Source organism: Trichoplusia ni, chromosome 9 (genome assembly GCF_003590095.1).
Source record: "Trichoplusia ni isolate ovarian cell line Hi5 chromosome 9, tn1, whole genome shotgun sequence".
Classification (NCBI taxonomy): Eukaryota; Metazoa; Arthropoda; class Insecta; order Lepidoptera; family Noctuidae; genus Trichoplusia; species Trichoplusia ni.
The window spans coordinates 8,398,515-8,542,693 of record NC_039486.1 but is presented as its reverse complement, the minus strand read 5'-3'; the positions used below and the strand labels follow the sequence as shown (position 1 = coordinate 8,542,693).

The 144,179-nt window shown below is 34.8% G+C and overlaps 10 protein-coding genes and 1 long non-coding RNA gene across 20 annotated transcripts; 7 read left to right on the top strand and 4 right to left on the bottom strand.

The window, feature by feature from the left end:
* Window positions 1-20,902: 20,902 nt before the first annotated feature.
* Window positions 20,903-22,857, bottom strand: LOC113497742. The gene is made up of 3 exons (XR_003400920.1): window positions 22,589-22,857; window positions 22,406-22,499; window positions 20,903-21,303 (listed from the first exon to the last, which is right to left on the bottom strand). It is a non-coding gene; the product is annotated as an uncharacterized LOC113497742 (long non-coding RNA).
* Window positions 22,858-47,484: 24,627 nt separating this feature from the next.
* Window positions 47,485-56,109, top strand: LOC113497344 (esterase B1-like). Of its 3 annotated transcripts, none has more exons than XM_026876865.1 (4): window positions 47,485-47,666; window positions 53,617-53,752; window positions 54,240-55,534; window positions 55,689-56,109. In XM_026876865.1, the coding sequence occupies exons 1-4, from the start codon at window positions 47,599-47,601 to the stop codon at window positions 55,852-55,854; spliced, it is 1,665 nt and encodes a 554-aa protein (XP_026732666.1). In that variant the 5' UTR covers window positions 47,485-47,598; the 3' UTR covers window positions 55,855-56,109. The 3 variants fall into 3 exon arrangements, with proteins under 3 accessions (XP_026732666.1, XP_026732668.1, XP_026732667.1); XM_026876867.1 differs by lacking the exon at window positions 47,485-47,666 and adding an exon at window positions 52,063-52,174; XM_026876866.1 differs by lacking the exon at window positions 47,485-47,666 and adding an exon at window positions 53,439-53,543.
* Window positions 56,101-59,766, bottom strand: LOC113497345 (splicing factor U2af 38 kDa subunit). The gene is made up of 5 exons (XM_026876868.1): window positions 59,512-59,766; window positions 59,102-59,256; window positions 57,911-58,068; window positions 57,403-57,602; window positions 56,101-57,082 (listed from the first exon to the last, which is right to left on the bottom strand). The coding sequence occupies exons 1-5, from the start codon at window positions 59,553-59,555 to the stop codon at window positions 56,956-56,958; spliced, it is 684 nt and encodes a 227-aa protein (XP_026732669.1). The 5' UTR covers window positions 59,556-59,766; the 3' UTR covers window positions 56,101-56,955.
* A 268-nt stretch (window positions 59,767-60,034) lies between these two features.
* On the top strand, window positions 60,035-74,054 carry LOC113497342 (multidrug resistance-associated protein 1-like). Of its 2 annotated transcripts, none has more exons than XM_026876864.1 (25): window positions 60,035-60,235; window positions 60,601-60,906; window positions 63,801-64,064; window positions 64,147-64,340; window positions 65,489-65,659; window positions 65,764-66,018; window positions 66,226-66,463; window positions 66,536-66,673; window positions 66,756-66,902; window positions 66,985-67,069; window positions 67,160-67,357; window positions 67,441-67,617; window positions 67,696-67,829; window positions 67,937-68,150; window positions 68,622-68,741; window positions 68,815-68,921; window positions 69,024-69,167; window positions 70,048-70,123; window positions 70,348-70,568; window positions 71,734-71,951; window positions 72,045-72,243; window positions 72,336-72,434; window positions 72,526-72,946; window positions 73,021-73,187; window positions 73,338-74,054. In XM_026876864.1, exons 1-25 carry the CDS (start codon window positions 60,158-60,160, stop codon window positions 73,530-73,532), a joined length of 4,566 nt encoding a protein of 1,521 aa, XP_026732665.1. In that variant the 5' UTR covers window positions 60,035-60,157; the 3' UTR covers window positions 73,533-74,054. The 2 variants fall into 2 exon arrangements, with proteins under 2 accessions (XP_026732665.1, XP_026732664.1); XM_026876863.1 differs by having other exon boundaries at window positions 65,486-65,659.
* A 1,351-nt stretch (window positions 74,055-75,405) lies between these two features.
* On the top strand, window positions 75,406-99,489 carry LOC113497341 (multidrug resistance-associated protein 1). Its single transcript, XM_026876862.1, has 25 exons — window positions 75,406-75,696; window positions 78,657-78,962; window positions 81,648-81,914; window positions 82,269-82,462; window positions 83,353-83,538; window positions 83,656-83,910; window positions 84,839-85,079; window positions 86,187-86,324; window positions 87,696-87,842; window positions 88,293-88,377; window positions 88,466-88,663; window positions 88,741-88,917; window positions 89,001-89,134; window positions 89,655-89,865; window positions 89,944-90,063; window positions 90,167-90,273; window positions 90,375-90,518; window positions 90,971-91,046; window positions 93,123-93,346; window positions 95,376-95,593; window positions 95,741-95,939; window positions 96,017-96,115; window positions 96,204-96,624; window positions 96,699-96,865; window positions 97,004-99,489. Exons 1-25 carry the CDS (start codon window positions 75,649-75,651, stop codon window positions 97,196-97,198), a joined length of 4,557 nt encoding a protein of 1,518 aa, XP_026732663.1. The 5' UTR covers window positions 75,406-75,648; the 3' UTR covers window positions 97,199-99,489.
* A 632-nt stretch (window positions 99,490-100,121) lies between these two features.
* On the top strand, window positions 100,122-101,082 carry LOC113497340. The gene is made up of 2 exons (XM_026876861.1): window positions 100,122-100,334; window positions 100,621-101,082. The coding sequence occupies exons 1-2, from the start codon at window positions 100,290-100,292 to the stop codon at window positions 101,074-101,076; spliced, it is 501 nt and encodes a 166-aa protein (XP_026732662.1). The 5' UTR covers window positions 100,122-100,289; the 3' UTR covers window positions 101,077-101,082.
* A 2,372-nt stretch (window positions 101,083-103,454) lies between these two features.
* LOC113497166 lies at window positions 103,455-108,206 on the top strand. Of its 2 annotated transcripts, XM_026876573.1 has the most exons (3): window positions 103,455-104,248; window positions 104,760-104,861; window positions 105,144-105,949. In XM_026876573.1, the coding sequence occupies exons 1-3, from the start codon at window positions 104,158-104,160 to the stop codon at window positions 105,740-105,742; spliced, it is 792 nt and encodes a 263-aa protein (XP_026732374.1). In that variant the 5' UTR covers window positions 103,455-104,157; the 3' UTR covers window positions 105,743-105,949. The 2 variants fall into 2 exon arrangements, with proteins under 2 accessions (XP_026732374.1, XP_026732373.1); XM_026876572.1 differs by having other exon boundaries at window positions 104,760-108,206.
* Window positions 108,207-108,374: 168 nt separating this feature from the next.
* On the bottom strand, window positions 108,375-126,094 carry LOC113497167 (zinc metalloprotease ZmpB-like). 4 transcript variants are annotated; one of them, XM_026876575.1, is made up of 7 exons: window positions 125,944-126,094; window positions 120,078-120,261; window positions 119,196-119,384; window positions 118,934-119,056; window positions 112,749-113,114; window positions 110,024-110,101; window positions 108,375-109,909 (listed from the first exon to the last, which is right to left on the bottom strand). In XM_026876575.1, the coding sequence occupies exons 2-7, from the start codon at window positions 120,246-120,248 to the stop codon at window positions 109,871-109,873; spliced, it is 966 nt and encodes a 321-aa protein (XP_026732376.1). In that variant the 5' UTR covers window positions 120,249-120,261; window positions 125,944-126,094; the 3' UTR covers window positions 108,375-109,870. The 4 variants fall into 4 exon arrangements, with proteins under 4 accessions (XP_026732376.1, XP_026732378.1, XP_026732375.1 ...); XM_026876577.1 differs by lacking the exon at window positions 125,944-126,094 and adding an exon at window positions 121,317-122,259; XM_026876576.1 differs by lacking the exon at window positions 125,944-126,094 and adding an exon at window positions 122,326-122,397 and having other exon boundaries at window positions 108,378-109,909.
* A 599-nt stretch (window positions 126,095-126,693) lies between these two features.
* Window positions 126,694-132,692, top strand: LOC113497378 (transcription factor AP-4). Its single transcript, XM_026876918.1, has 3 exons — window positions 126,694-127,102; window positions 127,678-127,840; window positions 128,105-132,692. Exons 1-3 carry the CDS (start codon window positions 127,014-127,016, stop codon window positions 128,852-128,854), a joined length of 1,002 nt encoding a protein of 333 aa, XP_026732719.1. The 5' UTR covers window positions 126,694-127,013; the 3' UTR covers window positions 128,855-132,692.
* An 885-nt stretch (window positions 132,693-133,577) lies between these two features.
* On the top strand, window positions 133,578-140,261 carry LOC113497357 (leukocyte elastase inhibitor-like). 3 transcript variants are annotated; one of them, XM_026876887.1, is made up of 9 exons: window positions 133,578-133,832; window positions 134,680-134,814; window positions 135,062-135,195; window positions 137,096-137,173; window positions 137,722-137,941; window positions 138,548-138,688; window positions 139,008-139,096; window positions 139,208-139,642; window positions 139,718-140,261. In XM_026876887.1, exons 2-9 carry the CDS (start codon window positions 134,696-134,698, stop codon window positions 139,876-139,878), a joined length of 1,377 nt encoding a protein of 458 aa, XP_026732688.1. In that variant the 5' UTR covers window positions 133,578-133,832; window positions 134,680-134,695; the 3' UTR covers window positions 139,879-140,261. The 3 variants fall into 3 exon arrangements, with proteins under 3 accessions (XP_026732688.1, XP_026732687.1, XP_026732689.1); XM_026876886.1 differs by lacking the exon at window positions 133,578-133,832 and adding an exon at window positions 133,843-133,968; XM_026876888.1 differs by lacking the exons at window positions 133,578-133,832; window positions 137,096-137,173 and adding an exon at window positions 133,843-133,968.
* On the bottom strand, window positions 139,828-142,171 carry LOC113497358 (male-enhanced antigen 1). Its single transcript, XM_026876889.1, has 3 exons — window positions 141,553-142,171; window positions 140,683-140,808; window positions 139,828-140,387 (listed from the first exon to the last, which is right to left on the bottom strand). Exons 1-3 carry the CDS (start codon window positions 141,742-141,744, stop codon window positions 140,259-140,261), a joined length of 447 nt encoding a protein of 148 aa, XP_026732690.1. The 5' UTR covers window positions 141,745-142,171; the 3' UTR covers window positions 139,828-140,258.
* Between the last annotated feature and the right edge of the window lie 2,008 nt (window positions 142,172-144,179).

Below are 144,179 nucleotides of genomic sequence, written 5' to 3'. Positions count from 1 at the left end.
GGGTTCCGTAGATTAAAGTAAAACAAATGTTTGCGCCAAAGATATTTTTTATTGTTTGTGTGTGAACTGTGAAAATTTCACATGAGGCTCTTGACACAGACGAATAGACCGTGGTGCCTCTGTAATAGGGTACTCCTTGCGTACAGAACTAATTTTAAAAAGTACTTCCTTTTGTAATGAAAAAAGTATAATGAGAAAGTTTTACTTGCGTATTAGAAAAACGACGATAAATAATCATACTCAGTTTTGGCACTACCATCATACAAACATTACATGCAGATTGAATAGTTATGAAGGAAGACATCGTCTCTTTACAAAATAGCGTCTAAGAAAAATGTTAGTCACAATATGACACGAGACAAGACAGCCTCTTAAGCTGAAACAGTGTTACAGTGAAATAAGGACGTCCGTTATGTTGTTTAAAGTATCAGATTTTTGTAGTTTTACATGCAAGGGAAGTGATGTGATGTCGCCATTTAGACTCCGAGCGGTTGGCAACCGAATTTATTTGCTTGAAATTACTTAGTTGGAGCTCATTTAACTAATACTTTACGATGTATGTTAAGTAGTAGCAATGGTCACAGTATAATTATAAGCATTTCGCGAATTTCATGCACAGGTAACTGTTTGGCTAACCTAATATTCTTTTCGGACTTCGCGCTCGGCTAACCGCGATTCGACCACCAGAATAATAAAGTGGTATCTGGCTACAATGGCCATCTCCAGCCAAATGTAAAATAAACTGGAAAGTAAAACGTGCAACTATTACGTCCACACCTTCACACGTCAGTTTCATTAAACCTTAAATACTTAAATACACTTTCTAGTTTAACATCGTAGTAACGTATCGCGGCAGTCCGCTTAAAAAACAACTGATTAAACAAGTTGGATCGTATCTTGTTTGGAGTTTTTACCATTGTATTTAACTTTGTTGCCAGTGCCATGGGCTGTTGACGAACTCTTCGGTAAGTTTGGTTCATTTCTCTGTGGTCGAGTGCTTACACTGAAGTATATTGACACTAGGCACATTTATCCGAGTCCAGTTTCGTCAGTGTGGATGAGATTATGACGGCATTTCTCCCTTGAGCATGCTCAGTCTGTGGCCACTAGGGGCGGCCAAGTGCCTAATAATTTAGACTTAGTCACTGTCTGTGAGTACATTCATCACTGTTACAATGATCTCTAGTGTTTAATTTTCTTGAACAGCTTCTGTGAATTATTTGAGGGCTAAAAGGTATTTTTGTTGTCATAGCCAACTTATTAATTTTCAGGTCCCTAATGCCATCGCGCTTTAAATCTATACATTTTTCAAGAGCTTTTAAGGACATTTTGCCCCGTGCAATAGAAGCCGTTAGATACATATATCTACACCCTTTACAACCCGTTTAAATAACACGATGTGTGTATTGTGACACCTGATGGTTAAACGAATTATAGCAAGTCCTTAGATCTGCGGAGGTGGTGGTGATTAATTACTTTGAGGTATTCCGCATGCTCGCTTGCCTCCAATATTACTGTAATAGCGTATCACGTGTGTGAAACTGCGGCTTTACCAAACACACAACAAACCATCTTTATGTACAGCTCCTAATATATCATTCGGATACAAGGTATAAGCTTACTGAATAAGTATGTCTCGATAAATCTTATTGATTGGTTTGGAAATGTCCTTAAGGTCCATTCCGTTTAATAGATCTTGTGGCCTCAGGAAAATAACGTGAAAGCCAATAATGGGTGATATTTTATTCAAGTTCAGAGTTTTGGAAGCGAATACTTTCTGGAAATAGAGCAGGACATTGTACATGTGTCACGTGGACTACTACCTACATATATGTAGGCTATATCTTTATCTGCGTATACATCTAGGTAGATCTAAGAGGCGTCTTCAATACTAAGAACGGGTGTCAGATGGGCTAATCTGATTACGTCGTAGCGTCTACAAAACCACATATTGTACAACTTTTCTCTTTGTCAAGAATCGTACAGCTGTTTTATTTACGCAGGATGTTGAATATTTGTCAACCCACTCAAATACGTAATGGCCTCGCAAAGTGCCTACCTACAAATGTCCGAAAACATAAACCCAACATGTTACTGTTGTTTGGTTTCGAATACTGCTGACGTGCCCAACACTGAAACCGATTAGAAGTTTATTCATCCTGTTAGCGAAAACAGCTCCCAGATAAAGTGAAAATAAACAAGGTTGTTCTTTATTTGTCCGCGTCGAACTCACAAACCATCACACTCTGCGCTCGCACGTGCTTGTCTTCATGGACTTTGCTATAATCCTCATCGAAGCTCCAGACAGACGTAGATTTAATTTATTAACCGTCAATGGCCTCTTGAACTGTGTAAATTAATTGGAATTTTGACTTAGGCCGCTGTCGACAGAACTGCTAGTGTACCGCATCGCACAGGAATACTAAATCCTCCGGGCCACTCGGGCGAAATGGTAGTGACTTAATTAAATTTATGCTCGACTCGGTATTAACATTTAATTTAGAGATTCTGGGAGCATATAAAGTTTTTATAACCGCACAACCACAGAAGGTGATCGTAAACTAACTTCGACCAGTTAGGTTAACCAGCAACCAGCATTAGGTATTTACTCAGACTGTAGGTATATGAGTATAGTCGGTGTTCTGTTTGTGATGTTGGCGGAAAACATTTTCTTTTTTCAATTCAGTAAGTTTCATTAAACCGTCAAGCGGTTTCGCGTTATAACGCAACAACATAACAAGTTGGCTACACAAATTACACTAGGTTCAGAATCACTTGGAAAACTTTGAGTAGAAATACTTTCCACTGCTGTTAGTATTATTTTCAAACTAACACTATTACAGTTTCTCTTTATTTGATAGCCGTACTTCCAATTTAGTTCCTTTTTACTACAAAACGTTTGTGTTCTCATTTTCGTTACATACAATTTAGAAAAAAAAACACGGTATTTTAGCCCTATAATTAAATAGAAAGTTACTTACTCCCCTTAGGCAAGTGACATTTCGAGAATCGTTAGAATTAAATGTTTTAACGTTCAAGTCGGTTACAGTACAGAGGCTGTTCATATTATTAATTGTAGACTTAACAAAGGTTACTGGACATCAACAACAAGATTTAAGCAAGTTTAGTTACTCGAGGCATACGTAAGGCATCTCTGCCGTCAATAAAACTCGTGTCAGATACACAGCAGGCTAGCGGAGGTTAAAAATATCTACTTACTAGTAAAACCCGTACTAATATATCCAGATACGTCCCATATCTGCTGTAAGGCATAAGCAACTAGATGCGTTCTCGTATGTCGATAAGGTTTAGTTCCTTAAGATGCATATTTCATTGAATAATTTGTTTGAATCTTCTAATTAAATATTATTTCTTAATGCAAAGGGTTCAGTCACGTGTATTTATCGAGATCTTCCGAATAGTTTTGGTTATCTGGACTTTACAAGAGATCGCGACCCCCTGAGTTTTTTAGAGTTTAGAGTTCAGAGTAGTCAGTTAAGAAATGTCGTCTCCACCGCTCTCAAAAATAGAGATGTAAAATTATCTATTATGTCCTTCTTACAGAATAAATAATTTCATTTGATTTTATTTATGTTCGGTCGTATCGATCTCCCTGACACTACTTCAGCTCATGTTTTTAAAGACTCTGGTTTGTACGAAACTAGTCACGGAATCTCGATATACGCATAAGTAAACCATTGCATCGTTTAAGAATTAATCTACGTCACGAAAGTTTCTTAAAAATATACATACTCCCTTCGATTTTATTAATATTATCATCAGACGCGCTTTATGCATTCTCCCAAATATGACCAATTCGGTATAAACATGGCATAAAAACTTTTCTATTTCATTGTCAGGATTCATCACAAAAGGAATATGAAACAAGCAGTTTGAAGTTAGAAGCAGTAAATCAGTTTTGTTACAGTAAAACCGAACACAGCTGAACTAAGCAGGAACCGAGCTAATAATAAAGTTATGCTGTAGTTGGCATAATTTTACAGCCGTGTGGGACAAGAGAATGAACTTAGTATGAATGAAACTGTGTATAAATAAATACATTAAAATATAGGTATGGCGCTGAAACATGAGACTATTTATAAGGTTCAGCCCATAACTAAGGCTCCGCTGTCCGTCGGCCGTCACCAAGTTGCATCTCGTGAACTGTGATAGTTAGACACCTGAAATTTAGATGATAATTTTGTATTGCCGTTCTAAAATAAACGATTAGATTTTGATTTTGTAAGAACTGTCGATTTGATATCGTAGTAAATTATATAATAATATGTAAATATCACTTTTTCCTAACCCACGGCTGGGCTAATATCCCCACCAAACCTTCCAATACTCCGCCATCACCGCAACCTCTTGCGGCATGCGTCTCGGACATCCCGTCACCTCTTCCTGACATTTTGAAATATGGAAAATAAATCACGGAACGGCTCTATTAATCAATTGATCAATGACCCTCTTCGGGTTCAATATAAATCAGTAATTGTCAAATATCTTCCCTAGAGTCTTACCATATATTATAATAAGAATTATAAGTATCATTGTTTCAGATTAGTCATTCCCTTGGAAGGACTCGGTTCCTTCTTTGTGGCTGTGTTAAATCTATTGTTTTTATAAATATGCGGTCGTTATGCGAGAACAATGTAAGTTGGTGTCTGGTCTGACCTTTGTGAAATGAGGCAGTGAACCCACGGTATGTCGACTACGAGAGAATTAGTCACTGTAACTTAAAATATTTTGAGAAGGATCCGTTAGTTTTCCATCCTTTCGTTTTGTTGGATTAAAACGGGTTCATGAACTCTTTACATTTAAATACAGCAATAAGGAATATAATTTTGAAATTTAGCATGTTATAATTTCAGCATTTGTGGAATTTTCTCCAATAGAGACCCTTTATGCCAGTGAGTTAGATAACTATACTAAAATAACGTCATCACGTGTATTTATGTTTCCATAAATTCTGATTCCCAATATATCATTACCTATTTATAGTGGCCGAAGCCTAAATCCGAAATAATTCATTTATAGCTTCGAATTTCGGACTATTCATCCGGAAGCTTTTCAATAAGTAGTTGGTATGTATTATGGAGCGTTTAGCTCTGTAAGCACTTAACTATTTATATATAACTGAACTAGGTAAACACGTAAATTATTTACAGATTCAAATTCTGGTTCTGGGAGCACTTATTAGGTTTTTCCTACGTTTATTTCGCATCCATTGTTTTCTGTCATTTTCAGCCATCATTATTTAACGTTACGTCATTCGTAATTTATTTAGGGTCGACGCGATGTATAATTTTCTTCCATACATCATTTCAGCATAATTACAATTTACACATGTGTGTTATTTAAGCCTCAAATGAGTGTTTTTATTAATTTATGACAAAATAACTGAACGATAACTAGTAAATCATTAAAGATTTTTAAGGTTCCCTATGTTAAGCTGTAATAACTATTAATTACTTTTGTGTACTTACTGAGAATCGCAGAAACCGTAATTTCACAGCAATTGAACTCGCATCACCATACCATTGTTTAACATGTCATTGTGATCAATGTTCACATGTTTTGTCACCAAGATAATAAACCGACTGAAAATCATAATTGTCATCAAAAGCTCCTGAACTCGCGATGTAATTTTTCAACGAAACGTCGGCCTGAATTAAATGACATCAAAGTATTTTTTTGCAACTTCAATGAACCAGGATCGACAATGATAACAAACAAACATTCCTTGGCCCTTAAGCTCAGGGTGTCCTAGAAAAATAGAAGGAATAGCCTTAAATATTTTAGAATATAAGTATTATAATAAGTGTAAATAGGTATAAACACTTGGTCAGCACGCAAAACCCGACGTATTACGACCATTTGTGTGATCCACGCATACTTGGTGCTGAGTCTGGATGTCTTTGTGCGTGTGACTTAAATGAGTTTTCTTGTTCGTTCCATTTTTCATACATTTAAAGAAATATGAACGGAATTAAATATGAACATTTTGTATTTTAACAAACCTAGACCATTGTAATTTAACCTTAATAATTTATTGGCCTTACATTGTTTATGAATATTTTTTTATCCGAGTTAAGAAAGAAAGTTTAAACATCAAACCCTGTACCACAAGGTAAACTGGTATTAAGGCTAGCTCATGTATCTCACATTAAATTGTATTCGGATCATCGGTAAGCGGCAGTTACGATACTAATCATTGTATCGGGTGCATCAATCGTAATACGATATGTTAATGCACAGTTTTCAATGAATTGGTTAATAGGGTCTGGTAAATAGGCCAATCATTTACTTGTCGCGGTCATGAACACCTATTTTTATTGAGACCATTAAAAACAATGTACTTAAACTTGTCTGTTCAACAAAACACTGCTTAATAAGAAGTCATTCACATTAAGAGAAATAAGTAGGTATTATCTCTATTTAAAGTAAATCCATTCTTATTTCAGCACACCTTGTAGACAGGGTTAGCCCCATAAAAAAGAAATCTTGGCACTAAGCCGAAATTCTCACTAGGATTAAGAAAAACAACCTTGTGGAAATATATAAATCAGTGTATAACAAAAACAGCTTTGTGTTAGGAATAAAGCTCTTGAACATTAAGTGTAGCTAGTAAATCAGGTAAGTGTGAGACAGAATGGGAAGTTAAGTCAAGTGCACATAATGTAATCTGAATCGCATTAAGTGGAAACTAACATCCTAATTACGTTTGATACTAGTAAGCTGACTAACGCACTTTCTAATGGAATAAGAATTGAACATCTGAGTGGCACGTTGAAGTTGTCATATCCATATTTCACAAGTACATAAATAGAACTTTAAGGGACCTATTACCAAAATCTAAAAGTTATTTTAGTATTATTACATTCCACACCTAGTTTCAAACTGATCAAAGCTTGTATTATGCTTGCTAGACATCAAAATATAATTTTGCCTTCAAATTTGTGGCAGCGAAACTCGGCTTTACTCGGAGGCAACAAATAAAACAACGTAGGTAGCTAAGTGGTAGTAGGCCTACTTAAGTTCAATTTCTTCAGCACTAATCTATTAAGATAATGACAAAATAAATCTTTATAACCCTAGCTTTTCCTCGCGACTTCTTTCCCGTGGTAAGTGGAGCCTAGAAAGAAAATAATATTGTTACTATTAATTGAGAAGTAAGCTATCCTATCTTTCAAGTTGGAGCAAACTTCGACTTAAATCGAGACAGTAGAGTTAAGGAGTTCATCGCGGATAAACAACGTGACATGTAGTAAAACTCGTATTCAAAACAAATGCAGTGTACATCTGCAAATAACTGTTAAAATAAAAAAAAATACCTTTTGCAAAACAAAATCGTTCTTTTCTCTACTCTTTTACTTTTGTTTGATTTTTTCACCTCACAAGGGAAGTATTCAATCCATTCAGCCGGACGTCAGATTAGATCGGTACATATTTCCTTAAACGAAGATTCCTTCACTTCGTAAAATGGAAAGCCATTTGACAATATCCTCTTCAGATTGGATAGCTTGTACTGCCAATAATAAATGACAATGGGACATCCGAGTAAATGGCAAACTTTAATCGCACATAAGGATTCTAAGGAAGTTTGTATTTGTTGATGTCAGCCATCCGTTTACTAATATATTATTGATAGTTGGAATCAAACTCTGATATATATTTCGTTGAAACTCACCTTTCAGTTTCTATATCAATATATGGTTATAATAAGTTTGAGCCAGATTCATGGATATTTATTTAATAACAGTTTGCTCACGCGTATTTATCAGGATAGTCCGACTAGTTTCGAACCCACATGTGTATCAAGACTCATGGCGTGTACCTATACCAATATTTTTATCAGTTTATATTCTTTAATATCATAATAATTAAATATGTATTTTTTATACGAATTTATTAAGATAAATATAGACAGTGGGACTAGACTAGTTTCCTATTAGAGTAATATTTTTGTTAAAAATTAAGGTTAAGTAGATATTAGTATTGCAATAATTTTGATTGGTTACCTTAATTTGAAAATATTTATTTTATCTTTCAGAACCCTCAGTGTTGCTAGTCCGATTTGCACTTGATCAGTTTTTTTTTCATTTGAACGACAGCTTTGAATAAGGATAAAGGTTTCTAGAACCCATAATTCACTGGAATACATAAAAGGAACATGCTAAACAGGAATTAGGGGCACTTAAGCAATTTCGGGAAATAGATCTATTTACATAAGTGTTATGTGGCATGACAACAAATAAAATTATTGATCATACACTTAATCAGAATTGTCCTTTTGTCGAAATTTTTGTAGCAAATAAATCACTTTGTATATTGTCGCACACAATTATTATCGTTTTTCTATAGAAATTATTGTCATAATTCTTCCATACTCCATTACACGCGACAACTTTAGGCAGTTCTCTAACCTCTCCTGTTTTCTTTTTTTCAATTCCGTCACAATGCCATGGAAATATAAAAGTCTTGATGAAAGAAAAATATAATATTTGAATATCTTTTCCTTGAGCTGCGAGTAGCTGGCTTCGATAAACAACTTTTCTATGACTTTTAGAAACTTGTGACGTTTTATCTGAGTTGTGTGTGTTTCATCTGCTACTGTCAAGGATGATGGACCACGAATACCGAACCTCCGTTTTATGGTTAATAAAGGCCGTAATATAATATTATACGCGTTATTTGGCTGGCAGCAGGCGAGACACTATAGATACTCGTATTTTATTACTTTCGAAATCGCGATACAATAGTCTGGCCCTCCATATTCTGAGCTAATATTCGTTTATTAGCAACTACTGATCATATTTTGCTCGAAACAGTACTCTACAGGCATATAATCTATGTTCAAATACGCAGAAATATCGATGGGATAATTTTTGGAATAAGTATTCCTCTTTGCATGCAGAAATAACTTTTTCTGGTTAATACATATATCAATCCTTTTACATTATTTTTGGCAATAATTCCTAATTGAAAACGACCTTCTAGGTAACCTTTACCGCTAGAAGTATTCAAAATATATAGGCAAGTGGAATCTATTGGTTATGTAAATACGGTCACCATTTTTTGATATTGTATTCCGTATAAACAGCCCATCGGCCACTTTGCATACAAATTGTACATTCTTCTGGGCTAGTGCGAAGACCTGTATAAATTACCGACCTCCCATTGTTCCAAGCGTTTAGCTTGATGTTTCAATTTTGGCTGGCGAAGATGGGAGTCTTAGATACCAGGTACACAGTAGTTGAAGGTTAACATTTTTGTTTTAATCGGTTTCGTGGTCTCGGCCGGGTTTTTTGGATGAGGATTATCGGGCTTTTCCGTGTAAGTGACTAGCGCATTTTCGCATTTTGGTGTTTTCGTAGAACACGGATATTATTAGTCATGAGAGCTTCACATTTTCAAAGGCCCGTGTAAAGTTACCTACATACGTGGAAGTAACGTGAAAATTGATTACTGGAATTAGAGATCAGTTTGAAGAGTGATGATGTAAAATAAATATTGATAAAAATTTTGATAGGTGACCAATACGACAAAATAATACTATAATTTTTCAATATTGATACTACAGTACTATATGAGGATTTGTTTCTCAACTACAATAAAAATGTGTGCGTTAAAAATAAGGAAAATAGAGACCTCGCCTGAAATATTTCTTGCGTTACGCCGATTAATTCGTTGAGATACATATCAGGACGAAATCCCTTTAAACATCGTTTGCGTGTTTGATCCATTATAAGTTTGAGTCAAATTAATAAATAAAAACCATCGGTTTAGGAAGCGACAACAAAAGGAAAATTTTCCTAAGATTGGAAGGTGTGTCTTATTAATAAAAGTGTGAATTAAAATTCTTCCAAAATATAGTTCAATGCCAAACCAAGTCTTCTCGTATTTTAAAAATGAAATTGAAAACCCTATATTATTATATTCTTCTTTTATCTCACCAACGTCTATCCGACGCAGGAAAAACAATTGATATTCAAACTTATATGCCAATTTTATACCTAGCCAATGTCCACAAGAATTAGAAAAAAAAAACAATTGACATTCAAGCAGCATCTGTTTCCACACATAGCTCGCACGTAAACCGCAGTAGGCAGTTTCAACTAATTGATATTTATCAACAACTGACGTCACAAGTTAATTACGTACTTACATGAACATTATGGACAATGTTACGTGTTCCGTATTACTATCGCTAAGTTATTAATGTTTTATACATAATACCGGTCGATATTATGTTCAAATATTGATTAACTTAACAGATTTAATTAAGCGTAAGAAATGAAAGTAAAAACCTATTAAGCAGAAGTCGGACTCGCGATTTGAGGGTTCCGTACGAATAGGCTAAATAAATTTTCATTGGCATGATAAAAATATCAGCTCTAATTTGTGGCTGAACCAAACGATACCAAACCTCAATATTTATTATGGAATTTAATATCCCTATTTATTTCTCAAGTATTGTATATGTAAAGTAAGTATTGTATCAGTATCATCACTTTTACAGTAAAAATCAAAGAAATAAATCATCATTGAGAATTGTAACTCTCGCGGTTCATGAGATACAGCCTAACGTCAAACGAATAGACAGACAGAAGGACCTTTGTAATAAGGGCCAGATGTTACAGTTTCGATAAGGAACCCTTTGTAGTAACTAGAAAATCCAGACAATCACAAACCGCAGGAAAACTGTAGGTGTTGAGCTTTTCACAGAAATATTTTTAGCTCACAATTCACGGAAGCTTTTATAATTTGTTAAATTCAAAGAATATAAAAATCCCTTTCTATTAAATCAATGTAAAAATCCCCACTGTTTTTTTTTTCAAAAAGGCTCGGAAGCAGGAATTTAAAATAAAATTAATTGACAAATATTTCCAAGAAGGTTTTACGTAGACAGTGAGTACCTACTATAGTTTAGTGAATATAGTGTATCTACTACTAGTAGAGAATATTGTCGATAAGATACCGATTAAGAAACCACATCTGCATCAAACTATTATGAGAGTGTATAAGTCCTAACTATCGTTAGTATTATCGAGTTTGCTGATGAGATCGAGTTCGTAGCACAGTTCAGCCTTATAAACAAGGAACAGAAAAGTAAATACGCGGCATTTATGTAATGAGCAAGTGTCACGATTAGGAGATGACGATCAACCTTACCATAGCTTCCAATGATTTGAAACCTTATTCGATACTGAACCAAAGGATACATTACACTGTCTGCCTGAATGTTCATACATCTGTCACCAGGCTGTAACCCATGAACAAAAAAACACATTATGACAACAAATACTGACTGAGTTTAGAGAATTATAGTTTCCGTTAATCATTTGATGGGTGAACCAATTTTGTTATTTGGTCCTTTCTGTAATATCTTTGTGTCATGAATGTTTTTGTTTTCATTCGTTTTTTTTATATCAAAACCGAAAAACTTGCTAATGTTTCATAATTTGTAGATAACAAAACCTACAAAGACCAGTAAGCTAAAAAAACTTTGTGGCACTTCCCTCTAATTTTTATTCCGTGCCAACAAATATGCGACATAAATGTTATTAGGACCGAACGAAACGCTCCTAATACGGCGGTAGTCAAAATCGCTTCCTATTACGGTGGTATTTCTATTTTCGCGTTTTATTCCCGTTTTATTCAGTGTAGGTAGACCAAAACCGAAACTATTTATTCTAAATCTTTTACTTTATGACTTAACTGACATTTGCAATTATAGCAGATAGACAACACAACAAAATCAATCAGTCTCTGTAACGTAATCGACGTGAGAGGTGTTTCCATACAAACGCGGAACAACAAAAGTAAATACACAAATATTTAGAAACTAAGTTTTTCGTATTAAGATGCCGTTCGAGTTTATTCTTTTGTTATTTATAGTATTTTCTTATTATTACACTCACTATTTAAATAGCTTATTTTATATTTGTAAGTCATTTTTTACCAAAAAAATTAAAAATAAAACACCGCCGTAATACGATACAAATTTTAAAAATTAATCCTAATACGGTGTTATGACTCCGAAATAGGAAAATTACTGGTCATGTTTAATTGTTTATAACTTTCAATTGATTAACTTATTCAATTAGTTTCAAGTTTAGTTGAAATAATTATTAATCACATAACTTAAAAACCATATTCTGTGGTATGTGTTCTTAATTGTAAATCTAGTTAAATATGAAAACTGTCGAGTACAAAATGTTAGTTTCTTAGAAGAGGCAAAAATGGGAAGGTGTATTTTGATTTATCACAAAACATTTATTTTGTATAAATTTTGACTTGAGTTTTACAAATCTGAGCCAAAAAACTGTTAATGTTTAATTAGGCATTTTTACTCTTTTGTTTATCGAAATATTTATGGGTCAGAATTAGGATTATCGAAAACATGAGTAGTTTTCCTATTACGGAGGTAATTATTTCCAGGTAACTCCGTGTAGGGTTCTAAGATCTCCTATTACGGTTCTATTCATTTATCTATAAATTTAATAAATCTGTAGAAGGGTCAATTCTGTACACTGAAAATATTGAAAAAAAAACAGCAGCGAGTGACCAAACCCAAATATGTGATTAAAATTTATTTTGTCTGTCTGTATGTTCAGGCATCACGAGAAAAATAACTGTTCGATTTCGAAGTGATTTAATCCCTCGAATACTATTGATTCTCAACAATTTCAGATCAGGTCAGATCAAGGTCAGAATTACTATGAAAAAAATACTTACTACAGAACGCGATCTCAACAACAGTAGCTCTATAGAGGGATGTCCTTAATTATTATAGGTCTAGCCGTATTTGGGTCCCATACATATTAGATGTCATTGTCAGAGTTACTCAAAATGGAAATAATTCATTCACCATTAATTTGATTACGCAATTTAATAAAATCAATTTTCAATAAAAAGGAAAAACTTTACTAACACATAACTATTATTAAATAAATTTTCTTTGTACGGAACTTTAATGAATATAAGTTCTGACCCTCCGTATTAGGAGCCGTCTACCGCAGTACCTAATAGGATCAGAGCAAAATTTTACCTCCGTATTAGGGAAAATCGACCAGGCTATATAAATATTTCTTTAAAATAAGAAATATCATCAACAGAATCATAGTCTCAACGGCAATACAAAATATAAATTCCACTTTTAACGATAGAATTTTTTTCCACCTTTAGAAATACCTACAAATTCTTATTTTTGTTTCTTACTTTCAAATGTTGCGAAATACCTCCGTAATAGGTGCTTTTACCTTACCGACTATATGACAGCACATCAGACACGTGCGAAATATATTTATCTTGATCAACAATAGACGGCGGAACTTTTGATGGAATTATAATTGATCGATAAACGATTTTTGTTCTACAATTTTTATTAACAGTTGCACGATATATTTTAATTATGTCTGTTCATTATAAGATTAGAAGATCTGACCAGGTTGTATCTATCTGGTGATGGTGAATATGTCTGTAAACATTAAAAAGTAGCGTTACATACGTACGCGTAATGAAGCCATAAATTTAATAAAGAAAGGTCAAGAATGTGTCAAAGACGGAAGGTTAGAAACAACTGGTCCCCCAACATAATTTGTAACTGTATTAAACGTTGCGCAACCTAATTTCTTATTACTTGTTGTAAAATACATCTAATCTCATGAATCCTCTCGCTAGCACGACTCATGGGACAGTCTGGTAACAAACAAACAGACAATACATTGCTTTTGGCTGCGTATCCACCGTAAATGTTGAGTTTTTAGAAGATCTGAAGTCGATGAAAGTTTAAGTACAATACATCGATTCGGTTGTTTCTAAGAACAAATTTCATATTACTCTGCCTAACTGACCCTCTAGCCAAACGACATTTCTACAACCATCAACATTCAATGTCAATAAAAATCGGTCGGTATAGAACTGACAGTTTTTAGTCACGTGGTTAATCAAAACGAGAGACAGGTGGAAACGGAACCTTAACGTTACGTTACTTTGTCTCGCAAACCATTTTGTCGACATCCTGTATCCTCGCAAAATCCTCTCGACTCCAACAGAATTCGTATATTTGATTTCGATTTTGTGATATTCAGTAGGTTGTTTGCGCTCTGACAGGAAGACAAACACATTTATCTATGTTTTATATGTTGCTAACGGTATATGAATTTCGACAATAGAGCCTGACGTCTCAAGACGATTACTAATAAAAGAATAACAAAAATCAAGACGTGTAAATCCTCTCAGTTGCGAAGCTCAAGGGATATTTGTTTAGTTTTGTTAAACACATACGTCTTGATTCTACATGTCAATCAATGTAGCAAACTTGAGAGTCAAAACCATGTAAGCTTGAAACGGACATTTGCAACAGAGTTTCCGATTCAAATTGATTGGTAAAACCGGTTTGGACTCGCTTCAGTACAAGATGCACTGTTCTATATTGTATACAGCCTTTCTCAATAACATACAAGTTGCAAGATAATTTTCATACTGCTCGGAAGTAAAACGGAAATTGGTTCTGTATCTGGGGGCCTAAAGTAAAATCATTTCAGGTGTGGAAGCGGGACAGCGATCTTCATTTTATAGAACGTCATCTCTCTTCCACAACTGCTGTAAAAGGCAGGGAAAGGGCTTCAAATAAATCATTACTAGTATCAAGCGAGCCCGTTACAATTCGAAAATAATCCCAAGGGAACTTAAAATCGGGATAAAAATTATTCTGTGTGTTAATCTCGTTTATAAACTATCTGTGTACCAAGTTTCATCTAAATCCGTTAAGTAGTTTTTGGTAGAACAAAAATCCATACATACAAACATTCGCGTTTATAAATTACAGTATAATTCCCGTATTTGGGAGAGTTTTTTTTTTCTATCCAAACTGCCATACGTGGACAGTATACTCTGTGCTATGAATTTCGAAACGTAAAATAACGCAAAGGACCCTTTGACTTGGTAGCTACCCGACGGGAAAAGGAAAATGTTTTTCATCTTTACACATAGGTGTTATTAAATATTTACCTCGCTCTAACCAAACGTCTTGACCTCCGTCGTCCCTTTGTTAATTTTGTTTTCATGAATATTTCTAGATATAAATCTTTTTCGTGAGCCAGAATCGCATACACCAACTTATGTAGTTGGTCGATTCAGTCCATTTTGGAAATCCCTTAATATAAAATAAATATTATAAGCAGCAATGAATACGAATCGAAATTTCTTTACAAATGTTAACACCCCATTTCACACGTTTAGGGGTTGGTTTCGAAAAATCCTCTCTATACACCTCAACACCCTTGAGGAAAAGTATCGTTAAAATTTATATTCCTATCTGCAATAGCTTAGGCAGTATTATATAACTGTTATTGTAAAAATGTGGCAGTTTTATTGTTAACCTGACGTGTAAATTTCAGTTTCTTGAATTTATTAAGAAATTAATAGTGATATTTATATTATTAAGTTTTAATAAGAAATAAGTCACATAATTAAAATTTAATTCTCAAAAAAAATACCCAAATCTAAACCCGACTATAATATCAACTGTAAAATAGTAGTGACAATGACAAAAAAAAGAAATGACAGTACATATAGTGCTACAAAAAATTCAGACAGACAAGATTACATTATTAATTACGTATTCATACAAGTAATAATTTACATACAAACAGATCTGGTGAAATGTTTTCTATTAATAATCGTAAATACAATTAATATATGAAACTTCGTGGCGTGCTCCATTCAAAATTATTGAGCCAAGTCTATCGAAATGATTAGCATCCAGACTTCCCGTTCAAGTTGCTAGTCTTAATTTATTTAAATGAAGGTGGAGAACGGTCTGAATTTCTGCAACTCTAAAACGCAAGGAAACTACCATATTAAACTTATATACTTACTTACTATATCTAGTGTTATCTGTTGAATCAGAATTATATGTAGAACATCTTTAGACCAAAAACCACACTCGTTCTCTATTGAATTTCAATAAAATATTTTTTTACCAACTGTTGTTATAAGTGTTTTACAAGAAGCGACTGACTAAGTTAAACTTTGTTTAACATGGGATCGATCACACGCACTTCCACAAGGTTCTCGATTTAATTCGATAATTCTGTAAAATAAAATATCAACCATGACCAGAGTAAAACAAACATCAAAACACAAAAAACAAATCCAGCTGGTAGTGTCAGATTTTCTGTGACGTCATAACAATAACCTACGGACAATCAAGCAACTATTGTATTGTGCTACAAAAAGGAGGGTCGAGCTAACATAAAAACGACATCCCCACATGTGTACGTTTCACGATGAATGATATATTACGTAAATTACTTATCTTTCTACAGACGACTTCCGCTTCCTATCGTTAGCGATGACAAAAGGAACATTTCGTCATTCGCAACTCCCATATGTTTCGCTGAAAATTGTTGAGTCCTTGAAGATCATAAGGAAACGTAACAACAAGATCAAAGTAAGATTAAGTGAGAAAAAATGCAAATACGTAACACTCTATAAAAAGGACCACTGCTTGAACCCAATAAATATTGGAAACTTCTAAAAATAGCTTATATCACGCTTTCACGTTTTCAGCGTATTCAGGGCAAGTACGTGATCAAGCTAAATTTGAGAACTAAATATAAAATTCCATTTTCTCCCTGACAAAATAACTTTTTAAAGATATAACATGTATGATGTAACCATTTTCCAATCATTTGGAAAAAAGCAATTTTGGAGTATAAATAAAAATAGCTACAACTCGTTCCATTTAAGGGTTCCAAAGAGTAAAAACGGAAGTTTATTACTGAAGCTCCGCTGTCTGTCCCGCTGTCCGTCCGTCAGTCAACAAGCTGTATACAATTAGACAGTTAAAATGGAGCCACTATCACAATGAATAAAATTTGTTAAACAACAGCATGTATAATGTGATTGATGACTACTTTCACCCTCCTTTGACCGATTTTTTTTTGTAATCTATTTAATAGTAAACATTTCCAAATTCATATTTATGCCAAACAAATGTCATTTATGAAACAATTAATGCAATCTTCCGTATTATGCTGGTTTCGCGTTGCCAAAATAGCAACGAGCCTCGAAACAACAGTGTTTGAAACACGTCACATTACATGATTGCCAGAATCCTTTGTGGACTGCAATTAAATAGACCGAGCCAACTAAAGTTTCAAACATTTTATTTGCGTTCATTGTTTTTGGAGTTTAAATACCTAATACTGTTAAATAACTACACTGATCTGTTTCTTCTTATCTCTTAATTTTATTTTATTTTCTAATCAATCGTTACCATTAGTCCATTACATTTGATAGCCTGAAAATATCAGTAAATTTGCTTTATGATTGGACTTCAAAAATTTTCTGGTGGGTATAAAAAAAAATGTAGTGCTTTTAGTTTGACGTATTAATTGCACCAACTTACATAAACGATGTTTAGCAATTTTAATAAGCAACTGTAATATTTACCAGTACACAGTTTTAGACTAAGAATGTAGTTTTTATATCCTTTCTGTTGTTATGACAGCCAATCATAGCGTTTTAAGAATACAATTATTATCTTGATGACAAAGATGAACTCAGCTACACACGTCGTCTGTAACCTAATCGGGATGTATTGTAATATCCTACAGCCACGGATAATGATTATGATCTATAGATCCTCCCTAGGAGACTATCACCACATGTTCAAGTGAGATAGAGCAATACGCATTGTAGGACGATGTCTTGCTTCTAAAAACGGTGAATGTTAAACCCTCATATATGTATATACTGATATCGGATGTAAGGCAGAAAATCGTGATATTCGAAAACTAAAATAAATCAGCAAATTAAAGCGTATTTGGAGAATGAAAGTCCTGATATTTAACCCCAAAATATTTAGCGTAAATACTCGTACACGATGGTTATGCCAGCGATTTTATCAGCAATAAATTTACCAAAATTACATTAAAACCGCTGAACTATACGAACACAATTTGACAAAAAGTATTCCTTATTTATTGAGGCTAAAATTCCTACTGTTTTAACTTTGAAAATATTTACATCATTGAGAATTTCTCCAGGAATTCTAACATAACTAGATTGAAAAGTAAGAATATTCAGCTCATGAATTGTACAATTACCGCAGCTATCACACACACTTAAAATATTCTACAAGAAACATAATTCAAAGTGAAGCACAAAATGCATTTACCCGGGCAACTCGGAGCGTAGCACAAATAACAATAAATTATATCAAAATATTGGAACAGCATTTATCACTCAGTTCAACTCAATATTCAATATATGTTTTCCTAATAAAATTCTTTGAGAAAACTACTGCCAGCTAGCTCTATTGTTTATTTCACTTTGTAAAGTAACGTAGCATTTCGCACCACACGGTAGTCGAGACTCTTTGTTACTGAAAAATGTACTTTTATTGTTTTATACTGTGGTTTTATTTGCATATTTACTTTTGTTTTCGTTGTTTTTCTGTATTCATAGCATTCTATTCGGAATACTACCTCAATGGTAAATATGTTAAGAATATTCGGCGAAATGAAGTCAAAACCAAAATACAGCTGAACGCGCCCTGTTTTATCAAAAGATTGACTAAGATAAAGCTACACAGAATCATCCAACATGCTCGTCTTTTGAAAACATAATAAACAACCCTACATTCAAAACATAACATTCTCATGCACCCTCCTCGTGATGTAAGCAACAATTAAGAAACAATTTTTGGAATTCGACTCCAAAGGGGTGGAAAATTGGATGCGTTTGCGACAGACTGGTTGCCGCGGGCTAGTCGGCTACACAGAATGCAACTTATCGCTATCTGTTACTATAATTTGAGATAACCCGCTGGATTCCCCCTTTTGGCTGTAGCGAGCCAACCTGCAGAAACAAGATACTATCAAGTTATGTAATACGACATACTTTGTTGAGATTTACTGCAATCTCTTATTTCTGTCGATGCTTCCTTTAACTTGAGATTCCCTACTTTTTTCGCCCCAGTGTATTTTTTTTTGCTCATGGAAATAGGTCACGCCAAGGCATTAATCTTGGTGTTCTCATGACAATACGACCTAGGCTGCACTGGACAAACAACAAAGGACTTGCATTCTACACTTTTCTAAGAAACTCAATTATTGCTCAAGATTTAATACTCCTTCAGATGATCTTATGGAAATCCAATTTTATAAACGTTAAAATATTTTCCATTATTCGTTATACGTAAATTTTAAAAGTAGCTTTTGCAAGTTCTCTTGGAAAACAATGTAATCAAGTCAAGTGGGTATGAATCTGTAATAACGGCGGAAGGCAATCTGCAGTTTATTGAGGTTGAGTTTCTACAATTAGCTCCTTACTGAACACAGCTTTCAGTAGCAGACTATAAACACCCATTAATTAGGCAACTTTCCAGGATATGAAAAGTTTGAGCATAAGCCATAGTGTTATCATAAATCGATGTTCGTTAATTCTATAAATATCTAAGTTAACCTATTTCTATTTTTCTATAAAAATAGAAATAGTCAACATAGCCAGTCGACTGAAACGATTTGAACAAATATTTATATTTTATCTGCGCCAAGAGAGCCACTGGAAGCATTGTTCTGATATGGACGATCGTAAACTTAAATGAATGGGGATTTTAATCTAGTTTAATTGTTCTTGCCGAGTGTTTTTACTGTCCTTTTGAAAGGTCAGAGAAACCTCCAACAAAGTTATTCTTGTGACTACAAATATTATTGTTTCTTGGAAGGAGTTTGATGTATCGTCCAAGAACGTGTCAATAAGGATCACCCTTGATCGAATCACGAGGCAAGAACAACATTCGAGGGACGCGCTGACGTCACACAATGACAAACAATTCCGTAAGAGAGTTTCAAATCTGGCTTTACTTAAACAACAGTAGTTTGTAAGTAGTAATGATATTTACAGGCGGCAATGGCCCGAAGCAGTTTCTGGTTGTTATATAAATCCTTGTCAGCGCAGCGAGACGGCAGGTTGCTATACATAGAGTGATATTGAAGAGGAAACGGTTATTGTCTACCCCGTCTAAAGGGTCTCGCCGGACTCCTATTATCCCTAATAACATTCCCCTTACCTACTAGTCTGGCGTATATGAAAATAAGCCTGTTTGTTTTGTGCGTCAACATAGCTTCTGTAAATATACAATGAAACCTATTTCAAAAGAGCTCTAATAGCATATTTAGGAATTACTTTGAAAGGGTAGCGTTTTTACAACTGTAGCGTTTGTGTTCTTTATCTTGAATCCACCTTTCTTTTTGAAAAAGAATTATAACTGAACTATAATCTTGTTTTGGTTGAATACGAAGTATGTTAAATCTTAAGAAAAGGGTAACCTACCGTAAGACAACCAATATCGGAGCGAGCAGAGCCACGGGCATGAGCTGGTATGGTCATCATTTCGATATACCACGTCTTGTGAAATATGTAGCAGTATATTTTTAGTACGATTACTCATGTTTCTTGAATAACTAGACACACAAGAGCGCATTACAAACTATCCTGAAAATTTCAATTAGAATTGTTTTGTCTAACATTATGTTACAAAACACCTTTTATGTTATTGTTTCATTTCACATGAATTAAAAACAAACCAGTATTAAGAGAAACATCAAAATGTTGTCTAATTTAATAAATTTAAATGTATACATACTGAGTGCTTTTTGCCATAAAATTTCAACTTTCTGACAATCAAAATATTAATTTTCATTAATACCCTAATAGGAAGCATAAATATGATTTAAATGTCAAAGTATCAACGTATTAGCCGATTGTCATTAAATTTAAATAACATTTATTTCTGGAGTTTACTCTGATTTTATGATATAAAAGATTTTTTGAACTATAAAATATGAATTAAAATAAAGTACCTTATAAGTTTCGTACTATTTGTACATTTTGTAATAAATAACTAAGTTTTTTAACCATAAACATTGTTTAATGAGCGTCGCTGCAAAAATGTTATCTCTTGAAATCAACGAAACCACACTCAATCGGTAAATAAAACTCATTATTATGTTTAACCTGCAGCAAATCCGTGATCTCAGAATCATATGTCGAAAGATGGAAGAACTGGTCAACCTAATGGGATATTTTAAACAAAAGATTTGTTGAAGATATTTCCAGAGGGCCTAGAGCTAAGTCTGAAAATAATATTATTGCATATGTGGAAGAGAGATCCCGCTCCACGCCATGTATTGCCCTGTCAGCGCCTGTCACGCTTCCACATCATAATTTACTTGAAGACGTAGTGGTACACTCTCTGGCCTGTGTATTTCCGGATCAACACTAAAATAAAAACGAAAGGCAAGTAGGTAAATGAGTTCTCTAAAGTGTTAAAAAAATAAAAGTTGTTAAAACTTTTTACTGGAATCTTTTTACAAAAATATTTCTCGCAATAACTCTTCTTCTTTATTCGTAGGTTCAATTTACAGACATTGCTCGACCCGAGTATTATACTAATGATTTTAAGTTCTTTCTAGAAAATAAAAAAGTAGCGTAATATTTACGTCATAAATAAAATCTAGAAATGAATAAAAATAAAATAAATTGAGCACTCAGTTTATAATGAGATGAACACTTGCCTCAACAAACAGAAGCGGCGGGAAAGCTCGAAAACACCGGTAAAAACCGGTTAAGTAAAGGTACAGTTTTCTACGCATCTATGTTATAAGTACCTACTCGTACCTACTAAACAACCTCAGTATTTTCCATTTCATATGAGATATCTCATGGAATAAGATCAACAGCGCAACTTTTGAAGGGTGAGTTATTTACTACATAAAACAGTAGAGTTAGAATTCCAAACATTGTTTTCTTTGCCTTTCACAAAACGCGAGGAATTTTACCGCGTGGGTTTGTTACTTACTACTGATAACTTTTGTTTTTACGGAGGTACTCGAAATAATAATTATTCATAATTCATTCAATTATTATATATCTTCGAATTCCAGTTTATTGTGAATAAATTTGACTATAAGAATACACTATATATACTATAATACGATAAATAGCTTTACGAAGTGTGAATCTAAATGGGGGTGATATAAACATGCTATTATTATTTATAAAGACGATAAAATTACTTCAAGTAAATTCAGTTTGTAAAACTCGTATGCCTTTAACATAAAGAGCATCTTGAACGGTGTAGCTCAAAGTAATATTTATAAGTTATAGGTATACACACTACAGGCTTTTAGCTATAAGGACGCGTTTCCACTGTCTTCACGATTTCTTGATCTTTGGATAACGTATCTCTAGCTTAAAAGTATTGGTCGACAGTTTATTCGGGGGTTACGTTTCTCTCATTTTTTAAATACACAAGAAATTCATGTTTACATAATTAATAATTTAGCATTGCCATCAAAACATAGTGGAAACGCACACTTACCTACGGTTCTGCGTCAGCACAGCGAGTAAGTAGTATCCTGGATATCCGTTATAAACTTTCCTTGTAATTCTAAAGGTACTGAGAAATTTGCCAACTGCAAACATTTTCGACTTTTAGCTAGGCTAACTTTTATATCAAAAATTCACATTATGATTTTGTACATAGATACAACAAGTAACATACTTTAACATGTTCACACATGGAACATCACCAAAAAGGTTTGCTCTCACACGCAGCCAGTAAGATGTCATAATATTCTGACGCTTCATAATGAGATAAGGTACTAACAGTATGCAAAATCCGTACCGACTAGCTGATTCCGTAATTTACATAGTTTGTCACTAAATGTGTGCGAGGCCTGGCGTCCGCCATTTTGCGGCCAACCTGATCAACTTAACAAGGTCGGAATCGCGTCGGTATTCCCTTAGCGTACCGTTATGTATACAAATACTCTGTCGGCCACTCGTCTTGGCCGGACTCTAACCCATTTACAATTATTAAAATACAAGTGGTCTTCGTAAAAGTAAATAATTGTGATGTTCCATTAAAACCATAGTTTTCAAATCTGAGGAGAATGAAGCTTGGAAAACTTTGATGTATTGCACTGCTTCTGGCTTAGTAAATCCATAAAAATATAAGCACAAAAAATCTTCGCGTAACTAAATTAATACTGTCTGACATAATTTTGATACATTGGATGTTAAGCACTCGCATAATACATCCACCTTAACCGTATCTACGTAGCACGTGTATAAGAAGACGAATTTGACAAAAATATAATTGACAACGAATGTTTCACACCTCAACTTTACAACTAGAACATTTTTCTATTTTACTTTAATTATAAACTTTCATCGAACAATAATAACTATAAATTAAACCGATCCGGATCCATTTAAAAAGTTGCCGCTTACTTTACAATTAAGCAAAAGAATAAACTACTTAACGCGGACCAAGTCGCGCCCGTAAATGCAGCTTTTTTTCTTAAAAAAAGTTAAAGCTGAAGTTTAAAAACAGTTGGCAAGTTTTAATTTCAGTTTGCGATGCGGCCTCGGAAACCAAATAGACGTTATTATAACAACGAAATTCGGAAACTTGTTTACGCTAAGAAGGCTGTTTAAACTTACTTGGGATTTTACTTTATGACTGCGAAGTTTTATAATAGGATCTCGTATTTGCAAGCTTGTGCAAGTGCATGCTTTGCTTAGTCAGGCCATAAAATAGTCGTATTTAGGTGAGAGAAAAAATATGCCAAAATAAAAAAACTTTTACCTCAAATTCTACATGTTTTTGAAGAGCTTTAGGTTGTTATACATTTTCTTAAATCAAAATAGTGTAGTAAAATTACTAGGTATTATTAAAAAAGTATATTATATTATTCTATAAAATTTATTAAAATAATTTACTCAAATTAAATGAAAAATCTATTATGAACTGAATAGTGTTTCTTATCATGTTATAAAAGAGGAAATACCACGACAAGTAGAAAATTATGTTTTCTTATATTTTTAGCAACGTCGTGAACCGAACAATCCACAAATAATATAATTCTGGCTTAAATTGGTTACGGACGGAATTGCCGAGTGTCAATTCTTTCTTGGCTTCGTTTTCCACATTGCAGGCGGGAAAACTGTTATTGGGCTTATAAATATTTTATGAACATTGCAATAGTAGTATAAAGTTTAAACTTATGTGTGCGAACTATGATAAACCACAGGATCTACGCTTCGGTCGATCTCGATAAGCGAATGTGAAATAATAGCTTCCTGATTTCCCTTTTTGGGGAATACTTGCGTGATGATGCATGTTGCCACATAAGTTACTCGAGAAGGCGTATACGAACAGTATCGAAAAAGTATTCGTAATATAAATGTTGCAATCAATAAAGAGAATTTTGATAGCGGTCGGACTTCGGACGTACAGGCTACCCATAGTTTCCAACTCCCCATACAAAGTAAAAATACGTTCTGATACCGTCACTAATTTTATTTACAAACTTTTTCAATTATAGTTATAATAAATATAGTAACAAAGGCAGCTGACATTTGACTGTGTAACCAAACCTTCAAATAACCAGCAAAGCAATTCCTGCAGACTTGAAATAACTTATTTTGAGGGTCGTAATTAAATTATGAGTATCCCTTTGGTGGGTCCGTGAGCTTAATAAAAGCGTAATAGTTATATTTCGAGGGAGGGTGGCTGCTTGGTTGCGCAATTACGACGATTACAGGGGACGTTATTTACCCAACTGCGGCAAAGTTAAAAAGGATTGCGGTGCGTATGGACATTCGTCGGAAATTTGAAACGGTCCGAGACGTTAAGCGATTAAGTGACTCCGACAGAACACTTAACCTCACTTCTGGGGAACAATCTAAAATCTCAAATTATAGTTACGATATCCTGGTGGATCCTCTTTAAGTATTTGAAAGCCCGGTAAGTGTTGCTTTAAATTTTCAAACCGTTTTCATTTCCAGTAGCTTACTTTGGAGTTTTCCATTTTTAAGGAAATGCGCGCTAAAGTCTATGAGCTCTACAATTAACATCGTTTGTATTTTGTTTGTTTAAAATCTTTGAAATGTAATTAAATTTTCCATTACTTCTTAGAACAGATGTTGCCGTAATCCATATCGTGAAACTCATACAGAATCGTAAAATTATTGTGCATTTGCAATTTAAAAACGGAGCGATCGTATCGTATTCGTGTGAATGAATTTATATGTCAACACCGTATCTAATGATATTCTAGAGCCGTAATACGTACTTTGATACGTGTATCGAGTTGCCGAGATATGATCCGCTAAACCTTCGTCGGTCCGGTAATCGGAACAAGCACGAAACGTCACAATGGTCGTGTTTGTGAACGACGTACCATTGATGTGCACTCACAATACAGCAGGCCAATCGATGTCGGCCTCCATATAGGATACGTTTTTCTGTATTGTTTAACGCGATATGACAACACGTTGTCGTTCAACAATTATTTCCGCAAAAATATTTAATTTAGAATGTAATATTCGAATATCATTGTTGAAACACTAAACTGCTGTGAGTGACATGTCATTATCTATTACCAAAATCGCGGCATAACTGGGTAACAAAATCGTGTTCATTGAAAATAATACCAGTATTCGCAACCAAATTATTTGCGAGACAACCCTAAAGTCACCCTTCGCCGCTTAGCGTTATATCTGAGAAGAAGTAACTAAAACTATTAGTAGCCATACTTTATGATAGTATATGACCCGTGCCCCTCAGACAAACAAGCCGTAGGAAAGCCTTTTTATCTATTTATTATGTCAACGGGCATTACACCGTTACCTAATCTGCGCAAACACTGTAAATAAAGTTGTATTATCTCGCTATCCGTAAAGGGTATTCAATTATTTGTTTGACACACTTAGCTAAGAGGTATTTAATTAGTTTCACGTTATTATAGTTACCTAGTGGTGAGTTTGTTCCTGCTTATCAGATTATCTGACCGGACAGAAATCGGACGATCTTTTCGAAGCTAACAAATAAATCTTACGGTACCGGCTACTGAAAAAGTATGTCCTAGATTTCAGGGTTTCGTCATCGATAATATGGAGTTGATTAATCTTTAAAAAGACAAACACGCTCAATAAGAAGATTAGATTAGTTTAAATGGACGTACTCGCACGTACACTGGTTAACAAAGTAACACTTTTTATCGTCGAATATTTTCACTATGGGATCGGAAACGGATCGGGAAAGTTAAGCTAATGTTTACATTGTACAATACAGTCGCCGGCAAAAAGTTTCAAATAAATAGTGAATTCGGGAGCCCTTTGTGAAACACTACCTTTTTTCAGAAACCGCAAATACATATGTAACTGAAAAGGCTCTGAATGTTACTTATATTATTGTACTATGCATGGCCGTAATATAATAAAAACTTTAAAAGAAAATTGCATTAGAATTTACAAAGAATTTACTTTTTGCAGGCAAGGAACACGAGAGCGACGAAAGCATGCAAAAGCGGATGCATTCAGCGCCCGTGTAATACAAATGAAGTGGTAAGTTTGAATTAAAACTACTTAAATCATAATAATACTTCGCCGAGTGTTACTCCATCTTCAGCGTACGCTCTTACACAAACAGGATTATGCTTAACTTTGAATACTTTATGCAAAGCTCCAGCAGTTTCGCGGCCCGACTACGTAATGCCGTGAAACTAATGAGTATTGTTATCGCCATAGCTGTGATTATCGATTGATATTGAGGAACAAAGTGAAGGGTCAAGTAACTGGGCTGTACGGGTATATGGTGCGGAACCGATATAGGTATAAGGAACCGCTCATGTGTTGTCTTTCGCCTCATAACCATTTCATAGGACTGGTACCTGCAAGCTCAGCTGCCGAGCAAATTATATGTAGCACTAATACCTCATGAAATGATACTTATAACTCTGATTATGAGGAACTGTAACGACTCGACCGTCAGACGTAACTGATTCGGATATAGTGTGGTTGATGGCAGTTACTTTAAGATCAATAGCGTGTCAGTAATACTATAACCAGTCGGATGAACAAGTGAACGTCTTGTTTCCCAACCGTGCGGGTCTGTATTGCGGAACCACTATAATTCCACTCGTATGTCCTCTTCCTAATCGAGTTGGGCTACTCGGATGTCACCCGGAAGATACAATGATCATGTCCAGACAATAAGCCCTACTTTGTTGTTATCCGCTATATTGTCCTCGTAAATTGAACTTTGAATAGCTCGAGCACGACGCTTGAACTATTTGGAACAACTTATGTTGCTTAAAACTAGGAGAAAATAGAAAAGTGTACACATTGTAGGTAATATATTTACCTACGTAGGTAATTGACCAACTAAAAGCTTAACTTTTAGCAATTCAGTTTAAATGTAGTATTGTATTTATTTAGGCTAAGTTTTCTTAACAAAATGCCAAATACTTCAGTGTATACCTTCGTTTCTATAAACCACATTTGCGACAAACTTTTTTCATTATTAATTTTGATGCCAACACCCGTTTTTTGTTTTAACTTCAGGAATACGACATGCAAGCTTTACATATTAGCCGGCAGACGCGACCAATAAACCGACACCTGAAGTTTGCTAATGATACATCACTCGTCAACACTTTTATTCAACACTGTTCCCGTTTCATTTTCAAACTTGTCTGTCACTGTCAATTGAACGCGCCCACCCGTACTCCGGGTCCAATTAACGTTTTTAATAAATTGCTCTCTGTTGCATATAGTCGAATACCTTTCGAAATGAACTACGTGGCATATTTCAGCCCTCCTGCTCGCTCGTCTCTCGGCAATCCGTGTCAAATTGACTAAATTTATGCAACTGCTGCTCAACTCAACCCTACGCATCAAATGTCATAATTGAGAGGGGATTGCATCTGAATAATGTATTAGTGCAGATAGGGCAAACTTCCAAGTCGGAATTTAGTCATCATTTTGGACAGCTAAGTACTACTCTCGCGTGAGGCAGAACCCTTCGTCCGTGCCGATTCAATATTCACTTTGATTAAGAGCTCGGTTTATTAAAATCTTTGATAATACCGTCCGCAGGGATTGTCTAGGATTTAAAATATTATGAGGTTGGTAATGTATCCAGAGTTCTGTTGAGTATTACGTTGTATGATTATGCTGTCCAAAATTTTAATAAGTTTTAGCTTTTAGAAATATTTACTGACTACTCTGATCGAGGTCTATCATATTGTAATTTAACAGATAAGGTTCGCTTAAAAAACGAGCTACATAAACATCTCCACAAATTGCTTGCGAGCTCAATATTGTCATAATTTTTCCTTGTTGTGTTTCGATTGGTTATATTATGATTATTATAACACTCTGGAATTACTTTCGGTAAGGAAAGAGGGTCTGTAGTAATAACACTAATGTACTTTTATTACGCATTACCATAAGTGCGTGAACATCTTGACACCCCTTTTGATTCATGGTAGATAACGTTCTAATAAAAAATGATTAATAAATCGAATATTCCTGCCTTTATATAGAAGAAAAGACTAAGTTTCGAAGTTTATGTTGGATATGTAAAACTCGGAAACGATTTAATGACATCTCCAAAGCCAGTCCAATGAGTGAATCTCAAAAGAGTTCCAATAAGCTTTGGAAGCGAAGAAGACAAAGGCATTCAATTACCTTCTGTTTTCAAATAATACATTTGTCGATGGGCACAAAATACAGAACATAATATGCAACAAATAGCGCACTCGGATAAAAAATACGTCAATTTTAATTCAATATGCAGCTATGTTTATGGTAATGTCACTTTTCACCTCCTCGAGAAATATCACGCGAATTCGCAGATATCATGTCAACGTTTCGCTCAGTCGACTTTATGATATACCCGGGAAAATAAACAGCTGACATATGATGATTTAACGTTACTCTTTCAAATCCAGATAAACGGGAAGTTGTTTTTCTATACTTACTCGAAGACTGAGAGAATTTGAAGGCGAATTGTCTATTTATCGTTGTCTCTTAACCACTAGGTGAACCCTAAAACAATATCGACGTAGATACGTAATGTTTGCGTAAGTGTATTGTTTATCAAAAGGGATGGGATGAAATAAAATTTTGGCTGCTCATCTCGTTCGTGCACGCGCGCTTGGGGTCCCCCAAAGTTTTTTCACCCTAATGATTTGCTCTGGGGTTCTTTTGAACCCATTGTTTATTTTGGAGCGATCTCTAAAATTGTTTTTTTTACACTTGATGTCTTCGGGTATGTTTATTCACATGTTTGTGTGTATCACGTGTGCTATTTTTTCAGGCGCCTCACACAATGTGTCTTAAGTGCTAGATCGCATGATGGATTTAAATTTAATAGTAACAACCGAAATGCGTTCTTTAATATTTGATCATCTTAAATCGTCACTTCACATTTCACAGACCTTTTATTGAAAGTAAACCTCTCTGGGGAGCAGATAATGCCGTAATAACCGACCTCGATGGATTGTTAATCGTGGTATAATGCTATCAATATATCTCATCGTCTTCGCCCTCCTTACATATTTACATAGCTGTCTTGGCGGCTGGCGCACCCCTCTAAGTCTGTTACAACTTACAGCCGAATATCTTACCCCAGCAGCTCTTAAACGTACGCAGCTAAATATCAAAAGTCGTAGCAAGTGAATTAGTGAACTAAGTATGCTATTAGACGGAGAAGAAAGGAATTCAATGCCAAATGGAAGGATCATCGAAATTTTCAATGTTCTTTAGATGCCGATGTCTGCAGATAATTTCTTTATATTTATTTAAAGGATAAGTGACTCGTTTAAGGATATTTTCGGTCCCGAACAAGAAAAAGTGAACCAAGAATTGATATTGATTACACATTGATAGCACCTGTCCTAGTCGCCGAGAACAGACTTGACGTAAATACACGAGCGCTTTGCCGTTGACATTAACTAGATAAAGCAGCTTACGGTACCCCGTCTGGCTCGTACATTATGTTTTCCATCGCTTCAGTTCCTCGCGTGGTTTGCTTCTAACTCTACTCATTAGCTGACACTCACTGTTAAATGCTATTATGATTTTGGAGAAGTTATATTATCTAAATGTTAAATGGTTCCGTTATAAAACGTTGTTAAAAGTCCAGGCTTTATACAGCTTAAGTCAAATCCGGTAACACTGCTAACCTGACAAGCTTAATACGCGTATGTACAAAGTGTTTGCAAGAAAAATATAAATAGATCGCAAAATCTTTTGTTCCCTATGAGTATTAGTGATCAATATCAAGTAGTTATTTGTTAAGAAATCAATGAAGCAGAATATATTGCCGTCGACTCCCACAGAGCGTGAGCAATAGAATCACCTACTATTCCCCAGAGCTTGGGCCCTGTTCTCAACAAAACACCGCAACGTCTAAATTGCCTCTGGCGACGCGTAAAAAGCAATGAAAGCATTTTCACATGACCAGTTTTCATTTCACTGACGCCCCTCTGATCCCTGAGGAATTTCAAATAGTATCTGCAGTAACTAATAATCCCGGGGGTGAGAGAGACCCCTCCATGCATCCTCGTAAACCGTATTGTTATTAGAACCATCAAAGAATCTAATATTTCATTTTATAGACATTTGAATTTTCATTGGGGTAAGTTCCTACATATAAAAAGTCTGCTTATAGTGCTAGTAAAATAAATATGTAAATTAAAGTGTTTGTCGTAGAAATTATAGCAGGGAAACTCGTGGAAACGACACAAAAATTGGTTTAAATGGGCTATGATCGGTAAGTTCCTATTTTCAATACATTCTTTAGTTGATTACTTATTTTCGTGTATTTTTTGTTCTAACCCCTACAGTTGTGTGAAAAACTGAAATGTTTATGAAGTTAAAGTAAGTAGGACTCTGACATACATTGTAGTAGGTATACGATCGTATATGCAGATCCAAGTATGTATAAATACTAGATTGGCATAGGTCCCTGGAATGGAACGCAGTCCGAATGCCGGAGCTTGTTGAATATTTTTTTATACATTTTTTTTAGATTGCTAAGTTGCACTATACATGATGACACGAATGATTAAATAGCTACATTTTAAGTACGAGTCGCCCCTCCGTCATTAAGAGTCCCGTGGTAATAGGCTAAAGAAAAACAACTCGGTTGGATGCCAGCTAATTTATGACCGTTCTAGCTATTGCTTAACCTCGCTATTTTTGTCATTATTATAGCGGAAACCAATACATAATCTGTATAACTGTTCAAGCGATGCAGCTAGAAACACAGACAGACAGAGGAGCCTTAGATGGTGATAGGGTTCTGTTTTTTTCCCTTTGGGGACAGAAACCTAAAAAGGCATCATAATTTATTTTTTACTCATTACTGACTTATGGATTAACGCTCATACTAAAGAGCTGATCGCAATGACTCGAGGTTCTGTTGTGGTCTATTGAAATGTATCAAAAAACTAGTAGCAGTTTCGAGAGTGATTTGCCTTTGAAGTTGATATCAATACTCCTTAGTGGTTAAGCTTCAGTAAAATTAGGTCTGAATCTGTTTTTATTCAAAAAAGTAGATTTTGATGTGTGGGTTGAACACACAGAAAAGCTTGATGTGGTCCTAATTATCTCAAAAGGAAGAATGGCTTGAAGCTCAAAATTAATGACATTGTGCTTATGTTTATTAGTCTATCATTCGCAAAAGACTCTACTTTTTTCAACTTTGAGTACTTACTTTCAAAAGGAATCCAGACGGGCAAAATAGCAAAGATAGTATAAAATATAATGCTTAACTAATATTTTTATAAATAGGCAACAATGAACAGTAAATTAATGGTCTGAAATGAAAATCAAGTTATTTCAATTCTGTTTACTTGTAAAGCCTACAAATCAACATTCACAATTTCTAGGCAATGTTGTATGTCTCTTAAACAAAGATATTAATTTTGATTCAATTATTAAGCGGTTTTCTTGTTTCTGATATTGTATGGTGTTAGCAATCTGTTTAATTGTAGAGTTAAGTTTTAGTTACAGTTTCTTGCCTTACAAGAGATAACCGAGAACAAAAAACTTTAAAAGAAGAATCAAGAGTATTCGAAATGTTGGAAGAACATTTTTAATTGCCAAGATAAATATCTAAAAAGTATATATATTGAAAGCGATATCTTTTATTAAATATCATTTTCGCTAAACTTACATTTAAAAGAATCACAATTATTAAAAGTTTAAAACAATTTCAATATCTCTTCGTTTTCAACCATTCACGTCCATTTTTGAAGACCTCTTTTTTTAAATTATGAAATGTGTCAAACCATTACAGTAATTAAATCTGTAATTGATAAGTACAAAAAACTTTATCATCATGATACAAGTATGAGAACTATGAAGGGCTGAAGGGAGCGAAGGGAAGCGAAGGGACTGTCGTTTTAGTTCTGAGCACGTCTGACCCAACATTCCCTAAGGGGAAATCAGCGACAGTGAAGGGTGGCCCTCAATATTACGTGGTCTCCGCCCCATACATAATATATGCATTATCTTAGCCTCGCAAATTGCAATGCCGTGACGAATCGTTTACGGCTTGTTGTTTTTCTTAAGTTCGGCTCTTGTTATAGCCCTTCCCTATTGACTTGTAATTATTTTTGTGAATTATGAGAGCGTTGAATTGTGAAAACGTTATAGAAAAGAAATATTATGTTGAAAAATACACATTACCGTTGTTAGCTATTTGAAAATGTGATGCGAATAAAACTGTTAATTTCCCACTAGAAACATATTTTTCAAAATATTTTTATGATATTAAAAATTGGAAAGAACATTATAATCAGTGAAAACTGTAATAAAACAAATATTCCATAAATTATTTAATGAAAACTCCGACTTATTAAAATAATATAAATGAAAGCCTGAATTTACGCATTCACGTTAATAAAATATAATATTTGATGTTCACTTTGATTTAATTTAATAAAGATTTTGATAAATACAAGCTAGACACGTGAAACATAAATTATTGTATTTTATAAACTGTACGTATTTCTATAGCCAATTAAGACAAACAGCCGCTCTTTTTTTTCTTTAGCAAGTCCTTCAACTTATAAATCATGAAGATGTTTGTTTTTTAATCATTTAAATACATTATTATTTCTAACATGGATTTAGAACATCAGTCATCCAATTCGTGCTGGTTCAAAGGCGGGTTATACTTAATAAAAAAATGCCATATTTCACATTTCACATAGCTACATACGTACAGAATAAAAAACGACGACCTATTTTACTAATACCATAAGCAGATTAGTGAAACACGCGATATACGGAACCCTTTATACTTCTTTGAATACCATAATATTTTGATATGTTTAAGAGTCATATACGTAGGTGTACGACATCTTTCAATATAAAGCTAAAGTCTTCGTCCTGAGACTATGACGCTATCTTTTTGTAAGCTTTCCTTGTTTTCCGTTAGTAAATAAACATCTACTTCTTACGGTAGGTACGCCTACGATTCCTAGAGGAAATCAAAATAGGAATAGTCGCAAAAATGTCGCTGAAATCGAGGTGCAAAATAGGTTAACTGTTTCAGACTTCAGCCTTTTGTAAAATCAATTTCACCTGGTACTGTTCAAATGTATTAAACGTACGACACCAGACAGTTCTGTGTGCCAACCCCGAAAGCCGAAGTAAGAGTGTTGTGGAAGAGAGACGCCGCTCTATGCCACTTAGTGCGCTGTCTTGCTTCCACAGTGGTAGTAGCTTTACGTCACTGCTGGTGGAAGGCCACCTGTAGAAATGCCGTATATCTAAATTGTTTAGGAAATATTTGGCTACTGCATATTGCTTGTGACTCCACCCGCTTGGATGTCACTTATTGCAGCAAAAAAAATAAGAGTAGCTTATATAGTCCGCTATCCCCATACCAAATTTCATTAAATTCGGTCCAGCGGTTACAGAGGCAACAAAAACACTCACACACTTTCGCATTTATAATATACGTAATATATGTATATTATTCCTTAACTAATTCAAAATTTAATTTGCCAATCTGTATTTGTGTTTATGTTCTAGCAATCCACAATGATAAGCCCGCAACGGTTATGATTTCTTTATTAGTTTGTACAACCTTCTCCCCTTCCCCCTTCCTTGTAGGTATAAGGATTAGTAACAGATTTGGATGCAGACTTTCATGTCAATGGAATAAAGAAGCCAGTGTCTGTGACAAACGACAAATAGGGCCGAATTTGTCAATTCTCTTTTGCGAGGACTTTTTTACATTACGAGTCTAAGTTTCCTGTAAATAATTCATTGATTATTAAATTGTTTTTTTTTTTTTTTCAACCTCCCACCAGCCTGTAGGCTAAGGCAGGGTTTTGTTAACTTATCTCGTACACCATGATATCACCATAAATCAAAAGGGTGATGTAGTTATTGTGATGTTTACCATATTTTAATCCAGAATAATAATTTATTTTCAAGTGCAAGCAACGTACTGAATTCGATACCATCCTCCCCGCATATAAACCATAACATAAAATATTTATTTCCGTGAAAGGCAAAATGTTAAATGAAATTTTTAATTTTATGTCAGTATTTTAAAATTGTATTTCAAAAAGCCATGTTTTCACCTGTCCATTGCATTACGCAACTCGAAAACAAAGTATTTTATTTATGGTAGTAATCATGTTAGTTCCTCGTATATTTTTGATTAAAATTGTCAGAGGCTGTGCTATTCTTTTATATCTGTCCATGTAGTTACAAGTAGTCCTGAATAAATAATGTTAAATTGAAGTATTCCTGTAAACCATGCAGCGACTAAATGCGGGCGATTCAGGTTTTGTCAGTAAGAGTCTGACACGACCTTCTTCTTCTCCACCAAGGAAGTGGATCCTTGAGAATTCTTCTTCCATACTAAAAAGTGTATATTTCTATGACGGAAAAATTAGCATCATCACCATCATCGTCGTCGTCATAGGCCCATATTCGTCCACTGCTGGCCTCCCTTATTGTACGCCATCGAGATCTATCTTCGGCTAATTACCATGCTACTAAGAATTTTGACATATTTATCTTTTTATTAAGTAAAAGCTTTTCTTGGAATGGGAACACTTGTTTACACGCTTATTAACATATTCTAATTATAATTAAAGTCGTAATACGGCTTACGCTTAAATTAAGTAAGATTATGTTGACAATATGTTTTGTTGACACAAAGTTTATGCAAATGTGAGGCAAGTTTGTATGTTTATCACGTATTAGTTTCTTAGAGGTCAGGCAATAAGGAGGCGGTCGTACCCAGTCATTCTGTGGGTTCACAACTGAAAACCATGTCAAGCGTATTTTATGGACAACGTGCCCAAACAGACCCCGTTCATCTTTAAAATACTGCATTTGTGTAAGGTAATGAACATGCATGTATGTGTACCTACTATTATCCCCAATATAAATTTTGAAGTGCATAGCAAAAACGTTCGGAAAGATTTTTTTCCGAAACGTCTCCCGCACTAAGAAGTTAAACTTTGTACCGCGAGAGGTTTCATAAACATTCAAGTCACATGCACAAAGACTTCCAGATTCGGCAAAAAGAATTCGCAGAAGACACAGATGCTTGTCTAAGGCGGAGATCGAACCCACCTTACTCAATGCGTTTAACTTTACCCCTGGGCTCCTCCTACAGTTAAAGAAGACATACATAGGTAACTGATGATCAGATTTAAAAGGCGGATATTTTTGAACCGCATGAAAAATAAGTATATTTTCTTGATAAGTCGAGTTTTAAGGTAATAATAATGCAACAAACCAAATTTCTTACTACAAATTAACAATAACATTAACGGAAACATGGAAAAATTACACTTATGAAGTTCGTAAAGTATTTTGTTACATAAAGATATGAATCTTAGTCGGTCTTGTGATATCGATAAATGTTTTACAATTATAATTAGGGAACCCACGTTTACCTTTGTTCTCAAGTCGTACATGTTTGAGTCTGCGTGATTTGACTTTGCATAGATATTATCCAGAGTCGAATAATGTATGAAAACAGCCAGAGGTCTTGCGTACTTACTGTAAACATAGACTACCAGAGGGCTATTGAAACTCATTTATACGTGAGACGTTTACACATGGAAAATGTAAACCCACTGCTCTTGAAGGAAGGAATAAATTACCTGTGCGCGTAAATAATATATGTTTTTGAGTGTATGGGGGATCGGGCCCTCGCTGAGTTGCCTAAACGTCAAGGTTCCCTGCGCTCGGTATTCTTACAGCGCGTGCAGTGCTACGACAATCGATGAATTCATACACCATTATGAACACCTGGAACTTGTGTGTAGTTAGGTAAATGTATGAATATCCAGTCTCTTTGCCGTAATCAAAGCAAACCAAACACAAAACGTCAATGCCAGTTGTATGCGGGCTATGCGGTTACATTGCTTAGACAAGGTAGCAATGACGAACAGAAACCGAAGCCGACATTCGACACCTCACACTGTCAGTATCAATATTAGGATGAAACTATTATGGAAATGACGGTTTATATATAAAGCTCTTTAACAAAAGCCCAGTATTTTAATAGATATTTATTCCTCAGTCTATGGTTTACGAGCTGGCTTCATAAACAACAGTTTAGGTACCGTATAAACTCGTTAAAATTTATCGCTCTAAAAACAAGCTGATCGAATAAAATGTGAAAAATACTAGTTTCGAAATTGAACTAGTTGAAAACAATCTACATTCAAAACTGAGCCAAAGCAACTACAGAGGAGATCTCGGGGTTGTTGTAAACATTGAGAAAGTTATTGTTATTCATTCTTTCGATTGTTTTTAAATTCAATATTTTAGGTTGTGATATTTTTCTTAACAACTTATTCCTATGTTAACCAGTCGGTTATACGTGTATACTGCTCCGCTAGCTGGTGTAAAGTTATTAATATTAGGTTTTAGAAGTACTCTCTAAGACTGTCTTTTTACAACCGTTTTTCCTCCACGGTCGTGTTTATAACCGCTCCTTGACATCGGCTTCTTTAACGACGTATTTTAATAGAAAAAATATATTATCTACAGACTAAATGACTATCTATAAAAAGCCCAAAACTCATTTTCGTTCGGCACAAAATACTGTATAACTCTTGCAAATATTTACGAACGTTACTTGCTACCGCGTAAAATATATTTTAATATTCCCTTTAAGCGGCGTTCCATAACATAAGCCTACATAAAGTATTTTGGGACCGTTTATACCCATGAATAGCTAGTTAAAGAGACTCAGGTACTTAGTGAAATTGAAATACACAAATCATAGACAGCTGAGGTATTGTTACTGGCCACACAGAACTGACAGCCGAATTGGCGCGGAAAAGTGAAAGCAATATGGCGGCTGAAATGTTGAACTTCTTTATATAACAAAGCCAAACATTTTGGCGTTTTTCACGCCTACATCCTCAACACAATATTATCTTCATTGTGTAAGTACATAATGTCTATTACTTTGACAAAGGCACAATAGATCGAACCTAAAATTTCTGGCAGAATTTTCCTAAATACGTAACCAAATAATTCTGAATTTCAATTCTTAACAATTGAAGTGTGAAAAGCCTATTATGCGAGTTCGTTGTAGCGATGTAAGTTAAATATCTATGGTTTCATTAAGTTACTTTATACTTGGCTTCAAGTTTAATTAAGTAACCGATTATCCGATTTGTGAGTTCTAGAATTTAAGCCCAGTTATGAGAATTTTCACTGGTATTTCAGAAACGTTGGTATAAGTCTTACCTATTTCCTTCCTAGAAACTCTTCACTCATACTACTTTGTACTTAATATTTTACAGATGTCTTGGTGGCAGTGCAGTTCTATAAACGGATTTATATGTACGAGGTTACAGGATCGAAGCCAATGCAGGCAAGTACCAATGTGACTATTTCAATATTATATTTAATCTCTTGGTGTTTCCGGAACGTTACCGACAAATGGGGAATCAATTATCGTGAGGTAACTTGGTTTCCAACAATTAGCATAAGCAATTGTCAAATTGCATACCAGCGTGATAGTCAATCTTCATTATTTATATGAAAAGAGGCTTTTGCTCAGGAATAGATGCCAGGCTGGCTTATTTATATAAAACTAAATGTTGTGAATGTACCTTCTTGTTGATACAAAAAAAAAACATTTGCAACAAATGGTTAAACCTTCAAAAAAGGTCCTTTTCATCAACAATAATAAAGCAATGTTATTTCCGTTGTAAAATAAAAATCACCATAGCCAATCATTGTTATGTGAAAGCTCATTTTCTTTTACGTCACTGCTTGCAACCGTGAAATTCGACCGAGTATTAACGCCATAACGGTTGGCCTAATTGTTGAAAAATGAACTGTCAAATACGTGCGAAAGGAAAAAAGTTTGTAGTTAGAACCTAGTTAAGAAAATGAAGACATCGACTTTGTACGAAAGAGTTTCGACAAGGTTGTGGTTTGGCTTATTCAAACATCGATGAAACTCGTAGATACATAAAAGTAGCGATGCAAAACCCCAACAAACCTCATGCCAGTAATCTTCAACTGTCTTAAAAGAAATAAAGAAATGTTTTATTATAAAATATATTATGCTACATCAAACCCACAAAGACACCTAAGTTAAAATTAAAACATCCTTCTTTTCACGTCGAAGATTAACAGGAAACTAGGAGGAAATTGCGTTTTAACTCTTTTCTGAAATTCCTACATTGTCTCCATAAAATATGACCGTAATTGCTTCCAAATAACTTATTTTAATAATTACTGGCTGAAAGTATAAGGAACCTCAACTAAAACAATAGAACGAGCACAAGTTGACAATCTTGGGGAAAGTTTTGGGAGATTGTTAAATTTACAACCATTGTTACGGAGTTATCAGCTAGATAAATAAAAAGAACATTTTACTACAACTATTTTAAACGGAAAACTAGCTGTTGCCCGCGACTTCGTTCCCGTGGGTAGAAGTTATAAGTTATGATTTATACCTGCCCTATTTTTTCACATTTTCCATTGTACCTATCTTCGCTCCAATTAGTCGCAGCGTGATGGTTTATAACCTAAAGCCTTCCTCGATGAATGGTCTATTCAACACAAAAATAATTTTTAAATTTGGACCAGTAGTTCCTGAGATTAGCGCGCTCAAACAAACAAACTCTTCAGCTTTATATATTAGTATAGAAGTATAGATAATAAGAATTTACAGGCCACCTAAGCTGAAAGCTTACATCTAATTACTAGATGTTGCCCGCGACTTCGTTCCCGTGGGTAGAAGAAGATATAAGTTATGATTTATACCCGCCCTGTTTTTTTTTAACATTTTCCATTGTATCTTCGCTCCTATTAGTCGCAGCGTGATGGTTTATAGCCTAAAGCCTTCCTCGATTAATGATCTATTAAACACAAAAAGATTTTTTCAATTTGGACACAACAAACAAACAAACAATCAAACAAACTCTTCAGCTTTATATATTAGTATAGATAGTATAGATGAAAAATAAAGCGAGTAAAGCCGCAAACAAAAACTAGACAAGTTTACAAGAAATTATAACAAACTATAGTAACATTTGCATGTATACCTAATTCCAATCATTATTAGGTATAAGAGACTGAGTATATTCTCGGAGAAGTTTATATATTTCACCATCATTGATAACCTTTACAATCTGTAGTATAATTATTTTCCTGAAATCGAAATGTCTGCTTCTCAAAGAGAATAATTTCCAGACGGTATATATACGTATGTACCTATGTGCTTATGACATAACAGAAATCATGAATGGGTAACCTCACTAGTTACATGTGTCCAGTATAGACACAGACTGTTTGTAAGTGAAACCGAGATCTTAATCAACACATCTCAACCCACAGATCCAGTGAATACCCTGCTACACAAAAGAAAGCTCTCAAAATAGATCGGAAGGCCGCATAATAAACGAATTTTATTAATAGCTGTAAATGTAATCGTTTTGTGCGACAATCTAATAATACTTTATTGATGTATAAATAGAATATTAAGATAAAGTTGCGTTGGTTCCCTTTGACTTGAATACTATAAAAGGTTAGTAATTTATATCAATGTTATTATTTTTAGAAATGTCCAATATTCTTATATTGTTCCTCACTCCAAAAGGTCTTTTTTTTGTCTCTTTCTTCCTTTTTTTTTGGTAATCGAGGGAATTCTCATGGACACCCGCTTCCTTGGGGGAGGGAACGGGTAGTGTCAGACTCTTATAGTCTAAACCTGAACCACCGGCCAACCTTACCAAAAGTCGTACTTTCGATTCCCACCCAGGACTAATGATTGTATGATGAGCATGATCATTTGGTCTGTATCTGCATATACGTATATAACGTGTGTATTAAGAAGTGTGTTCATCCGTTTTCTAGTACCCGTAGCCTGTAATACAAGCTTTGCTTTTTTTGAGACTAGACGGCATTTTATGAGTTGTAGAATATTATACATTTTTATTGTACCTAGAGCCAAATAACAAGGCATTCAGAGATACACTAGTATTCATGTCTATTCTTACTTATCTCTAAAAGGTATTACCAGAGAGGTAGGTACACTTTACTATTGTGCGGCGAATACTACACCCTAACCAAAAGACCATTATTAACTACTAGGAATTCAAAATACGACTAGTATGCGCTGAAACAATCTGAATTCTTGCCTACGTTGGCTTCAGTACCCATAGCGAATTACCTATTGTTTATTATGTTATTTGTGTGCACCTAGAATTATTACAGTAACGTTTTAAAAGTGCCTGAGAAACAGCCTCAAAATTAAAAAAAAACTTTTTAAATTAAGTTCTTTACTTTATCACGCACATCTCTAATATTAAATGAATAATTTATCAAATAGCACATGTTTTACTTGAATAAAATTCAAGTTTTCAAATTTTCAGTATAGAACTATGTCAAGAATTTCTCAAAACATTGCTGTGGTACAGGCAGATTTTATCACAGAAGCTTGCGACACACAAATGGGTCGATGCCAGAAACACCAATCTTTCGTATGCATGTATAAAAGGACTGTGTTTTGGCACCTACCCTGTCCAGTTTATTGCTTTCAGCTACGCTGCGTCAAACGGTCTCTTGGTCGACAACGAGGCAAAAGAGCCCTTAAAAATGTCGCACAATGTTTTCACAATGCGCATTTTTTTACGAGAAGAAAGACAAAATGTTTGAGGGATATCTTTGAAACAAAGCTCGGATACAAGGATCTCATGCTAATTGTGTCCGACTCTCGAGATGCTTTGATCTAGCTTACTTATACTTCACTTAGTAATCCGTGTTATGAAGCATTATTTATTTAGTTAATTTTATTTTATTTATTTTTATTATATTATTAAAAACACACACTATCTTTACAGGCAGACCCAAAACAATAGTAACCACTATTGTATTGGGTCTCATTAACACAAGATAAGTATTTTTACTGAACTTAAAAAATAACTCGTAAAACACAAAAAAAAACAAATAAATATAGGAAATAAATTCAATAAAACTTATAGAGAAAATAAGTTCGATTAGGTAATGCCATTAATCAATGATTGTGATACACCCATTCAGCTATTTACCAGCTTCTGGTTTCTGAACAAAGAATTCAATGCGGCCGCGATGGTCGTGTTGTAGGAATTTTCACGTTTTCGAGATTTCGCGAGCTTTGAAGTGGCGTAACGGCCAATACCACTTACAAGAGCGTCCGATCGACATAACCTTCCATTGTTATGAAACTTTGAACCTCATCATACTTACGTAAACAACATTCTCTAAATTTTAATTTAATAAAGTTAGGCTTTGTTGTCACGCTTTCTGCTCTGGGTAAGCACAGACATGTTGATATCATTGCGAATTTAGTTTACCGAAAAAATAATTAAGGCTGTAAGTTTCCAAACAGTAATCGAAAGTGCGTGAAAGAAATGTAAATAATTAAGATTAACTAATTTTTTACTTAAATAAATACGAATGTTTATCACATTATTTTGCACTGGTATCATTATTTTTCTGCATTCGCATACTGCTGTAACAGCTTTATTCCAGAATGGAAATAATGACCCGAGTAATAAATAAACGTTTTGAAATTTCCAAACGTCTACTGAAATTTAAATCCATCGAAAGCGATGCAAAATAAATACTAGAAATGGACAAGATTTCGTACTTTCAATAGAATTGTGAGAATTTTGAAAAGATTTAACATTTACAAAGCAAAGAAACTTGACCTTTATCATTTTTTCATCTGTAATTTCAAAGGGTTTTAATAAAGCGGCGGAAAAGGCATCGTCCTACCATATCATAATTTTAATCTTTATACAGAGAGAGGGCCATATCATGTTGAATCATGTAACATTAAATTCTCCATATAAAGGAACTTACAGCCAGGTAAACAGGATGACTCTGTTAAAAGCGTGTGAAAAGGTTCGCGAATAATTTAAACACAACCCTTGATAGATAGATGCTGAATATTTTATCCGGCTTTCTGTCTTTAGCATTCGTACAGTTTCATTTATTCATTGGAATGTGTTGAATTAAAATAAAAGTCACCGGCTTTTTATACGTAATAGGCAAATAAACACCTTTTGTTGTTTCAACTATTAAATCGTGTCATGAAAGTTCTAATAAGACAATCATTGTATAGGAAGATCGGGGATCGCTTTTGCAACGAACTTCCTTGGGACAGTATGGTTATATCACTACTGAATAAGATGTTAATATTGATTCGTATCCAAAAGTTACTTAATTGTTTTATTTTGTTGTTACTAATACTCTATTCTGATATAGCGGTGGGAAATTAAAGCCCAATCGGCATAATAAATATTTTGAGTATTAACGAGAATATTAATCATTTCTGGTTAACAAGTAGCTATTATTAATATTATCGTTACACGAGTACCCTGGCCTGACTACTCGTCTCATTCGAGTAATGACTCAACTAATATTGGATCATTCAAAATATTAGTAAGTATAGTAATAATAATTTAGCATAACGTAAATAGTCAGCGGAATTATAGCAGTTGCAAGCAGGATATAACCACGCAGTTCTTTATTAAATAATGGTATACTCTTCTATATATATAGGGATGGGACTAGGAGCCAATCTATATGTAAGTAAAGTATAATTAAATAAATAATTATGTAACCGCCTCACGAAAGCCATTATAATAATGATTTAGTTGTATCATTCAAAGGAATTTCAGTATTTGGACACCTGAATTGGCTAGAAATAAAGAGATGACAGAAAGATACATTCCAAAAAATTGTCACGTGGTGTGGCTGTCGGGCCTCGGGCCTTTTTGTCGCATGATTTTTTATTTGTTGTGTGTGACATTGTTTTTCAAAGTATATTTTATGTGCCGGGTAAACTCCGGGAGGTGTGCAGAGTCGGCACCTCTAGGGTCATGTCAACATAACACAATCATAATCTAACCTTATCTATAAAGCTGACACAAGCTGGGGAAATGCCGCCTTCGCAACCTTATGGTTGTGTCCTTATCGTCACATATTTATAACGTTGACTGTACAGAACACTTTATACCGAATTCCATTGTTCTGGGTGGAAGGAAAAATAAACTGTTCTGTTTCGTAGGCTACGCTTCCGATACAAAGTGTTGATAAAAGCATAGAAACTAGGTTATAACGTCGATTATAAAGTTTTATTTTGTCTAGCATGGAACTCAGTCAGTGGGTCGACTGATAGGCAGATTTCCACTTGCCAGAACATGGTTTTCCACTTGTTACGGTCCTTTATTAACCCTCATCAAAACGGAAGTTAGAAAATATTTGGTTCCTTTTGATTTGTCTGACCTCGGACTGAGAAACTTCTGCAGTTTTCTTAATTTTTTTAATTCACTTGCCATAAATATACTGTTCGTCAATTCAAGCGTTCTTGTTTATTTATTATTTTTTTAAAGGAAGCAGTAGGATCATTCGTAACAGAAAAAGAACTGTCCAAATACACTTACCATAAGTCCAATTAAAATAGTTGTGTTGTTTTAGTCGGATTATATTCTTGTTTAGATATTTCCTTTAATGTTTATTTACTCTTCTGTCTGAAAATGAGAGTGTATAGATAGTTAAGGCAGGAGAGAAACACAAGAAGTTTCATGTATTTTCTAGAAAATCCACCTGCAGGCCAGAAACAGCAGCTAGGGCCAAATGGAGGCGCTCACTGGCAACTCACAACAATGTAACAGGTTAAGCACAACAAGCACGCTAACTATCGCACAACATCCAGTTACCCGAGTTTGTGTGAAAACAACAATTCATAATAAAAAGTAGGTATCTATGTTGATTAAAAATTTCAAAATTCAATAGTTTGCAATGTTTGAACTTTTGTAATTATAAACGAATATAAATTTAATAAAAAAACTAGGATGAAATCTAATTGATTAGTGAAAGTGGGGAAAATCCTGCTCCTCAGTGTTAGAAGATAAAAAAACTGCTTTAGTGCAAGTCACTCACCAACTAAATTAATAACCGTGAGAGTTGTTACTTAACCTCTTTACTTTTATAATTTTGTTGTTACAGCTGCAATAGAAATACACCAATTGTCTCGCTATTACAATAAATGAGATACTAACAGCCTAGTGACAGACGAACGGACAGACAGCAGCGGGTAGAGGCGGCAGTCTCACTATGAGGGTCCGTCTTTATTTTTAGGGTACGAAGCGCTATAAGTGTTACTCGTAACATCACCTACATAATTTCAACTTACCTTTTTATAAAATCTTAATCAGGTTACAATTGGATTATACGGTATCAACAAAGAATCCGTTTCGTATGAATTATTCAGAGCGTATCGAAAAAGTTGTAAGTATTTGTACGAGTCTTGCATTACCATTATGACTGTTTCAATCAAAGCCTCATATTAAAAAAAAGCTGTTTATAGAGCTTTTGTTTATAGCATGTCCAATTTTTGTACATCAATTTTCGTTCCAAATAGACCTTGATAACTTATTTTAATTCTACTGGTGAAAGCTATATTTATTTTACGCAGTGACAAAAATACCACGAGCTCAACATAATGTTAACAACGTGTCCTTTTTGACACTTCGATTTTAGTTCAAACATATTTATAGAACTTACTTTAATTTCTAGAGTGAAAAAATTATTCATTTTCTTTTCATTGAAACCTACAGAACAACAAAATTACCTAAGAAAAGAAGTGGTATTTTTTAAGGATTATGCAGCGTTTACCTGCGTGCTTACATAACAGTTATTGGTTAAAAATGTTTAACTCATACTCTTTGCCTTAACACACAAGTGTCAAACTGACAGTTTTAAATTTTTGCCGGTTGCGCCTACGGGGAAGTGTCTTCTGGAAGAAGTTCCGTTTGTTTTTATCAAAATTAAAGTAAAATAAGGTAAGCATATTAATAATTTAAAGCTTACCGTTCCATTTAATAAATTGAAATTTATGAAAAGGCATTTCATAAATTATTCCATTACATTTGCATATACTTTATGGATGTTTATTAAAAAGCGCAGATCGTAAATTATACCCAGTGTTTTAAATAAAAAGCAATCGTGTTTAAATAAGGCTTAAAACTAGTATTTATCTAATAAAATAAATGTAAATAGAAATACGTTTCCTCGTGTTATTTTATTAGGAGTTAATAAAAGGTAATTTCGCGTAAAAAGGCGATTAAATACTATTTTGTTTTTTTTACTTTCACATAAAATGTTTGCAGCCAGGAAACTGATTTCCAGAGGTTAAAAATATTTATACTTATCAAGTAATAATTTGGAAAAAAAATATTTAACCTAATGGCGATATTAAGTAACCCATTTTTTAATTTATCTATACTAATATATAAACCTGAAGAGTTTGTTTGTTTGTTTGTTTGAACGCGCTAATCTCAGGAACTACTGGTCCAAATTGAAAAATTATTTTTGTGTTGAGTAGACAATTAATCAAGGAAGGCTTTAGGCTATAAACCATCACGCTGCGACTAATAGGAGCGAAGATACAATGGAAAATGTGAGAAAAAGCAGGACGGGTATAAATCATAACTTACATCTTCTTCTACCCACGGGAACGAAGTCGCGGGCAACAGCTAGTTTATTAATATATATTATAACTTCTATCAGTAAACTCGATTTAAATGTTCATGTCACATTATAATAACACAAGTAATCAGTAAATCCTCTAATATGTAGGTACCTTATCTGGAGATACTACTATCTGATCGTCTTAGAGCCTATACACACGGCATAATTAATACGAGACGAACATGTATATTGCAAACGTTCGTTTACTATGCGTATATCGTGATTCCTGTCGCTTCGTTTGTTTTGTATTGGCGGTGCATAGTCAGCGCTTATAAAATGTAGTGTGTGAATAAAACCTTATAATAAAATGGGTTTATGACTGCATAATACAATCGGCAACAATATTTGATGAACACAATCACTCCACAAATAAAACAAGATAATCAAATGTGTACCTAAGTGCTGTGATTAGGGATTGAAATGCTATATTACAAACAGAAAACGTTATCGCTAATAGGTACAACATTTTTAGGGTTCATGGTCTCCCTCCCCCCCCCTCCCTATTTGACCGAATAAAGATTTAGACATTAATCATGATTCGTGTAGATTTCGAATTTAAACAAAAGCCATAAAATAACAATTCTGATAAGTGATAATTCTATTACTGTCAGTATCGATAAATAAATGCTTAGTAATAAAATGCAAATAAAACGATTTCAAATTAATACGTTTTTAGATTATTACGATATAAAAAGGTGTTGTCTAGATTACAAGTAGATAACCGAAACGGAAATCTCTTTTTTGTGCAAATAAAATAATGGCGTCACAATTTTGGTGCTGCATCATGATTATTTGAAGCAAAACTGAATTTTCATGATCATGTTTAAAGCCTCTAGTTCCTCTGATAGGATAAGATACGCTTTTTCTACTTCAACGTATCCAGACATACTATTTTATGACATTTTCACTACAAAAAGGCAAATATCATACTGCAACAAACTAAACTGATTACTTGTTGATGTGGTACAAATAGTAGGACTATCATAGTTCCTAGTTACTTACTACTTTCAGTAAAAATAGGCAGTTAAATTGATTACTTTACACACAAAATTTTCCTTTTTATTATAGAATTGACAGAACGGTGCATCCATTAGCCTTAGTTTGTTGCTTTTAATAGTCATTGACGTTGTTGAGTTGCGGTGTTAAAGTCAAATACCTAACCAACCTTGTTTTAAATTCTAAATTAACCGATACAAAACTCAGACGAACTATCTATTACAATTTTGGGCAGAGGGCTCCTGAACTGAAAATGAAATACACAGTCACAAAGTTATTTCTGTTAGTGTTAAATTCAGGTGAATATAGCTCGTAACAACTTCGTTCGTTATAATTCAAAAGGTCATAAACTGTATTTGAACTATTAAAATAACATTGTTTGGGCAAAGGCAGCACGTCACGACGACACAAAAGAGAAGTCCAATTTTAAACTAACTCTTTTAAAACAGAACAAGTTTGCAATTAATTCACTCATAATTAGGCAGTAATACAAAACTGAACTTTGTCCTAACTAGATAATAAACAATTGTAGAGATTACTGAAGATAAAGCGGTGAGTAAACACAATACACACTTTGCCTTCATTGCCTATCACACAACGTGAATTACAACTCGTCTAGTGTTTTGTAAAAGCGCAACAGTCAATTTATATTTGAAGTGTATCAATAATACCAATTGAAATATGCATTGGAGAGCAATATGCTGTTCTTGCCGCTCAACGCGAGAGGACACAAGCAAAGCAATAAGCTTGTAAGTACATCTTCACATTATTATTTCTATTGAAAGACGGAATGATAAATTCAAGGAAATGACAATATTTTTATCTTGTTTAATATTACTAGGTTGTTTGCCTGATCTGAACCTCCCTTTTCCGCGGCTTACCACAAATCTGATACCAAATTATTATTTATTTTCTAGTCATCTTTATCTAAAAGACATTTTAGCGTGATTTTCAGTATATCTATCACACACATTAAAACACATCAGTCGTGATATCTAATAATTATGTCTTGAGACTAATCAATTTATCTTAAATCTTTACATAATAGTTCCTTAGGTTTACGCGAATGTTAGACATTGAAATGTAACTAGGTACTTTTACGGATTTTATCGCGGTTTAATTTTTGATTTTAGTTCCCGACGTTTTGATTATAGTCTACCCGTGACCATAATACCTGCAAAGGTGTCGAAACGTCGGGAACTAAAATCAAAAATTAAACCGCGTTAAAATCCTTAAAAGTAGTTTAATTTCAATCTTTACATAATTTATCAAACATTAGATAACAACCTGCACATAAACAAAGCTTAGTAAGATTTAACATAAACCATTTTCCACCTTTTTTATCTGATCCGGTTTTGGGGAATGTTTTCTTTGTGTCAGATTTATATTATTTGATCTTATTTCGTGTATACGATGTACGAAATACTTTACCGTATGCCTGCAGGCATCACTCGTTCGCTTCATTTTCGTAGGAACAGTGAGTTCACTTCTAATGGTTCTGGAGGTCGTTTACGTTCGTCTGAAATGTGATACGCTGCAATCTCAATTATCTTGTTCCTAGCAGAGTCGCAATAGAAAACCTTTGTAGGCGAATTCCAGTTCTTAGTGCTAGAACTTTGTGGGACTTTTTTGTCAATCACAAACTAGTACAAGGCACGAAACGAAAGTATACGTAAAGTTGTTACCTGTTGAGTCACTCTCACGTCACAAGTAAAGGAATAAACTCTCATTGGAACTCAGAATATAGAACGTAGATTGGTATACTTATAATAGCAGCAACAGTACAAAAACTTCATAATGACTACCATGACCTAAGTTAAATAATGACCTATACCTCTTTCTATAGTCAACCGTACTACTCACTTGTAGTACACAGCGCTTGGCAACTTTCTTGGCAAAGTATCTACCTACCTTAAGGTATACCGTTTTCGCCATTAAAACTTCAAGAGCCGGTTTTCCGCTTGCTCTCGGTAGCTCACCCGTAATTCTTTGACCCGATGCTTTGTTATTTGAGAACTATTTTAAAGCTGATTCACACTTGTTGCACTCCATAATTACCGTCCGAATATAATTTCGGTATTTCGGTTTGCTTTAAAATCAATTTATGATATATTTTCTGGATTGTCACAATTTTTCTATTCATCTGAATTTTCTAATTCTTTTTAGGTAGTTTATTTGTATCTATTGAGAGGCATTCCTTATCAGAATGCTTTCTAATATTGATGTCTAATTCGACATTACCAGCTCTGTGCTGCGTTACTCGTGTTCAACGTTTTAGCCTTTGTACGTTCATCTCATCACTTCCGTGCGCTTCCAAGTAAAATATATGAATATCACATTCATATATTTGACATGAAAGATGTTTTACATGAATATCATATATTTTACTTTGAAGCGCAAAGATGTGCGTTTTCCTTAAGTAATGATTACGACTTACAAATCTTTAATGTTGACAGGAATATACAGACAGTACCTATACATATAAAATCCAATGACCTATTAGGTAATAGCAAGGGTGGCTTCAGAATTTAAACAGTTCAGAAGGATTTAAAATGTTATCAAGATAATCACTCCATTGTCTCTCAATCTACCAAAAAAACACACATCGTCTAATTATTCTGTGGTATCTTTATCATATACAACTAATCTGAGGGCACGGCAGTGCCCCTGCCAAGTCTCGAGCAAAACGGGCACGGCCGTACCATCTTTTCTCGAAGCGATTCGCGGCTGTTTCGCCCCCCCTGTATCTTCGACGTGGACAAAGCTAGGAGTTTAGCTTTTCGGGGAATAATAGTAGGCATTAGAACAAGCTTAAGTTCGAAATTACATGCCAATTGAATTAATGGTTTAGGAGTTACGGTCGATCAAAGTTACACCATTTTGTCACTCACTGACTCACTGACAGATCATCAAAAATCTAAGGTACTTCTAGCAGACTTACAAACTTCAAATTTTGCACCAAGATAGGTCCTTAGCCACATATAAAGGAAAAATTATAAAAACATTAAAAAATAATATGCCATAGAAAACAATTTTATATTTGCGGTTTGGCAAGAACATTATGTATGGATTTTGACTGCATTGTTAACTTTGTTCGTTGTTTAAGTACCTATTCAATTGGATGAATACATACATAGAATAGAAAAGAATAATATAAATGTAATACACAGACTATCATTAATACAAATTAATACATAAAATTCATAATTCATTAAATTAATAAAGCTAAAACTCCATTGTATTGCGATAAATATTGTATGCGCGCTCGATAGATGGCGTTGTACGTGTCTGAATCGCGCTATGGTTTCGTTACAAAGCGCAGTCTAAGTAGTACTTCAGAATAATTCGATAATTTTCATTTGATAGCGCCACCTGTCTATGAAAAACCATTTCGAAACTAAAAAATATTGTAGTGATAATTGATATTCGGAGAACTTTACGTGTTATTTAGTTTAGTTTAGCTATAGTTTGTAAGTTAGTAGATATATATATGCATATATATATATAAGTTTAAGCTTGTTTACATTAGAAGTAACGAAGTCTCAGAGAAGAAACAAAAGAGATAGAGATAGAGAATGGGTTCTAAGCAAAGCAGTAGCTGAAGTCCTAGAAATTATGACACCTAAAAAAAAAGAAAGAAATACACTTACAAAAAATAAATGAGATCCCACCAAAAACATTAAATGTAAAAAAATGCCAAGTCTCTCGATGCAGTCTTTCCATCGTAAAAAGTTTTGAGATCTCATAGAAGCCAAGTCCTATTCAAAATATTTTGTAGTTATAAATCAACATTTAGTAATTGTATCAATAGTTTTCTTTATATTATAATTATAGTGACTTGGCAATGAGCACAAATTAAAAGCTGCTTGATGCCTGGAATTATGTGCAAATGTTACTGACGGGACCAGTGATCAGATTATTTGTTATGTGTGAATCATGATGGTCACTACCGACTACATGCTCCAATACAATAATTAAGAATACCTTACGGGCCATCGCTTTATGAAAGTAAATGAATCGAGAGTACACTAAGACTGACTGCCGTTGCCGAAATTCGGTTGGGACGACACGGATAAACCAAAAGAAAATTTATTTTGTGATATTAATGTTTACGCATGCGGTGTGCGTAACTTTCAACTCCTACAAATATGCCGTTTTATTTGTTTCTTCTTGTGCTCATTGCCAAGTCACTATAATTATAATATAAAGAAAACTATTGATACAATTACTAAATGTTGATTTATAACTACAAAATATTTTGAATAGGACTTGGCTTCTATGAGATCTCAAAACTTTTTACGATGGAAAGACTGCATCGAGAGACTTGGCATTTTTTTACATTTAATGTTTTTGGTGGGATCTAAGATTACCGGATTAGAATTTAACAGATAAGAGATTTAAAAACATTAATTTAAATCACAAATTATCTTGTTGCTACGGACGTCTAACAATAAGACATTTATCAATGAGTCTAGACATCGAACTCTGACGTAGTGCGATCCCAGTTACGTATATTTATTGGCGTATTGCCGAAAACCTGACCATCTGTCAAGAGATAGCAAAATTATATAAGCGTTATACAAATTAGATAGGTGTATCAAATTCTAATTCATGACCAAAAACTACGTTTTCATCGGATTTTTTTTTAAATGAGTAGGTAACATTTCAGAAATACTGTTTTCCACCAGCATCTCGTCAGGAGAAAAACGTACCCGATATATAAGGAAGGCAGATTACTCTATGAAGCTCTGTTCGCAATCTGAATGTAGATGTCACGTGAGAGTCATCGAATAGAACCTTATTACTGAAATTAGGGCAGATACATAGCACCTATTTAATGGTTATTAATAGGTACCTACAGCTTATAACCACAATGTATCTAATAGTTAAATTTAGAAATAGGGTCAGCAGAGTATTCTTCAGCTTTGATAAAAAAAGTTAGCCTTGAAAGCGTGACCACAACGTGCATCGCGCCAAACGAATATCTTATCAATGACGTCATGAGCTTATCGTAAGTAACAATTTACTATCAATGGACACGATGACACATATTATAAGCCCGTCAATGTATGTCATAATATTTTGGCGTATTAAATGCCTAACGTTGCTTCGTTATAAAACATGTGGGTTTTCGCAAATACGCGCACTTATTCATAAAAGTTGAACTACTTCCGTGCTTTTGAAGCAGCCGTCCACATTTTTCGCAATACGCAATATAGCTTTACCTGGATTCGGTTTCAACTAGGATTTGTCAAAGGTACCTTCTATTGATTAGAAAATATTCTAATATAACGCACTTTAATGCAAATGTCTCCTTTTTTCACGCACTTGTCTTATGCTTGACTTTCTCTACCTTCTTTCTTTTGCGACATCCCAGCATTGGGAGTTTGAGACCTACCGGTGTTATTAAATATGTATTAGCTACTGCGGCTTTTCTTTTAAAAGAAATATATGTATAGCTAAATGCGACTTATCAGGCTGCATTTAAACTGGGTTACCTAGTAAGATGCTCTTTAAAAATGATATCCTGCTTAGGGCCAGATTTTCGTGATTACTCGATCTCAAGTGCTCGAATATTTTCATGTCAATTAGAAAATAAGTAAAGAGAACACTGAGGGCCTAAAGAAAACAAACGCTTCTTTTTAAGGGACATGTTTTTATTTGGCTAAAACGATCGGTGTTAAAGATCGAATAAATTTTCATCGATCCCTAAAACACAGATCACTGAGAAACTCTCTTGTGCTTATTTCTTTGATACGAATCATACTATTTTAAATCGACTAACACAATCTTTACATGTCTCTGTTGTTATTTACATCTCTCATACTAATTAAATAAAGCCTACATTGACAGTTGCCATGCGAAGCAAGCCTTCATTTTCAGAGCGACGCGACAAAGTGTTTGTTTGCACCACTCTCTATCAACTCTGGAATACTGAGGTCATGCAAATAGGACTCGCCATACTTTTTTACTCTTTCCTGGTTTTATTTTTCTTATTAGCATTACACACTGGCATGTTTTAAAAAAGTCGTGTTTCGTTTTTTCTCCCACTCTCCCGGCTTATATTTTGGAGATAGTTTTTTGCGATGAAGGTCATAGGTAATTAGTTAGTGGTTTATTTCAGAACCATGCTATTTATTTATTGAATACCTACAATGCTAAAATGAATCCGATTAACAAGCTGCCTGCGAGATAGAGATTGAGTTATATTTTAAACAAACGTACTGTTTTATTTTTAGTAAGGAATTTTATTTTTATTCTTAACTTCAACTCATAGCATTTCATTGAGTAAAGGCGCTTAAAATTTTGATTATTTTAAATACTATTGTTACGGACTACGCATAACGGCCGCCAATACTAATTATATAATTAACGTGAACGGAACGATGCGGTAAAACCGCTTCGAATCCTCTATATAAGTAATCTTATTCAGAACAAAATTGTGACATTTCCTCATGTTATATAATAATGTCTAGTACATGGAGATACCCGATTTAATTCTCTAGGCAAAGTCATAACTAGGTACATATATAGTATTTTGACTAAGTTTTGGCACCATACCAACGGACAGTTTGACGCGGCATATAAAATTACCCATACACGGATTAAATTTGGCCGTCGCAGAGGTAACAAATAATTCTGCCGAGTTTGTTTATTAAGTATTACATAATTTATCATTCAATTAATTGCGATTCACAGAGTAAGCCGCGACATGCCACTTGTGAAGTCCGAACAAGGCGTTTTGAAAGGCGTTGTCTGCAGCGATGTCGAGAATTACGTAGCGTTCAAAGGCATACCATATGCAAAGCCGCCGCTTGGTGAATTAAGATTCAAGGTGAGTAGCAAGTGAAGACATACCTTTAGAGCTAGCAACGTTTTTTTCTCAACTTCAAATGAAAGCATACCTTAGCATTCACATTAGTATTCACTTAGAGATTACAAATGTATTAAAATGATTTTCGCGTAATATCTTATGAAAATTTAACTTTTTGCACTCAACAAAAAAGAGATGATAAATTAAATTACCATTTCAAGTGGTTGTTTATCTCAGATGGTTATTACTGTTATTAGGTACGTAGAACGATAAAGATAGAATAAGAAGACGGTGTTGTCAAAGCAGATTATTGTATATTTAGACGTGACCATGACCATGCCGTGCAACAATAATTGTAATAGTTACAGATAACCATATACGCTATAAATATAATAAAGAATCTTGATCGCTGACCACGTACCTCTGATCTTAGTACTGCTGCAAATAATCTTCGTTTATTAAAATGCTCTATTACAAGAAACTTACTGGAATTTCGTGTTATTTTCAGGCTCCACAACCTCCTGAGCCGTGGGAGGGAGTCCGCGATGCCTCCCAGCACGGCCCCGTGTGTCCACAGTACAATGAGCGCATGAACCGAATGGAACCCGGTGACGAAGACTGCCTCTATCTCAACGTATACACTAAATCACTTACTCCTACCACACCACTTCCAGTGATGGTATGGATTCATGGAGGCGGCTTTTACACGGGATCCGGCAACTCAGATTTCTATGGCCCAGAATTCTTTATGGCACATGACATGGTATTAATAACGTTCAACTACAGACTAGAAGTGCTGGGCTTCCTGTGTCTAGACACGGAAGAAATACCAGGAAATGCAGGTATGAAAGACCAAGTCCTTGCTTTGAAATGGGTCAAGAAAAATATTGCAGCTTTCGGAGGCGATCCTAACAACATTACTATCTTCGGATGCAGTGCGGGCGCTGGGTCTGTTTCCTGCCACTTGATCTCGAAAATGAGTGATGGATTATTTAACAAAGCCATTTGCCAAAGTGGTGTTTGTCTAAATGAGTGGAGTTATAACACCTATGGACGCCAAAGGTCCTTCCAACTCGGAAAATTGCTGGGCAAAGATACAGACGACCCAAATGAACTTTTAGAGTTTCTAAAATCTGTACCAGCTTCGTCACTCGTGAATGTACAGTTACCATTATTAGAATTAAAGTACAATGACATTCTGGATGGCATTCTGTTCGGTCCAGTAGTTGAGAAAGTCGGGCTTGACAAAGATAAGTTCCTTTCAGAAAATCCGATAGATTTAGTGAAAAACGGACACATTGCAAAGGTACCATTGATACTGGGTTATACTTCGGGTGAGGGTATAGAAATAGCAAGAAAATTCCCATACATAGCAGATTTTATATTGACTCCCGGCGCTGTTGTACCGAAAGAATTAAAACTTAAATGGGCTCCGGAAAAGGTGCAAATAGCTGACGAAAGAATTCGCAAGCAGTATTTTAATGGTAATCAAATCACAAGCGATTTGCTGCAGGAATATACTAACTTCGAAACAGATAGGGCATTCTTATACAATATAATAAGATATGCGCGTTACCATGTCAAGCATGCTTCAGAAAATATATATTTATACAAGTTCATTGCAGAGACCGAAAGAAACCACACAAAGAAATCTTATAACATGGAAGCTCTGAAAGGAGTATGCCATTCTGACGACTTATTGTATTTGTTTAATGTTACAAGTCTAGATGTACCATTGACAGACGAGTCTAAGATAATTATAAAACAATTTGTCAAGCTCTGGGCAAACTTCGCTAAAACAGGGTAAGCTTAATTGCACATTAAATCTACTAACTGCTATACTAAATATAAACGAAACAAGCTGATTCAAATATTTTTTGTTACCCTAAACACTTAGTATTATATTGTATAATACATACACGTTAATTAATTGTAATAATTATAAATATATTTTCAGGAAACCCACATCAACTGAAGCTACAGAATGGAAGCCGTTCAGAGACTCCGAACGATATTACTACATTATAGGAAAGGATTTAGAATGTTCAGAGAATCCTAATGCTGAGAACATAACTTTCTGGGAGGATATCTACGAAGAATCTATTTTAAATGCAACTACGTAAATACCTCAAACGTGTTCCTAGGTCATAAAGAGATTTAAATAAAGATCTGTGTTAGTTATAAACAATTCAGGAGCCCAACCTGCATCTTAAAGTAATATTATTGTAGGTGTGTAAGGGTGACAGATAACTACTTGGCATAGAACAGCATCTCTCTTCCACACCTGCATTAACATCACTTAAAGTGGGGGTAGCTCTTAGGGCAGACATGGTGTGTTAGCTGATTTATTTATGAAAATAAAAACAGTATTAAAGAAATTAAACTTATAATGATTATTTTCCACATTTTGTTTTTACAAATGCATTGTCTTAGATAATTTGGACTTACATTGCAGTAAGGTTGATGACACAATGGTGTCCAAGTTATATAATGTTCAGATTAAAACTATCAAGAGCTAGATAGCTAGTTAAGTATTTGCAAATGCTTGCTTTGGGAGTAATACCCTAATACTTCATTAAGCAATGTTTCCTTATGAAAAGTGACTCATTAAATTACTATTCTATGTAGATGTTTAGATTTATCTATACCCCACGGAGCTAAACAGGCTTACAAAACGAAAAAAAATTGTATGTGGGTATCGGAATCTATACTGTACAGCATAATATTACAACAGAATTTACCATATTATTACATTTAAGAACATTTTGAACTCCAATTGTGTCAATCATACACCAAATTGATAATTATAGAAGTATGAGAAAACCTTAAAATATAGTACAAATGAACTAATTGGAAACATATTATTGTGGTGTGATTGCCTTATTTTGACTATCTTAATTTTCTTTTTTCTGATGATAAAAAAATCTGAGAAAATTAAGTTCTCTTCACATGCCTATAATGAAGTATTGATAAATTACCCAATTACTTATTACTTCCAGCCATATTGAAAAACGACACTTGCGCTAATTGATTTTGAAACATATTTATTTGTTTCTACATTGTTTCCGAACTAAGTGTAACGCTTAGTATTATATTTTCAAAATAGCTGGGATTTTCAGCAGTGATAACTTCTATCAGATACTTTCATCAACAAGATGATGGCAAAATAGGCACGAACACACCTCTAGGACAGTGTCGGAGCGTCCTGGTTCGGTATTTGGCGGTTAGTAGCGGCCCGAGCGCGAGTTGCGCGGCGGCTCGCGGCGGCGCTCGCGGGAGCGGGAGCGGCGGCGGCGGTCGCGGGAGCGGGAGCGGGAGCGGCGGGAACCCTTGCGCCGCGAGTACAGGTATCTGGAAGTTAGTTTATAAATTAAATTATAGTTAATTTTGTTTGCCAGCCTGCTTGCCTTTACACAAAGTTAGTAGCAAGTTTATAGAATACTATCTCATTCCTTTATACAAATAAACAGTAATAAACTGTACTAACGGGCTCAAATAAACAAGCTCATTTCATTAGTCTGGGTACATAGTATTTATCAAACCAAGTCTTCACACATTCATTATTTCTGATATTTTATACAATTTTCTTCCACATTCATTTATCCTAACTACAGCTTGCTCTGAAGAGTCGTGGAGCCTTAAAAATGAAATAAAGCAAATCAGTATCTCACCTCCTTAGTTCTCTAGATATAGGCTTCAAATGCATGAAGTTGCAGAAGCCACTGCGGGTGCACTCGCCCATCTCATACTGACGGCAGCAGGCCTCACGGAAGTCCGTCACAGGAGACAGCTCTGCATAAACTGGACGACCACCAAACCAACGGTTGTTTAAATCATTTACTGCTTTCTCAGCATCTTCTTCCCGGCGAAACTGAAATCCAGAGATGACATATCAACTTGAGTAGTATAAAATGAAGTCTTTCATGTGAAGTCTTTCTTAACACAAAAGAAGGTTTTTCTGTTTTCTGTCTTCAGTTCTCTTTGAACAGCTTATTAGAATTTATACAAATCACAAGCATGTACTTTTGTGTTTCATTTTATTGTTATTCTATCACTGAAAGCACATCACAAGCAAACATCTTTTATAGATAAGTATTTTTTTCTTAAAAAATAACATTGTGGACATTTACTAATACATTAAAGTAACACATAAATGTGACTAGTCTCTTTAAGTCTTACCTTGATATAAACATTTCCAACCAAGTGATCACCAAGATTGTCACATACATTCATCTCTTCAATTTCCCCATATTTGTCTTCACACTCAACAAAAACATCTTCAAAGAAATTATCATAATGCTCCTGCATTTCCTCATCAGACACATTGGCTACCACCACTATAATAGAAGAGAAAACAATTTTATATAAGTTGAAATGCCAAACAACCAATGGCCAAAAATACCACTGAATGGTCTGTGACACAAAACCGACGTCAGCGAGGCAGACCCAGATGGAGATGGCGGGATGACCTGGATTCGTTCTTACCGAACTGGTCACTCGTGGCTCATGACAGAGACAAGTGGAAGAAGATTGGGGAGGCCTTTGCCCAGCAGTGGGACATTCCAGGCTAGTAATAATAATAATTGAAATATAAATCATGTTAAAATATATAAATTTTGAAGCACATTGTTTTTATTATTTATTTATTCAATTACAGGTACATTTTATTCTTATGTCATAGTACAGTGTCTCGCAAAACAGTATACACTGTTTGTCTGCGAGATCAAAAGTACATATAAACTGAAGACTTGTAATTGGCTTTTTGTCAACTATAGTTGTTTATTTATTAAGTTTTATCTTTTAAGCTGTAAGTCTTCCACAGTATAATAAATAAATAAATAAACTTAACTTATACATGTTATTATACAAAGTTAACTAGGTATTACTTAATATTAATTTTATAAAGGAGTGTTTCTATGGCAGAGTATTTATAAAAAAAAAATACACTTGAATTTATTAGCACCTTTAGTTTGCCCCGATGGACTCAAGAACTACAAAACTTACACACCATATGCAATTTTATCCAGTTTTAAACATAGGATAGCTTTATATTCTTTATTTTAGTATTATTATCATCAACTGTTTAGTCAGAAGCCTTGAAAGTCTGACAACCAGTCTAAGCAAGCGGTTTCATTTTACCCAGGTAACTAGATTGAGAAGGTCAGATAGGCAGTCACTTCTTGTAAAACACTGGTACTTAGCTGAATCCCGTTAGACTGGAAGACGACACCAACATAGTTGGGAAAAGCCTAGGCTGATGATGATCATCAACAGTTAGGCGGTAAAAAGTTCCCGAAGACAGCTACTTAATTATCTTATAATGAAAGGTAAATAATGTTAAGATGTTGGGTTATTAATATTAATACTTACAATGACTGCCATCAGCAGATTTGGCTGAGTTCTGTGGGTTCACATACAGATTTTGCAGTAACACAGTTTGTGAAAATGTAGGTTTGTTGTGAATACGAGAACAGCGGTCACCGTGTCGACATGCTCCAATTTTGAAGTAAAAGGAGCAATTTACTCTGAAAAGAAAATATATGACAGAAGGCTAGCTTCGCTTAGGGCTTAGGGTACATGGACAGGCAATATCTGTGTTACTATATGTATGGAACTGCGAGTAGTGCGACTAAAGATGATTTTATCATTCATGGTCGTTAAACATGAACTTAGATCTCCCAAGAATCATAACCTCATTGCTTTTCTCTTTTATAGATGAAGGCATGATACTTTTGACTTAGGTAAGCTATGATAAAAGATAAAGATAAACCATTACTTACTTGTCCTTTTCTGTACCGAATATAGCAGCTAAATACTCTGCCATTGTATGACACCGTTTGCTACGGCCTCCACTCTACTTCGTGACAAATTATGTAGCTTATTTATACTATTCCTAGAATTTGTCCAACTTTCACAAATGAAGTGCCTGCATCCACTATGTGATAAAATATTAAACATTAATCACAGTACTAAATTCTGGAGAATTATCCAAGCGGCGGCGATTGACAAACCTAAAACATAGGCAAAGACAATAAATACAAAGATGGAGTCCCTCTATGGTATTTCTTCTGTGGATCTATGGATCTTATAACCACGCATGACGCATTAACAAAATATCACGGACATGAGATGATATGGCATAGGTTTTTTAAAGTGTGTAAAAAACGTAAAAACATAACTAAAATCTGGAATGCCTTTGTCATCAAATAAAAGCGGCTTGGATGTAAAAAATATCATGATCTGATTTTTTTTTATCTGTAATATCGCAAACCCTACGACCGCATCCCTAACGTTTTGCTAATTTGACAGCTGACGCAGTGGCAGGTGGAAGTCCACAATAGTGTTGCTATTGTTTAGTATAGGTTATATTCGAACAGCTTGTAGTGGTGTACTTGTGAGTGCGGTAAATTTAAAATCTCTTAAAAGATGAATGATTCAGAAACTTCTACGTTACTTATGCCATTAAATTCAAGTATGGATCACTTTTGTGGCTCTGTTTTCTGGGTTCGTATTTTTAAATTATAAAAGAAAAACATTACAAATATTGTGCAACTTTCAAAAACTACAAAAAAAACTTAATGGAAAGGTGCCAGGTGGGCGAGATTAATCTTGTAAACTATGAATAAAATTTGTAATTATTGCAATTATTATGAACTTTCAATTATTCTGCTGGAGACTTATGTTTAAGCAAAGTTCATCTGATTTAAACAATGCAAAAAAAATATACTAAACGTCTCAGCGCCGGATTTTCATTATGTTGTAGCAGTAAAATATTTGTCCACATGGAATATCATTAATAAAGTCTATACTTAATCATGGAAAACCTAAGTTACAACAGCTTGTGTAATATTTATTTTTAATTGTTACAGAATAGCAGCTTAACTTGGTATTCAGACAATCCAGATTTCACGCCTTGCTTCCAAAAGACTGTTTTAGTATGGATACCATGTATGTTCTTGTGGCTAGCGGCTCTGATAGATGGCTACCATATATACAGCAGCAAAGAGTTTAACATACCATGGAACAAACTCAACATAAGCAAACTTATTATCATATGCCTGTTATGTATTTTGCAAATTGTAAACATCTGCCAAGTAGCTTACAAATCAAAATCAGATGAAATCAAAGTTTTTGATGTTGATTATTATGATCCAGGGATCAAACTGCTAACATTTGTAAGTACCATTTCCTTAAAAAATCTTGCCTGAATTGAAATCTGACTTTCTTTAACTGCAAATAAAAGCTTCAGAGGGTTGACTTCAACTCCGTAGTGCCAAGCTTAACTAGCTGTAGTTAAAGACAAGTGGAAGGGTTAAAGGATGCATTGCAGTGGGACTAATGACTTATAAAGTATTAATCTTTTATTATTAACAAACAATAAGTCATGCCACATAACTTGAAAGCACATTGATAAAAATAAACATGTAAATAAAATAAACAACGCAAGTCATCACACCTACTACCAATTACCTATACATCCTATAAGTTGTTATTTGTATGGATTTTGTACTTGCTGCATGAAATTTATATTATACTACCTACATGATAAATGAAGTAATTATCTATACACTGTTTAGTTAGATTATGCAGCACAATTTTCCCTATGGACACAATTTTTAATTGATACAGTGATATCAACTAATATGTAGGTACCTACTACCTACATATTTTTAAACAGACTGTAATTTAGTCATAATCAATAAAAAGCATGTTGAATGCGTCGTATTCCGACCTCCGTGGTCGAGTGGCGTACGCACCGGTTTCAAGGTGTCGCTAGCTCTGAGGTCCCGGGTTCGATCCCGGTCGAGTCAATGTAAAAATTCACATTTCTACATTGTCTCGGGTCTGGGTGTTGGAGGTATCTTCGTTGTATCTGAATTCCATAGCACAAGTGTTTTTGCAACTTACTTCGGATTCAGAACAATATACCTATGTGATGTCCGCATTTATTCACGACATTGACAGTTCCGTACACTATTTATACGGAACTCTTATTTATGCTTTGAAAAATGGTCACCTATCAAAATAACTGTCCGTATGAACATTATTTAACCTTGATTTCGATATTTGTTGGTATAGCGGCAACAGAAATCATCTGTAAAAACGATAACGCTCTAGATATATCGGTTCATAAGATACCGCCTAGTGACAGACAGTCAGCGTAGCAGTAGTAGATCTATAACAATGGATATATTAAAGAAACGATTAAATCTAATCTATGTATTTTGTATTAGTAAGTAAATATAAGATAACGAAAATTCTAAGTAACAAAGTGATTGCCTTGAATAACATGTATATATAAATGGCTAAATAAGCTGAAACTGATAAAGTTATGAGAAACCATAATTTTTATTTATAAAAATATGCTACCTAGAGAGTCAATCACTACGATATTTTACGACTATTCATTAGCAATATGTTGCTAAAACCATTTGTCAGGGTCATGGTCACTCTGTGGAGCGCATTGCCGGGGAATCGGGATTGTCCGAAAGGGCTATCGTTTCCCCGCCCGATCCACGAAGGGCAAAGAGAAGATCATGGTTTTAGTTAATACGAGCCTGACACTCCCTTCACCTCAACCCGAACCGGAAGGAGTTATTTGATGATATCCCACCCGAAAAAATAGGGTCATGGTCGCGCCATATAGTGGGTATATGAGCACATTATTATGTTAGATAAAAGCCACCTGTTTACATTGAACTACTAAACTGATTTTGATAAAACTTTATCTTTTTTGTAATAAATTAATAACATTTTATCTTTTTTTAAAGCTGTCTAAGGCTTGTGTCTATTACTTTAATAAACAATCTTATACCCGTCTTTAACAATGATAAATGTATTATAATACGTATTTTAGTTATCTGATAACAGTATTACATTTATTTCCTTATTACTTACCGGTCACATGGTATTCCCAATACAAATCCGACTTAACTTATTTACTGTATCTATTAAAACATCCTCTTGATTTATTTACGAAATACTAAAAAGTATATATGACTCTATGAGGGATCGTGTTCCATTCGATGTTAGTCTAAATAGTTAGTGACCTCAATTTACAGTCAAATTTCTTTATTATTATACATTAATAAATTGAAATGACTTAAAAAAAACTCAAAACGAACCTGTAGGAAAATTTCTTAAATCGTAAAATACTCTAAGATAAATAATCAAAATCATGGTCGCTTAACAATAGGTGATTATTTATACATAAAAGAACAAAATAGGTACTTAGAAGTAGCGATTGTTTTAATAACAATAGAGGCTAATTTACTAAATATAATATTTTTCTTTTCTCTGTTATAGTATGCTTCAACGTTCCCATATCAATTAATTCCATGTGTGGTCTCAATTAATTAATCTGTGTACCTAATGTACACAATGAATACGGTTGGTTCTAGCATTATCATTATTGCTCAACATGTACACATACATCGTGAATCATAAGTTTAAATGTAATTTATGTACTTTTATTATAATGGTATTTTATTTTTAATGCTATAGAATTTTCAATGTAGGTCAATAGCAGTCATTCAGTATGCGAGTAGAGTCCCAATTCTGCTATTTACAACGGCTGATGAATGAATGAAAAATGTCAATTTTCGTATTCTTTTAAGCATTTTTCTACACAATAATTTTAAATTCAGTATGGGCCGGTCAAGGTCAATACAATTAATTTCCAATTATTGTATTGGCAAAATGCTTAAGATAACAGGAATAATTTCAAATTTAATCCAATTGCCATTCATTCATAGTCTATTGTAAAATAGCAGAATCGAGGCCCTGTACGACCACCTATTCATTTCTCAATTCTGAAATAAAAAGTGTATCATGCTTTAATTTACATCTTGTATCACAACAGATAAGAGTTGTCAAAAAATCCTGGATGAAATATTTCTGTTATAGATATACCGATACCGACTGTCCCGTTATGTTGCCTATTTCTTAATACTTTTTTGTGCTTAGGGGCTTTGACCAGTAAGTTTCGAACACATATTTTTTATTCTAACGTCTTAAGCCGCCAGTTGGCCTCTTAAAAGGATAGCTAAACCGGATCTTTTTTTTTCAGATATTATCAGCTACGTTAGTATATTACAACAGAAAGTATGGTATCCAAACATCCGGGGTACTATTCATATTTTGGTTCCTTCTCATCCTGGCAGGATTGCCCGAACTCAGGTCCAATATAGTGAACTACAACACCAGTGACGATGTGTATGTCCGATATAACATTTTCAGTTATATCGTTTACTATACCCTTAATATTATTATGTTTGTATTAAATTGTTTCGCCGATCTGCCGCCTAGAAATACTCCTTACATTTATGGAGAGGTAAATAAGAACCTTTTCTTATTCCGTTTTTCTATCAAGCATTAGCCTATTTCTGTAGTACTGACAGTATTTAAATCTTCAGGTCCAATCTCCTGAAAAAACATCGGGCTTCCCCAGTAAACTCACATTCAGTTGGTTTGACCCACTTGCATTCACAGGCTATAGAAGAACTTTAACCAAGGAAGACTTATGGCCATTACATCCGCAACTAATGTCCAAAGAAGTTGTCCCAAAATTTAATAAATTCTGGCAGAAATCTCTGAAGAAGCAAGAAGTGTAAGTTAACATAATAAAATACTTAAGCGCAATCTGTGCAACCATTGTGAAACTTTTATGTGAATATTTACGTTCATTATCGTCGTCAAATACCTGTAACGGCGACGTCAATATTTGTGTCTAGTTATCTGGGTATTCCCTTGAGACAGCTTTTATTTATATATATTAGAACAATTCATAATAAAAAACGTAACTCGAGGACAGTGAGTTGGTTCCCATAAAGATTGTATGATCAACATTTTCCTTCAGAAGCCTGTTCTGTTCTCTAAACTTCTATATAGACGTTTCGCTTTCGTCCTAGCGACGTGTAAATATAAGTGTGCTAATATCCAAATCTCTACCACTAACTTACCTAAGTGTAATTGATTCAATGTCATTCGTTCTGGGAATTACCTACGATGACGTAAGACGAACAGGAAAATAAGATGCATAAAAAAAGTCGGGTACATCTGTCATCTTCGTTTTACTGAAAACAAACACATATCCATTGAGTTTGTATAAAAGTCATGACATGCAAAAAGTCGCCTTGTATATAAAAAAAAAACATTACACTTAATCATCTTTATTCTTCAGCTATATTTTTCGAGCCGATTCTGCAATTTTAAAATAAGTTTGATACATATACAATTCTTAAATAGGCACGTAGGTAATACTTGCAATCATGATGAAAGTAAAACTTGCAGCTGGTGACCTCGCTTTCGTTTTCACTTCTAGGTTTTTAGAGTGCTTTGGGTATATGCTATAGTAATATATTCAAGCATGTTTGACAATCAAAAGAATAAAATCCCTAGTCCATTAGTACTCAGTACTAAATGCAAAGTTTTTAAAGAGGTAGCCATTCGATACCCTAAAAAATTATTGAACGTTTCTTATAAAGATACTTAAATTACCTACTCTTTCGGAAAGAGAAAGTCGAGATCGATGTTTTTACCTCCTTTTATTGAATCGTAACCTAGTTATCTAAAATTTGCTACAAGCTAGGGTTTAAAATACTTAATTCCTTGCTTATGAACAAATACAAGATATATGTAAGTAATGCTCTGTTCCTCCTAACTACCAAGTTATGTACTTCTCCTTTTTTTTAGAAATAATAATCACATAAGAGCCTATATTTCCGACTTTTTCTTATCCTTGCATACTTTCAGCAGTTCAAAATCTTCGGCCCGTACATCAGTTACGCAGGGGAAAAGGAAGCAGGAAACAAAACCAGTGTCAATATTACCTGTCGTATGTTTGGCTTTTGGCGGGCAATTCTTATTCGCTATCTTTCTCAAGGTGCTCAACGATATTCTTATTTTCGCGTCGCCTGAATTACTCAAGTAAGTATTGTTGCCTTGACACGTTGACGTTGTACTGCTTCGTACTACACAAGTAACTATTCTAGTACTCAGATATAAATAATTACTATCTTGCTTTATTACAGACATCTAATCGGATTTATTGAAGGCAAGGAACCTATGTGGAGAGGTTACGCATACGCTGTTGGTATGTTCGTATGTGCTATCCTACAAAGCTTGTTACTCGGACAGTACTTTTTCAAAGTCTATACCGTCGGCATAAAAGTCAAAAACTCACTTAGTAGCGTAGTCTATAAGAAAGCTCTTTGTTTGTCAAATTCTGCACGAAAAGAATCCACAGTCGGTGAAATTATAAATTTAATGTCCACGGACGTAGACAGGTAAATATAAGAAAATTAAGTATATTTTTTATCTTTTACGTGATGGAACATAAAAGTAATTCGCCATAAGTAAAAGATTCGATAATATTAAAGCGTAGCAACAGCAACTTAGGCTCAAACAATAAACATGTATGGTATATGTTGTATGGAATTTAAACCGCGTTTGAACGTAGCGTATAAACTAATAAAGTTCCGGTTTTCTTCCAGGTTCAGTAATTTGACTTTTGTGAACTTGATATGGTCTGCGCCGCTTCAAATTTCTTTGGCTTTGTACTTCTTATGGGGAGTCTTGGGCCCTTCAGTGTTAGCCGGAGTAGCCGTTATCGTAATACTTATGCCTATGAATGGCCTAATGGCAAAATATCAACAAAGTCTGCAGACTAAACTTATGGCATATAAAGACGAAAGAGTCAAACTTATGAATGAAGTACTTAATGGGATAAAGGTAAGTGGAACTACTTCTTCATGTTAACACCAAGAATAAAGAACCCAATAAATCATTAATAAAAAATTCCAGGTCCTGAAAATGTATGCTTGGGAACCAAGTTTCCAAGAACACATTGTCGCAGTAAGAAACAAGGAATTGGCTATCTTAAAAAAGCTCGCGTATTACAGCTCTGGCATGTCGTTTATATGGAGTTGTACACCTTTCTTAGTAAGTATAAAGTAAATAACCCTTTAAAATATTTTTGTTGTTATTTTTCTACAGTTGATATGCTTTATCATTTTTTTTCCAGGTTTCGCTCATGTCTTTCACTTGTTTTGTTTTGGTGAACGACAAAGAAGTGCTTGACTCACAAAGAGCATTCGTAGCACTGTCGCTCTTCAACATTCTACGATTCCCAATGTCAATGCTCCCTAATGTAATTGCGGACATTATACAGGTTGGTCTTTTTGTGGTTGATACTATCTACGCCAGGTTTTTGTACTGCGATCTTATTAAACATACTTTTTTTTTTCGTATAGACTGCGGTCAGCATAAAGCGGTTGAACAAATTTTTGAACGCTGAAGAATTAGATACCACTTCTATTGAGCATAACGACGATGAAAGTAAGTGTTATACCGAATTTCACACTAACAAGTCATTAAAATAATTTAATTCAGTGTAATGTGTTACCCTAAAACATTTGATTATTACAGAAGATCAAATCCTAATTGAAAACGGTTTCTTCACGTGGGGTGACCATGATTCAGAACCAGTACTAAAAAATATAAATCTGCATATACCGAGAGGTTCGCTTGTTGCCGTGGTAGGTGGTGTCGGCTCAGGCAAGAGCTCTCTGCTATCTGCCTTACTCGGAGACATGGACAAACTATCGGGCAGAATTAATATTAAGGGTAAAATATAATAATATTCTCCTCCTAAAAAATACTCCAATCCAATCTCAGTTTTATTTATTAATTTCTATTACATTTTTCAGGTAACATTGCGTACGCATCCCAGCAGGCTTGGATTCAGAATGCGACCGTTCAAAATAACATCTTATTCGATAAGCCACTAGTTAAAAACAAGTACAATGATATAATAGAAGCGTGTGCATTGAAATCTGATTTAGACATTCTGCCTGGTGGGGATCAAACCGAAATTGGAGAGAAAGGTAAAACTTGAATACGTAGCTAAAATATTGAAGATGTGTATTATAAGAAGTATGTATGACAGATTTTTTGTTGTTAAGGTATAAACCTGTCTGGCGGTCAGAAGCAGCGCGTGTCCCTAGCACGAGCGGTATACTACGATGCCAACAACTACTTCCTAGACGACCCGCTCAGTGCCGTGGACTCCCACGTCGGCAAGCACATCTTCGACAAGGTGAGTATCTACTGAACGGAGTGCAAATGGGTATGAGTGACACACAAAGTGTCGTACTACCGGATCGACCCGCGTCGGTCCGGCCTGAGCTAGTGTCCGCTGTGCAGGTGATCGGGCCCGCGGGGCTGCTGAAGGGCAAGACGCGCGTGTGGGTGACACACAACGTGTCGTACCTGGCGCAGACGGACCTGGTCGTCGTGCTGCGCGACGGCGAGGTCTCCGAGGCCGGCTCCTACCAGCAGCTGCTCGAGAAGAAGGGCGCCTTCGCAGAGTTCTTACTGCACTACCTTACTAAAGCAGAACAATCAGCTTCAATGGAAGGTAATCTATCATTTACATCTGTAACTCACCTAATGGGGATACTGTAACTAATTTACTGAAATTTGGAAGCATATCTAGACAAATACTTAATTATGTGTACAATGATTTGAAGTTTAAATGACTTGGTAACATAAAGCCTAGATGAGGTATATTAATAAATATGTATACTTTTAAATCATATGATCCAGTCTTTTCAGTTTCTTCGTTCATCAACACAGTTGTTTTGGCTGTAGGTAATTTATACTGTACTGTAGTGGCAGTATAAAAGCTCCATGCTTTAATAGATATCTTATTTTCATTTACCTGTAAAAAATATTCTTGAAATATCCATTAGGATACTCCGATCCATTTTGTACTATAATCTGTAATACAAATTAAACTAAGTAAATCGTTATTGACAAAAGTACTCCATGCGTGAAGGTTAACCAGAATGATACACAGCTTATTCATGTCCATTTAACATTTTCACAGATTTGGAAACTATTAAACACGATCTGGAGAATCAATTAGGTTCTGAATTTCACCGTAAATTGGAATGGGCCAGGTCGTTATCACGCGTTTCCGAAGCGCCTTCAGAACCAAAGGAAGCAGGTAGGAAATTATAAACAGAAATATACGCATATGTATAGTTTCAGCTAAATTTTAATATACAATTGATGAATAGGTGACCACAATGACACCCCTACTAAGGAAAAATCGCCTGATATACCGGAGGAAGTTGAAAAGGAATTCGATCAGCTTATTGAGAAGGAGACACTTGAAACTGGAAAAGTAAGTTTACCAATAAAGGTCCATGTTCTTCATTAAATTTATACAAAAAGTGAAGTGAAAATACAGATACCTATATGTATAACATAAATTAATTTTGCGCAGGTTAAAGGTGCAGTTTATAAGCACTATCTATCGTATATTGGCGTCTGGTCGGCTGTTTGGACGCTAGTGATGTTCGTTCTACTACAGGCTTTCCAGATCGGCAGCAACTTCTGGTTGGCCAGATGGTCCAATGACGACAAAGTGGTAAGTTTACTTATTTAACATACTACGCCAGGTTCAACGCCAGGCTCAAAAAAGTTAGTTGTATACTAATAGAGAAATTTTGTTAAAGACCTTATAATGATAGGCCACTAGGCCAGTAACATCAATATGCTATAACGACAAAATTGACAATTTGTCGTAATGTATTATTGAGTTATTGATGCCGCCGTTGCTTGGCTAGATTAAATCCCTCAACTTCCCCCTAAGACAGATAAGTTTATGGGAATTTTTTCTCAGCCCACTGTTTGTATGATGACAATCAAGCCATACAAAAATAGCCCTTAAAAACCGCAGTTAGTTACTAAACCAACGACGCGGAAAATTTGTTTACTTAACCGTATAGCAACACAACAAAAATTACTCTAAACTCATTGTTGAATAATTTAATGATAGGCTAAAACCTTCACACAGTGTGTGCAACAGTTTCTCTATTGTATTCGTTAAAACTACGGTGTTCCGTGTTACCATCAATCAAACTATGGCCAGCATTATGACAATGGCGTGATATAATTTGACTGCACGGAACCTAGTAGGTCAGCAATTACCTAACATCATTCAAAGCAATTTTGAACTCTTGATTCAAACATTGTAACTTGCCTAGGGATAACCCAAAACAGGGGTGCATAAAAGATTGATGGTTAACACGACAAAGATAGAAGACAGGAAAAGAAAACACTGTCATAAAAAAAAGTGAATATTAGTGCCTGAGAATTCTGATTGCTGGAATCTTCACAACCAAACTCATAAGGTTAGGGAATCCAAGTTTTTGATACGGTAAGAGTAAAAATCGATTTCCTGACGACAAAAAATTACTACGCCTAAGTAGTTACAAAATACACAGTTCTTTATTTTGTTTAAACAGCTTGTGAACGGTACAGTGGATACGCAGCGACGAGACATGTACCTAGGAGTGTACGGTGGCCTAGGATTCGGTCAAGGTAACACTTTAATCACGAACGGAATGGTATTGCTTGATGCCAAACCTACACATTTATCTTAATTTATTGCTCCTATACATGTATAGATCTGTTTTCCTATTACTTTCGAAGTTCTAAAGGGAGATTTATACTTATATTCAAATTGACTTCTAGTTTGAATACCGTTAAAAAAATCTGTTTATGTCTCTTAATTAATTTTATATAATATCGACAAATTATTACAGCTATAACATCATTCGTGACCGATTTATTGCCGTTCTTGGCGTGTTGGAAGGCAGCTAAAATGCTGCACGCAATAATGTTGGACAATGTGTTGAGGACTCCTCTGCAATTCTTTGAGGTCACCCCTATAGGCAGAATCCTGTCTAGATTTTCTAAAGACGTGGATGCTGTCGACTCTTCACTTCCCTGGCAGATTTCCAGCGTATTATTTGGATCCTTTGAGGTAGGTTAACCTTCTTAACCAAGTTATATTTTATTCATGTAGTGATCTTGTATCGTATGATAACTATCGTTTCGTAATTATCACTTCTGTATTTAAAATATATTTAAGAACTACGGCAAGAACAAACAGTCATTCACCTACCAAATACGCATCGAGGTCTGTCAATCCACTACGATACCAAAGCTTACACACAGACGTTAACAAAACCTCGTTTTACGTTGAAGGTAAAAAAGCAACATTATAGTTCTTCTTAAAGTTGATTAGATACGTACAACACGGTAGTCGCGAAACATACTGCTGGATATAAGTTCAAATGTACTTTATGTACCACTGATCATCTTATCTTTGTATTTTGTATCAATACCATGTGAAAAAGATGATACAAAATCCGCTTTTTTGATGTTATCTAATCATGTCTGTAAATAACGTTGTTTTTACTATTTACTTTAGATTAGATGATAAATTAGCTTCATCATTTTTGACACGTGACTACTTGGCGAAAATAAATAGATTTCAAATGATGACATGGAAGAATTTTCTTTAGCGTTACTAATGTAATCAGATAACTATTACTTATACCTTATACATATTCCGAATAATATAATATACCTAGATCTTTTTATGTCTAGGTAATGACTTCGAAAAATCGCTCGGCTTGGAAAACTTACATTTGCCTTTATTAAAAGCGGTTGGGTCAAGGGTGCATGGGGGAGGAATATGTACCTTCCTGGCCAAAATGTGAAGAGCAACTGTTTTTTTACTAATTTATTATAATAGCTATATTTAGTTTTCATTATTTACGGCCATGTTACTCCCCTGATAGATCCAAGATTTTGAATGTGAAAAACATTTGCAATTTTGAAATCTTTGATTTCATAAGGGAACTTTGATTCAAAGGTGTTCTAGAAGGAGCGAAGTGCTCTGTGCTCTTTTCATACAAGTATGTTTTAGTACATAGAAAGCTAAGCTCTACATCCGTTGACAAGCCTATAGCTTAGTTTTACTTTTCTGATGCTAAATAAGAAATATTTTGTAATATTCGATTACACATACGTTCTTTCGCGTTGGTCTGATTAATGGACCCGACATGGTAGCAATGAGAACTTGGTAATTAACAGGCATAATCTCGTAGTTTTCAAGATTAGAAGGTTCGTTTTTTTTTTAGGTGGTGGGCACAATTTTCGTCATAAGCTATTCAACACCCATGTTTATGACTGTTATAATACCAATTGGAGCCCTATACTACCTGATTCAACGGTTTTACGTGCCGACGTCACGGCAGATCATGAGGATTGAATCTGTATGGCGGTCGCCTGTCTACTCTCACTTCAACGAAAGTATTTTGGGTGCGACTAGTATTCGTGCTTTCGGTGTAACAGACAGGTAATTGCTAACATAGACAGAGTATTTTATCTAACCAAACATAAACGTCTTGGACTTCTAGATCATCCTTATTGAAATTGTTTTACTTTCCAGATTTGTACAAGAATCTCAGCAGAAGGTGGATAACTACCAGTCTATCTGCTATCTTAGTAGTATCGCGGACCGTTGGCTAGGGATCCGGCTAGAGATAGTCGGCAGTCTCGTCATATTTTTCGCGGCATTATTTGCAGTCATTGGTAGAGAAAGTATAAGCCCTGGTCTTGCTGGTCTTTCCGTCAGTTACACATTAGAGGTACGACACGTCTTCTTACTAAAGGCTTATTTTCAATATATCTCAATACATTTTCATAGGTACTAAAAAGAATTATATATACATTTCCTTAGATAACACAAATGCTAAGTTGGTTAGTACAAATGACTTCCGCGGTGGAGACAGAAATAGTAGCAGTGGAACGAATGAAAGAGTACTCAGAAACAAAGCAGGTAACGCGTATGATGCAATGTTCTAAGAATTATTGATTTAAATAAAGATTGATAAAGCTCTTAAGTGTTTTGTTGTTTTCTCGCTGGTCAGGAAGCCGCGTGGAGTATCGCGTCTGGCCCGCCGGCAACGTGGCCGGAGACGGGCGCGCTGCAGCTGGAGCGGCTGTCGCTGGCGTACCGCGCCGGCGCCGAGCCCGCGCTGCGTGACGTCACGTGCGCCGTGGCGCCGCGCGACAAGCTGGGCATCGTGGGCCGCACGGGCGCCGGCAAGTCCACGCTCACGCTCGGCCTCTTCCGCATCGTCGAGGCCGTGGGCGGCCGCATCCTCATCGACGGCCTGGACATCGCCAGCATCGGCCTGCACCAGCTGCGCGCGCGCATCACCATCATCCCGCAGGACCCCGTGCTGTTCTCCGGCACGCTGCGCATGAACCTGGACCCCTTCGAGACCTACACCGACGACCAGATCTGGCGCGCGCTCGAGCTGGCGCATCTCAAGCCCTTCGTGCTGGGTGAGTGCCTGCCTGACCGCTGACTGCTGGCTGGCTGCCGCCTGCTGCCTGACTGACCCTCCGCTCCCCTACAGGACTGGCCGCCGGGCTGCGCCACGAGGTGGCCGAGGGCGGCGAGAACCTGTCGGTGGGCCAGCGCCAGCTCGTGTGTCTGGCGCGCGCGCTGCTGCGCAAGACGCCGCTGCTCGTGCTCGACGAGGCCACTGCCGCCGTCGACCTCGAGACCGATGAACTCATACAGGTATGCAGTTTCTTCACTTATTCATATTCCTAGATAAATATTTTACATTTTGGTGCCCGTTTTGTGAAAAACTTGCTAGGAAAAAAACCCTAATATCAGAAAAAAACGGTAATATACGTACTTCCTTAAAACTTACTTTGGTAATTCCAGAAAACAATCCGCAAGGAATTTGCGTCGTGCACAGTAATTACCATCGCTCACCGGCTGAACACCATTATGGACTCCACGAAGGTTATGGTGCTCGACAAAGGACAACTCATGGAATTCGCCCCTCCGCAAGAACTCTTACAAGACAAAAATTCCATGTTCTATAGTTTAGCTAAAGATGCAGGTCTCGTGAACTAATTTTATAGATGTTTTTTGGTTGCTGTCAGCACATAAAATATAAGAACACGAACACGTTGCATTTTAATGAAGTATTTTTATTGAGATCGACTTTCGATAGGTACTCTATTTTGGTAGTTTTATATATTAAGTGGTGCTATTTTTGTTAGGTTTTACACAAAAGTTTGTTTTCAGTATTATTTTAAAAGCCCAGCAATGTCAAAGCTCATATTGAGCTGCAAAACACAAAACTTAATTTTAAGATTTTTATACATAGGTAACATTTTTAATCCGATCCAAAATCGCATGCTACTTAATTATTGTAAATGTTTTACGTAATAAACATATTTTGATGTATTTTTACAAACTGTATTAAACAAAGCCTTATTAATATTAAGCATAACTTACACATTTTTTACTTATTGTTTATTTTATATATTTACAATTAAAAAAAAATGATCTGTCATGTGTGCATAATGTGCGATATCAAGTGTACTTACTGCAATCAAATATTGAGAAAATTTATTAAACCCTTGCAATGTTTTACAAACTTTTATTTGCTAACTCAACCTCTTTTCTTTAGAATGTGAACTACTAAAATTATGAATAGAAGTTTACAAATACTAACTTTTGACCTCGGTTTTGGCTACGCGGATGTTGTAGTACGACGTAGCCTAACATCTTGTCTGCAAGAAATACCTATAAAAATATTTGTAAAAAAATGAGTTAGCTAACTGAATTTGATGAAGAAGTTGTCTGATCTGTATTCAGACAAAATTGATACAACTGCTTGCAGTTGAGAATTCTGAGTGAATGTGTGGTCAGTCCGAGAGCACATAGAGTATATAAGTTATGAGTATGTAAGAGGAAATTTGAAGTGGCACCGATTACAAAGAAACTTCGTAGTAACCGGCTGTCATGGCATGGTATGTTATGCTGAAAAATTAATATCGTGTGATGAGGCAGGTGTTGAGCATGGATGTAGATGGATACAGGGGAAAAGATCAAAAGAGCGACCAAAGAAATGATGGATGGATTAAGTAAAAGACGATATGCCTTAAGCCTGCAAAGAGTGTTTCTTGTGAAGTGACGTCAGATATTAAAGTGTGGAAGAAGATATTATATTGATCCTGGCCGATTTCAGCCACAGCGACTTGGATCTGCTCTTAATTTTGAGAGCTTCGCTGGAGTGCTCTCCAGTGACTGATAAAGCCGATTTTAGCAGTGATTGTTCGTCCACATTCGCTGCAAGTCAGCACTCACAGCAATTGGGTTGAGAGCAGGGGAATGCGTTAATGACGGTTGCGAGACTTTAAAAATAATTTAGTGAAATAAAACCAGGTCTTTAAACCCTATTTGGCCTAACAATGACATACAAACATAAAAGAAAAGAAAACCTAGTGTAGCATAAATATAGTTACAGGCACGGATCTCGAGCGCTGACCTTCACCTGCGCAGAAGTGTTTTTTTGGGTCCCTTTTGCGGTATGAAGCGAAGCGCGGGGCGGGCTAAAGTGCAGTGATTGGCTTGCAGCGCATTGCGTCATAGCCGTCACTCGTGATTGGTTGAAATTCGTTCTGTACTGCAGTTGCATGCACCTCAAGACAACGAATACGCACAATTGATTGGCGTTTTATTGATGCGCAAAGCGTTCCCCACTCTTCAGCCGAGCGCTCAAGATCCGTGCCGGTAACTATACTAGGTTTGTGAGAAAATCCCTAAATGGTAGTTGTCAACTCTTTGAAGTGCATAAAAAATTATTTTTACGAATCTTTGATTCAAACCACTGACTATAAATTATTCTTAAAAGCCCAGAATCCAAACTTAGCAAAACGTCATTGTGTCGTCTATTTCGAGATTTCGTCTCGCTATAAATGTCTATGATGATGAAATTTTTATTCTATGGTGTGCGGCGGTGCGGTGCGGTGGCGGTGTGATGTGGTGTGTGATGTTAAAAATTTATCGAATTTTTTTACTTAATTTAACTTTAAGTTTTCAGTGAATGAATATTTTTGAACTGTGGGTTATCGTTAATAATTCTGAATTACATTCAAAGACAGTACACGAATCGGAAAAGTGTCAGTTTCATCGAAAATTTATGGCAGTTACAATAAACTTATAATCACAAATTGTGACAATGTCTTACAATTCCTCGCTTGATTCCTTCTGCGGATCAGTATTTTGGGTAAGTAAAACCATGCCAATACTTCGTATGTAAGTAGAAGACGAATTTGTGACAATCTGAACTTTACTCATGTAGGTACCTTCATTTATAAGTGAAAAAGTTGATTTTATATTTAATTAGCAATCTTTCTGGTGTTTGGATGCACGTAATATTGAGATTAAAGGTCAATTCTGTGGGAAAATTAATGCTAGCCGTTTTAAGTTTATTTTTCTGTAATGATAATGTAAAACTTGGTCATTTGTAGTTCTTTTTTCCCCCAGCTACTATACCAACCAGTATAACAGTAAATTATGTAAGAATGTTGTTAACAGAAACAGTGTCATTGCAGAAAAATATTTTTTGATATTACATTTATTTATAACTGTTTTGAAGATAGACCTTTGACAAGTAGTATTTTCTTAAATAAGTTAAAGCATAAATTGATCTTGATTAGTAGCAAATTTAGTTGTCTCTAAGTCTGGTATTGTTAAGCTATTTTGAAAAAAAATCTTATATGAAACTTATTTGAGCACTTGACCCAAATTCAAAGCTGTACTAATAGTATAGGGTTTAATATACTTGGCAGCTTATTTAAACTTCGTTAAATTACTAAATAGAAAAATGGATATTAAAAATTGTTTAACAAAGCAAAAAAAACCTCACATACAAAAATATAAGCAACTTAAAAACTAAAATTGTATGTAGAGTGAGTTATTCTACTTTTGAATCATTATCACAATCAGTCCCTGCTTCTAATACAATTATTTTTAAATTATAGATTAAAATTCATTTTACAATCTAATATCTGGTTGTTTTAATTTTATTTTATCTTTTTCTATCATTCAATTAATATTATTAAAAGCTCTGACAATATTACTGCCTATTATACAAGCCCTTTAATATCTAAATTGTATTTATATACTGTTTAACAAAGAGGTTCTTATTTATTTTTTACCCAACTTTTCTGAGTAACACTTATTAGCTGAGAATAAAACCTCATGACCATGACCCGAGCCATTTTCTATAACAACATTGAAGAAAACCTGTTTTTGTTAACTACTCTAACATTTACACTAACTTGACTCTATTCTACTTGCCTGATTATTTATGAATTGTCATCACATAAATTTATGTTAATATTTATGTATGAATCCTCTTTATATCCAAAATACCAACAATTATAATATATGTTTAATTATTGTAACTCTTCTAATTATTATTCAAACAAATTAATAAAAAACATAAATAATTAAATTTGCACAGGCTATTTTAATTATACAAGTGAAATTTGATGAATTGAAATGTTAATTAAGAAAAAAATATTTTATTACTTCTATCAGATTTCTATACTAGGTTCTCAAATATTATATTCAACCATGAGATTTTTACAATTACTGTTGTATTTTAATAACAGCATGCTTTTGTGTTATGGAATTATGATGAGTCATGATAACATATTATTATGTGTGGATTTGTATTAATATATCCTTAGTAAAACCTAAAATAACAATTTTTATTATAAATTATTATGTAACTAACTAATTCATAACCGTAAAGTCCAGAAAATACAAAAAAAAATACTCTTAATTTTAGTATTCAAATTAATTTATACTAACACTTTCAATTATCAGAACATTCAGATCAACTTACCGTATTTCACAACATTTTGCAACCTTTTTTATAACATGCCTTGTCATCGCTCTATTGAAGATGGTACATAAATTATTAATAGCTGAAAAAAGGATGGATAGGAAAGATAACTACATCAATTTAAAGTAGGTATATACATATATTGGCAAATATTATGGAAACTAACCCTGCTCTAGAACTGAAACAAAAAAATGTTTTACTCATAAGAAAGTAGAGTACTGTGTTAAAAGATAGTGTACATACATAAGTACAATACTTTGAAAGACTATTCAGAAGTATATTTACCATATATTTATGGGTTGCTATTATTTAGGTGCTAAATTCATGTACTTATCATACACCTGAATAAACTTCTATAGACAATGTTATATGAACTAGACAGTAAAGTACTATGTGAAAACATTGTAGGGCATTTTTTCGTTTTATTTTATCCATCAATCCTGCCCACTAAAATCACATCGACCGCAGTGCGTTTCGCTACATTTCTAGATAACACACGTGCTCTAATTGTAGAGCGTTGTTATTGGCGAACCATCTGGCGCTAGATTTCTGTCAGAGTTCGGCCGAAATTGTTTAACTGCTCAAGTATATTCGTAAAAACGGTTAATTTTTATCTAAATAATGCACGATATACGGGCTCACTGCATGTGTGCGACATGAGCGCGACCACACAAAGGGAACGTCGCCGCCATACCGTTTGTATGATTGAAGTCAATTGAAGTGTTATGGGTACACATCTGTACAACGCAACAAGCCAACAAGCGGAACAAACCACAGGCCGTAGACCCAATTTGGCTGTACTAGACGTAAGACAAAGAAGTTTGTCGTCCATACAATTTGATATCTAATGACATAATATTCAAAGTTTTTAATAATTTTTGGTCGATCAAAAGCTTCGCTCATAGACAGAAATTATGAATATCGATACCGATATCGTTATCAATACAGGTTATAATAAAAATCAAACGTCGTTTTATCACTGATTCACGGAAACAAAGTAACGGTTCATACCAATTTCAATGACCTCGCTCATGAATGAGAATAGTTATTTTAAGTCGATAACTGTGCATTAACGTAATAATGTATACGAGTGTATCCCGACTCGTTATCGCATACATCTGGGTAACTGGGTAGGTTCGTAGTCTTCTTTACTGTGTCATAATATAAACCTAGTTAGTTAATTTATGTCCTTGTCTTTTTAACCTAACAGCGATATTATCTAAACAGCTTACGGTCGAGTAACACTTTCATATCGATCTTAACCACAATGTTCTTTCTGGTACCTACATTTCGTGTTTAATAACCGAACTTTGTATTCTTTTTTCTTCTAGAATAGCAGTCTCACATGGTACACAGACAACCCAGAGCTTACGCCATGTTTTCAAAAGACAGTGCTGGTATGGACACCGTGTTTGTACTTATGGGTCGCGGCGATCCTTGACACCTACTACATATTGAACAGCAAAGAAAGAAATATACCATGGAACATGTTAAACATCAGCAAGCTGTTCATAACTTGCCTTTTGATAGTGTTAAAGTTTGTGGATCTGGGCGTCACAGTGCACACTTCGTCGCAGGGTGAAATAGAAGTGTTTAATGCAGATTACTATAGTCCTATTGTAAAGATTTTGACATTTGTAAGTATGTTTTCTATCCATATTATTATAATCATGATCCCTAGATTTCGTTCTCTTTGTCGTAGGTTGGATTCTGCACGAACGAATAAAATTGTTTGGTCGATAGATTTTTGTATCGCGGATATTTAGTTAGTGCCTTAGCTAACAATTTAATGAATAGTAGTTTTTATTACTAAGGTGATAAAGCTTTGTTTTTAAATCGGTTCTAATCTCTTATCTTAAATAGTAAAGTTTGATGTCGCTTAGGGCGAGAACGCTAGACTATCGTACACCTATTTTGTTAACTTAGTATCCATATAATTTACAACCGCAATACCTACTTAATTCTAAGATGAGAATGCAATCAATTGAACTTAGTGTTCGTCGGCTAATGACTGTCCTTATTCTTGACTGTAATTATGGCCCCCGACGGCTCACGTTATTATTGTTTATAGGCTGTAATTCAATTTAATATTATATGCTATAGTAAACAGAAGAATATTTGATATTGCATGTTAAAGTGATATTTTTATGGTTAGTAACTGTTTATACTCAATGCTGCTTATTTGTCTAACAATATAAGCGTAACATTATTTAATACGTCGATTCCAATATAGACTCGTCAAACAAAGTACAACTTTCATTGGTCATCACTATATAAGTCTATTTTCAAGGACAATGATGACCACTTCATTTCAGTCTTTTTGCTGTGTCATGTTTATCATAACGATATTTTATAACACTCCGTAATATTTAGCTTGACTAAAACATAAATGTGTTGTATTGTCGTATTTAACTTAGTTTCCTAAATTTTAAATTCAAGAGCCCTTTCATTAAGTATTGCATTCATTTACCTTGACAGATTGTTTAAGCACGTAGTACTACTCACATACATACCGACAAAAAAATATTACGTCACCCATAATCTATTAGGCTACGCCTCGAGGGACCGGCGCTCATTATGTTGCGGAACGCTGTGGTTACTATTAAACGGATCTTCAAACTTTTGACCTTCACTCTGGTATAATCACAATATGTGGTTAATCTTTCAAAAAACGACTCGAATATGACATAAAACGGACTTCGTCCAGTTATAAACGACAACGCTTGTATATATGCTTCCATTGTGCAATACAACACATGTCGATAAAGTGGTTCATTTTGTGAATCTGTTGCATGACTATCGAATTTCCTCATAAATTATTTCGAGATTGGATATTAGCTTGTCGCTCGATATCTAAGTTTGGCATTGGTACAATGTGCGAAAATATATATTTTATCTATATTCTATTTAATGTTATGTAATCATGATATCTATGATTCCAATAACAGTTAAGCGGATTATATTGTTATCAAAAAGCAACTCATTTTTTAAGCCACTAGCAAGTAAGCACCTGTTACACTTTAACTGAGTATAGATAAACGTAGTTTGCATAACGCAATAAAAGAGAAAAATATAGTTTTTTTTATTATGTTACAACATTGCTAGGTTATACATGTTTTAATCATCCCAACGGTTACTATAGATTTACAAACATGGCGATCTAAATGTGTTAATAACGGTATCTGTTACGCGGAGAAGTTGTTTAATCTCGTTCCTCACAAATCGAGATCGATCTAAGAGGTTTAACAACATTCATTAAAACAGGCCGACGATCATGTCTAGATAAAAATAACGCAAATCTGTATTATCTATCCAATATGTAAGAGTTTAAGTTAATCTGTTTAAAAATTTCAACAATTTATCAATATCAAATCAATGCATCTTATTACACGAAGTCGTTTCTGTGACGATTTGTTTTCCTAAATAACTACAAATTAAGAGGTATTTGTACGCAGAAATAATGTTAAAGTTCTGTAATGTGTAAGTATCATTACAATTTCTACATATTAACACGTACAATAATGACGTTTATTTTCATGGCAACCGTACGAAGTCGGAGCGGTAGTAATTAATAAACAGAAATTGTCCGGCCATGTTTTAATATCTCTGTTAGTTTAGTAGACACTGGTACGGTAGATAATGTACATTACTAGTCATTTTATTATCAATCGGAAGCTAATGTACACGTTATACCTATGATAGTCTTTAATCGTTAACATAACATCTAAGTAGGTTTTTTAATTTGTTCAATGTAATACTTCTTATCTCTTAATACGAAGTAGCTGCTACCTTTTTACAGAATTCATTACTTCTAAAACGCTAACTTTAGATGACGTAACAAATATTATTCGTGATGCCACTGATAGTTATTTAAATTCCACTAGTATAAGTTTGTTTGTTTATGTTCAAATATTCGTTTTGTCTCTGGTGAGACTTTAAAGTAAGTATTCAAAAACCTGTTTACTCACAAGAGTTAGATTATGTGTGTTACTAAAATAGAGACACGCAGATACATTCAGCTGCAGATTTTATAAAGATTTATGTAAAAAGAACGGCATTGTAAACAATACGATACCACGAATTGAATAACATGATTTCTCAAAATATTTATTAATTCCTTGGCTTTGTCTACAGCAAATAAAAAAGTGTGTAATAATATGTAAAGTAGGCCCTCTTCATATTTTACTCGAATAAAAGTATCTTTAGACCACACAAATATTTAAACGGTGCAGAGCTCAAACTATTGACTTTACGTTATATGGCAACCCACAAAAATGTTTCGTATATTTTTAACACCTCTATTTTCCATTCTATTCATACAGGCTTTATCAGCAACTTTATTGTACTACAATAGAAAGTTTGGTATGAGAGCGTCGGGAGTACTATTCTTCTTTTGGTTACTTCTGATATTCGCTGGCCTGCCCCAGCTGAGAACTCAGATAACGGAACATTACTATCTCACCGACGATGAAAATGTTCAATATAATTTCGTCAGCTACATGGTGTATTACCCACTGGTTGTACTCATGTTCATATTGAATTGTTTCGCCGACTTGCCACCGAGAGATTCACCTTACAAATACGACAAGGTAATTATCATTTCTTATCTTACAAGAAGGTTAGTTCGAACCGACAACCAATAAAATGGTTTCGTGTGCTGTCACAACACAAAGTATGAACATCGATCCAAAATCTATATGGCCTTCGCCAAAAACACTCTGAGCTAGAGGAAAATTATATCTCAAACGTCTATATCCCATTATTCATTAATATAATTGTGTTGATTTTTTACAAAATCTAAAGGTCAAAAGAAATACAAGGTTCGACCGCAAGAATGTTTAAATTACGTAAGCGTTAATTTCAACGCCTACGATAATAATTATTATTATATTATAGAGGTTGTATAGTTACAGGTCAGATTTGTAATTGTTTGTGTAATTTAGAACCTGTGTCCGGAGAATGCGTCGGGCTTTCCAAGTCGCCTTACATTCAGCTGGTTTGACCCGCTTGCCATAACTGGATTCCGCAGAAGTTTAACAGAGGAAGATCTATGGGCCCTCAACCCTCAAGACAGTTCCAAAGAAGTCGTACCAAAGTTCGACAAATTTTGGGAGAAGTCTTTAAAGAAACGCGAAATGTAAGTACTCAATATGTATAAGTACATTTTTTCACCTATAAATATTATTCTTCCGCTTCAATCATTTTTGACACATCAAGGTAAAACGTCATGATAACGATTCATTCAATGGTTTTTGTAGATGTTCCTCGAAAATATTGTTAGGTGTTACTAGTAATGTATGTCATGTTTTATACACCAAAATACCCGTATTTATTTTACCCTCTCGTAGGAATTTGTTTTTATTTGTCTCAATTTAAATGCTATATTGCATATAATATACTACATTATAAACTATATTGATATAATAATAGCCGTCTATTATACGTCCCTCTGCTGGGTACCGGCTTCTTCCCGCTAGCTCACTGCGAGTTTGCGAGTTCAGATGTGAATAGATTATTGTTTAAAATTAATATTCATTTCGTTTATAATAAAAAAAAAATCTGCATATGTCATGATTTTCATGAATGTCTTATCATTAAATAGGAGCACGTGATTGAAAATCGAAATTCGTACTCTGATAATTACCGCATTAGGTAATACTGCTTTGTCATTTCATTACATATTTATCAATGTCCGCAAGTTTATCTAAATAGATAGTATCAGTCAAGTTCTTGACGAATTTCTATTTTTGATAATGACAGCTTAAAAAAGGTCGATTGTATAGCAATTACATTTAATTTTATCAGATTAATTCCTTTGTTATCAAAATACTATAAATATTACAGTGAAACATAATATCTATCTAATTATATATACTTATTTAAACCATAGTTTGTTTGACAAGCTAATACTTTTTATTTTCGTTAACAGACAACGTATATAAAATGGAAAACTTATGTAAAATGCATAAGTTTCCACTGCAATTGACTATAACATACCTCTATCTCATTATTTTCATGTCACAAAAGAGCAAACGGTACGAAAGCCACGTACCGCAAGACTTCGGCTAGCGTGAATTTCAAGCCTGAAACTGAGAAAAAGCCGGCCTCCATCCTGCCCTCGCTATGCCTAGCCTTCGGAGGACAGTTCCTGTTCGGAGCACTCCTTAAGCTCTTCAATGACTGCCTTATGTTCCTGTCACCACAATTACTCAAGTAAGATTATTTTGTATCTAATGTACACAACAAAAGCGCCAGTCATTGTTACTTATAAGCAAGGTTTACCTATGAGTCATTATGATGAGTCGTATAAAACTAGTGTCTTATTTTCAGGCTCCTAATAGGTTTCGTGCAAGGCGATGAGCCGATATGGAAGGGTTACCTTTATGCAGTTGCGCTGCTTGCGTGCGCTACCGTGCAAACTATGTTACTGGCACATTACTTCACGCGAATGTATCTCGTCGGTATGAGGATAAGAACTGCTCTGACGAGCTCCATCTACAGAAAATCACTTCGGATGTCGAACGCCTCGAGGAAAGAGTCCACCGTCGGAGAAATTGTCAACCTTATGTCGGTGGACGCTCAAAGGTAAAGCTTGTAACATTTTTTTTCAATTAAACGTGCCTATTGTTAGGCATGGTACTTTATGAAAACAGAATTTGACCGCATTCAACTCAAGTTCAACAGCCATCGGCAATAATTGGTTAACATATTTTTCACAAAAGTAGCGCCAAAACGAAAATTCCTTATGCAAGATTCACCGTTAACCCCCTGGGGTCTAAGGATAAACACAAACCCGTGCATTATCTTATTATTTTTAGAAGTCCAAGATGAAATATCTCGATAGTGAACTAATCCAACGGAAGCTATTTATTATATTCATGCGCGTGTTTTTACAATTTGCTCAACAAATGCTAAGATATAAAAAAAAAGTTATCTTTGCGCATATAAGCTACCATATATTTCCTCGTTATTGTAGGAAATGATGCGTCTTAAATAAGATAAATAAAAGAAACAAACGTAAAAACATATTTTTTTGTGTAATATTTGAAGTGATATTAGTTCAGTTAGCATTAAGATAACATTGATGTCAGCTACCTACTGTCAAAATAAATGTTAATCTCAAACAGAAACATTTATTATTTCAACATAGAACGATTTTTAATTATAAAACTTTATTGATGAATTTAAAATTTTATAGTAGCATTAAATTTTCTTAATACTTTTGTAGTTAGTTGTTAAGAGTTAACAACATAAAACAACTACATATTTCAAGTTATATTACACCTCAAACCTGGTTTTCATGATTGGCGACACAATTAACAATAAAAATAAATTTGTTTCATTTAGTTTTTGCCAGAAGGGGATGGCAACTCTCATGATTTAACAAAACGCTAATTTACTAAGAATTACTGTACAGTTCGGTGACCTCATCGATATAGTACTTCATACGTAGAAAATTAGCTAAAAATAATACTTAGGCGGAAATTAATTGGCTATATTATTATGTTTTCAGATTCATTGAGCTGACTGCATACTTAAACATGATATGGTCGGCGCCACTCCAAATCGCGCTCGCCTTGTATTTCCTATGGGGTATCTTGGGCCCGTCTGTTCTCGCAGGTTTAGCTGTGATGATCATTTTGATTCCTGTCAACGGACTTATCGCCAACAGGGTGAAAACTCTTCAAATTAGGCTAATGAAATACAAAGACGAAAGAGTTAAACTAATGAACGAAGTTCTCAATGGAATTAAGGTAATCTTTCATTCATTCATCTGTAATCCAATGGATTCAATGGATTTCAGATAAACACTGCAGTTTATTATATCTAAATAAAATATGTAATATTTATAACACACTTACACAAAAATTGAACTGTATAAATAAAGAAATCTTCTATATCACAAAGATTTACAGCTAGGACAAAAATAATGTAAATCTTAACAATTTAGATAACATAGTACTCGAAGTTGAGCGATTTCACCATACTGTACAATATTGAGCAAGATAACTTTCCCAGCACGGCATCGTTATCAATAAACACAAAACATATCGTATTTGATTCACTGATATAGCATATCACTACGCAAACACCAAATGTACACTAACTGTGAACTAAATATTAACAATGAGAATATGAATTAAATTGACTTACATTTAACGTTGTGCATAGTGCAAATTTATCTGTCATTTACTTAGATTTTTGGAATGAGGCGAATTTTTATTAAAAAAACAAAATAAATAAAATCGGCAAAACAACGTTTGCTGACCCAGCAAACGTTGTATTAGTTAATTTTAGTGTGGGCATCCCTTGTACATTGAGGGGTGTGAAAAATAGATGTTGTTCTATTCTCAGACCTACCCAATATGTATACAAAATTTCATAAGAATCGGTCGAACCGTTTCGGAGGAGTACGGTAACTAACATCGTGACACGGGAATTTTATATATTAGATTAGATATTTTGTATCTAACTTAAAACTTTCTAAAATAGTCACAGAAGTCATTAGCAGCATAGATATATCTATCAAAAAACCATTGTTTTTTTTTACTCGAACAGCACCATTTAGTTTAAACAAGTGAAACTTTATGATATTATTGTTTACTATTGCGTCATCAACTGCGTTATGCTGTTTTTGTATTGATATGTAACTGTTCGTACAGAAGCGGGTACGGTGACCGCTTTTCACAGGGTACTATTTAAGACAAAACAAACAAACTGATAGACACGTGATAGAGATTCAAATATGTAGTTTATCCCACAATGTTTTACGAAACAGTTACAGTATGTAAATTCTAGAAATAATTGCATATTTTTGTTGTTACATAGTTATGTTATTTTAACACATGATCTTTTTGTAGGTCCTTAAAATGTACGCCTGGGAACCAAGTTTTGAAGCACAAATCTTACAAATTAGAAACAAGGAAATGCACGTTTTGAAACAAGCTGCTTATCTTAACTCTGCTACCTCATTTATATGGTCTTGTGCACCATTCTTGGTAAGTCATTTCATGCAAATATAATAAACACATACACATATTCAAGAAGACCAAAACTCAAGCAGTGTATCTCATGTTTTATCTACCAACATTGACACCTAAATGTAATGAAAACCGACTACTAAGTAATTTATTTTCACACTTTAAATCATGATCACAAAAATCAAAATCGCGATATTTATTTAAACCCATATCCAATTTGGTTTAAGTATGAAAACCACAAAAAACAAAATACTATGTTTCATTAAAATTAAATATTTAATTCAAGACTCCAAAATGTTTATTTTCCAAACATATGAATATTATCAATTACCTAATATTATAATATCACAGCAAATCAATTCCTATTATCAGATATTATGAATGTCTTGGACTCGATAAAAAATAATAATGTTTGGATTACTCACTTATTATCAATGTTTATTAATATTTTGATTGACGAGTGTGATACCATTTACATGATGTCGTTTTAATATGATTTACCTACTGATAATAGTTGTATTACTTTGCAAATATCGGACAATAGCATACATAAGAGTATGATAACGCATTTAATTTGTAAGTCACGCCGCTTCATCGATCTTCTATTTACTATTTAAGCCCAGTGTGGTAATGTTAATTTGTAATTTAATTATCTGTTTTATAAAAGTTTATAAGTATAGTAATAATACGTAAGTATTACACCAATGTGGATATTGGTTAAATATGAAAAGTAAAATCTTTTTTGTTTACAAGTGAAAAACAAATGCAAAAACTAGTCTTCATCCCTGAATTTGGTGACCTAAATTAAGTGAATGCTGCGTAAACAATTGAACTGAAGATAAATTAGAAGATAACATCAATTTAAAAATATATCAAACTATAATTCTTATCTGTTAAATTCAGAAACATGCTGACATAATTTTGTTTGTTTTTAAGGTGACCTTCCTAACCTTCTTCACGTTTCTGATAATCGACCCTGAGAACAATATCCTGACAGCTGAAAATATATTCGTGTCGATGTCTCTGTTTTACACAATGCACTTGCCCCTAGGTTTACTGCCTCTCATCATCGTATCCGTGATCGAGGTAGTGCCACGTCGAGCTCACACCTCTTATATCTACATACGAGGCTATGGTTCTTTCATACAGACACACTAACATGCATATATTTATAGTACATTATTGAGGAGATGACAGGGCATTTGTCAGTTTACGTTGTGTTTTACTATGGACACTCGTGCATTCGCTATTCAAAAGTAGATGAAAAAGTAAAGATGTGAAGTCTAATTGCACGTAGTATTGTAGCGAAGACACGGCGTAGACTCGGTCAGCTTTCGGTCCAGCCGCTCTTGCATGGTACCACTTGTAATAACTGGAATGGTGTCGTAGGTGTCGCTGATGTCGTTCGGCTGCTTTGTATTGGTTAACGACACCGAAGTGCTGGACTCTAAGAGAGCTTTCGTAGCGTTGTCTCTTTTCAACATACTACGTTTCCCTCTGTCAATGCTGCCTAACGTTATATCGAATGTCGTACAAGTAAGTTACCATATAAGATTTATCTGTGTGAAATGTGAACTTGTGACGCTATATAAAGGAAGTAAATATTTTAACGAATCAATAATATTATATGATTTACGTAACAAGCTAACACTAACCGTAATTAACTTATATGTTTTGCACTCGTATTGACATCACTAATGAAATGAGTGTGAATAGATTACGAATAATTTTAAATTCCCCTTCCAACTTTCATGTATCGACTCATTTAACTGAAATTTCTTTTAACATTCCTTGGATTAAGTCACTAAATTGTTTATTAATGCACTTAATTACTTAACATAGATGTATGGATTTTACTTAACCTTAGATGCTTGGTAGAATATTTAGCTTGGTGTGGTTAAAAGGATGTAAGGGTATTTTGAATTGCAGTTTGTTTTGCTTATTAAACTTAGGTTTTATATTAATCAATAATATCTACATTTTTAGACAGCCGTTGGAATAAAAAGATTAAACAAATTTTTAAACTGCGAGGAATTGGATATTAGTTCCGTTGAACACGACCCGAAAGATCGTAAGTCTCTTTGTTTGATGTCTCTGAAAAGTGATTTATACCGTTAGAACGAACAGAAAAAAATATTTAAAAATTTACCACTTTTTAGCGAACCCGATTGTGATAGAGAGTGGTCACTTCTCGTGGGGTGAACAAGACACTGAGCCCGTCCTGAAGAACATAAACCTGCATGTACCGCGCGGGTCTCTAGTCGCCGTCGTCGGCGCTGTTGGCTCCGGCAAGAGCTCCCTGCTGTCCGCACTACTGGGAGAGATGAACAAAATGTCAGGACGCGTTAATACAACTGGTAAACACATCAAACATTCAATTAAATTAATAATTTATACATCTGCCGATTGCTTATATTTTTTGTGTTCATTTTAGGAAGCATAGCGTATGTGCCACAACAGGCTTGGATTCAGAACGCAACACTCCAAGACAACATTTTATTCGGTCACCCACTCGACAAACAGAAGTATAATAATGTGATAAACGTGTGTGCTCTCAAACCTGACTTCGACGTACTACCTGGTGGAGATCAAACTGAAATTGGCGAGAAAGGTATACAATGACTATTTCTAACCCATAGACTTGTTACGTGTAAGAAGGGAAATGTATAATTTATGGTTTGTTCGTATGTGCAGGTATAAACCTGTCTGGCGGTCAGAAGCAGCGTGTGTCGTTAGCGCGCGCAGTGTACTTCGACGCCGACAACTATTTCCTAGACGACCCGCTCAGCGCCGTGGACTCCCACGTAGGCAAGCACATCTTCGACAAGGTGAGTATCTACTGAACGGACTGATCTGCGTGACTCGACTGAGTGCCCACGAACAGGTGATAGGAAGCGCTCGCCTGCTAAATAGCAGAACGCGCTTGTGGGTGACACACAAAGTGTCGTACTACCGGATCGACCCGCGTCGGTCCGGCCTGAGCTAGGGTCCGCTGTGCAGGTGATCGGGCCCGCGGGACTGCTGAAGGGCAAGACGCGCGTGTGGGTGACACACAACGTGTCGTACTACCGGATCGACCCGCGTCGGTCCGTCCTGAGCTAGTGTCCGCTGTGCAGGTGATCGGGCCCGCGGGGCTGCTGAAGGGCAAGACGCGCGTGTGGGTGACATACAACGTGTCGTTCTACCGGATCGACCCGCGTCGGTCCGGCCTGAGCTAGTGTCCGCTGTGCAGGTGATCGGGCCCGCGGGGCTGCTGAAGGGCAAGACGCGCGTGTGGGTGACATACAACGTGTCGTTCTACCGGATCGACCCGCGTCGGTCCGGCCTGAGCTAGTGTCCGCTGTGCAGGTGATCGGGCCCGCGGGGCTGCTGAAGGGCAAGACGCGCGTGTGGGTGACACACAACGTGTCGTACCTGGCGCAGACGGACCTGGTCGTCGTGCTTCGCGACGGCGAGGTCTCCGAGGCCGGCTCCTACCAGCAGCTGCTCGAGAAGAAGGGCGCCTTCGCAGAGTTCCTACTGCATCATTTGAGTGATGCCGAGCGAGTTTCTCCTGAAGGTACCTACAGAAAAATTATGCATAGTCCGGTAAGCATGTAAAAGTGCATTCACAAACCTGAATTCTATTTATTTACAGAACTAAAAGAAATTAAACAAGACCTTGAAAGTAAACTTGGTAGTGAATTCCAAAACAAGTTACAAAGAGCTCGGTCACTCTCCGAAAGTGCTTCGGAATCCGATCAGACTGCCGCAGCGGGTAAGACTACATATCTTAAGAAATTATCTATTGCTTTTCTGACACTGCTTAAATTATTTGTTAGTTTCGTAGCAACAGAACCTTTACCGTCCTTTATGTGTAGGTGACCGTGCCGGTAGCGTAAAACGGAAGACCCCAGACAGCGTAACACCAAACGACTTAAAGAAACAAAATAAGCTTATAGAAACTGAGAAAACTGAAACTGGAAGTGTAAGTCCATAAAAATATTTATTCATAAACTGAATTGAATAATTTTGTAATAACTATCTTGTATCTTAATGCAAATGAGTGTAATCAAAATATGTGTGCAGGTAAAATGGGGTGTATACAAACACTATCTCATGAGCGTTGGAATCCTATCGTCTGTGGTGACTGTGGTAATGAATCTTATTCTGCAAGTGTTCCAAGTCGGCTCCAACTACTGGCTCACTGAATGGGCGAATGACGACCAAATGGTATGCATTTATTAAAAGTTATCATTTAATTTATTTATTCTAAATCATTTATTATTTTGTCTCACTCTATAACTTCTATCATAAGGCATACATGAGTTCATTAGCATATCCGCTCGGATCGATACCGCCGCGATAAGTGTATTACTTGTATTTAATAAGCGACTTAATTGAGTAACACGGTAGAAAGATAACAAACTAAGACATTTCAGTAGCTACAGTTAGCAAAAAAGGTCGATAACAAATTTAATACTAACGGTGTTCAGCTAAAGTTCTGCGTTTGGAGTTTTTGAGTTCTGTTCTGATACAAAACACTATTTATTATAACTATTATTGTTTCAAGTGTAAAAGTGTCCAAAATTTTAATATTCGAGAAATTTCCTGACTGTCTCTACCATCAGTACTACTAACGGTAAATTCTCATTCCAATCTTAATTTTAATATTTCGTTTACAGATAGTCAATGGAACCGTAGACAAACAGCGACGTGACATGTACCTGGGTGTGTACGGCGGGCTCGGCATAGGACAAGGTAACATAGACAGCCAATTATACAAACACTTTAACAACATTGACATTTGGTTACAGGCTAATAATTTAATATAAACTAAAACTGACCTCTCCATGCCAAGCAATTTAAACACTTTTGTATATTGGACAAAATTTCCTTCTCTCAAGAAAAATATTAAAGTATATTTTTTCTCATAATGATAACAATATTATAGCCCTCATAAAAATTTAGAAACTTTATAAATTTAATAGTCTAAAAAACGTTTTGAATTGTATTTTTATTTCTATAAAAAAAATGTTTTCCTGTGGATTTTATTTTGTGTACCTTTTGAATGCCATGGCTTTAAGCAACCGTTGAGGTGCATCAAACCATGTTCCCCTGATTTTCAAAATAACAAATGTGGAATAATAATTAATGTCAAAAGTAAACCTGGTTTTTAGCACTTATTTATTTCACGTAAATCGGTTCAGGATTCAAACAATACATGTCATATTTAGTAAAAAAATATTTGGGATTGGTAAATGTGGTGGAAACTTGTAATAATGAATACATTTTTACTCTTTATTTTTATCTAAATTATATTTTCTTCCCTTTTTTAATCTAAAATATCTTATCCTTTTTAATATCTATCTTCAATCCATTGCATGGTTTTAACTTTTTAGGGATACTTAGGTACTTAACTCTCCAAGTGCATGGATTTTTCAGAATAATATATTCATCAAAGTAGATATTGAAATGTATAAGAATCACAATAAAAGTAGCAATTTTAAAAATTTAGTAATCAAAATAATATTTTCATTTACTACAGTTACAAGTGTAACCGTTAATGTTTCTATCTAATTTATGATTTCTGTGATTACTCTGCACCTTCATTCTTTGTTATTGTGGTTCTCATATGTTATATATAGGAGTAAGGTCCCAATTTTTAATACTACATAAATGCAGCATGCAATCTTTTGTTTCAATATTTCTTTCTTTCAAAGCTATTTTTCTTTATAATTTATTTATAATAAATTATATTCTCGCGTTCCCAATTAATATAAAATAAATAACTACTCAAGATTGTCTATACTAATCTTTTCGTTTAGTAAGGTGTATGGTTAATTAAGCTATGTTGTCTAAGGAAGTGGTTTAATATCGTCACTAAGCAAAAAAAAAATGTTTATACAAACTTATTTTTACTCTATACACAATTGAAGTAGAATGAATACCGTGATTTCGTAATTTTGCTTCGAAATGTTCCATATTAGCACGGTAGTGTCCCGGTAATAGGCTATTTGACAGCAAGAAAAATGAAACTTTATTTATACCCATCCGCGTAGGTAATACAATTAAAAAGTTATTTATAAATATTGAATATTTTAATAAAAATTTTTTTTTTATTAATTAAAAACGGTTTTGAGTGGCTCGCTTAACTGTGACGACAGTCGTTTGTTGTTGTGTTCATAAAGCAAATGATGCGAAGCTAAGAAGCATACGTTCCTTAATTTGTTTTTTCTCTAGTGTTATTTTAAAGCCATAGATGATGCTGTATGTTTTAATGCTAATAAATATTTGTGGCTATTAAACGACACAAATCTTCTGGGAAACATTGTGCACCATTTACAACTTTTTTTAAGTTATTTATAGCCAAAGCTTATTAAACTACATAAAACGACAAAACTTTCTACATATATTACTTAGAATCACATGGCGTCACAATGATACGATGCCATATTGCCAAACAAGCGTTTTGACAGCTTAAACAGCATATTTAATAATGTTTTTTTAAAACGATTTATTTATTTGTACATCAAAATGATATTATTTCTAGTGTCCTGAAAAAACAATAAATAGTATGAATCGGTTTTTAGAAACTAGTCAAACAGCCTATTTTGCGCATTATCGCCTCTTGGTGTAGGAAGCACGAAGTTTTCTCCATCTGGTCGAACAGATTCTCGACTGAAAATATTTGACGAGATCCGGTTTTAGTATATAATAAAAATAAAGTTGTATAAGAGCGCTAGGATATGGAAATATTTGGTCGCTCGGGTCCGCCGGGCGGCGGGCAGCGGGCGGCGGGCGGGCGGTAGTGTAGCGTGTTGCGCTGTATGGCAGTGGTGTCGGTGTCGGTGTCGTCGCTGGCGCTGTACCTGGGCACGCTGGCGGCGGCGCGCGCGCTGCACGCGGCGCTGCTGGCGGGCGTGCTGCACGCGCCCTCCATGGGCTTCTTCGACTGCACGCCCGTGGGCCGCGTGCTCAACCGCTTCAGCAAGGACGTGGACGTGCTCGACAACGTGCTGCCCATGGTGCTCAGGGGCTGGACCTCCTGCTTCTTTGCGGTACGACTCGATTCTTCCGTGCCTATACCGACATGACTTACTACTGTTCCATTCGTGAAAACTACGCAATTTACCGACGACTGTATCCGACACTTGTGTTTTCAAAGCATTATTATAATACATTTTTCAAATACCTGTTCCGTTTGCGGTTACTGACAGCCTAACGAATAACTGGAAAAATTAATACAACGATATCGTAGTGAAGAAAGGATTTTTACTCACGTGCAAATGTAATTTTTGACAACGATATTACGTTTTCTCGTAATAATTGCAGTGATACCGGTTTCATATTGCAACGTGTTCATACGTATACAGCCGTCAGTACGTTGAACTTTATGTTAACCTAAAAGCGCTATTTTAAACAATCATTTTAAACAAACATGTAAAGTAAATACGATATAAGAACCGCATTGTTATTGGTTTATGTTGTGGTTCAATGGCAACGTATTACAGAAATGCTTATGAATTAATGACTTGTTCGTACATATCAGGTAATTCGTTCATAAATTTGTTTTAAAAGTCACATCGGAAGCTAATTTTAACCTATACAAAATTTTATTGATTGAAAATCAATTAGACATATAATCGACTATATTTACATCAAAGGAAAGCATAATAAAAAAAAACCTTTTTTGTGTATTCTCGTCTTTGTTCTGCTATTGCTATCGGTCACTTGTGAGACAATTATTGTTTTATTGGCGCGACCTGTACGTACTAATCTAGAATAAGAATAAGTATTTACTATTTACACTATCTGTGCGAATTGTCTGCATGTCGGGAGTTTGAGTTCACAGAATAAATTATGCTACAAACCTACCATGTAGCAAACTTTATTCTGTAATATCTTCGATACGTAAGTTATCTTTATTTAATAAGGGATCAGTTTATAAATGTACTTATTTTCTTTATCTTGTTTTCTAACCCTTGTTTTAGTTGTACTTTCAATTCTTATTACTGCTTTCACTGCCTACCTCAATCTTAGGAATAGAAGAATGCTAAAGTATAAAGTATGCATGTAATTTATTTCGCGTAGCTACCATCTAGATCGCACTTTCTCAGAGTTAATAGCCACCGACTTAGACAGTAGTCGTTAATTCCCGGTAGTATTTGTTTGGCCATCATAAACAATGTATTCATTATTATCAAGATCCAGTGAGACGCTCGGTATCATATTAGCTACTAAACGAGTATCCGTGGATGTTGTTGCAGCGATAGGATCAATTTTTGCCGACTTAATGCCATATCTGGCGTGTTGGCGGGCGGCGAGATTGCTCCACGAGCTATTGTTGGAGCACGTCTTAAAGGCTCCGTTGCAATTCTTTGAAGTCACGCCCGTTGGCAGGATACTCACTAGATTTTCTAAAGACGTGGAAATTTTGGACACGGCCCTTCCTTCGCAGATCTCCGACTTGATGTGGTGCATTTTTGAGGTAATCCCAACGCTGACAACTAATTATATCACGTTATGGGTGTTCTGTTACGTTTATGTCATTCGTTTACGTTCGCATAGCACATGTTTTGTTTTCATCGGTGACCTGCCATAGTCATGTGCTTTGTCTGCAAGTTTTAAACTGTTGGAATTAGGTAACTATGTATGTATTCGATTTTGGGTTAAGACGGATGGATCGTCGTGGTCATATCATGGATTTGATTATTTTTTACTATTCTGTATTCTATAAATTTAATCATGTTTGTAAACTGATCCCAGTCCATTTACATTTATTTGTACGTGTAGTTGTTATGGTTACTTTGTATGGGTGTGATTTTTTGGACTTGGCCCGAACATTGAACAACTGAAGACGAGAGAAAAGAAGTCATTCCGTGATAAGTTTTAATGCGTGTATAAACCATATTATGTCCAAAAGTCTACCATTTTAGACATGTACCAACCAAGATCTTTTTCTGCAAACTGTCTATTCAGTGAACGTACGTCATTCATGGGTTATAATTTCATTGAATCACACATCATAAGGTAAGTAACCTTGACATGTGGAGCAAGTGAACTTGCTAACATATAATTAATGTGTAGGTATTGGGAACTCTGTTCGTGATAAGTCTATCTACCCCGATCTTCATGGCGGTGATTCTCCCTATCGGTGTGATATACTACGTCATACAGAGATTCTACGTCGCCACGTCGCGGCAATTGAAACGTCTGGAGTCGGTGTCGCGATCGCCTATATACTCGCACTTCGGTGAAAGTATTACTGGCGCTAGTACCATTCGAGCTTATGGCGTTGCTGACAGGTAAACAGACAATTTTGTATATTTTAAGACATAGATTGTTGAAAGGACGATCTGCATTTTGCTTGACTTGATAGAGCACGCAATAAATCAAAATATAAGTCGTATAACTGAAGATAGCCTACTTTAATTATTCTCTTTTCTTTATAGGTTCATTACAGAATCTGAGCGAGGTGTTGATCACAACCAATCGTGTTATTATCCCAGCTGCATTGCAAACAGATGGCTGGCTGTCAGGCTTGAAATGATCGGCAATCTTATCATATTCTTCTCGGCAATGTTCGCTGTGCTCAACAGAGACACTGTCAGTGCAGGCCTTGTGGGTCTCTCTGTCAGTTACGCTTTACAGGTACATAAATAGAATCTTTTTTAAATAGTCATTTTATTAATAACAAATATTTAATCAACAAAAAATAATATTTTCAGATAACGCAAACTTTGAATTGGTTGGTCCGCATGACATCCGACGTTGAAACCAATATCGTGGCCGTGGAGAGAATAAAAGAGTACGCAGAAACAGAGCAGGTAAAGTAAATCGGTAGAGACCGTATTTTTTAGTATCTAGTTATTATTAGACATTATTACAGCTTCGAATATTTGTTGTTATTACTAGGAGGCGGCTTGGAACACGGCCGTGGGACCCAGCGCGACGTGGCCGGAGACGGGCGCGCTGCAGCTGGAGCGGCTGTCGCTGGCGTACCGCGCCGGCGCCGAGCCCGCGCTGCGTGACGTCACGTGCGCCGTGGCGCCGCGCGACAAGCTGGGCATCGTGGGCCGCACGGGCGCCGGCAAGTCCACGCTCACGCTCGGCCTCTTCCGCATCGTCGAGGCCGTGGGCGGCCGCATCCTCATCGACGGCCTGGACATCGCCAGCATCGGCCTGCACCAGCTGCGCGCGCGCATCACCATCATCCCGCAGGACCCCGTGCTGTTCTCCGGCACGCTGCGCATGAACCTGGACCCCTTCGAGACCTACACCGACGACCAGATCTGGCGCGCGCTCGAGCTGGCGCATCTCAAGCCCTTCGTGCTGGGTGAGTGCCTGCCTGACCGCTGACTGCTGGCTGGCTGCCGCCTGCTGCCTGACTGACCCTCCGCTCCCCTACAGGACTGGCCGCCGGGCTGCGCCACGAGGTGGCCGAGGGCGGCGAGAACCTGTCGGTGGGCCAGCGCCAGCTCGTGTGTCTGGCGCGCGCGCTGCTGCGCAAGACGCCGCTGCTCGTGCTCGACGAGGCCACTGCCGCCGTCGACCTCGAGACCGATGAACTCATACAGGTAGCCTAACTGAATGTGGATTGTATTTCGCATTGTATAAATATCACAATACGATGCGTTGTGTTTTAGCCAAGTAAATATTGTTATGTAATTTACTAACCTAAACATTATCATCACAAACATGCCTTTTTTTTACAGAAAACAATCCGGACTGAGTTCGCCAACTGCACAGTACTTACAATTGCTCACCGGCTGAACACCATCATGGACTCTACCAAGGTCATGGTGCTTGACAAGGGCCAACTCGTGGAATATGCCCCGCCAGAACAACTGTTACAGGATAAGAATTCTATATTCTACAGCATGGCTAAAGATGCTGGGCTAGTTAATTAATTAATCTACTCAAAATAAATTACCAACTTTTCCATTCCTCTTTGTGAAATGCCACTCATTCAGTGGTAATCTGTTACAAGTAAACAAGTTCAATTATCTTCTTCCAAATCAATGTTATAGGACACAAAATTAGAGATTGACAGCAGTACATATAAAAACTATTACCTCATTCCAGATGTCAATTTGTCTGTTACAGTTGTTATAGCAACGCAATAGTTGAGAGTATAAGAAATTTAGTTTCTTGTGTAATAATGTATTTCCAATCTTACGTTCTCAACTCGAAATAGCTGCTCTATGCTGCCTTTAGTATATATAGTAAAGAGTAAGGACTAATGCATTTGACATCTACAATTTTGTTTTAGTGTTTAGTGTATTACAATTGAAGCATTTACATTTACAACTCATCACAGTAACAAATAAATGGATAATAGTGTTTTTGATATCGAAATAGTACTTAAGTATTTTGACAGGGTGAGATTTTAATGAGTTTCAGTTATGTAGTGGTAGTGGTAAATAATTTAAGTAAGCTCAAATCATGCTACATCAGTCGTGGATGATTTTAATTTGGTAAGTAATTGTGGGCTACAATTATTTTTCTAAGAATTTTATGATTAAGTCAAATTCTTAGGCAAAACAGAATTGCTTGCAAATTAAAATCTTTGCGAAACATTACAAAATGTGTTCAATTAAATCAGTTACGTATGTACTTAAAATTTAATTCGTTATTAGACTTACGTAAACTCTAACATATTACCTACCTCCCCGAAACGAAAAGTCACAGTATGAAGTTACAGAGATTACTTAGATTGCGGCGGTTTGATTGCATGCTAACTAAAATAGGTTAACTTGATAGTACTTAGAAACTTTTATATCTCAGCCACTACGACTATATTAGGATTGTGAAATTATTGTTGAAATAATATTATTATTAATTATAACAAATTACTTTTGTTTGGTTGATTATGTAATTACTTAAAATCTGAGATATCGATGTATTATAATTAAGGTGTAATGTTTTCGTTATTGTTGTGTTACAGGTTGGATATAATTTAAACATGAATTTAATACATTTATGGCAAATAAGTTACCACGCACCTTTTGCTTTTCAATTTGCGAATTGGATATTCGGTAACCTTCCGCAGTAAATAATTGTGTTACAGAGCGACTGACAACGATTGTAAAACTATCCTAGAAACATACTCCTTCTATCGGTCATAGGTCATAGGTTGTCTGATCCAAATATTTGGTTTGAAGGCGAAGTTGTTACGGTCTTTGCTCGAGTGCTAACCATAAATTGTAATATACTTATTATACTTAATAAAAGTTACTTAATGTTATCTTTGTAAAGGATCATGTATATAAACTACAAATATATATTAATGAATATGTTCTGTTTTATAACTTTACGTCACAATATTGTACATTAATGCGGTAAACATACGTTTTGGAACGCGTAATGATATCACAGTTTTTGATTATTTGTGCTTTGTAGCTTTTAAGTATTCTATAAACTACAATTATTGTAGTTTTAAAATTGCCTTATGCTTAATGAAGACTTCATCGTACTTATAATAAGTACCATTAACTATTATTTTTAATGGGATGGCTTTTACTTTTAGATCAACATTTAAAGGGTAGCAAACTAAATATTACAGTTAACTAAGTGCGAACAATCGGTACTTAAAAAGAAAGGTTTAAAACCAGAATATTATTATTTTCTTTTTAATATCCCAACATAAATAGCAGGTTCCATAATTACTTTTTATGTAACACCTGAAGTTTTTATACAATAGACATAAATATTAGACTTCTCTTAACCGTATTTTCAACAATGCATAAATAGATTTAAAAAGTAAAATTAACAATCTTATTCAGCAGTTCTTGCCGCTTAGAAATACCGAATCACAACCTCTTTATGCCGACATTATTATTTGTTAATTTAAGCCGGTGTTTTACAAGTGTGCTTTTATGTGCTGAAGGAATAGAGGAACATTTAGAAAACACTAAGTAAACCTGTTACTGCAATTACTTGAATCCCTTATTTAAATTGCGCAATAATATTAAAATTTCTCTTGTTATTAATAAAGGAAATAAATTTTCGTTTGTACCTCTATGTATAAAACATGTTCATAATGTTAAAGTGTACAATATGTAAAAAGTTGCCCACATACAACAAGGCAGGTTAGAATGTAAGTAGATTAGTCTTCACTTTTGTGCCTATTGAGTAATTTAAGGTTAACCTTGTTTCAATATGCATTAAAATTAAAAATGTTTTACCATATGATAGAATACGTATTGTTTTTTTTATTGATGACGGTATAATTAATTACAATTGATTCTAAAATAATTGACTAAATGCGAACGCTACTCTGAATAGTTAAATGGACTTGCAAAGACCAGAAAAATATATTATTATAATGACAGAACGCTGATCTTATTTAGTTTTTCTCTTCTACTCGGAGTTCTGACTAGCATTTCATCATTTCTTTTCCAACTCCACGTAATTTTTTAAATTATTGCACCAATTTTCTTTTCAGTTTTCCACATTTTTTCTGATCTGTGTTGCCATTTTAATAATTGTATTAAAAGGTTGTTTTACTGGCCTTAGATACCAAGTAAATATATATGAATAAAACCTAAATCTTTATTTCCCCTCATGATCTCATTTTATATCATACCGACCTATTTCCGATATTATCTGCTTTAGAATATCAAACTTATTTTTCAGAACACCCGTGGTGCGCCACGCTGTATAGGCAAAAAGCGTTCAAAAAGTTGTTGTCATAAGTCATAAGGTCGAACAAAATGTAATAAAATATACAAGTGCTTAATAAACCATTTATTATTGGTATTGATAATTCTCATGTACTTGCTTTTTTATTGTAATTTTGTAGTACTATCTATAAACGTAACAAGTAATGTCAGGTTAGTTTCTGTACTTTCTGTCATCTTGACAATACCTTGACAGCTTATTAAGTTTTCTTTCTGCTTTGATCATTGAAGATTTATCTACTTTGAATGGTTCTGGGTCGTTTATTGGTTGTGTACACAGTGCACAGTGATTACAAACAATTTAAGTTCAATAATTGACATGGACAAACTATTTCAAATAGAATCACTCGACGAGTTCCAAACAGTGAGTATTCGTACAGTGTCAACAGTCTGGGAGTATAAAACTATAAACATGTAAACATGACTTAGTTTTCTCAATGGGAACTGCCTCTAAGACAAAACATGACAAATATAGAATAATCTTATTCCAAATCCTACAATTGCTGGAGATCGTGTGCTATCATTTGGATGTGTGTAGTGTAGTACTTTATTCTCAGGAGTTGCATCTCTAATCTATTTCTTAGCTTTTAATTAGACCCTTTATATTCCTATAATGTAGACAAGAATTATCTATATTTGTAATTTTTCAGGTGGCACAAGAAGTGTTGAGCAATTTATATTGCTCGCGACAAAAACCACAGAAAATTCCGATAGATGACGAAAGTATTAATTTGGCTAAAAAAGAATTCCTAGCAATATTGTCTGAGTGTAATTTTGATTCCTCAGAAATAGAAGAGTATGTGTCCAGCAAGGGGTGGCCAGAGGACAGAGTGAGACTGTTTCTTAGCTTCCTCAAAAGTAATAAATCAGAAGTTCTGGTTGCTGCTTTCAATCACTATAATAGTAATTTTTGTGAAACTGTTGTTGATTTCAACTGGTGTACAAAAATGATTCTGGGGACAAGTGATTTAAAAACATTAAAAACACCATTATTACAGTTAACTTTTTCAACTTTAAATAAAAGTGGAAAAATCAACAAGTCAATGTATGAAATTGATAAGGATATGTTATCAAAAATGATTAACACTTTAGAAAATATAAAATAACATGAATTCAGTTCTTTTATTGAAATACATCTAATATAAATAGATCTCGTGTCACAATGTTTGTCCTCAATGGACTCCTAAACCACTTAACCAATTATAATAAAATTCGCACACCATGTGCAGTTCGATCAAACTTGAGAGATAGGATAGTTTAAATCTCAAGTTATAGTCGCAATTTCTTCTAACCACGCGGACGAAGCCTTGCGCAACAGCTAGTATGTTTTAAATATTTATGGTACATGCTATGTAATTTTGTTTATTTTTTTTTCTACATCAAATTCCTTTCTACATTAAATCATCACGCTGCGACTAATAGGAGCGAAGATACAATGGAAAATGTGAAAAAAACAGGGCAGGTATAAATCATAACTTATATCTTCTACCCACGGGGACGAAGTCGCGGGCAACAGCTAGTCTGTTATATTTTTGATGTCCAAGTCAATATTTTAATGAACTCGACTGAGCCTCAACTGAGCCCCTGCTGGCATGCCCTGCATGACTAAGATGACGATGAAGACTAAGTTATTTTCTTGAGAAAATAGTATGATATATTTGAATAGTTAGTTAATACCTAAATTAATTTATACCAGTTGGCAGTGTTTATGCTTACCCGCAGCCAACCCGGTGCGTCAGAGTTGTGATTGGTTTCGTGTGGCTCCTAGGTTGGCTTTTCACCTTATATCTGAAGCGTTTAAATCTCTTCGAAGATTTAAACGTAAGAGCCTCAAATCTTATAAGTAGACATTTATCCCTAAGATTTAAGTACTATTTGGATAGTTTTATTATATTCCCAACCTAGAGAAGTTGCATCTACATGATTATCTGACACAAACTCCGACAGCATTCAAAATTATGACTAACCTGGCAGTACACCAGGTTCACCAGGCAATATTTCGTAGGCCCAGGTCGGCCAAGATATCCAATACGTCCTGACGTGGGGTGCACTAGGGCCATCGTATATTTGAAAGGATTCCGTGAAGGGGCTAATTTTTTTTGAGTTGTGTCTGCTTTCTACCTTTTTGGCGAGATTTAACAGCCATCAGCCAGAGCCACGATAAAAATTACGTTAGCGACGTTCACTAAGAACACCCACGACGGGGACCTGTTGGGTACTGCGGCTTTGCGTTGCTAACAGTCTTGGTATTGAAAACAGTAAAAAAGGCTGGATATTAGAGACACGCTCAAGGGTAGGACCTACCAAAAAGAAGAAGACGCGGCATCCCTTCAGGAATGTAGAACGTGTATCGAAAAATTGCATCATGTAAGTATCGAAAGCGCCATTTTTGTAGGATGCTAACTAACAACTAAACGGACTCTTAAATTTCAAATAATTTATCAGTGTGTATCCCGGTTTTCAATGTTGAATTTGATGTGGGTGATATAGTGTGGAAACTGACTTACTACTTAAGTGATCTGCTCACAATGACTTATGGTCCCGAGACCATGTGGCCCAGAAGGACTAAGGCCAATCAAATTATAAGACCCGGAAATGTATCATGTGTCTAGAGTAGACGACATCTTAAAATATAGCCAGATTTGTTGAACGTAGTTAAGGTAAAATTTATAACTGAACGGTGGCCAGGACTTGGACGGCCAACACTGGGTTGGCCGAGGATGAGATGGACCGACGATATTAAAAAAATGGATGCGAAGGGCAAGAGACAGAGCCTTTCCCTCGTAATGTTTTATTCAAAGCTGTATCTGGAGTCCTGGGGCAAATCTTGGCACACCTTTAGTTCTCTATTCATATAATTAGACATCTATGCAGGTTTTTTTTCTATCGGCACGATTCAGGTGCAAAAATGCACTTCTCTAAGAGCACATATTCTTAGGTAAGAGATTAAAAAGCGAGATTCGTTTTTTCAATTTATTGATTAGAGACATTCACACATCAACATTAAGTTCAATAATTGGATTAACATAATTACCTATTATAATTATCATACAAATTCCACATTGCATAATGAGCAAATAAGTAAATTTTCTTGAATAACATCAAACTCAGTCAATTTCGGGTTACCATTTCCTATGTAGTAAGAAAACCTTAAAATAAAATGTAATGACTACTGAAAAAATAATGGTCTTGGGATTCTTATAGGCGAGTTATATTGTTTCTCGATAAAAATTGCAGAATGTTGAGTGATATTTTTCTGGCTTAGAGACTTATCAAATGGCAACCCAATATCTACAGTATCATTTCTAAATTGAATTACATTTTACATCTGGTATAGGTAGGTACTCACATATATCTATGAATATATTAGAACACCAATGGTACTTTTAAGCGACAACTGCAAAATAAACGATCGATGTTCTTATAATATGAGATCGATCTGACAGTTTACGAAGGATTGAGATTTAGAATAATAGAGAATGTATATCGACGCCCCCAAGGAATAAACCTGTATTATTCTATTACGGACTTTTTACTGTTATACCATTTTCGGTATCTATGGGTCGGGATACACTTATGCAATTTTTTTCAATTTTATTCTGCGGTAATTTCCAACGGTTTTCCTTATAACACTTTTGTTCTTTGGAAATTTTCTATTTCTTATTTACTAGAACAATCTTGAAATACATTATTACTAATTAAATTCCGTGGCTACATTTCGGTAAAGTAATATTACTGTAAAATATTTCAAAAAAAAGCCGGTTAACGCGATTACAGGTTTATTCTCGTGAATTCTGTGGTAGACATTTTTGGTAATGCACTGTTACAGTTATCATCCGGGACATAAATTTATACCTACTATACGTATTGGCGGTAACTTGCTCGCGCTCGGCGGCTCAAGAACGCGTTTCTACATGTAACGCACATTACGCACACTAATACTAATATGCGGCGTCCGCGATGGTCAGTGCATCTCTTTCTTAACACGGAAATAAACTGCGACAGATTATTGCGCACGCAATAATAGTTTGTTTACGTGAATCACGAGAGTTAGTTGCATTTGTTGTTCTAAAGTGACATGACGTTATTAATGTAATAGCTATTGTGCGTGATTTTTGTTGCAAAGTTTAGCGTCTTACATCGTGTTGATATAATAATTATTTTATTAACTAAAGAAAATAAGTGTTATGGCATCGAATCAAGATCGTACTTTAAAAAACCCTCGTGTTAGAAGAATGTTAATGATGATTGACGATACTGACGATCAGGTTGCAACAAGTAAGTATCAAAATGTTATGTAATTAAATTAATATTGTATTTAGTTTATAATTATGTACATTCGTTGGCATTAGTAGCCGTATTAATTTTGATAAAAGAATAGATTGGTATCTATTATATTTTGATGAACATTTGAGACCACTAACTAAGCTATTTGCCTGTTGCCCTACGTATTGCGTGTTGGAATGTGTGCGAGACACAACAAGATTGCAGAAAGCAGTTGTACTACCAATTTATACTACTTTGTGCAAGAGGTCTCAGGTTCAATTCCCGGGTCGGATACTCTTTAAACTGTGGAGCCTCGAGAAAACGTTGGCGCTCGCACGCCTATTGTCTTTCTATTGTGCCTCTAATTATACACAAATTGCAAGACCCGGAACAACTATCTGTAGGTCATACAAATATTTGTTTCGTGCTGGAATCGAACCCGCGAATCAGAGCGCAGAAGTCAATTGCTTAACCGCTGCGCCAACTGTGCCGTCAAACTAACTTATACTTATTGTGTTTTCAGGTTCTGGACTTACTTCAAATGGGAACTATGCTAATATCGTGCAAGAGAGCAAAGCTGTAGAATCACTGTCCATCGAAACAATAACTAATTATAATTTACGAGGTATGTATGTACATACGAATATAATTCTCACTAATAATTATCTGTACATAGGTACAAGGAAAATCTTGTCCTGTTGTGATACTTACATTTTAATTACATCACAAAAGCGTATTGTATTCTTATCGTTAGCGCGACGACGCCAATTTAACGGGTTTAATTTTTTTTATCGTCAGTTTGCTCCTAAGTTCCCAACTCTTTTATAGTATATTCTTTTTCCAAAAACATGATTTTGAGTTTAGAATTTTTGACAATTGTTTATTTAATAATATTTTTTTATTTCAGATCTACCAAAGAAAAAATACGCTGATTGTGATAAAGATGTGAGTGATGCTGATTTTTCTCCAGATTGTTCAGAATATGTTCCAAGTCCAGAAAGAAATCCAGTCAATAGCCCATCAAGTACGTTTTCGGGTCATAGCGGAAATTCCCAATGCATAGATAGAATTTTGAACACCTCAAAAGTAATTGATACTCCCTCTACTATTTCGAATTTATCGCTACTTTTAACGAACAGCGACTTCATCGCTTCTTCCACCACCATTTATAAAATGAATAATGAACAAAATTCTACAATTAATGCTGTCCAGTACAATAAAGAAAAGCAATTTGCAAATTTAAGTTTAGTACCTTGTTATCCTTTAGCCGATAATCTGTCAATTGGAGAACTCGAAGAAACATTGCAACCTGAAAGCTCCCCCGAAGTTAATAGAACTGTCAACATGTCTGTTGATATCACACTAACTGATAGTTCCCAAAATGAACATCCCAATTTTAGAACTGAATTAACACAAAATTCATTAGAATTTGAGCCAAGTAATTCAGACGAACCTTCCACATCACACAATGAAAAAAAAAAGAACGAGAAAACGTGCAATGAATGAAGACCAGTGGTCTAGCAAAAAAAACAAATTACTTAAAAATGCTGGCCAGGCTTACGAAGGTTGTCATAATAAGAATAAGTATCCACAAAAAGTAATGGGTCCTGTGTGTTCATGTAAAATGAACTGTGGTAGCAAATTTACTTCTTCAGAGAGGCAAGACTTATTTGATAAATTTTATAAGCTTTCTGATCGAGAACGCCAATGGATGTATATTATTAGACATACTAAAACCGAAAATATCAAACGAATGACTCTAGAACGGAAAAATAATCGCACACAGACTATAAAATATTTTTTTTCTTTAAATAATGTAGAATTTCTTGTTTGTAAGAGATTTTTCCTAAACACTTTAAAAGTTAATGAACAAATGGTATATACAGCAATAGAAAAATTTAAATTAGACGAAGGGATTACAGACTTAAGAGGCAAGCACACCAATAGACCTCGAAAAATGAGCTCCAGCACGGAATCGAGTATTGAGAAGCATATTTCATTATTTCCTAAAGTAGAGTCTCATTATACAAGAAAAAGCTCAACTCGACAATATTTGTCACAAGACCTCAACATATCAAAAATGTATCGTTTGTACACTGAGTGGTTTCCACAGCAAAATTATGTTGAAGTTACGATGGCGACAAAACGTCAATATGAAACCATTTTTAACACAAAATTTAACTACTCATTTTTTAAGCCTAAAAAAGATCAATGCTCTACATGTTTTGTATATGAACAAGCCAGTCCATCAGAGAAAGAGTCTTTAGAAGAAAGCTATAGACGTCATTTAAGTAGGAAAGAGAGAATTCGGCAAATTAAACATGAAGAAAAGATGACAATTGACAAAAACGATAGCACAATTGCTATCTTCGACCTGCAAAAAGTGTTAAGTATTCCACAATCCACAGTAGGCATTTTTCATTACAAACGCAAGTACCCTGTGTACAATTTTACTATTTTTGATGCTCTACGTAAAAAAGGATATTGCTACGTGTGGCATTACCAAATCGCAAAACGAGGCTGCATAGAAATTGGGAGTTGTTTGTTGCAATTCTTGAAGAGTGAACAGGAGCGAGGTGTTAACAAGATCTATTTTTATTCGGATGGTTGCTATGGCCAAAATAAGAACAGGTACATTTTTGCTTTATATGCGTATGCAGTAAAATCTTTAAATTTGTCTATAACGCACAGATTTTTCGAGACTGGACATAGCCAGAACGAGGGAGACTCGATGCATGCCTGTATTGAGAGGAACATGAGAAATAAGTCTATTTACACACCTGACCAAATATATAATATAATTCTAAACTCCAAAGTCTCGGGAGAAAAATATACTATGAAAGAATTGGAGCAAACAGATATATTAGACATAAAAAAATTAGTAAACCCTTTGAATTGGCGTCGTGATATAGATGGGAATACGATACGCTGGTCTGATGTAATGGAAATTCATGTATCATCATCCCAACAGGACAAGGTTTTCTTTAAATATGATTTTGATGAGGCATATTCTGAATTAAATATTTCAAATTCATTTCAAACCAAACGACGTGGGCGAAAACCTAAGACAGACGCTCTGATAGAAGATACTGTATTGGCACGTGCTTATCATCAACCTCTTCCTATAAGCAAGGCGTTGCATACAGATTTATTGTCTTTGTGCAATAGTGGAGCGATTCCACGATATTACCACGCATTTTATGAATCCTTAGTTTCAGTAGAAAATAGTGATGATCGCGATGATATTGACGATGCCACTGATAATACCGATTAGTTGTTAAGATTAATTATTAGTGTTTTTACTTGGCTACTTTTTTTATACTTTTACTGATTGTAATTTGTGATCTCTATGAGAACTCTGTTCCCAATAAACGCCATAATTTTAATAAGTTTTGTGAGTTTTCTTTAATTATTCCCTCAAAGATTTATTTTACATAGAATACATAGAATTTATTTTACATAATCGTTTTCAATGATTACGATAATATGAATACCAAAAATTTTCTACAAAATACGGGTTACACTACTTTACTCTTTTATGGTTATTGAAAATTTTACCACAATAAGTCGGTAACTGAACATTACAATTTTACTCTGTAATGAAAAAACACGTTTAATAATCCAGTAAAGCAATATTATGCCTATGATTTTTAAGAAAATTACAAGAATAATTCGGTAAGTAAACATTACTGGAATAATATTGATAAGTCAGGATCGTAGGATATCAAAACCCTAAAAGTTATATGAAACCATTTTCGGCAATATGTATTTTGGTACATAACTAATACTGTGTATGTTTCATAGTTACACTTAATACTATAAACTATTCGAGTAAAAATTAGCTTTTCCGTCATAAAACAATGTTGCCAGGATTACCTTTTATTGAAGAGATATACCCCAAAAACACTAAAACATTTTTCCTGTAAAAATTGATTTTTGCGATTACCGGTTTATTCCCCGGGGACGTCGATATTCTATTACAGAATTTCAGACAATCTAGTTTGCACTTGATATGGAATGTCTCACTCATGTTTACTGTTTATATACTTGGAGTACTTCTCCCAATCGTGCAGTGTGTCACATTCAATTTCATAAAAATGTATAAAATTACAAAAATGATGTTGAAATCATATGCTTATTATTTGGACACGGATTTATATTGTATAGAAATATCAAACCTTATAAGACATCTAATTGTATTTTATGAATGAGGTGGAAAACAATACACTAATGGCAGCTGATAATAACCATGCTGCTTTTACTAACTCGTTACACATGCTACAATTCTAAATAGTATAATATAATCATGTCTGTATAAGTTTACAAATTGTATAGTAATCACAAAATTGGCCACTGAATATCATTTTTTTATAATAATAATAGATTATCCATCCTCATCCACCAAATTTAGATTCAACAATCACACACTACTTTTACGAAGAAAGTCTAAACATTTTGACCTTACTGCATATCTCACTAGACATAGGAGCAACTTTCCGACTCTTACTGGAATTTAAATTTCATGAGCTTGCCTTACAGAGAGAGCTGCTGACATACTAAATTTATACAACTTAAAAATAAACTAAAATTTAAACACAGTGAATATAAAATACACTAATGAGATAATAAAGAATATCATAATCCCTCATGCTTAACAATTTACAAAGTAATTTCAAACTTTAATTCGACAATTAACAGGTTAGATAGGTATGTTATACGAGTAAATGATATATGTGTTCATATATACATAATAATGTTCGAATTATATTTACTACAACTGATGACAACATTATCATCATTAACGGGTCTGCATATCGTATTCAATAAGATTGAAAAGATTCCATGTGTGTTTACACTTGATGGCACACTGCTGTAAACAATGCATACCGTCTACATTTTTTTTTAAATCAGAAGAATAACACAATACATCTTCAGTGTGTAATTCATATAAAAACTACTATTTCATTTTCGAAGAATCTAATTTAAGGACACAATTATGTTTTAAATTGTTTTCGTTTTAAGGTACACTACACTGCGATAGGTCACAAGTGTGAACAAATCTATATTTTAAGACTTCATTGTAGGAAAAGCCTTTACATACTACTGCTACAATCCTTGGGGTCGACCTGAATAAAATGTTCTATTCAATATGACGCACAGCGTGAACATAATAAGATACTGCTGTACTCTGGTTTCGAATACATAAATGTTTACAATGTTCAAATTATCTTGCTCAATAATTTGTTATTGGAATATAATAGCGACTTGGGAGAGCTAATTTAAGAAGGAGCGACACGCGACAACGTCAAACTAATACCCCTGTAATAATGGCACCAACTTATCGCACCGTATACTGTCTATATAACTTTGTTAATGTAATATAATTATAAAAAACTCGATTCTAGCGAATAAAATGTATAAAATCTTAATTTTATAGAAGCAAAGCACGCTAAACTTATAGTATAATCATTCTATATGAAACGTCACGTCTGAACTAAAACCACATTATTGACAATGTAAATTATTGATCGAACTTAGTTCGACAATACACCACAGTACTAAATTGAAATAAATTAAAGGCTCATTTTAGACACAAGCGTGTCGTGGACGATGGGTTCCGCTCTCCTGTGGTGCTTAGTTGGCCACCGCCACATCACTCGTTGTCTCCTGCAACTGAATATCATTACACATTTTAATCACTTGGTAAGAAATTGAATTATTATTTTTAATTTAGTTTAGACGTCGCTTGTCTGAAAACCCTGATTATTTAAAATAATGCGACTATACCGTTTCTGTTTTGAGTTCTGGCACATCTGGGACCTCAGGGATCAGTTCCGCCAGTTTGTCGCTGACGGCGAGGGGTTCCTGCAATCACATTAAAATTTTGTTTAAAATGGTATATGATGCAAGGTGAAGAAATTTATTTGCGAAACAAATAACTCGTAACAAATCTCTAGCAAACAATGTGTCATACAGCAGGCAATTGACAACGCATATTTTTTTACCAAGTCTAAAATGTGTCTTAGTTCTTAAATAATACTATGTAGGCCCATCTACATGAGTGACACGCTTGTAAGGTGTAGTGCTGTGGCCGTATGTTAAAAGTTGAAAGCATGGCTATTAGACATTACAAACGTGCTTGTATCATCGTTATGATCACTGTTAAACTATGTAATAAACGTGTGCTTAAATGAATTATATATTTAGCGTAGAGGTGTACATGTCTTTAAAAGATGTTTGGTATCTTAAAACGAAAACATCGCAAACATATAAAAAATCTTCTTTATTATATACTAGACAGCAGTAACCAAATCAGGCAACTCTTGTTCATCTATGTCTAGAAGCTTTTAAATAACAACAAACATTTTGGTACCCAACATCTTGAAATAACAGTGCTTTCATCAATACAAACTTAAAAAGTTTTATCTATATTACACTACATAAAGAAATGCTCTGTCCGCGTTAAGTTGACCTTTTTCATTGCCGTTTGCTACTGATTCTCAATAATTTTATGCTGGAACACTTCACGCGTTGCAGCATTTAAGTGATGGAGTCACAGTGTAATCTGTTGATTTTCTGTCACTTGTTCTCTTGTATTGTAACATAATCATTGGTTTATCCAATGTAATGTCACAACCCGAGTACTTGAGCCAAAAGTAATAATTCCAATATTTCATTATCATTTCATTTTATAAAATAAAAACTATAAGGACTGTGTACGGTTAGATTCCGCGAAAGTTTAACTCGTGTGTCAAGCATTTAGATGACTATTAAACGTTTATTTTTTTTTAATTATCAAAGCTATCTGCGGCCCAAGGATTAAATTCCTTAAAGTCAACAAAAAAATAGTCTAAATCACTAGGCATATTATTATTATTATTAATCATAATTATTGATATTAATCATAACTTCTCCTTTTTTAATTTGGCGATAAAAAAGGACTAATACTTAAATTAGATATATCGTCATTTTATTAGGTTCCTATTTTTCTTTTTTGTAATTTAGCCCTTATAAAGATTTTTAAATGGAAGGCAAAAATGTCACCTTAGCGCGAACACAAAATATTGAAATCTAATGTTTAAGTAATGTGGAACAGAACAAATCATTTTTAGAACATATAAAATTAAAATGACTTAACTAACAGTATTGTGTTAGCACGAAAGCATATTATAAATCACCATGCTAGCATATTAATCGTTTTCTTAATATTTCTGTAGTTCAAGCGAAAAGGAAGGGGAAAGGATAGGAACGCAGCCGCTGGCTGTATTCTTATTCTGTCTGTATCATATTGATCACACTTATGATTCTTCTGGTTATTGACGGTCCACACATGCTGGTAAGAAATGCACATGAAACTAAATACGAGAACTGTTAACGGGGTATATCAAACGCTTCTTAAAATACAGAGCTAATTCCACTACAAGAGCAAGAGTGTCCGGACGGTATTCACCTGTGGCGTGGCAGCGGGCGCGTCGGCCGGCGGCTGCGGGGAGGCGGGCGGCGAGCCACTCTGCGCGGGCGGCGGCGGCAGTCCCGCCTCCGAGACTGGCGGCGGCAACGACTCCTCGGGGGGTGTCATCGTCCTACCAGACTCTATGGTGGCGATTTCTTTAGGATTAGTCGGTGGAATTGTGTCAATCTCATTTTCTGTGATCAACTTGTCATGTTCGACGTTGCCATTGCACTCGATAGTTTCAATCAAGTTTCCTAGCGAGTCTTTAGATTTGGTCTTAAGGGCTTTTTCAGCGTCTAGCGCGTTATCGTTCACTACATCCTTTTCCGGATAGGAAGAGGAATTTTCCACAACTTCCGATATGTGATTAGAATTAATCAAAATTTCATTTGCTTCAGGGATCGGCACCTGTGTGTTATCAATGTTCTCCTTAATAATATCATTCTCTGCAATAACATCATCCACATCCTCACAAATTGGTGATGGGGGAGAGGGTAAATCTTCTATGGAATTAGGGACGTCAGCCTCATCTTCCGGTAGGTCCAAGACTTCAGATGGAGGCGCCGGTATATCCACTTCAGTGTTATCGGATGTTTCTTCGTTATCTTTATTTATTATTGACTCTTCAATTGCTGCGGTCTCAGTGTTCACGACATCTTCAACGTCAGTGGGTACATCTTTATCTTCTAAAGGAACATTATCATCTGAACGTGTTTCCTTAGGTTCGTTTTCTTCTAAAGTTTGAGGCGTTTGAGCTACTAATACCGAACTTTCCTCGCTTACATCATTTATTGGAAGCGGGGCTTCATTACTTATAGGTTGGGCAGAGGTTAATTCATTTTCGGACTTAGGGGTGGGTTCATCAAGATTATCTGTTGTGATTGGGTCAGAGGGTGGTGGTGGTGGTGGAATTGCGTTATCAGCGGTGTTAGCTAGCGAAGCATCTGTCGTTTCTGGTGCCATTGTGGTGGCAGCAAAGGATGCCACAGATGAAGGAGGAGGATTCGCGGGGAGTGGTGGAGGCGTGGAATCAATCAAAGGCATTTGTTCAACACAAACCTCTTTTTTGACGGAAATTTCAGGTACAATTTCGGTCGTTTCGGCGGTGGTTTCTTCTTTGCTCTCTTCATTTTTTTCAACTTCTGAAGGAGTTTCTTTTTCAGGCTCCTCTAGAGAAAGCCCATTGACTGGTAACTGCTCGGGTTGGGTTTCAGCTTGAGGCTCGGACCTGTCAGGGTCAGAGCTAGGTGCAGTGGGTTCTTCGACTATGGGGCTTTCCTCCTTAGGTGTCTCGGGCGCAGAGCTGCCATTCGTGATAGGTTCCGTTACAGGGGTTTCGGGGGTTTTCTCATCTTTAACTTCGCTTTCAGTCTTCACTTCTTCAGCGGTTTCGTTAACAGCGGTTTCCGGAGCGACTTCGGCCGTCTACAAACGGTAACAAATAAGTTAATTATTCAAATATTTATGTACTAAAATTTGTGAAAATGTATGTAATTTATTGTTGAAATAAAATTCATGGACATAGTCTACAACCGTGTAACACATATAAACACTATAAAGGAGACAACAAGGAGCGCGCAAATACCTTATCATCGGCCATGGTTAAAATTAAGACGTTTTACTCGCGTAATCTGTACTGAGACTGAAGGGAGATTAGCATGCGCAATATAATTTATAGTACTATTTTCTGTAACGGACGGTTGCCGCTCATTTTTAGATAAACAGTTACCCTCCAGTGCTCATGACATATTAGGTTACAATATCAATAGGGCTGGCAAAGAACAGCTAGCTAAGATAGGTAAATTATTTTTTTACAGGTACCAATGTTTTTAATAGCGAGTTTAGTTATTATTTTGAATGAAGGATGCATTCAACAAAGAAAGAAAACTTGCCCAATACAATTTGTATTAAAAATACCAAGAATGTTTTTTTTACATTTAATTAGCTAAATAACGAGTGCATTGTAAATCTTTGATTCATCCATATCCGTGTACTCGATTATCATCTCGATATTTTATTTCATATTCTTCGATCTTTAACCGCAGGGTTGTGGCAATCATAAAATGATACCAGTAAGCAAGGCCGTATTTGTTTACTGATGTAGAAAGATACAACCAAGTGTGCACATACTTATATTTATACCATTAACCGATTCGTCATTTGCGTTCGAACATGCAGAGGTAGAGCGACATGCCTAACCCCCCCTACGCGTTTACTAACTATTAATTGCATTGCTAAAAATATTTTTAAAGTACTTATTGACAGTAAGACTTGATTGACATCGTATACCGATTTTTAAAAAGAAATTTTGTACAACAAAGAAACGAAAGACCGCGTCGCATGTGTGCAATGGTAACGAAAATAAGGATATGTGTTAATGTTTTCTTCCTAATCATTAAGGGTTTAGTGTTAGTAAGTAGCTAACGAAGGAACCGAATTATTTTACCCTGCCCCTGAACCTACCGGTATAACCAAACCAATAATTATAAATTGTTTAATGTTCAAATAAAAAAAATACATCATTTATTTATTTGAGTATTGAAATAATAAAAGTATCGAATGAAAAATTTCTCAGTTCTATCAAGTTTGACTTTAGCCTAAATTTTATAATACATCAAAAATGGTCCGAGGTTGGATATTTAGACAACATACACTGCGGTTTAATGAAATATACAAACTTAAAGCTAATTAAAAATAAATACCAAGATATCAGACTATTATAGACTTGCTGGCTTATAAGGAATAAAAATCTAGGTTTATTATTATGATCACTGATGTTTCATATAAAGTAATCGACTTCATAAACACAAAGAAATAAAAGTAAACTACTTATCATGCTACATACCTATTCGCTTGTTATTATGATTTCAAGTATTAAGCGATTGAGGCCCGTGCATTGACCCGAAAGCTGTTAGCGAAAGCTATGTGTGACAGATGCTTACATTGAAAATAGAGACGAATAGGTATTTTATAGAATTGTTAAAATAAACCCGCCGTAGTTCAGTGTATAACTACTACATTTCTGTACTCAGATGCAAAAACGTAACAAAACGTAACGAAACGTAAAAAAAGGTAACTAAAATTGAACTAACTAAAAACCTATCATCACTTTGAACAGGAAATTAATCATCAGACGCGCTTGCGAACAACATGAATAAATAGAATATGTAGTGTATACAAAGGTGACTATTTAACAGCGCAGTACCGGTCATGTTCCGAAACAAAAACACGATCGTCGTCCGGAACGAACGGCACCATGAACAATGGTGCTCACTTCGGCATCGAGTCATAGTCGCGAGGCCGGGAAGCTAACGGTTAAACTTGAACAGGATCAACCGTATGATTATTCAATAAGTACCTCGACCAAATATATTATACTAAACCAAACTACCCTATAACATCGTTGATTATTTATTAAGCGAAAAGTTTAAATTACGGTCTTTACTTTAAGCTTTAATAATATTAAAATATTTTATAGCTCTTAGCAGTAACTAACATAACCTTCTATGGTACAGTAATTAACATTATCTATACCTAAATTACAATAATAAATTAACACAACCTGCTGGTTTATTTCAACAATTGAATTGCAAATTATAAGGTTTCTACCTACATTTACTCGCCAACTTTCCTATTGAAAACAAATAAAAGGAAAACGAATATCGCTAACAACCTACTCATAACAAGTTTCACGACATAAGTACTGTATACTATTTTACCCGTCTTTATTACTTGCGAGAGTTATTGATAATGAGTCTTTAAAATATATTTATAAATGTACGTCGTACATTCCTCTGGAAACCATAACATACTAAGTTGAATAATGTGTAATGTGTGAATGAGCGAATTCCATCTTCGAGTTGATTGCCGTTCGTTCATATAATAATGATTATTTTATCACATGATTAGAGCCGTATATTTGCGGGCTCGTCTATGCAGACGTCGCGTTGGCTAATCCGAAAAGTAACAGTAAAGTATGCGACAGAAAAGGTGACTCACTAAATGCCATACAATACCATGAACGTCTGGCTACGGTAATGATTTTCCGCTCCAAAACACAGCTCGTGTCGATGTTCGAATCATGAATTTTAAATTACTTTGACAGTAAATTAGGTCCATCCGTTAAATAACAATGCTTAGGATAATTTATATACCTAAAATTCGAATAAATTATTGATAAAATAAAACATACTCAACACAATAACTATTATAAACGTACATTAGTTCGGTGATAGTTCACTGTAATTTATAAATATAGGCGCGATGACTCTGTACTCTGATTTGGTAGGTGGCTTAACCCAAATAATAACGTCCCAACTACCTCAGAGAGATCTCAGCAGAAGTATTAGGCATCGTGTGACCGGCGGACGCGAGCAATTTGCGATGGCAATAAATAACGGAGAAGATAGCATCGCGAACTGTATACAATATTATATGCACTAGTGTCATATAAACAAGTATGTAGTCATCATACGTGGCTGCTATCAGAGGTTGAACGCCCTGTCTTGGCACCGATTGTAACTTATAACTGCTGGCGTCTATACTTTATGTCAATGTAGCTATAATAATCGAGTTTACTGAGGGAAATAAATTATCCAAAAAATATGTGAAATTGACTTACATAACAAAAGGGTTTTTTTATATTAGAAGTAACGCTGGTTTGTAGAAAACACTTTCACGCACAGCGAAAGCTCTGGTAAACCAGGCGCTTGTTACGTAATCAATAAAAGCGTTAGGATATACATAATTATGTTTATTTATAAGTTAAGGATGTAGAGTTATTATGGGCGTTACATTAATAAATATCTACACAATAAGGTGTCATTACAAATTTTTCACACAATAGCGTGTCAATAGAGGAAACTGAGCCCTCCCTTGTTATGTCAATGCACTATTCAGTCGTCGTATTATGAAAATACAACGGATGGACCGCCGTGGACAAGTCGCCGCCGCCGCCGCTACTAACGTCATTCAATAAACATGCAATCTGAGCAGTATAATGTTCATCATGTTTCCTTTACCAGTAGTCAGTTTTGATACCTACAGGCTACATCACCCAGAGTACGACGCATTGTTCAAGCTATGCAAGATCACGTGACATATTAAAATTGACAAACACAAACAACTGTAATGCAAATCCTGCTTTAATTTTTATAGTTACAAGACCAACTTTAAGTTTAACTGAAAAATTTTCTTAGTTGAGTTAGGATATAGTGATATTCCAAGCGAAGAATAAATGAATGCCGTGTTTCTATAATAACACCACCACGTTCTATGGTTAAACAAGGTTGTACAAGGAAAAGCGGTTTGCCGACCTCCTACGTATCAGTCTCGTAACCCGTCCGGACTGCGGACCAACCCGCCCACGAGTAGCGTCGCAAAACCTGCCAAGGACTGCTAATTTTATTTTGCACTCCACAAACTTGTTTCCTAATGCAAACCTCGCCCTTGCGTCATCGCCACACCGATACCATTTTATAAGATCATAATGGACTTAATACAAATAAAAAAATATCATAATGTCAATCATTATAGTTAGAACTCAAGAACTCAAGCGTAACAGAATAGAACAAACCAAATTTCAAATTCATTTTTTTTTAATCTAAATCCTATGGACCTGGGTCAGCGTTCGCTTTAAATAAATACAGGTTCTTTCGTTAATAATATAAAACACACTTAAAATCATATAAAGTGTGTTTATATAAACTTACTTAACAAAAAATAATTTCTATCCAAAAGACCAGTACCAGTACTAACTTGAATTTGGTATATTTATTATAATTTCTTAGGTGAGGTTGCAGCAATTAGCAATAGCTCTACTTAACTCTTATGTGAATCTTTTAAAAGACTTAGACCCTATGTAGAAGACACCGAATAACCACTCTAAATGCAACTGTTCATAACTTATGTCATTACACAAAATAGAGGGCAGCAACCATCTCGATCGCAGCGAACGCGGCAGGTATCTTATAATAAAACTAGCTGCTGCCCGCGACTTCGTCCGCGCGGTTAGAAGAAATTGCTACTATAACTTGAGATTTAAACTATCCTATCTCTCAAGTTGGATCGAACTGCACATGGTGTGCGAATTTTATTATAATCGGTTCAGTGGTTTAGGAGTCCATTGAGGACGAACATTGTGACACGAGATTTATATATAATAAAATAAGAAACTGTGAATTTTATTTTTTGACCATTCTTTTAGGATCTAGGAAAGTCTTTAAAATTTTATCTAGCCTAACCTCTAACCACAATAGCTTTCTAACGACAAATCCGTACAGTTAAGAAGTTAAGGTGCAACGGAAATACACTGATGGATACGTTACTTGTTTACTGTTACGTTTTAGGATTTATAATCCTTTTCACGAGCTCTCAGATGTAATTTTTTCCTTCTTTAATCGTTTAGAAAAATAAACACGATTTAGAGTGTAGGGTAATCCAAACGTAACTCTTCTTTTTTTTTTAACCAATTTCTATAAGTTGTTATTAGAGTAATTGTCGCCAAAAGCGTCAATGAATTAAGAATCACTAATAGGGTGATATCGCCGACGACAATGGCGGCTCACGTTTGGTTAGCACGGATATAGCACCACTTTGAATTATAATGCGCATTGTTCCTCGCGCTGCGCCGGTTTGGGTGCAATGCACTACGTCGCAATAGTTACTTGTCATAGAAATCGTTGGTTTCTAGTAGGTCTGATCGCAAGGTCGTCTCGCAAACGATTTATTGCAATAGAAACAATTAACAAAATAATTGTTTAAATTGGAAGTTTTACTATAATTAAGGTTATTTGCAACAAAATCTTATCTCGTATATTACCCATAATTAAGAAGTAAATAGTTCTAAAAAAATTGTATCTTTATACATAAAAGTTATTTCTAGGACGTGCGATATGGCTCATAAGGCAAGCGTCAATTCGATCTCCCGAGCACCAGTTTCGGCCACATGTGTGTGCCATTTCTTATATTCATAATTTTTACAATATAGAGGCCAATGACTTTGAATGGTTTAACGCAATTAGTTGTATCTTAGGCCTAAAATAGTAGTTACAATTAACATAGAGTACATATTATCATGAAGGCATTAATGTAGTGGTTAAGAGCATTGTTAATTTCTGTGTACTATCGGACGAGATATGTTAATACAAATTATAGCAAGATTCAGGATCTTTAGGTACATGACTTCAGGTAAACTTTGTTTTTAGGTATTATCTACTTGATAATAAAAATAGATTTATATTTACCTCCTCTGGCACTTTTTCTGGTTCTCCATTTGTTTTAGGTTCTTCATCTTTTTGCTTTTTCTCTTGTTTGGGCTTATCCTTTCTGCTGAAACTGATCGATCTAAGCGACCATTTCTTCTTGACCTGCCCATGACATGCTCGGGTTAATAATAGTACAACTAAATAATAGCTAGAGGCAAACACGTGCAAAGTTGTAGTGAACACAAGTTAGATATTGTTATGTCAATTAAATCGTAACAATGGCTAAAATATTGTTGCTCACCTTTTCCTTTTTGGGTTTCTTCCCGTCCTCGGGTGTCGGCGTGGAGTCACCGTTTTCCACTTTTGGCTCACTTTCTCCGTTTGTTAAGGGCGCAGCTTCTTTTTCCTCCTCTGGCTGTTTGGTTTCTTTCTCTGTAGTGGCATCCTTTTCGTTTTCGGGGGTGCCACTGTCCAGATCTTTTTGTTTTTCCTATAAAATAAAAACCACGAACAATTTAAATTATGACAACACCGATGGTAAAATCATTTTTTTTTTTACATTAATAGCCATGTTATATTTTTTCACTTGTTTAAAATTATTCGGTATCATTTATATTCTATTACCTTACTATCTAATGTAGATTTAACGTGCTTCAAGAACAGATATTTGTACATTAATGGAATACAATAAATGATGTCTAATGGATAGAAAATAATGACGGTCCTTTAATTTGCTTAATCAGTAAACAAACAGATACACCAAACTATCTGGCATGTTTTAACAATGAAAATAGAGTAATTGTAAAAATCTATTCATAAATACATATATAGAAAAAAGAAAACGAGTATGGTTATAATTATAACGTGAAATACATGAATTTCCGGTGATTGACTTAGCACATACAATTATTTACTCCGCAGATTTATGTAGCAAAAAAGCTGAGGGCTTGATTTATCTTAAATGTTTTCAAAATTATTAAACTACATCCTACGGGTAAGTTGTTGTTGAAGCAGTAATATGACGACTGTAAATATTTAAATTCAAGGCCACCTTAACAAAATAGTGATCGTTGTTATCATTTATCATAACAATAGTGAGTACATGCGTGATGCGTACACTCATTGGTACGCATGCACTCAAGGGTATTATAATTAGGCTACAATAATGAAGTGTTGCGATTACCGATTGTTCGTGTATGTGCGCATCGCCATTGAGCTGTGGTTTGAGCGCGTCCATGTCCGCGAGCTGCTCCACGCGGCCCTCGCCGCCGGCGCCCGCCACGGCAACCTCGCCCGCACCCTCCGCTTCTTTGCCGCTTATATCAACGGAGCGCTTACTTTGCTTAGCACCCATGCTTGCTGACGGCCTGTTTATAAAACACCATTGCTTCTATTATTAGCACATACAGAGAAGAATTATGTTTGATGAGTATAGCAGCTTTAGTATTCCACGAAACTATGTATGTACCAATAACCACTTCCGCCCGGGGTATTTTAGAATATTTGTACGTGACAGAAATACCATACTTATTTAAATACTAAATTGATTCAACAGTCTTGAAAAAAGTCGTTTACCTGATATAACAGCAGGTTTAGCAGCTACCTGCATAGAAGTTTTGTTTAAATATAGAACATAGAGTTAGCGCTATAATATACTTTTTGTGAAACTATTGTCAATTCTGTATTGTGCTTGCGGCTATATGGTATATTTTTAAGTTTCCTACGATATATTAGGAAGAGCCTTTATCCTTATCTTTAGAGTTCAGTTAATTAGTCGGTTATAAATTATTTACAAGCACAATGAGAATAAATAGTTAATAAACCAATATATCACAATTAGACGTTTATACTCGGTAAGCGGAAGTTAAAACGTAGCTAAGGACCTGTTTTGTAGTATATATCCAACAAAGTAACAAAAGCAGAATAAACCATTTAATGTCGATGTCCATACATACCTTTACTAATGCACGTATTGTCTAATGTAAATAAATCAATATTTGTTATGCGAGATAAAAATAAATAATTCAGGTATGAGAAGGAACCAAATTGGAATACAAAGCACGTCAGTGGGTCACGGTGCTGGGAACATGCTTGAAATAAATGTAACTGCCGCCCGAAATAACACCTCTCGGCGTTGGTGCATGAAGATGCATCACAGTACTATTTCATTACACGGTGTGATGTTGACACACATTAATCGAAATTTTCAGAGCCAAGGCACATAAAAATATTTTTTCCTTTAAATAAAGTCGTTCTATTGTTTCCTATTCGCAATTAGACTTTATTTTATGACTAACACATACTTGGTATTTTACTGCATGCTACAGATGATTCACTGAATCATCATAACAATAAGCTACTGATTCATATAACAATTATGAGAATAATTAAAAAATGTTTCTTCAATTATTATTATACTAACCAGTAGTGTTGTATTTTGATGTTTATTTTTAACTGTTTAGTAATGTAACGCACTCTTATACAGTAGCCAAGAACCACACAAGTATCGCGACGGTTAAAATGAAACTGAGAGTTGAACAAGCCGCATATGGTTATTGTTCACATTGATCATTAGCAGTGGACCGAATTCCTAGCGCATCGTTGACTTTATCGTTCATTATCCCACTCGTTACTCTCAATACAAATATAAATAGCTGTGACATTAGTCACGCAGGACTCGATTCTTATCTCTGCACAAACATTCACTGCGAGGCAAAAATAATTACAGAACAGAATAGGTTGGTGAGTACTATAAAATAATGCTATTAGCATGACAAATCTGTTTTAGCAATCTCGGTTGTACAATTACAATATATTCATGGAGTTGACTAAGTTACACCTGGTAGATATTTTAAAATCAATAACAGAACAATGCCGGAATAAAAAATACGTGTAATGAGCCCTAGCAAACACTATTATGCTTCATGTAGTAGCAATTATACACACTATATTATCCTTTGTCCTTGATCGTACAGCGAACGTTGCGCTGAGAGCGTCCGTCATGTCATGATGGGGAGTTATTTCAAATTGGTTCACGCGTTGACTCAGGTTATTGACCCAGCATGTACTTCCCCCTCTCTTCTACATAAAGTTTTTTAGGCATAACCAGTCAACCCGAACTTATTATTGTCGTAAGTAATACAATAGGAGGCTCTCTCTGTAGTAGGGCTGGTTTCATTTCGTATGAGAGCTGAAGTGTATCGACGACCTTGGCTTGGGTTTATTCAAGGTCGACGTAATAACGACGAGTAAATGATTTAAAAGTAAAAACATTAAACTTGTGTATCGATTGATACAAGGGTACGGTATAATTATAAACTGCGTTAACATCGCAGAGAAAACTAGACCCCATTTTTATTCATATACTTCTCTTTTGTTTCGCGCTAAAGCTGCTAAATAATAAAGCAAGTTAAGCAAATCAACTATTTTACCTGGGTATTTGCTCATGTAAAGACTATTTTGTCCAGGCTATTGAGATTATTCTATATTTTTAATTTATCTTGTATTGGCATTTGATCAAACTAACTTAACATTTAAATCTCGGCCCTCGAGATTTTATGATTTTAGTTGTGTATGTAATATTAAGGCTAAGCCTTTTATATGGGGACCAATCAAATGCATGTATCTTAAAAATTTAATAAGTATCGTATCATCATCAGCCCGTTTTAGTCCACTGCTGGACATTTGCCTCTTCCATGGCACGCCACTAAGCTCAATATGTATTTTATATGTATACTACCTATAACACCAAATATTTAAATCTAAGTTTTTAAGTTTAGTCACATCAGGCATTTATTTTCAACTTCAGTGTCTTTGAATGTTTAAGTACACGCATGGCGAAAGAAAGCGGAAATCACTTTCTGCGATACGAAGAATTTCATGAGTTAGAAAATTATATTGGTATGGTACTTTATTCTTGTTTTAATTTAAAGTCCACAGATAAATCTGTTTTTAATAATTGAAATCAGTTCATACATGTTTGTAGGAAGAAATTGCAACTAAGTATTTCCAAGCCGCAGTTTCGGTACGGACGAAGTTATGTTCTTGTGCACACAACGTAAATCAAATAAAGCAGATTAACTTTGATATAATACAATTACAAGCAAGGAGTGCATACAATCATGTGCCGTATACCACCCTCATGCCCGTATGCGACACGTGCACGGTAAGTGGAAAATCGATAGCGGCGGCCAGTTGCGGACACAAACCACAAGTAACATTGCACCGGTCACATATTATGAGCAACAGGAAAAATTATATTACAATTCAATAATGAATTATGATTCGCTGTGATTACTTATTCACATAGATCATAAATATAAAATATTCAACATTAATGAATTAGTCATCCGAAAACAACACTATTCCTTAGTTGTTTTCGGATGATGGCTTTTGTGTTTTTGTCGTTTTTCCTTGCCGTAACACTCTATGACTCATTACAAGATTTTCATGGTTGTACCTTTATTCATTGTAATGTACGACATATTTTTTTACTGGAATTCGTAAATAGAAATAGTTACTTTATCTTATACAATGAAGAGGAAACATGCGTTGCTCTTCAGCCGCTTCATATTAAGAATCGTTATTTGAAAACTACACGAGCATTAAAATTCTGCTTATTATATGTTACAAAGACACTATCAACAGAAATATGCAATCAATACTACTTCAATTTTCAAGCTATTATGGTGCAGCAGGTTTTAGAAAAATCTTTATACACATTCTAAAAATTAACACTTATTGCCATTATTTTTTGTTGGCAAATAGTACCTAGCATACAACATTTTGGCTAAATAACTATTTAATCAATTACGAGATCTCCTTCTAAGTTTTCGGTAAATCGTGTTTAATACAAGGATGTTGCAAATAGTAGGTTAAAGATAAGAGATCAAGGATTGCACTTTGTTTAACATTTTCCTAACAACAGATTAAGGCTTATATAGGTAAGGAACAACGACAACTAAATTCGGATTATTTAACTAAGTACATGAACACAAATAACAATACAATGTATCCTAATACTTTGTATTGAGATTTGTATTGTACGTATCCTAGTAGATTAAAATTAATTGATGTGATTGATCCATTCATGTCTCTATTGGTACCTTTTTACGAGACATCTATCCAATATTTTTGTTTCGTATTTTTAGTGCCAGACAGAGAATTTGATTGTATGATTTATAAATAAAAGATTTTAGTCGCCTCTCTGGTGCTCTTTTTTGCCAAGAGGCTAAGGTACAGAAACTATGAAAATTCCTGTAAAATTAAAAACAGTTTTTCCAACACTACTTTGTTTAATTTTGCGGAGACAGGAGCAAGTAATTTTTTAAGATGACTACAACGAAAGGTGATTTCAAGGTACCTAGGCATACAATTTTTGTCAGACAAGAGTTTCTTGGTGATTAAGCTTAAGGATAGTCGTAAAAAGATGCAAGTTACTAATTCATACAAATATTTCTTCCTTTAACGTAAGTAGGTATGTTGATAATAAAGTTTTCAATGGTTCCGTAGCGCGAGCTTTAAGAGGCTAACCAGTCGTCAAGGTTCAAGATAATCGTCGATATTCGCAGTTTTCGTATACAAAGACTACTTAGCATAATCAGTCAGGCACGAAAACAACTTCTAACTGCCCCACTTTAAATAATTACTTTACTGCTGTTATTTTATGCACCTATTTAAGATAGTTGTAACTATTTTTTATTTATGAATTGGTTTTTATTTTCCACTATCTCTAGTAATGTAATTTATTTTTGTATTAAATAGGCAGTAACTCAAGGCAATTTTAACTTTTGCTAATTCATTGTTTTTTTTTTCTGTTACGAGTCTATGTAGTATTAGAGTAGGTTTGGTGAAGTTCCCTAAGGGCGTGGCGATATCAGCAGGTTATTTCCTGGACAAATTTGCTATATACAGACTCATCTAAAACCTACAATTCGATGAGGCTATGTACCGCAATTTTTTTCCTAGCTTTGCCTTTATATATTGATTATCGCTCTTACTTCTTTCCCTAATTTAACCACACCCCATTTCCTTACAGATAGAAAAAAAACCCAAAGTTAAGAGCAAGCCTGGGCGAAAGTTCGATAAGCATTTATTTAAAACCATTTAAGACACTACCTATACATTTTTTTACCATCTCAGTGATAACCTTTGCCTAGACATATTCACTTTATGGTGGCATGTAAGCTAAGTTACTTGGCTGAATACTATTATACAGTAAACGTTAACACTTGATCAAATTTAGTATTGTATATAAAAATACATAGGTATTAATGTCATTAACTGGAGACAAAGACTAAACGAGTCTCAAGATAATTTCACAATGACAAGGTACACAAACATTATTGAAAGCTTATCTCTGCCGAGTTTATAGGGAACAGAACGTGTCATTGTTCGAGTTCAAATGCTACTGGTAGAACTTTGATATCGTATTATGCGATTTCGGAATTTAACTAACAACAGCCTTAAATATATTCACACATTATGGTTCAAAGTTAGGTAGGTAACAACACCTAGTGCACCCTTATTTTAAAGTTTCTGTCTCCCCCAGTTAGTCACAACGATGATTCATCGTTCCGTTGTTAATCACAAAGAACGTACCTTTTTACCGGAATTTGTCGAATAGAAATTTCTGTTTATGATACCTACATGTTCTTTGACTAAAAAGCATATATATCTATGTTAGAATATAACTTTTTCATTCATGTTCAGCAAAATACATAATATATGATGCTCGAAGCTTGTACCGGACTGGAAAGGCGAGTAAACTAATATGTAAATTCAAATTACGATTCATTTACATTGATGCTTGTCGAAACTACGTATCTAAATACTTTTTGATGATCGTGCTGTACCCAGACTTAAAAGATAATAATTACCGTACGTAATGGACTTATTTTTTTTTTAAGTAAGTAGGTAAGTTGGTGGATAACTTGCACCGATGTGCTTGCCGATGCTGAATTGATGTGAGCCGGCTTGTTATAAGGTCTTACAGTAATTAAAATAGTAACAATTCTTATGACAAAAACTAATATTAAATTGATGATTACCTTAAGGCTTATCAATCCGAAATATATTAACAAAGAATTTACACTGAAATACTTAAAATATTCACTTCCAGCACTCACAGCCCAACACAATATGGCGGCAGGACGAAATCCCCACCTCGAAAATAATTCAAAATTTTAACTGGCTTGCGATTGGTTCCTGCAATCAAGACGCTTCACTGCAATGCAGCCAACTATACAAACGGAATGTAAAATACTAAAATCTATCCACCAACATAAAGGACAAGAGAATGGCTCCTTTACACGATAACTTAGTCGCAACATTTGTATGAAAATAAGATGGAGATGATAATAAAATTATTATAAATTTATTGGACAGACAAACTCAAGCCCAAATTGTTCTTAAAGCTATAAATGTCTGATTCATATTTAAATAAAAAAGTTCCTATAAAATGTCCTTATTATCTTCACCCATTATCCTTCCTTTGTGCATTTACGAAATAGAGAATCATGTGTGTCTTTAATATTTTATAACGAAATTTAATTAATGAAAGAATTTAATCTTTATAACTGTGAAGTGACTTGAGAACGAGTTACGAAACATATCTTTATAAAATTTACAAACCGATCCTGTTTCTTTTGCGTGCGCATTAACAAAATTCTCTCAAAATAATAAAAAGAAAACAATATTAGTATTTCAAGCAACTTTTGACAGTGCTTGTGCAAAATAATTAATTTAAACAAAATTCAAAATTTTGTCTATGTATAAAACTCTATTGAGTTTTAAAACCCTACCTAATTTAGTCTATGGTGTAGTATGCATTGATGTCGCGTTGCCCTTGACTCCCTCTATCTAATTACTGTTTTTAAAAGTTATTTGCTTGAAATTTACTGAAATTGTTTATCTAGGCTTTGCTTTGTTTCATATAAATGTTTTAGAGAGTGTTAACAGTGAACTTTAAAGTGGTGTGTTCTTTATTTTGTGTAGCGTCACCTGACTGAGCTCATTGTCATTTCCCGCCATTGTGGCCTGTGAATTCAACATTATAACAATTTTCTGTGAGGATTCCTCTGAAATTAGATGAAGAATAAATAATAAGTGTACCTAAGTAATGTCATTACACGGTAATGACGTTTGTTTGCTAGAAGTGGAAGATTATAACTTGTACGAAGAGGAGGCATCGGATCACGCTTTATCCAGGTATGGGCAACCGGCGTGGTCGCCGATTTTGTACTTAATTGCTCTCACTATCACTTTATTTTGTTATGAGGCACATTTTTTTTCGATCAAATGTCAAGAATTTGCGTAATTTATTGATAATTTGTGAATGCGCGGGTCGTATGATGACGCTCACGCCCCGTGCCGGCCTGTAGTCAGCTGTTGGTCCGCCATGTTTGGTCAAATCAAATAGGCGTAGTAGGCGCCTCTACATATCGCAAATGTACTATCAAACATATGTACGCTCTAGCGTAAATACAGCCATTCATGTTTTTTAGCAGATTTATTGTAAAATATATTAAGCTTACTTAAATTTGATGATTATTTAACTATTTAACTTGAAGTTTGTTATTTTTATTGCAATATCTAGTACTATTTGTGATATCCAACATAATAATGAGAGTTGTTACTGGAGTATTGGGCATTTTCTTAATAGTTAAAACTTGTTTTATATTGCTCATTTTAATTTTAATAATAACAACAATAACTTTCTACCACTACCTATTTTGAGTAGAATAGGTTCTTTTTAATTAATGAATAATATTGTTGTTTAACAGTGACAAGCTCTCAGGCTCTGGTAGTAAGACGATGGAGGCAGAAAAAAGAATTCGAAGAGAGATTGCCAACAGTAATGAACGCAGACGGATGCAGAGCATTAATGCAGGCTTTCAGGCTTTGCGTACATTATTGCCCCGTCATGAGGGAGAAAAACTAAGCAAAGTAAGTTTTATCAACAGTTTAATTCAGTCTTAAAAATTAAGTTAAATTTATTTTATTTTCTATAAAATAAAAAGTAGTTTGTGAACACCTCATACTATTTCACCTCACCACCTCATACATAACTGATTATACCTATCATTTCATGTTCAACATAGCATAATTTCGTAACAATTTGGTTTCAATATATAATAGCAAAGAATTATTACTGTGAGGGAATAATTGATGTAAAGAAATAGTTGTTTATATATATTTTTTAATTTGCAGGCTGCAATTTTACAGCAGACTGCTGAATATATCTACAACTTGGAACAAGAAAAGACAAGACTCTTGTCTCAAAATTGCCAGCTGAAGAGATTACTCAATCAACATGAGGGTGGTGAAATACCATTAAAGAAAAGAAAAGGCGAAATTATTACTCATGTGCCAGCTATCATTCCTGATTCTACAGAGGACACTCTTACCAATTCACGATCACCTGAACCTGTGCCTGTAATATCTGTGACCAGTGCACCACAGAAGAAAGATTCAGATACCAGTGAACTACGTGTTCAACTGGACCGTGAGCGGAGATTGAGGCGCCACCTTGAAGAGCGCCTACATGCTTTGGAAACTCAAATTTATCCTAACAATGCCCATGAACTAGCTCGGCCTGTTATACATTTTGAACAGACTGACCTACCAGAATGCAAGCTTGAGAGTGAAGAGGTTGAAGCCCCGCAAGTAGTAGTAGAAGCACCAGTCGTTGTAGCTGCTCCACTATTAGAAGCAGCTATTAAAGCAGAGCCTCGAGTTGAAGTAGAGGTTCTTCCAGATGCAGCACATGATGCTCCCTCGCGTTTGTATCTCGCTAGCACTAGTCGACAGAACCTAGAAACCATTGTGGAAGCGATTCGTCATCTTGAAGGAGATCACTTGTTCCGCGAGGAGGCGGGTGATGCGCCTCTAGCGCTCACTAAGAAGGCAGAACACCTGCCGCCCACTAGACCAGGTGTGATCGTCGTGAAGCATTCGTGATCGTGTTAAACGTGTTTTTAGACTTTCAGCTCGCAAAATTTGCTTCCGCTTAGCGAGCACTCCTGACCCTCCTCGAATATAGTTTTAAAATTTTAGTTTTTTAATTATCTTTTCCAAAGTGACGAATCGATAAGTCTGCGTCTTTGTTTATTTTTTTTAAGCGCATTGAAGTCGAATCGATAAGTGGTAGAATTAGCTGGATGCGTTGTCGCGTATGCCGATCGGCGCTGTGCTTAGATAAGTCTCAAATGTAATTATTTTTATGTTAACATTTTATGTTAATTTGGCTTTCCACAAATGTGAGCATTGATGGAAAGAGGATTGACTGACTTATGTAAGATTAGATGATGGAAAAGTAGTACAGCATGCCGCGTGCCAATTTTATTTCACATCTTCAGGCAAGTTATAATAACATTACAAGTGTGTTGAATGTGAGAAAATATTAAATCATTATAATGCATGATTATATTGGTAGGTAAATTGAAAAAAAAGTGTGATACATCCACTGATGGCAATAATTTGTAAGGGATTGTGAAAGGCTATTTGTAATAATGCAGCAATATGACAAACAAAAAAAATTATTCTTTTTAGTGTAATGCATTTGGCTTAAGTAGTAAATTTACCCTGCTTTCAGCTAGTCTAGCAGAGAATTAAACTTTGTATTGATGGCAAAGTTTGTCATCTACTTTATTGCTATTCTTTTAGCTTATCTGGCTTTTAGTGAAATGCAGGGTATGTAGGCATGCGGCTTAAAGACGTCATTGACTTACTCAGTTGTTAACTAAATTCATTTAGAACCTTCATAATAACTAAAAAATTGGTGTATGATAGTCACATAATAATAAATCAGTTGGTGCATAGTAAATAATGGCTTGTCTAGATAGTCTCAGGATTAGACTCACCAGCAAACATGTTGTTTGGGGTGCCATTTATATTATCAATACTTATTCGCTTAGACAAGATGCTCGGAATGCAAAATAATGGTGACAAATCTCTTTTATAATTAATTAAAGGTTGATAGGATCTATTATAAATGTAATCTATTAATAATAATATTTATCCAGTGTTGCTGCTTTTTTGTTCATGTTAGGATACCCAGTGTAAGTGTATTTGTATGTGACATTAGTAAATTATAGGCGCTATGTGCTGCCATCCCTAAATTTTAGAGCATTCCATGTTGTTGAATTCTCCTCTTAAGAGTAATTCTGCATATGAGAGTAGTTGATTGGAACATGAGTTGAAAGATGTATTGTATTCAATTTAACTGATTAGTATAATTATGTATTGCTTCATATGAGCATTCTTTAATTGAAACTCTACTTTTAGGATTTTAATCAGTTAGGATTTATATAATAGGTAGTGTAGTTGACAACAAGTGACAATGTGTAGCTAAACACATCCCATTTTACAGATCCAATAATTAAGTATGTTAATATAACAAAAAATGTATCATGTCACAAGTGTAATAAAATATATATTACAAGAAAGCACCTTACCTACACAGCTCACATATTTGTAATGCGTGTCATTAAAAGAAAAATAAAACACGTCAATCAAGTTGTTAATAAAAAAATTACCAGATTATTCTACCAAGTGGGTAACGATTAAATCAGCCTTTGGGGTAAAAGATATAGTGAACTATCATGTTTCACTGTTATACTTTAAGAGTTAGAGTTCACAGTTCTTACATTGTTCTGTGACTTAGGTAATATAATATTATACAGTGATTTAATTAATGTTTGCTTTAATGTGCTGACATTTTTGTTAAAAATGTAAAATGCCGTGCTCTTTTGTTAATATTTTTCTTAATAAGTTTTGAATTTATTTTAAGTTTGACTCAGCAACAGAGTGGATTAACAAGTACAACGCATTGCAGACATAATGCTGTGGTCTTGTCCACAGGACCATATGAATTTTTAAGACTGATCATTTATTCATTATTAAGTTACGCTAGTTCAAGTCACCATATTGATAGTATAATGTGTGTGTTACGTTTATGTAGCTATTTATATGTATGTATGTTGTGATATTGTAGTCCAAAATTGTGTTGTGTGACCCTGACAGTTTTATAAAGATCCTCCAGCTGACATTTAGCGATAATTTTGTCGAATCATTATGGTATTTACGGATAGTAAAAATTTTAAGTAGACAGATTTCAGGTAAAATACCATTATATTATAGTAATTAAGATTTTATAAACTAAGGATCTCTCTAACTCTGTCAGGTTTATAGTGTTGTGGTGTGATAAAATATTTTTCTGTGCATGTGGTTAATAGTACTTTGTCAATTTGATAAACATCGGGCTCTAAACATGAAATTTTATTTTCTAACTCAACTGTTTTTGTGTAGTGGCCATACCTTATTAAGCAATATTAAAAAGGAAAAAAGACTTGTTTAAATATTATTTTGACGACATCTTTATTAATTTATAATTCGTTGTAATAATATTTCGTGTTCAGTAGCCCTGGTTTCGTATATTATCCGTTCTCGACGCTTACTTCGCACTCTGTTTCTGAGTCCGTAGTTCTAAGGAGTTGTCTGCCTACCGCCTTTACATTATGTCAGTATAGGATAATTAACAATGTAACATAACGGACTTGGTTATACTATTAGTGTAGTCAAAAATAGTAATAAGAGATTTTAAGTCAAAGAAGCAAGTTAAATTGTTTAAAATGTGTTATTATTTATGTCTTAAAGTATTAAAATGGTTATTTCTTATTAATTAGTTTGTAAATGATGATCGTCTGTATATTTAATCGACCTCTTTTCTTTGTATATTAGGCTAAAAACCAATGAAACATAATTTCTTTGAATTTTGCTTTCCTTCATTACTATTATATAAAAATAGTATAAAATTTTAGAAAGTTGATATTGCTTTCCTTGCTACTAGGAAATCTGTATTAACTACATAAGGGAACTGCATTTTTATGCAAATTCGATATCCGACAGTTTTAGATCCAGGATATCTATACCTAACTTAAAACACATCAAAATAATTAATTGCTTAAATGCTATTGTTTTTGTAATATTCTCATAGTTAGGATTACGAAATGTGACATGTTCTATTGGTTTTTAGCATTCAATGTGAATATTTCCATTTTCTACACTCTATCGCATTTTATAGTACCTTAAGAGGTACAAGTGACTGTTAATTTAAAGAATATGTTGATTGACATAATCGTATTAAGCGATTACAACCGATTAATTATATTGTTTTCGCATACGTATGATCTTAATATTGCATCTACTAATATTATTACCCTCTAATAATGTCTGTCATAAATTAATTGAGTAAATATATTGTTATACCTTATTTCTTATACTGTTTATAAGTCTGGAATATAATGTTCGTACACCTGATTCCGGCAGTTTGTATTGCATTTATCATAGGTTTTGTTTAAATGAGCTTCAGATTTACAAATTTTGCAAGTCTTATATTTAGTGATGGGGTGAACTTTTTCTCAAAATGTACTTTCCTGCAATTTATTACAATAATACATAGAATAGTCAATTTATTTAGTAGAATAGTCAACACAGGGCAGGACGATATTAATCGGGTACATCTATTTAAGAACATTAAAATTATTTTATATTCTTAATAGATTATACAATGTATATGCAATGCGTAATATTATTCAATTTCACCCTCTCACTAATAAGCTCATGTTCCTATACAGATAATTATGGTATAATATTTCTTACAGTTAATATAATGATAAAGTGTAGAAAATAATGCATGGATGTTTCCATTTTGATATGAAATTGATAAAAATATTTGCTCTGATTTTAATTGTACCACATTTGACCTATATTTACCAATATTTATAAAAGATTGATACGTTGGTGTTTTATTTATTTAAAAACATCCTAGTTCTTACCTATTTTTTGGCAGTTACATATATTAATTAATTTCAAGGGAACAACAATATTTTCTTTGCGTCATTGTTGTAATATCTTTCTGAGATTGTTGTAGTAGCTTTTATAAGTGGCTGAGCTTGCTTGCTTGGATACCTCTTATCGCTACGAAATGAATGCAATATCAGCTACTTCTATGCCAAATTAAATCAAACTTATAGCCGCATGAGAATAACGAGTCTTTATAATTTTGGAGCAGTGTATACCACGGCCCCAATTGAAGAAAATTGGCTTCAAATTACATAATATTTTGTATTTCGTGCAAAATAATTGGAAATTCAGTACGGGACGGTACCTACATCTAAGGTCAATAATTAACTTCCAATTATTGTATTGGCAAAATGCTTAAGAGAATAGGAATAATTTCAAATTTAATTCAATTGCTATTCATTCATCGGCCATTGTAAAATAGCAGAATCGGGGCACAAGTATCGTAATTCATTTGATTAGGTACCTGTACAGGTTAACAATAGTAATGGATCATTTTTATTATTATCTAAATAAAGTATATATAAAGACAAATGCTCTAATCTAAATGACTTGTCTTCCATATACAACAATAATTAAATTCAATTACCTGTAAAAACTGAAACAACAACTAGCCTTTATAAATTCTTACGAAGAAATGGAAAGCCTACGATAAACACTAGATGATGGCTCATGCTCATTTCGGACCCATATTCATTTAATATGGTGGCAGTACCTAAATGTGAAATATTTATTAAAACATTGCACACTGAAGCTAGGTATCCACACGTGGTTTGTCAGACGAACAATATAATAATATCTGTACCTACGCAAACGACCTATCTATACCTAGGCGTTAAGTATATCTATTGGTTGTTCAACACAGTATCGTGTGATTTGAAAATTGACCCTGTACAGATATACAGAAGAGGAAAATGAGTGTTTTATCAAATTATTAATAAGCTATCCGATGCCCCAGAAAGTACAAAACACTACTTAGTTTCAGCTTAGTCCAACAGTTATTTAGGCGTTTTAAATTTAAAAAATCTTTGTATTCCATGCACGGTCGGTGATTCACAGTATTGACACACACAAGGTTAGTATTTAATTTAGTCGCTCTGAGAGCAATGCGACGAGTAGACGTGTTTGTGATTTTCGCGAAGTCGACGACGTGTTAGTTAAAACAAATGTGTTAATCCTCTGGTGAATTGTTTTTTTTTAATGCTTGTCAAGTAAGTAGATACCGAGACTGTAGTTAGAGAGTATAGGATAAATGTTGTGTATAAATTATTTAAGTTTTTATAATTATAGCGGACACAATGCATTAAGTATTATATGAAAATTTTCGCTTTACAAAAACTTGTTTTGTACGTACCGGACAATCAATTATTATAATTGTATTTGTTTATTAATTCCTAGAATCATACAAAGTCGTGATAATTAGTAATAAAACTAATACCTACTCCTATCTAGGCACCTCGCTTAAGCTTAGCAAATTTTAAGGCAGTGGATAGTGGTTTTTTTTTTAGTCTGCAATTTATGGGTATGGGCTGGTTTCCACCGTTTATAGTAAGAATAAACTGGAGATAGCACAGTATCTATGATTATTATAACACCCAAATAATACATACTAAGCACTTAGGTACGTTGTAGGTACCTACCTACTATTCTATATTTTAAGATTTAGGCTCGGTGTAAGAAGATTGATTGTCTGACAGATGCAACAAAACTAAATAGAAATACTTAGTAGAAGCATGAAATACTGGGCCAGTTACTTACAAAACATAAGTTTCTTCATTTCAACGATAGGACACAATTATCTTTTTTATTTTTAGTTCTACTTCTAAGTACATAGAGCCAACTGGCGTGCTAACCCAGGTACCTAGATACTAGATTCGTAAATATTTTTTAGGGATTGAATAGATATTTATTTTGTTTTTCAGTTTTTAATCTAAAACCATGGAAGTTAAAGCGTGGGTAATACTTACTTTAACGGCATTATCTATACATGGGTCTTGCGGGCAGGAGCCAACTGAAACAATTGAAACAACGGAAAATGTCGAAGAAACTGTAACAAGGTATGTAACTGATGTTTCCTTTTTTTTAAACGACAACCGCTTATCATTCACGTCAAATGCACAAACACACCCAGGCTCAGAACAATAATTCGTGGACCCTACAAATACTTGTCAAACGCGGGGTCGAATCCGCGAACGTCGCGTTGTGACTTGGTGACCTCAACCACTCGGTTATTCGTGCAGTTAATCATAGTATTTTTACATACAATCGTTATTAAAAAGATTTTCTAATGTTACTTTATTGCAGCACAACTATGGTAACGACTTCTAAAGAAGTAGATATTGCAAGTACCATAAACGAATTTGGATATAAATTATTGGTAAGAATTATGCAACAAAGAACAAACGACAATGTTGTGATCTCACCAAGTGGCGTAGTAGGTGAGTAAAATTGTCTTTAATATACAATTTCAGTTCGCTATAATATTTATATCATGACGATATTTTTAAAGCAGTTGAAAATATTTGTCGTCTTTAATCAATGTTAAACCCGGAAACAAAAGTTTCCAACAACACCCACGATACTTAATGCCTAGTCTTTTAGATCTATTCGTCCTAGAAGCTCAAAATAGTAAAAAAAACAATATTTTAACGAAATTACCGCCTATTTGACCTCCACAAACCATTTTAACAACCTGATACTGCGGTAGCAAGCGCGGATCCACTATTGTGGGCACGATGGGCACTTCCACAGTCAGTAGTAATTTATTTTATTATCAACTCCTTTGTAAGAATGCACTATATCGATTACAAGCGAGTTAAAACTCTGACTCGTATTTGACCAATATTCGGGTGGCTGTGACCACAACCTTTTTTGAGGGCTGGATCCGCGCCTGTGCGGTAGTCTAATTATAAATTAATAAGACTAACACAGTATCGACTAAGCGAAATTAGGGCGAATAGCTTATCTAAAGCTTATTGTAATAGTATTTGAAAAACCTAATTCGTTCGAAGAAATAATATAGAATAAACAAAATATATCTACATACAAATTCCTTTTATTTATCTTTTGTATTTTTTTCTTAATATACTATTCAACGTCATTTACTAATAAACAATTTTAGGGTTATCGCCGGGGGTTTTGTCCCACAGAGCGTGATAATTACGGCAGATACCTACCTACTTATAAGTAGATGCATATAGTCAGACAAGTTCCATAATATTATGATAATAACTTTGTCTGCAAGTTCCTGACAAGATACGAACTTCTTACTCTTCACCTTGACCGATGCCAACAGCGGTTTATGTATAAGTATGTAGATCTTAAAACAAAGTTCACGAAGGTCATTATGACGTAAAGGTCAGATACTATAATATATCACAGAAAATATTTTACCTTCCAAATTAATTAATAGATTCTGTCCTTTTTGTTTTTTCAAATTAGTAATTTTACGCATCTATTAAATCAAGATTCAAGAAGATCTTCCAAATTAGCGAATTGAAATTTGCCATGCTGTTGGTTTATTATTATATTCTTAAATTACCATCAAAATTATTTTCTAGATATTATTCACTAAGAAAATTATCGTTACAGCTAGCTTCTATAGCAAGTTTCCTACAAGAATCTTAGTCTTCAATCGTCAGATAACTTTTATCTGAGGAATAAACATGGCCGTTTGACATAATATATTTTGTATAAAAAAGCTGTCAAAGCGTCAAACATATTCGTCGAATAAAAGTAATCTGGCGATTGAAAAATCGGCCTTAAATTTAATGTTTTTAACCGACTTCAAAAAGGTGGAGATTGTCAATTAGGCCATTATCTTTTGGGATTTCGTTACCAAACTGACTTACTGAAGCTCCAGTGTCCGTCCGTCCGTTACTAAACACTGTGATAGCCAGGCAGTTGAAATTTTCGTAGATGATGTATGTCTGTTGCCGCTATAACTACGTTTGTGTGTATGGATCCCTCGGCCAGTGTCGTGAGTCCGACTCGCACTTGACCGAGTTTTATTTAACCTATAGACGCCAATCTTCCGACTATTTCCCTACCAGTTCAAAAACTTCTGCTGAATTTCATCCTGGTACACCCATTACGTCATATCTAATTAAATTCGTTATTTTTGGGAAGTACCTTGCATTAGGAAGTTTTGTTTTTAGGAGTTTTGATTTGTTTGTGGTATTAAGTATCATAATATTACAATGAGTTATATTATTTATTCTTGTTATTTAACTGTTTTCCTTGTATAGCTTTACATCCTCAAGTTCATTAGGTGGGTACATATTACATTCTATATTTAAAACGCCTTTTGTATTTTAATATAAGTGTTATTGTTATTAGGTCTCATAGCTATGGCATTACTCGGAAGTGTCGGGAAAACTTATAATGAAATCGCTGAGACCCTCGGTTTTTCCCAAGGTAAAAAATAAATTACGCAAAGGTTGCATTAAATATACGGTTCTATTTCTAAATGTTGACTTTTTGTCTCTTAAACAGGTGTGAATTTTACACGTCACCTAAAACCAAGCCGGTTTTAGGTGAAGTGTAAAATATGAATATAAACAATGAATATAAAATTAAGATACAAATTCTCCAAATATTAATTATTATAATTTACTGTTTGACTTCACGTGTAAGTGCAGTGTTAGCCACGGCAGTGACTAATGAGCGCAAAGTGTTACGGGTTCGATCCCCGCATAGGACAAATGCACCTACATCTACTTGAGTATGTTTATGTAGGTACATAGGTGAATTAATGGTTAAAAAATCTTCAACAATATATGGATTAACCGACCAGTATTTCTAGCGGGAGTCGTTTAAACTAAACAGAATAAACTCAGAAACATCGTTTCTCAGTTCACTTAGGTAGGTACCTACTTACTTACATATATTTAACTCTCAAGACAAACATTAAAATTGAAGTTGTAAGGTCTATTTCGTTTACGTGAAATGTTGATGTTTTACAGATATTCTTAAAAACCGCAGAAACCACGAACAGTTTGGAGCATTACTGCAGGCATTGAACACAAACGTGTCGTCAAAAACTTTGTATGCCGATGCCATGTTTGTGGACGAGCACACGCCGTTACGCGAAATATACCGCAAATACCTGAACGATGTGTACCGCGGTGATGTACTCAACACAGATTTCAAACAAAGCGAAGAAGCGAGATTGTTTATTAATGAGTAAGTCGAAAAAACTATCTACTATTAACACGTCATTGGTTAGCCTACGGTAATACCCAAACCACAAGTTTTTTAACACGAAATCATTTATTCACGCCTGTTCTAAGCCCGAAAGTGTAGGCAGACAAAAGAATTCCTTCTTTTGTAACGATTCGTTGCAATAACCAATTAAGTTAGCCACGCAGCTGATGTCTTATTAGTTTCTATCTACTAATCTGGGTCCCAATTCCGTTATTTGTAATGGGCGATGAATTAATGGAAATCGGATTAAATTAGAAAATATTCATATTCCTATAAGCACTTAGCCATCAAAATTATTTGTAGTTAATTGTATTAGAAATATTAGAATATGAAAAGTGCCAATTTAATCCGATTTCCATTAATTTATCGGTCATTGTAAATAGTGGAATTGGAGCCCTGAGGGTCTGCCGCCACGTGGTAATATAATTAGGTATGGTAGAGCTGGCGTGACAGCGTTAGATATACACGGTAGACAGCAGCATCTCTCTTCTGCACCCGTAATCATTTATGAGTTATTGGGTACTTTAAGATTCGGCGGCTGGCCTCTGATTACAATTTCCTTTCTCCAGTTTCTTTGTTTTCTAGGTGGGTCAGGAACCATACAGAAGGAAACATAGAAAAGTTTTTAGTACATCCTCTGCCTACTTCGACTAAGGTCGTTTTACTAAGCGCACTTTATTTTAAAGGACAGTGGGAACAACCATTTGTGCCAGAATACACCATGAAGTAAGTTTTATCATCCATTAAGATCGAATGTATCGTGCTTTTGAAAAATAAAAAGATATAGCGCTCGTAACGCCGTAGCATATCCTTATAAAAAGCAGAGTATAATAAGTTTTACCGCAATGCACAAAAACGTAGACTAGAAAAAAGTAACTTACAATGACCAAATTGTGTAACCACTGTGTTTATGACCTGGTAAGGTCAAATGCTTCACGCCTCTGTCGCAACTTTCCATACGAGAACACACGCCCGTATGAATAAACCAACGCGATGTCGACGTAGGAAAAGCACGAAACCTAATTTGGAATTATATTTATTGCAGGATCCCATTCAATACAACAAAAAATGAAGTCATGGCTGACCTTATGTTAAATTTTGGACATTTCCGTTATTCCTTTTCTAGGAAACATAGTGAGTATCCGGCTTTGAAACATTAGTCACAAAAGACAATAAGATCAAATGAATGTCTGTTTTAAACTGTATATTAGATAATCACACATATAAACAAAAGGTTTTTTGCAGGTTTGCATATTCTAGCATTGCCATATAATGACAGTGAAACAACTATGTACGCTTTGAAGCCAAGATTTCCTAAACGATTAAGTATTTTGGAACTTATGGAGTCGTTAGACTATAAAGAGATTGACGAAATAATTAGTGGCATGTCAAAGAAGAAATGCGTCATACGGTTTCCTAAAATGGCAATGCGAAATTCTATAAAGTTGGAGGATACATTAAAAGCCATGGGGATGCGCACTATGTTCACACCTGGATTAGCGAATTTCGCACTTATGGTCAATAGTAATTTGGTTGCAAATAGGACTGAAGAGGAAATAATAACTGATATTGACCAAGGTCGAATCCAAACTAAAGGAGTATCAGACATGATAAACGGTCTTCCTAACCCAGGTCTACACATAGATTCCATAGTTCATGATGTAAAGATGACAATAGATGGTAAGCTTCGGCAAAAACGTCGGAACCTATTTCACATGACTCAGTGCATCAGACTTATTATTATTATTGTTTCAGAATACGGAACTGAAGCTGTAGCAGCAACAAGTGCAATATTAGCTAGATCAGCTGAGCAATTCTATGCAGATTCGCCATTTTATATGTTTATCAGGAATGAAAGGACTAAATTGGTGACCTTTAGTGCTGTTATATTTGATCCAACAGTAACAATAGCATAAACTTATTTAATAAGGTTAATGTAAGACTTTGGATTGCACAACAGTGGCTACAAAATGTCCAATATGTTTTTCTGCTTAGAAACTAAGTAAATTAACAAAGAACAATGAACCTTACCACTTAGCAATAAGGTTGCTGCCACTGATGTACATTCAACTGTACAAACTAGTGAATAACATTATTTTAACTGTTTCTTTCAAAATACTAAGTATTGATTTAATAATAACAATTTTACACCAAATGCCACTCAAATTGAATTCTATTAATGCAACAATATAAGCTTTAATATACTGACTTTGTATGATAGACAGGTTGTATAAGATTTTTAAAGTATATATAACATTTTGTTAATGTTTTCTTATCATTAAACTATATTACTATTTTATCTATTGCTTTTTATTTTTTCAATTCTTTCGTTAAGTGTTTGTTTCCATTGTTCTTCTGAAATGCTTTGAGCCCATTCTGGTATAGAACCCTGGGGTAAAGCAAAATTCTCCATTGCCCTCATCACCTAAAATAGAAAAATAATAAAAATAATATAGGTGGTAGTCTCGAATTCGGGCAGCCTTTTCAAGCAGTGGATGGTGGTCTAGCTAGACAAGAATTACTCTAACGTCTATTGCTACTGGAATGATAAATGGACCTTTAAGGGAAGGATTGATTACAATGATATTTTTCACTCTGTTACTGGGTAACATCATGCAATTGATTAATAAGGAGAAAGTTACAGTTGGCAAGACTGTGCTTGCATGTAAAGCATTTATGGCAGGTAGAACAAAAAACATGCAATTCTAATATATATTTACCTGTTGTGCTCTCTCATTATCCATCTGTATAGCATCTGTATGCCGAGGTGTGTTCCAAACTTCTCTCGTTAATATGTTATCCATTGTCTCTATGTTTGGCACATCCCCTGGGGGTGTTTCAGGATTCTACAAAAAGAAGTGTTAATTTAAAAAAAAAATGGCAAAAAAGCATACAAAAACATTAGCCTTTAAACTTGTAATTAAATTTTATACATTGTTCCCTTTAATGTAAATCTTATGTGTAGATGCCAGTAATATTGCATGAACGGACCAGGTTTTGGTTAGCTGTTCAAGTTTACTATTATGTGTAAGAAGTATTACTTGTACTGTACAAATATTGACAACAAAACAAAAGTTTTGATGTTATTGAGGGTTATCTCAGGATCTACTAAACCACTTTTGGGAATTATTTTTCCATTAGAAGCTGTTATTGCCAAATGACATACACCATAATTGGACGTAGTAATGCAAACTAGAACCAACCCACAACATATCAGTTTTGTGATAATCAGGTTTTTGTTTTAAAGGTGCGTTCCGTTTGGCGTATAAAATGTTCCTCAAACTCAGGTTGGTACCTTAAATGGATCCTTTTTTTTTTGCTTTGTGGCTTGCTATATCGGCCAGGATTTTTTCTGAGATGATGTAATACACCATAAACAGCCTATCTACATATATAACTCAATTTCACTCAGTGTGGTTTGGTTCTAGTTTGCATAAATACGTCCAATTATTTACCCCAAAAATAATTTCCTATGTAGTGAGTGCAGGTCAGCTACTGTTTTAAAAGTAACAGTATGAACATTGATTATAGTACTTCATAATTTTATGACTATGATGTGAAAATTGTCTGCTTGTAGGTAAAATAGTTACCTCAGTATCATCTTCACTGTCGTGATCTGAAAGAGCTAACTCCGGGCCTTGTGCCAGAGGTTCGTACCCAAAATATTCATGGTCTTCATCACTATCATCGCCTTGATTACCGTTCATTATCAATTCATTCCTAGGAGGCGGAACAAGCTCGTGCGGGTTGTTCTCCGGAGGATCAGGCCCGTCGCAAACCATATTGTACAAAAATTAGAACAACAACAAACAATCAACTTTTATTAAAATTAGCAATTGCGCGCAAATTCGTCCATATTACTCAACTAAGGCACATACTTTTTAAAACAATATAAGTTATATTTTGCCTGATTATGCTATGCCTTTTGATATTTTGTTTCGTACCACAAGGATTTTGTATACAAACAATAATTTTCCCCTCGCAATGGCTAAGCAATTTGGACTTCCTTTGACTTTTGAGTTTTGGTCCTTGTAGCAACGGGATTGACCTTAAAATCTTGAGAAAGCAGTCGGAGAAATCAATTGTAAAATTTAAACATAAATCAGTCACTTCTCTCACAATCACAAAATCGACGTAATGACGTTTGTGATATTGGTGGGTATATCTTAATGATATTGTGTCGTCTGTACTCCGCCACCGCTGACCTTTCTAGTACAAAATTAAAAATTCATTAAGGTGCGCCCTCATGCGTCGCTCGTCGCTCATTTGCAGCAATAAATCTGGGCACGACGCGATCCTATCTTGTTGATCTCCTAACCGCATTCCTACCTCATGGCAGTGATACAAGTGAAAGAAATAGGACCTTTACCTTGTTTGATTTCAGGAATTAATTTATAAGCCGTTGCAGCAAAACACTTATGTCGACTTGTCTCACCGCTCTCTCTCGATCTTTTCGAGCGACAAAACTTAACATTTTCAACTTTCTACAGCTATAAATCACGTGACCATATTTTTCGCTGAAAACGAGCGTCGAGCTACTGCATGAGGCCGCACCTTTTAGTTTATTTTTCCTCTCTTCGGTATTTTTAGTTCGAATGCTTTATTTCAACTTTCAACATTTAAAAGGTTTATTATTTACGACATACTTTCTAGTTTTAGCAATGAGAATGTCATTTGAAAATGACTATCGTCAAAACCGTGGGTCCAAACAAATTTTATTTTTGAATAGTGCGCTTATTTCAAATAGTCTCGCTCGCGTCGCTCGCGCTTAGGCACGGTTGTCAGAAATACCGAAGTGTTTTTTTTTCAGCAATTGTCGAAATATTACGTCGGTACCTAAGTGAAAAAGTTTATTGATTAGATTTTGTTGTTTATATGACTGAATCAGGAAGAATTATTTGATTTTGATTTAGTTTCTCTCAAAATTTCACTCAAATGGCTGCTTTTACAGTGTCTGAACGATACATTAGGCCTCCTCCTTATTTTAGTCGCATTATAAAAATGACCCTGTTCTTATTCAATGGAGTCGACATTTTTTGTGTATTTTTTTTTAATTCATAACTTTACTTTTGAACTTTTTGTATCAAGTTTTAGTCAAATATGTATGAAGTTTTTAAACTTCTTGAAAACTTCTAATTTTTATATTTTGGTTTTCCTCGGGACCCAATACGATGCGGAGAATGGACATCAATCGCCTGTCAACAAAGGCGAGAAAAATTTTTTTATTCGAATAATTCAAAAAGAAAATACCTTTATATAAACGATTTTAACAACTTTACTAATTTACACAATTTTTGTAAACCCTTAAAATGGTTATAGTTACCGGCACGGATCTTGAGCGCTGACCTTCACCAGCGCAGAAGTGTTTTTTTGGGTCCCCTTTGCGGTATGAAGTGAGGCGCGGGGCGGATAAAGTGCAGCGATTGGCCAGCAGCGTCGTAGCCATCACTCGTGATTGGTTGAAACTCGTTCTTTGCTGCAGTTGCATGCATCACAAGACGTCGAGTACGCACAATTGATTGGCTTTTTATATTACGATGCGCAAAGCGATCCCCACTCTTCCGCCGAGCGCTCAAGATCCCTGTTGGTAACTATACTTAATGTTAAGACGAATATTCTTATAACTGAAAAAAAAAGTATAAAAATATTCGTCTCCACTCACGCCTTGTTCTACCGAACACTGTCGCTCATAAAAATAAATGTTATTGCTTTTTCTATACTGCTTTGTAAAAACAACTTTAACTAATTTGCGTAAGGTTGAATTTGCAAGACCATTATGCTTATAGTATAAGTCTAGTACGTAGGTAGAATTGGTAAATGTTTGGCGACAGTTTACTTTTATTCAAGATTGTGCATCTTGGGTTTTTCAATATAATATATATCAATGAATCATATGCTTCAAAAAAAATGGTAAAATAAAAAAAACCTGTTAATTACTTTTTCAACATTCACTGTTCACATTATCTATTATTTATTAACTCAGGGGTTTGGCATGAAAGCGTTACCTAAAATTTGAACTGAATTTGGTGGAACGACGCTCTTGTTCCATCTCGCATGTTCGAAGCAAATAATATGTCTGGCGTTGCTTCCGATTAAATTAATATGACGTGCAAAGCTTAAATATTAGCTTCTCTCAACTTTGCGCAATGTCTCACTTGTCATCGCTGTAGTTCATCTAGTTGTTAAAATGAAAATTATATAAACCTTATACCGTTTA

What these genes read in the sequence shown, in the direction of transcription:
- LOC113497344 (XM_026876865.1), top strand. Translation starts at nt 47,599, where the DNA reads ATGCATTGGAGAGCAATATGCTGTTCTTGCCGCTCAACGCGAGAGGAC. An exon ending in ACAAGCAAAGCAATAAGCTT is followed by an intron (nt 47,667 to 53,616) that starts GTAAGTACATCT and finishes TGCGATTCACAG; the next exon opens with AGTAAGCCGCGACATGCCAC. An exon ending in GCAAACTTCGCTAAAACAGG is followed by an intron (nt 55,535 to 55,688) that starts GTAAGCTTAATT and finishes ATATATTTTCAG; the next exon opens with GAAACCCACATCAACTGAAG.
- LOC113497345 (XM_026876868.1), bottom strand. Translation starts at nt 59,555, where the DNA reads ATGGCAGAGTATTTAGCTGCTATATTCGGTACAGAAAAGGACAA. An exon ending in TTGGAAATGTTTATATCAAG is followed by an intron (nt 57,603 to 57,910) that starts GTAAGACTTAAA and finishes TCTGGATTTCAG; the next exon opens with TTTCGCCGGGAAGAAGATGC. An exon ending in ATATCTAGAGAACTAAGGAG is followed by an intron (nt 57,083 to 57,402) that starts GTGAGATACTGA and finishes ACTAACTTCCAG; the next exon opens with ATACCTGTACTCGCGGCGCA.
- LOC113497342 (XM_026876863.1), top strand. Translation starts at nt 60,158, where the DNA reads ATGAATGATTCAGAAACTTCTACGTTACTTATGCCATTAAATTCAAGT. An exon ending in GGATCAAACTGCTAACATTT is followed by an intron (nt 60,907 to 63,800) that starts GTAAGTACCATT and finishes TTTTTTTTTCAG; the next exon opens with ATATTATCAGCTACGTTAGT. An exon ending in GGTCCAATGACGACAAAGTG is followed by an intron (nt 69,168 to 70,047) that starts GTAAGTTTACTT and finishes TTGTTTAAACAG; the next exon opens with CTTGTGAACGGTACAGTGGA.
- LOC113497341 (XM_026876862.1), top strand. Translation starts at nt 75,649, where the DNA reads ATGTCTTACAATTCCTCGCTTGATTCCTTCTGCGGATCAGTATTTTGG. An exon ending in CTGTCACCACAATTACTCAA is followed by an intron (nt 83,539 to 83,655) that starts GTAAGATTATTT and finishes TCTTATTTTCAG; the next exon opens with GCTCCTAATAGGTTTCGTGC. An exon ending in GCAAGCACATCTTCGACAAG is followed by an intron (nt 89,135 to 89,654) that starts GTGAGTATCTAC and finishes TCCGCTGTGCAG; the next exon opens with GTGATCGGGCCCGCGGGGCT.
- LOC113497340 (XM_026876861.1), top strand. Translation starts at nt 100,290, where the DNA reads ATGGACAAACTATTTCAAATAGAATCACTCGACGAGTTCCAAACA. An exon ending in CACTCGACGAGTTCCAAACA is followed by an intron (nt 100,335 to 100,620) that starts GTGAGTATTCGT and finishes GTAATTTTTCAG; the next exon opens with GTGGCACAAGAAGTGTTGAG.
- LOC113497166 (XM_026876572.1), top strand. Translation starts at nt 105,705, where the DNA reads ATGAAAAAAAAAAGAACGAGAAAACGTGCAATGAATGAAGACCAGTGG.
- LOC113497167 (XM_026876574.1), bottom strand. Translation starts at nt 112,733, where the DNA reads ATGCCTTTGATTGATTCCACGCCTCCACCACTCCCCGCGAATCCTCCT. An exon ending in CGCCCGCTGCCACGCCACAG is followed by an intron (nt 110,102 to 111,686) that starts GTGAATACCGTC and finishes ATGTGATTGCAG; the next exon opens with GAACCCCTCGCCGTCAGCGA. An exon ending in CAGAACTCAAAACAGAAACG is followed by an intron (nt 109,910 to 110,023) that starts GTATAGTCGCAT and finishes AATGATATTCAG; the next exon opens with TTGCAGGAGACAACGAGTGA.
- LOC113497378 (XM_026876918.1), top strand. Translation starts at nt 127,014, where the DNA reads ATGTCATTACACGGTAATGACGTTTGTTTGCTAGAAGTGGAAGATTAT. An exon ending in TCGGATCACGCTTTATCCAG is followed by an intron (nt 127,103 to 127,677) that starts GTATGGGCAACC and finishes GTTGTTTAACAG; the next exon opens with TGACAAGCTCTCAGGCTCTG. An exon ending in AGGGAGAAAAACTAAGCAAA is followed by an intron (nt 127,841 to 128,104) that starts GTAAGTTTTATC and finishes TTTAATTTGCAG; the next exon opens with GCTGCAATTTTACAGCAGAC.
- LOC113497357 (XM_026876887.1), top strand. Translation starts at nt 134,696, where the DNA reads ATGGAAGTTAAAGCGTGGGTAATACTTACTTTAACGGCATTATCTATA. An exon ending in GTCGAAGAAACTGTAACAAG is followed by an intron (nt 134,815 to 135,061) that starts GTATGTAACTGA and finishes ACTTTATTGCAG; the next exon opens with CACAACTATGGTAACGACTT. An exon ending in GCGAGATTGTTTATTAATGA is followed by an intron (nt 137,942 to 138,547) that starts GTAAGTCGAAAA and finishes TTTGTTTTCTAG; the next exon opens with GTGGGTCAGGAACCATACAG.
- LOC113497358 (XM_026876889.1), bottom strand. Translation starts at nt 141,744, where the DNA reads ATGGTTTGCGACGGGCCTGATCCTCCGGAGAACAACCCGCACGAGCTT. An exon ending in ACAGTGAAGATGATACTGAG is followed by an intron (nt 140,809 to 141,552) that starts GTAACTATTTTA and finishes TTCTTTTTGTAG; the next exon opens with AATCCTGAAACACCCCCAGG. An exon ending in ATAATGAGAGAGCACAACAG is followed by an intron (nt 140,388 to 140,682) that starts GTAAATATATAT and finishes TTTCTATTTTAG; the next exon opens with GTGATGAGGGCAATGGAGAA.